Genomic DNA, 108,792 nt, shown 5'->3' on the forward strand with positions numbered 1-108,792 from the left:
GTTTGGTATTCTTACTACAGCAGCCCAGTCATTTGGTTGTCCCCTGCTTTGCTTGGCCTCGGATAGAGATGACCCAGGACATTAAGGGTGCCATCTCCCCTGGGGGCAGGACCCAGAGGTGAGGGATGCTGCTCCGTCAGCACAGACACAGGTCATCCAAGATCTGATGAACTTTTGCACAGCTGAGGCAGCAGATGGCTGCTGCGTTTTGGGGATGCTCTATCTATTTTATCCAGGATTTTCAGTTAAGTTCATTGAGGGCGGACCCAGATGCCTAGACCACTCTAGGAACCTCTCCGACTTCCTAAGTGCTGGGTGATTTTGGACAAGCCAATCTCTGGGCCTTAGTTTCAGACAGGCTCCTCTCCACCCCAAGTTATAGCATTTCTGCCACCCTGTCGCATCTTGGCCTGCGACACCCTGTGCTGTGTACCCCAGTGGGGCTCCTGCCCGATGGCCCGTGGCCACACTCCTCCTGGGTTTCAGCTCTGCTCCTGTGGCTGCCCACGGCTCCCTTTCCTGCCAGAGCCTTCCTGTGCCCCTCCTGGGCCTCTCAAGGTTGGTCATGCACAAGCTGGCCTCCGAGGACATCTCTGCCATCTGATAGCGACCGTAGGAGGAGAGCCATTGAAGCAGAGCAGTAAGTTTCTGCCCGGCTCTGCTGACTCCTGCGAGCACCCTGGGAAATGAGCCTGGAGTAGAAACCAAAAGACCTAAACTCTAGTCCTGGCTCTGCAACCACCCATGGCGAAAACAGATGATTCGCTTACAGGCGAAGTTGCCTCCAGCTGCAACGTCACAAACACAGGTCAATGTCGTATCTCTATAGAGACGTGCAGCATCTGCGCTATTTAACCCTCCGCGACAACAATCTAAAGGTGCTTTTCTGTCCATTATACCAAGTGATCGTCACAACAGCCCTCGGAGGTAGGCAGGATGTGTATATACCTCTTTTCCACTAATGGGAAAACGGATCTTCCAAAGGCTTAACTGAGTTGCCCGAAATAATGCTAGTTTGGAAAGAACTTGTGCTTTGGAATTAAGCCTGAAAATCACATCCCAGTTCTGCCAATTACTTCACTTTGCTGAACTTTGATTTCCCCAGCTGAGAATGAGGACATTAAGGTCATGCCCACTTCTCAGTGTGTCCCCTCCTTCGGGTCACCCCAGGTTGGGGCACTAGCAATGGGAGCCAGCAGTATGGTGAACCAAAGGCTGGGGGTGGGAGCTGGAGACTAGCCTGCTGAGGTCCCACGAGTCCCCACCCCAAGCCGACTGGAGCGTCTTGGCCCCAGGTCTCTCCAAAGTGAGGTGAGACCCAGACGCAGCAAAGAGTGAGAGCAGGAGGAGCCTTCAGGGTCCAGGCTCCGAGTGCCAACCCCTTGGCGCTCTTAGACTCATTCACTCGCACACGCTCAAATGCAAGTGTGTGTTTTGTAATGTTGCGTCAGGTATTGCAATGTGTTTGTCTTGGTTTTTGTTGATAACTGGATCACAGATGAAAGAGCACTGACCTCCGAGTCAGAAAACCCAAAATTCTAGTCCTTCTTTTTCCGCTGATTTACTCGGTCAAGACGCTCAAACCTGTTGGGCCTTAGTCATCTTGTTTGCATAATGAGGTCCTTCCAGCTGGAAAAACTACGATATTATAAAAGGAGCAAATACACTGGAACTTGATAAACTCGAGGGTCTGCTCCATCCCCTGGCGTCGCCTGCCTTGCTCACTCTGAGTCTGGCATGTGTGGACGCTCAATAAACAGCTGTTGAATGAACGAATGAGCAGCTTAGGCTTTACCATTTACCGCTGAGACACTACCCTCAACAACACAGTGCAATTTGGTGGAAAGGGCGTAGGCTACAGAATCAGACAAATTCCATCTCTGTTTATGAGCTGTGGGACCTTGGCCATGCTATTTAACCTCTCTGAGCCTTCGTGGTCCTCGCAGGATTAAAATAGATAAGAGGATAAAATAGTTAAGAGCATTAAAATAGATAACGGATTTAACACATCGCAAACGCTCAAGCAATGTTAATTATCAGTACTGGTAGCCAAAGAAGCAAACATTGGCAGTGGCACCGAAGCCTGGCACTAGTCACATGAGGACAATAACAATAGCAATAATAATAACTCCTTTACATTGGGTATATTGCTTCATAGACTGTCAGTTTTTATTGTATTTGTCTGATTTTATCTTCATAATCCTGTGAGGTTGGTATCATCTCCCTTTTACAGATGAGGAAACTGAGGCGCAGAGAAATAAAGTGACTTGGTCAATGAAGGTCACACAGCCAATAAGGGCCAGAGCTTGGACTAAAATAGGGCATTCTAATTCCAGAATTCCTTGGGGTCCCACTCGTTGTCCATTATGCCACCGTCCTTTCCTGACAGGGACTCAGAGGGACACTTACAAAAGTGCGCAATGATCTTATCTGATGTGAGAATCCAATATTAGACACTCCCCACCATGCACGGATTGCCTGAGTGTTCCGGAACGGGCATCCTCTGTTCTTTCCTACACTGCTCCCCTGGATAAAGTAAGCCTTTTTTTTATGTGCCTCCTTGCGTCAGTTCTCCTCTTCAGGTCTCAAGGAGGTGCCTCTTATTTTGGTGTTCAAGGATTTAGCGATCAAGTCTGATTGCCCCTTAGCCCTTCATTATTTCTTGTTCCTCTTGCAATCTGCAGACTAATGAGGAGCATCCTTTGCAGTAAGACATCCATCTCATTAGTCACTAGTTGGCTTCAAGATCAGAACTACTTGGGATGTGCCCGCCATGATTTTGGGCAAAAATAAGGTAGTTTCCCCTCCCGGCATCCTCTCTGATGACATCCTCTATTTTCTTAGCCTTTTGGGTTGGAGCTGCAGGCAAGGCAAATGTCCTCGGGGAACACCATTAATATGTACGTGTTTTCCTTCCTTGCCCCACCCCTGCTTAATTCACTAGGCAACGAGAATTAAGCAGGGGTAGAAGTCTCAAGAGGAGCTGGGCTTAGCAAAATGACACAGCAGCAGTGCACGCAATGGCTGAGCGTTGGGGACCCTCAAGGGAATAAAAGGGGCCGCTGGCAAACACTTGAGAGAGGAAGAATGTGGCAAACACAACTTTTTGGAAAGGGTGGGAGGCAAGAGAAGAGAAGTAAGAGACATTCTGAAATTCTGAGACTGAGTGACAGGAAGAAGAGTGGTGCCATTAATAGAAATGAAGAAGTTAAAAGGAAGGGCTGATTTTTGGAAGGGAGGATGACAGATTCAGTTTTGTACCAGACACTGTGGAGGTTAGACCTGGAGAGGCCCAAAGAACACATATGGTGAGAAGCGCCCCTTGACTTAGGGAGGTTCCACTGTGTTTGAGGTGCTAGCGGGACATTCGGCTTTGCATGGGGAGGAGGTGAGTGGATGTAGAGTCCAGATAGAGAGTCATTCCAAATGGGTCCCTGAAAGAGAAAATACTGAGTGAGCCAGAGGCAAGAACATTTAGAGGCGGAGGAGGAGGAAGAGAAACAAATGGAGGAGGCAGAAAAGGGGTGGGCCAACAGTAGAATTGGGATCATGTATTGTCAAAGAACCAAGGGAGCATGGCATTGCAAGAGGCGAGGGATGTTGGCTTCCCGGATGCCTCTTGGAGGCCTGAGAAGGGGCGACTGGACTTGCTCATGACCTTTCAGAGAGAGTTCTAGAAGGCTTGATGGGAGCAGGGTCTGGGGTTTGTGTTCTAGGAATCAGTCTACTATCTGCCCGTTGAGGGGCCAGACCTTGAGAGTCCGTGTCCTCATCCACAAAGATGCAGTAATGATACCTACCTTTGGCCTTGTTGCAAAGGATGAGCTCAGGAGCGGAAAGGCTAAGAACCACTAGCTGCCAAAAGCTTATTCTGTAGCCGGCATTGTGCCAAGGACTTGTTCCCCCCATAGGAGAGTCCTTTACATGCCCTAACCTGATAGGCTAATGGGAGGGGTTGTCATCACTACTATTAGAATTGGAGAAGATTGTAATGATCCAAGAAATGAACAGGAGACAGAAAGTAGACCCAGGGAGGGTTGACTATACTTTCAGAAAATTCAACCATAAATGGACCGTCAGAGATTGGGGCCACGGCTTGAGAAAAAGTTGACTTTGAAGATTTTTTTAAAAACTAGGGGCGACTTGGCCCCTAGTTATCACCCAAGGAAAGGAAGTGACAGAAAGTGCCAGAAAGAGCATTTTGCTTCGGCCAGCTGGTCCTCTGCCCAAGAGGTGCTCTTTTAGAATCTGATTCTTTCTCTTTGCTCCAGGGGCTGCTCCCTTTGGGCATCTTTCACTTTCCAGTTCCCTCTGATTAACCCGTCTCTTCGGTTCCATGACCCTGTCAGTTTACCAGCAGAGATCAGAGACTCCTTGTGAGGACGAGATGGAAATCCCCTCTCGATGCCCATTCTGTGGGGGTTGATGACGCGGGCTCCATCTCTCCAGGCTGTCTCCCAAGCCCCTCCCCACTCTGCCTAGCCTTTCACCCACTTGGCTGGCTGAGAGGACCTGGGCTCCAAGCCACCCAGGCTGGTCTCTTTTGTCTCTGATAAAGTGCAATGTTCACAGTGTGGTCCTGGCAAGATCCCCAGGAAGCTGCAGTCCTTGGTACTGCTGGGGGCGGTGGGGGGGGCGGGATTCTGTGGGGCAGGAGGAAGCCATGGGAACCCCATCCCTCTCTGAGCTCACTCCCTTTCCTAAGTGACTCCGGGGCCAGCTGGAATCGATGGGGTTTTCTCTAAGGGGACAGTCCTCATCAGTCCATCCATGCAGTGAGAACAATAAACAATACATCAGGAAGACGGCAGATGCGGGCAAGGCAGTGTCTGGTGTGGGCGCCAGCCTTCTGAGGTTCTTTCAGTTCAGCTCCCTCCTCCTCTCTCTGGAGGAGCGTTGTGGTAGCCTCTGAACTCATCTTGCTGCTTCCAGGGTGTCTCCCCTAGATCCCATCCCAGCCCCAACTTGCCCCCCGGAGTTCTCTTTTGACACCCTAAATCTGGTCGTAGCACATCTCTGCTTTATGAAATACCCCACCAGGATCCTCCAGGATAAAGTTCTCCATCCTTATCAAGCCATGAGAGGCTTTTCCGGCCTGAACCCTGCCTGCAGCAAGTTGGAGCCCTTCTTCACTGTTCTTTTATTCATCCATTCATTCATTCATGTCTTCAGCAAATGTCTTTCAGGGCCTACTCTGGGTCCTGCTCAGACCCCCCACGCCCTGGCTGTGCCTCACTTCTCGTCCACCCCAAATATACCTGCTGCCTTTTAGGGCCTTCATGCTCTGTTCTCCTCCTGCCAGGCTCCCCCATGAGAGAATCCCTGGGTCTCCCTCTCAGATATCACTCCTTCTAAAAGAGCTCTAAAAGAGTGCCACGACTTCTAAAAAATTTTTCGTCTATTAGTATTTCAGATTTAGTATTGTGTTAATCCCCCCTTTGAAAAAATAATCTGGGTTATCATTTCAGTAAACATTTAACAGGCATAGAAGTCAGTTTATTCTCCCAGGCTGCTTGCTTCATCCTCTCTTATCTTGTGAGCGAGGCTTTTTGGTCTGAAGGTCTGTTCCCGCGCTTCAAAGCCAGAGAGACCTTGTTCTCTTCCTGTCTGAGTCTGTGGCATAAATGAAGGATGCTGGGGATCGATATCAGAGTGATATGCCAGGGTTCTAGAGAAGGTGCACCACTGTGGGAATACCTCCCCCCAAGCCCCTGCCCCCAGTTGGCCGGCCATCTTCCTGCTACTCCTGAATCAGGTTGCTCCCCAGCAAAGTTTCTACAACGGTTCCTTTCCACTGACCTCATGAGCCAAGAGGCAGTGTGCTGTCTGGAAGGGGCCCAGCTGTGCCACTTGCTAACCACGGACATCTGGCCGGTTCATCTTTCTTAAACCTCAGTCTTGCCAGGTTTAAGTGAGATATAACGACGGATATGGATCCTGTTCGCCTCACAGGGTTGGGGTGAGATGCTAATGAGGAGAGTGTGCCAACGCACTCAGGGGCCTGGAAATCATCCCAGTGAAATGTGGGGGCCTCTTATTCCCAAGGCCGTCCTCCCCCCAAATCCTGTTCATCCTTATTTCCCGCTTATCCCCAATCAGCCTTGCGGATCCAGGGGTCTGGGTGAACCCTTTCGCTCTGGGCACTGATCCTAAGCAGCTGCACCCAGCTGGCGTCTGGGGGCCTGCCCCTCCACGTATCCTTTCGATATCTCCCATCTTTATTTCCTGGAGTCTGTACACCACCACTGCCCAATTTAATCGTATGTGGTCCTGTATTGCTTCCAAGTTCCGTCTCCCAGCTAGGCTGTGAGCTTCCTGAGTCCAGAGCAAGGATCGTGTCTCGTTCACCGTCGCGCGCCCCCCGTCCCCCCCCCCCACCGCTCCTCCCACCATGGCGCCCCCCTCCTCCCACCACCATGGTGCCTAGCACAAGGAAGCAGAGCAGAGGTTCTGCAGCTCTTTTCTAAGATCGTCTGATTACAGGGTCAAAGACCTGGACCAGCCCGAGGGCGGCTCGTTTCTCCAGGGAGGCTGCGGGAGAGCGCCAATGTGGAGAGCGCGGACTACGTGGAGATACTGAAGGGGCAGGGCGTCACCTAACCAACCCAGTCCCAGCGCGGAGCTCAGCAGCCCCGAGCTCGGCGCCACCCGCCCACCGCGTCGGTTGCACGCCGCGCGGCCGAGCCCTCTTTGTGCAGGCATCAGGTGCAAACCTCGCGAGCGCCGGGCGTGCGCGCCCCCGCTCGTCCGCCTTGCTCCGCTGGGATCCCCCGTCCTCGGAGCTGTAGCCGGGGGAGGGAGGAGGTCCGACACGTAGCTGGCAAAGCTGCACGGCTCAACGGCGCGCGGGCGGGGGGAGCTGGGGACCGCTCCTCCAGCCCGCTGGCCTTCGAAAGATCCTCCTGGGCCAATGGCAGGCGGGGCGACGCGTCCCGATTGGTGCAGACGCTCTGCTGATCATTGTGGAAACCCCGGGCGGTGGGGAAAGCGGGAGGATGCGGAGCCCCGGGCGGGGGGCGGGGGGAGCTGGAGGGGCGGGCGGAGGAGCTGTCGAGGCCCTGAGCAACCCGGGAGTTTTTAGCCGAGGCAAAAGTCCATAGGGGGCTGGCAGGCAGAGGGAGGGGCGGAGGAAGGGGACCGCTTGGGGGCACTGGGAAGCCAAGGATATTCTGGAGGGAAGGCAGGGATACTCCCAAGCTCTGGCGAGGGGGCTGGGGGAGGGGGCGGGGGCGGGGGGAGGAGTAGGAGAAGACAAAAGCCGAAAGCTAGGAGGGCTCGGGCCGCACACACCGGCAGCCGGCGCAGGGAGGCTGCGGCGCACGGGGCATCCCGGTCGGCAGGCAGCATGGGGAAGGGGGGGAACCAGGGCGAGGGCGCCACGGAGCGCGAGACGCCGATGCCCACCTTCAGCTGGGAAGAGATTCAGAAGCACAACCTGCGCACCGACAAGTGGCTCGTCATTGACCGAAAGGTCTACAACATCACTAAATGGTCCAGTCGGCACCCGGGGGGCCACCGGGTCATCGGGCACTACGCGGGGGAAGATGCCACGGTAAGGGTCTGCGGGCTCTCCACCACCTTTCTCTGCTGCAGGCGGGAGTCGGGAGCTTTGCGTCCCAGGGCGCCAAACAGACCTCCGGCGCTGAATAGAGCTTGGGGCGCCCGGGAGGGAAGGAAAGTGTGTCTGCTGCGCTCATCCTCCGCCCCGAATCCCCGTCCCCTGGGACAGCTGGCCCAATTTGCTGTGGGGGTCGGATTTTGGAGCCCGGGAGGCAGCGCCGCGGTGGAGATCCGAACCGTAGAGAACCGTGCAGGATCTACCACGCACGCACTGGCACCCACCGGTCCGCTCCATCCCGCGAGTTCTCCTGGAGCCTGGGATTTCCCGAAGGGGACACTCGGGCCCTAGGGCTTTCGCGCCCCCAGGGTGGAAGATGGCCGCCCCTGGGCGCCGCGGAAAGGAGCGGGAGAGAGCCAGGTGTGGGACTCGGCGCGCGTCCCTCACTCTCCAGCCAGACTAGGGGGCGGGGAAGGAAACCTTGTTCCCGATCAGGGCTCGCTCCTGCCTGGATTCTTGACTAAGAAGGTTCGCAATGGCTGCCTGGGAGGGACCGCTTGCTAGCTCCTGTTCCCACGCTTTCAAAGACTAGCAGGACCCAGCCCAGGGGTCGGCGTTCTTGGGGACCGAGGTGGGGAACTGGACGCAGAAAGGGCTGGAGTTTGCAAAGCCCAGGTCGAGAGGGATCTTGAGGCGCTTGGATTTAGCAGCACTATGCTGCCTTGGCAACAGGTCCAGCTGTACCCGAGGTTACTCTGGGGCGGTCAACTCAATGGTCCTCTGTTTTTAAATCCTGCCAGGAATGCCATTGCCTGTTCTTGCACTCCTAAAGGTCGGGCAGCCTCCCCAGAGCCAGGCCTGCCCATCCTACCCACACCGAACTGTGACTCTGCGATTACACAGCAGCCCCACGGCGTCCCCCACCCCCCAGTCTCAAATCTTTGCATTTCTCTCAGATGCAGACTGGGCTGGCCCGGTGGCTTAGTGGTTAAGTTCCCGAGCTCCACTTTGGCAGCCATGGGTTAGTGGGTTCGCATCCCTGGAGCGGACCTACATACACACAGCTCATCGGGCATCCCACATACAAAATAGAGGAAGATTGGCACAGCTGTGAGCTCAGGGCCAATCTTCCTCACCGAAAAAACCCCACAAAAAATGATGCAGCAGGAGCCCCATGGACTCAAATGGGTGAGAGGGAAAAGAGCAAGTCAAGGAGAGAAGAAAGGGGCCTCTCTTGGTGGCAGTGAGCTGGGGAGATAGAGAACCTTGGGAAGGGGAATAGGGGCACATTCTACGTGGAGTCTGGCATGCTGACCTGTTGGGCTCTTGCTGTCTAAACTGTATGGGTTCTTGTTCTCCGGTGGAGCTCTTGACCTGCTTACCTCTTCCTCTCATTGGGACAGGCCCAGCCAGGGGGGCCAGCCCAGGCAATCATAATCTATGCTATTGGTTGGCTCGCTGCTTTGGCGAGCAGGGTCCAGGCATGTTCAAGACTGAGAACAGTCAGTGATAGGCTCCCTCCTGTTTTACCTGCTGGGGAACACTGCTTAAACCCTTGGGGGGCTCTGATGCTAATAATAATAAGGTGAATATAAGGTTTGCAAACGCCATCAGTGCATTATCTGACTTGGACCCTTCCACAGCTGGGTAAGGAGAATTCGCAAGTAAAGACCTTTTGACTCCTGGTTGGGGGGTCTTTCCACTATTCCATGTTGCTGGACTTGTGCTAGCCTGGTCACCATAGGTCAATTCTAGAAGCTTCCTGCCCTGGCCAGGCCTTCACCAAAAAGTTTTTTGGAAGGAAAAGTCATATACGATGGATTGGCCTGATTATTCCCTACTGTTAGATAAACATATTTTCTTATGTGGAAAATTATATATATTTTCTTATGTGGCAAGGCACTTCGTAAACTATAAGCCCTAGATAAACGCAGTGGAGAATTATAGACGCGTGAGAATAAGAGTGAGGATTATGTAACAGCTAGGATGTAAAGTAAACAAAGAGGAATTTGGAGGAAAAAAGTTTAAATCGATGCCAGCTTTGTTTTGTGTGGGTCGACATAAAGACAATTCCTGTCCCCGAGGCTTACTGCGATCCAAGATAAGGCTTTTAGGACCTGAAATGCCCTAAGTGGCGATACGGTTGAGTAAGGGTGGTGTGAACAACTGGATTCTCTCTCCCTCTCTTTTTTTCCTACCTGGGACCAGGTTGGAAAAAGGCCATGGAAGTATGGAGCGTCTGGGAAGGGGGTGTGAAGCAAGAGGCAGGAACAGGCTAGGAATCAAGCGACCCTTTTCTTTACGCTGTTCGGCAGGTGGCTTTGCCCCCCGGGACATGCACTGCTTCCTCAGAGCTTGGGGACCGACAGCGTCTGTCTGGGCCCTTAAAGTTTGGGGAGGGACCCATGGCAGATAGAGGTCACATCCCGCGGGGCACTTTGATGCCTTGTAATGAGCTGATCACCATGCAGTCCTGTCGTCGCAAGAGGCTGGCAGCCATTCTTGGGACAATTATGGGCCTCTGTAGGGGATTTTCCTGTTGCTAAAGAAGACTAGACCTCAGAAGTCAGGACCGCCTCTTCCCCAGAGCTGTGACCTTGTCATTTGGTCCTTCCGCAGAAGTTAGAACTTGGCACTGCCTGTCAGAATAAAAGTCGCTGAATTCTGGCAGCTCACCAAGCATGTTCGGACGTGTTACCTGCTCGAGCCCTCGGATCAACCCTGAAGGTGTCTCTCATTGCTCTTGGGTTTAAAAACCTTGCTCAAGTGCTCTGCCCTTAACCCAGGATTTTCCAGCCCTGAGACTTCCCAGCCCAGCTTCCCTTCCTCCCTCCCTTCCTTCCTGTCCCACCTCTGATCGCTTTCCCTCGCGTCCTCTGACACTTCTCCAGTCTTCGCCTTGCTGTGGGCCAAAGGAACCCTCACCTGTGTCCCAAGGATGTCTCTGCTCTTTTCACGGCAGAGTCCCACCACTGCAGAGCTTGCCCCATTTGGGACTTTTACAATGATTCATCCACGTTTATTCAGTGTCTCCGTGGTTCCGAGCTGGGCCCTGGCACAAAGATGGATAATTCACAGACAGTGACCACATCCACTGGGTCTGCTTCCTAACTTCCTCTCAAGCTGAGACTTGAATCCGGACCCATCAGCCCCTCCCCACCTGTGCCCACACTCCTGCTGTGTCTGGACAACTCTTCCTGCCCTGTCTGCATGGGTGGCCTCTTCGAAAGCAGGGATGTTAGGATTTCTTCCGTCTCCTGTGCTGTTCTTGTGAAAAGGCAACAGATCAAAGAGGGATGGAGTCTCCGTCCATCTTTAGGAGGGAGGCTCTCGTTATTTTGAGGCCGAGGACTTGGGTCTGTGTCCCAGCTTTATGAATTCTTCGGCAAGCCACTTACCCTGAACTTGCCTTTCCAGGTCTATGAAATGGGACGGTTATTATCAGGGGCCAATGGGCTGTGTGCGGGATCATTCTTTAAACGTCAGAACGCTTGACAGGTGTGTGGGAGCATTCCCAGGGTCCCTTCGCCTCATGTGCACGTGTGTGTGTTCCCAGCACACACAGCAGGGAGTTCAGTAAATAGGGAAAGGAGGTCAGGAAGGGGAACCTTGCTGACTCAGTTTTTGCCAAAGAGAAAGATATTTGCTGCACAGAAATCCCTCTTTGGTTGTGCCTGGAGGGCAGCTCCACCCACTCGGCTTAGAGCTTGTGGGAGCCATCCAGTTCCTGCTGGCTGCAGCCTCACAGAAGAAAGATCCTCTGCTCCGCCCCAGCATCCCTAGCAAGCATCTTATTTCTTGCTGTAATCCCTTAGGCCCAGGTTGTCTCCTCAGGGGCCTGCTTCCTGTGTGGTCCTGCTCTTCACACCCCTTGGGTGGCGCATGTCCTGCAGGTGCCTGTGTCCCTTAGCCTCGTGTGCATGTGTGTGCTTGTTCCCAGCACCCATCAGAAGGGACGTCCTCGCCCATGACCCTTTGGCCACAGAGCACTGTGCCACCAGTTTCCATTGCTCCTTTTTTTGGCAGGGGACATGGCACAGGGTCTTCCAGCCCTGCCCGCATCTTTCTGCTGTGGAAAGGAAGTCAGCGTCCCCATATCCCCCCGGGAACTCAGCTTCTCCCTCACTTACCGCTTGTTTCACGGAGTCCCCACTCCCAGGGCTGCCGCCTGCGTCATGGTGGGCCTTGAGCTTGCTCCTGCAAGCTCACTCCTCGAGTCCTGGGCCAAGTGCCCGGATGTGCAAAGCTGAGTTAGAGACTTGCCTTGCTCTGCAGAGAAGGTGGACACAACCAGAGAAACAAATCAGGGCACCAGATCTCAGTGTTGGGGGAGGGGCTGTGATGCCACCGGAGTGGGGCCGGGGCAGGGGAGATGTCTTCATGCAGAGGTTGGCTGGCGTAGGACCTGGAGGTGGCCGAAGCAGGGACTGGCGAAAGCAGGGACATGTGACGCACACACGTCTTCCATTTGGCAATCTGCGTGTTCTGGCTCCCTCGTGCAGCCTCACCTCCCAACCCCCAACACACACCCCTGCTCTCCTGGGGGGTGGGTTCAGCTCTCCTTTCAGCCTGTTTGCCCCTCCCTTCTCTTCACCTGTGCCCTGGCCTTCTTCCTGGGAAGTCTTTGGCTTCTCTCCCTGTCAGACGAGGATGGAACCTGGTTCCAATTCTCGTTCCAAAATCAACGTTTGGATTGGCTCAGTCTTCCCCCCGTGGCCTACCTTGCACCAGCCAGATCCTTCGGTAACCCAGCAGCAACCGGAAATCTTCCACAAGCATGTGAGGCATACCTGGGACACTTCGAGGGGGAGACACAAAAAGTGATCAACTCTCAGAGAGGGTGAAGCTGATTTTGATGGAGGCCTTGGTACAAACAGTGGAAATCTACAGAGTTAGGCACACCTGGCGCGTGACCGTGGGCAAGTGGCTTCACCTCCCTCAGCCTCTTCTCGTCTCCGAAATCGGGCCTGCCACCCGGAGTTGGGTGAAGATTAGTGGCTTGGGTACGCGAAGCCCGTAGCTCAGGGGCTGACTATGTAATCTCAGCATATGGCAGCTCTACCAACTGTCGGCCACCAGCGTGTGGGGGCTGGAGAAGGTGAAGAGTTCTCATGTTCTAGAAGCATAAACCGGATTGTGCAAAATGGCGGAAGAAGAGAAGAGTCTGAACATGATTGCAGGGTGGAAAAGTCTGAGATTAGAGGCTGCACCACTGTGGGGGCCTCTGTCCCCACATTCACTCGTGAGCCCTCCCATCAGGCACTGTTGAAGGCACTGGGGTCATTGCAGCAAACAGGACAGGCGTGGTGGCCCTTATATTCCAGCGGAGGAGACAGACAAGAGAGAAGTGAGTCTGTAATACAGCTTGTGACCTTGACAACTGCTGTGAGGAAGATAAAACAGGGCAATGTCCCAGAGGAAGCGTAGGGCTGAAGGGTGGCTATTCCGGATGGGGTGGTGGGAAAAGCCTCTTTAAGGTGTGTCCCAGGTGGAGCTGGCCACAGGGCGCTGTGGGAGCATGGCTCCAGGCAGAAGAGCCGAGCCAAGGCCCTGGGGTGGGAATGAGTTTAGTGCGTTCAAGGGGTTCCCACCAGGGTTGCTCCGAAGGTTGCCGGATCTCCCATGGACAACCAGACAATCCAACAGCTTTCTAAATTGGCAGGGGGCGCGGAGCGTGTGGGGTAGCATCCTTGAGTCCGCTGAAGCTAGATTTGATCCTGGCTGTCTTCATCTGTAAAGTAGGGCTTTGAGGCTTCGGGGAGGGAACATAAACAATGCTCCTGGCTCCTGACCTGGCATGTAGCCCGTCCCTTGGCCTGGCTTCAGGGAAGTGAGGCCGCCCGAGAGCGCTCTAGAAATGGCCGAGGAGTGGCCTCGGTCAGGACAGAAGTCTGTCTGTCTGCTCCACCAGGTTCCGTAGCCTGGGCTCGGAGGCATGACCTGGACCTGGTGGGGGGCAGTGGGAGCTGACTGCAGGAAGAATGCGCTTGCAGACCATGGAATTTCACCTCACGCTGAGAAGTAGAGTAATCACTGGGTAACTGACTTAGCAGGGCCTGCCGGTTCATTTCTCAAAAGCCGTGGTCTGACGTCAAGAGGACCCAGGAAAGGGGGTTTCTAGGCCCTGACTTTGGAAACTCCTTCTGAGCCATTCCCAGATTTCTCAAACATCGGAGCTGGGAGAGTCCTCACTTTGCAAAGGAGACTGAGGCTGGGTGGGGGCCGCTGGCTCAGAGTGGGCAGACCTGGTCAGCACTGGACCCCCAGGCCTCCAAGGCCCCTGGAATAGCTACACGTCTCTTCTCTGACAATGTGCTTGATCTGATCCTCGGCGACCATCTCCTTCTGTACAGCTGAGGAGGGGACACAGACCTTTCTTTTAAACCTCTGGTCCCAGTTTTCCTCCGCCCCAAGTGTTGCCTTATGAGTCCATTCTAGAGACAAATAGAACAAAGGCCAGGCAAAAGGACGTCGTGCCAGAGATGCAATAAGAAAACGGGAGAAAACTGGCAATTACCGTTTCAAGATACTTTGGTGAGTGGGGAGGGGTGGGAGGGAAAACATTTTTATGAGTTGTCAGCATTTTCCCCATTCCTCTCCCATCTTTTTTTTTAATTTTGAATTTTCCAAACATACAGAAATGTTGGAAGAATAAATGAACACCTGTGTATCCTCAACCGAAATTCAGTAATCTCAACATTCGGCCACATTTCCATTCTCTCTCTTTATGCTTGTGCAATTTCCTTTTGCCGAATCATGAAAATGTGTCGCGTGCCTGGGCTGCCACCATCCCAAAATTCTCCACCATCTTCTTCTAAGAATAGGGACACTAACATAATCACAATACCTTTGTCATATTTAGGAAAATTCATAATAATTGCTTAATAGGATCAGATATCCAGTCCCTATTTAAATTTTTTCTCTCAACCCCAAAAATGTCTTATATAACTGCTAGATGTTTTTTTTTTCTTCCCTCCAAATGAGAGCCTTTCAAATCAAGTATTGCAGTTTTTATATATTTTGTTACATCTTTTTCAGTCTCTTTTACTCTGGACCCCCTCCCCCCCCATACATGCACCCACACTTTTTTCCCCCACTACATTGATTTTCTGATCATTTCTCTTGGTGTCATCTGACTTGTTGCTCTAACCTAGCAATGTCTCAAAGCTTGGTTCCATGTAGGGAAAATGCTGTTTACTCCTGGGACATCCTCTGGGACATCCCATCGGGGGACCTGGTACCAGCTCATCTCTAATGGAGTTGCTGTATTTGTTATGAGATAATTTATCTAACATGCAAAATATGTATAGAAAAAAACTGGAAGGAAATATGCTAAAATATTAGTAATGGTGGTCACTCTGGATAATATTATTTTCCTCTTTATTCTTCCATACATTTTCTAAATTTGCCCAAACTAGGCACACTATTACTTGATGATCCAAAAAAAAGATTAAAATACATAACATTAATTTTTTTATTCCAAAAGCAATATAACAATGTTAGGGAAAGTTTGGAAAGTAATGAAAATAAAGCAAGGCGTAATGCCACCACCTTAACACATCATAGTCTAGAGCCTTCCAGAAAAATTTTTTCATAATTTTCATAATTAATTTAATACTGTTTGAAATTGTGGAAAAGCTCTTTTCAGAAATACTTTTTACTGAATTCTGCTTTTGGTTTTGGTTTCACGTTATCTCCTAAGCACATTTCCCACGCCGTGGTCGTCTCCAGCCTTGTTATTTTCGTTGATAGCGATGGGCACGGGGCGATGGGTCGTGCAGTTCGCTGAGTACATACCGGGCCACCCAGTGGAGGAACCGCGGAGACTCAAGGCCTCCCCGGGCCCCACCCAGCCCCGTGCCCGCGCGATGCATCTCCCCGGAGGGGTGCATTTTTCGGACTCCCCCACAGGGAGCCCACATGTCTTACTCACACACTCTTGGCAAGCTCCGCAGCCCCTCCTCAGGGCGGAGGCTCGGCACCGCTGTCGGAGTTGGGCACTGAGGCATCTGCTACGGATGAGGCTCGCGAGAGCATCTCGCGCCGGCTCGTTCGTGGGAGGTCCCGTTCTGTTTCCGAGTGAGACACAGGGAGCTTGCGCTGGTGATCCCTGCCCTCCCTGGGCGGAGATGCAGGCTGAGGTGGGGGGTCCCCACTTACCACCTGCCTCTCGGCTCCCCAGGATGCCTTCCGCGCCTTCCACCGCGACCTTGATTTCGTGAGGAAGTTCATGAAGCCCCTGCTGATCGGCGAGCTGGCCCCGGAGGAGCCCAGCCAGGACCACGGCAAGAACGTGAGTCAGACGGACAAGGAAGGAATGGAGGGTTTGTGGGGAGAGGGGGTCCCTGCCCAGAGACGGAGAGTGCAGCGGGCCAGGGGGCAAGGGAGCCCTTTTGCCAGTCCAGCGGGAGCCACTGCCCATCAGCTGGAGTCAGGGAGGCTCCGCTGGCCCCACAGAGACCCCCTCCTCTTGCTGCCAGCCTGGGCTGGTCCCTTCCTTGGAGTAAGGCAGTCCCAGCCTCCAGCTCCGGGCCCTCCGAGGAGCCAGGCCCCGCACAGCGTCTTTCCCTCTTGTCCAGTCCCCTCACGTTGTATCTGGCCTTCCCCTCGCTGGAGCTGACGTGGGATTCCATTCTGCCTCCTTCACAGTTAGCTCCATCTTCCACCCGCTTCCACGCTCCCCACCCCCTTCCAGCCAGGCAGCGTCTCTCCCCTCTGGTGCATCCTGCAGGTTCCCCACTTCCCGACCATCTTCTCTAGCTCCACCCCGTTGCACCCCTCCCACTGCTGCTGAAGTGGTTGAGAGCTGCTCTTCCGATTCTTCACCACTGGTCACCCAGGCTCCCAAATCCAGCTTCCTCCACCCACACGCCACCCTACCCGCCTTTCAAGGCACCCTGGGTATGGCCCATGGACACCTTCAGCTCCCTGCCTTCCACTTTCTTCCCCGCCTGCCAGCTTCCTCCCTTCTCCCAGCCATGCCCTCATTTCCCCAGAGCCAGCCTTGACTCTGCCTCAGTCTCCCTGGGTCCACACGCCCAGTGCCCGCCCCATCCTCTCTGCCTCCCTGAGCTCTCGGGGCAGGGACCCCACCTCAACACCCTCAAGACCCACTAGAGTGCTCAGAACAGGTGGTGCAAAGTCGGGTAGTGGAAAATGTATGCCTTTTTTTCTTAATTGCGGTAAAATATACATAACTTAAAATTTACCATTTTAGCCATTTTTAAGTGTCCAGTTCAGTGGCATTAAGTCCATTCACACTGTCATGCAACCATCACCACAGTGCATCTCCAGAACTTTTCCATTATCCCCAACTGAGCCTGTGTCCCCGTTAATCGTTAACTCCCGTTCCCGGCTCCCCCCCAGCCCCTGGTAAACAGTATTTTGCTTTCTGTCTCTATGAGTTTGCCTATTCTGTTACTTCAGATAAGTGGACGCATACAGTATTTGTCTTTTCGAGTCTGGCTTAATTTCCCCTTCAGAGGTTATTCATGCTATAGCACGTGTCAGAATTTCCTTCCTTTTTAAGGCTGAATAACGGCCCACTGTGATTCAGAAACCACATTTTGTTTAACCATCCATCCATCAATGGATATTTGGGTTGTTCCTGCCTTTTCCCTGTTGTGAATAATGCTGCTGTGAACAGGGGTGTGCAAAGTGCAAGCTTTTGAGTCAGCTCCTTTCTCTGCCACTTAACCGGCTCTGGACAAATGCACCATCCCCAGGGCCGTGCTGGGCCCACAGCAGGCATGTGGGGACAGCCGTGGTTGTAGTGCATGGTGGCTGGGCTCCCTCGGGCCGTAGGCGTGTGGATTGGTCCCCTCTTGCCACAGCTTTTCTGGGCTGTGCATCGGGTATTAAGAAGGCATCGGTCCCTCCAGAGTGGCTGGGTGGCTGACTCCTTCCTTGTGTCCTCGCTCGACAGTCCCAGATCACCGAGGACTTCCAGGCCCTGAGGAAGACAGCCGAGGACATGAACCTGTTCGAGAGTAACCACCTGTTCTTCCTCATCCTCCTGGCCCACATCATTGTCATGGAGAGCATCGCATGGTTCACCATCTTTTACTTCGGCAATGGCTGGGTTCCAACCGTCATCACGGCCTTTGTCCTTGCTACCTCTCAGGTGAGGCGGGACACCCTCCCCTGTCCCTTGCAGGCCCTGCCCCCCGACTCCCCCAGCCAGCAGAGGCCGGGTGCATGAGTTCTGACGCTGTGGGAGCATCTGTGGCGCTCTCTCCCCAGGCCCAAGCTGGATGGCTACAGCACGACTACGGCCACCTCTCTGTGTTTAAGAAGTCCACGTGGAACCACGTCGTCCACAAGTTTATCATTGGCCACTTAAAGGTAAACATCAGCGGCTCTGGGCATCTGTCCCATTAGTTGGCGGTTGGCGCAGCGCCATCGCACTCGACACTAGGTCCCCTCTCAGGTCAGTGTCCTGGCTGGGCTGCTGGACTTTTGAATTCGCCACCTCTCCGACCTTCTGAGCCCTGTCTCTGTGTCTCATTAGACCACAAAATCAGCATCCTAATGATCAAACAGGCACATGCCTCTTTTATCTGTTGACTCAGGTGACTCCTGAGTCACCTTATCTCAGTGCTCCTATCTAAGAACATATCTGATAAATTCCTTTTAGTTTAGGCCAGTAAAAAAGAAGTCTGTCTTGATGAATCGGTATGCTTCCCTCCACTGGGTATGTGAGCCATTTAAGATAATCGTGTTCCTTTTTTTTTCCCCCTGGGTGCCAGGAAACAGAAAGCAAGAGTTGGAACAGCAAGTGTCCTGAATCTACGTTTTTGTTCTGTGTGTCTTTCCCTCCCATTACGTCTCATTTAAGCTTTTATCTTTATTTTAATCATTCTGTTATACAGACACACACACACATGCGCGCCAGCACGCACATGCGTGAGTCATTTATCGTGAGCCGTCTCGAGTATGTTTTGGAAGGATATGGGATATGAAAAGGAGATATTGTCATCATGTAATTCTTTAGGTCAGGGACATCAAAGCATGTAATGATGGGGCCGGCCCCGTGGCCGAGTGGTTAAGTTCATGCGCTCCACTTTGGGGTGACTCAGGGTTTCACGGGTTTGGATCCTGGGTGTGGACCTAGCACCGCCCATCAGGTCACGCTGAGGCGGCGTCCCACATAGCAGAACTAGAAGGACCTACAACTAGAATAGACAACTAGGTACTGGGGGGCTTTGGGGAGAAGAAGAAAAAAAAAATGTGTAATGATGAACTGAGCTGAAGGATAAAAGTTGTTTAAAACTTAGAAAGTGAGATATTTCTGCTCTCACCGCCCTGCAGGTGAGGAGGCCGACTTGCAGAAGCGTTAGCAGCTTGGCAAGTTTGTAAAAAAGGCAAGCCGGACCTTCCCGTGACCTTGGGCTGATCTGACGGGAGTTATCTGCTTAGTTTTGGAGATAAGTCCTTGCCAGCTCTCTCTGAAACAGCTCATCCTCCACCCCAGCCCTTTCCCAACAGCATCCAGCTGCTTCCTACGAAAGGCTGCGTCCTGATGACTTCCATCCCTCGCTGCCCTGGCTTGGGAAGAGCCGCGTGTCTGGGTTAGGCTTGTCCCCCTGTGACCCAGACCTCATCGAGCCCTTGGCGGGCCAGCTCCGGATCTGGTTGGGGGCGAACTACCATGCAACTAGTTACTAGTTCCACAACCAGCCGTTTGCCTGGCCCTAAGCCCAGAGTGGTCTGCAAACCTGGTTTCTTTCCAGAATTTCAGGGGTGAAGGGAGAGGGCCCGCATAGTAGAGCACTTTGTTACGTTTTATGCTCTTTTCTGTTGGATAAAACCCTCCTCAGTATTGGAAAGTAACATTTCCCTCCCCACGCATGTTATTCCAGTGCATTTAACAAAGATGGGCTGTGTCCTGTTTCCAGATTCTGGGCTGGGGCCGGGAGACCCTTTCCAGCCTGATGTGCCTCGGTGCTTGAAGGGCCCTGGAGCACAGCTCCTGTGTCAAATGGAAGACAAGGCCAGGACAGAGGACTGGCCTCGGTGGAGAACATGGGCTTACGAAATTGGCATGCTGAGATGACGGAGAGACAGGGTACCAGGGCTTGGAGACTAGAAGAGATCAAGTACACGAGTTCCACTTCTGGCTCTCCAGCCCCCTGCTAGCTGTGTCCTCCGTGCTGTGTCCAGGCCAGTGGGTGGCCGTGCAGCTCACCTGGGGTGCCACAGAGCAAGCGGGATCACAGCTTGTCTGGAATCGCTCTGGCTTTCGGTGGTCATACAGCTGCACGCGAGTCTTGGGGGTCCATCTGTTCCTCTGGTCCCTTTCTGGGAGGAAAAGGAGCTGCCTGCAAGGGGATCCTCAGGTACCCTGCCAACTCAGATGTTCTAGCTGGTGAGGACAGCGAGTGGGGTGCTGGGACCTGCTTCTTACTGTCAGCCTGCACTGCTGTAGGATTCCATGGGTGAGCTCCCCACAGCCTGACTTCCCCTTTTCCTTCAGCTCGTGTCACTTGCAGTGGACATTTCTTCCAGAGGGTGATCTTGTACAATGACAATTGTGAGCGCTGGCACCTCTGCTTAAAACCCCTTAAGTATTCAGCATCGCCCTTAGGATCAAATAGAAACTTGCCGCATCTGGAGATAGAAATCTAGAACTCAGTGGCCTTTTTGCACCCTCATCTCCGGCCACCACCGGGGCTGGGAGGAGGGCGAGGCAAGTGAGGCATTTGGCTCGGGCGCAGAATTTAAGGGGACACCAAGAAAACTCAATAATCGAGATAAGTAATATTTTAATGTGATACAGTTGTCCCTTGGTATCTGCAGGGGATTGCTTCCAGGACCCCCGTCAGATGCCAACATCCCAGATGTTCAAGTCCCTTATATAAAATGGCATAATATTTGCATATAACCTATGCCTATCCTCCGTATACTTTAAGTTATCTCTAGATTATTTATAATACTACGATGTAAATGCTGTGTGAATAGTTGTTATGCTGTATCGTTTAGGGAATAATAACAAGAACAAGTCAGTACGTGTTCAGTACAGATGTAAGCATCATGGGTCTGGATCCGAGGTTGACTGAGTCTGGATGCAGAACCACGGTTATGGAGGGCCGACTGTATTTAAAAAAAAAAAAATTAATGCAAAAGAAAATCCACAATGAGCAAAATATCAGCACTTTAAAGATCAAGACGGCGCTGAACCATACTGGAACCTGAGGCAAAAGGAAAACTTTGTGCCCCTGTATACGTGTTTGCGTGTATTTTTTTTAGTGGTTTATTTTTCTTTTCCCCCAGAACATTAAAGTAGTTGAAAAATATTTAAAAACCGGAAAGTCGGTGTATTAATAGTCCTAACATTAAGTTGAAATGCACTATTTATACTGAAACAGAATTTATTATTTTACTTCCGTTTGAGTTCATTGAAAATTATTTAAGATCGTCGCTTGGTTGAGAGACATCATCAGACTTGGCAATTCTCTCGCTTGAAAACGAAATGAGCCGAAAAGTAGATGTTGAAAATATCGTGGGTGAGTTTTCATCACTAAAGCCAGGGTGCACATTTTTCCTTCTCCCTTGGGCTCTGAAGTGGCTCCGCCCAGCCCTGCTGGCCGCCGTCCTGGGTCTCCCGCCCAAGCAAGGGGCCTTCCTTGGGCTTCTGGAACAGTCCACGTTCCCACTCCCCCATCCCCCAAAGACTTCACTGAAGCTCTTCCCTCTGTCAGAAAAGCATGCTCGCTGTGCCGGGCGCCCTCCTGCCCAGCCTGCAGACTGAGTGCAGTCCTGAGCCGCCTCCCGCAACTTCTCCAGCCCCCTTGGCCCCATCTCAGTGTCGTGTGATGCTCGACTCTCCCTCGCTAGACAAGGGCTCCCCCTCCTTCCCCACTTCATCCCCAGGGCAGGCAACATCGGCTGCATTCTGTGAACACAAGGGCTGGGCCATTGTGCTGGGGTGGGCAGGGTCGAGTGGTGCCCAGGAAGGAGGAGTCAGTAAAGGATAAATAGGGCTTTGCCTAGCGAAGAAAAATGGAATTGAATCACAGCTGAGGAATAGTACCCCCCAAAAATGTCTGTCATTCCATCCAATCCCTGGTGCCGGGGCGGCCCCATCTCACTGGCTCTCATCCCTGTGGTGTTCACAGCCCACCTTTCTCTCCATTTATTCCTTCAACAAACATGTCTTGGTTAATGCATTCTAAACATCGTACTTACTCATAACCTGCCTTGCCTCTTCATATTTTTGTGCCAGACTTTTCTATTTCGTTCTTCACAGGAATTTGGTTGCTTGGGTTAATAAGGTGAATGTGTCATCTGACTCCCACATCCCGTAAGCTCTCCCTGGGTGACATGTTTTTGCTCTGATGGCATTTGAGACCCGCCTGCTCACAGGGTCCTGAGGTCATCGCAGAGGCCACAGCTGCACAGAGCTATTTCTGCCCGTGGCTGTTAGTGTCCTGAGACCGTGTCTGAGCCAAAAGCATCTTCCAAGTAAAATGTTTGTTTTAGCAAATCGGTCTTTTTGTAGATGGCCCCACCCTTGGTCAAAGCATTGATTGACCCAGCAGCAGTTCACCAGCAAAATCCTCATGCGGAGGAGTTGGGAAAGTTTCTTTCTTTCTATGCGTCATTGGGCAACTTTGTGGAGGGAGGTGCCCTCGAAATATGTCGAGAGCTTGAGCTGGCGAGACAGAAATTCGTGGCCTTGAAATAAATACTTACGTAACACTCCTTGTCTCCTAGAATTGTAATTTTATTTTATTTTTTTTAGCGTTAATTTTTTTTTTTTTTGAGGAAGATTAGCCCTGAGCTAACATCTGTTGCCAGTCCTCTTTTTGCTGAGGAAGACTGGCCCTGAGCTAACATCCGTGCCCATTTTCCTCTGCTTTGTATGTGGGATGCCTGCCACAGCATGGTTTGACAAGCAGTGTGTAGGTCTGCACCCGGGATCCGAATCCTCGAATCCCAGGCCCCCGAAGCGGAACATGCGAACTTAACCACTGCGCCACCGGCCTGGAATCGTAATTTTATGTTTACGTGTTAGGAGCAGGAAGCTCTTACCTGTTCACATGGGTGGTTGTTTATTAAGCTCTCCCTAGAGCTTTCTGGGCGTGGTGTGACTCAGTTTTCAATGTGTCTGGCTGTTGGGCTGTCTCTTGCCGGCTGCTCCGTGGGCCCTCTGAGATCAGGGACCACTGGTGGTTTTTTTTTTTCTTAAAAAAGCTTTATTGAGATATAATTCACATACCATGCAAGTCACCCATTTAAAGTGTACCAACCAATGGCTTGTAATATATTCACAGATTTATGCACCATCAACACAATCAATTTTGGAACGTCTTCATCATCCCCAAAAAGAAATTCCACACCTCAGCCATCACCTCCCAACCCCTGTATCCCCCCACCATCCGCCCCCAACCCTAGTTCTGGGCAGCCACTCATCTTTCTGTCTCTATGGATTTCCCCATTCTGGGCATGCCATGTAAATGGAATCATACAATAGGTGGTCCTTTGTGACTGGCTTCTTTCACCTACCGTGATGTTTTCAAAGTTCATCCATGCTGTAGTGTGTGTCAAGAGGTTCTTTTTAATGGCATGGCCGATCAGTATTCCATTGTATGGATCTACCCTGTTTTATTTATCCATTCATCACTTGATGGACGTTTGGGTTATTTCCCCTTTTTGGCTATTTTGAATTACACTGCTGGGGACATCTGGGTACAAGTATTTGCATGATCGTGTTTTCATTTCTCTTGGGTACACACCTAGGAGTGGAATGCTGGGTCACATGGTAGCGACCACTTCTTACTGCCCCTGAAACCCCAACTCCTTACACAACACGGGCACACGGGAGACATGTAGAGGGTGAGGGGTGTGGTGGCTCACACCTGGTGATAGTGGAGTGCAGAGACCAAGCCCACACCTGCCGGAGCACTTGCCCTGTGGTCCAACACCAGCCTGTCTCGTGCGCCATCGTTGCGTCCACCATCACCATCTTACGATTGGGGAACAGGCCTGGAGGGATGGAGTGACTTGGCTCCCCTCGGAAGTCCTGGCCCCAGGGGCTGTCTGGCACTCTGGACTCAGTACTGGCAGGGCTGCATTCGGACTTTGGGGCCTGAGACCCTGTGTGTAACGGAGAAGTTGGCTCTGAGTGTTGGAGGCGTTGGGAGCTGGTCCTGAGCGGGTCTGTCGCCGACGAGCTCAGGTCCTCTGGCCACCTGCACTACTCACCCCCATTCCTCCCTGCACAGGGTGCCTCGGCCAACTGGTGGAACCACCGCCACTTCCAGCATCACGCGAAGCCCAACATCTTCCACAAGGATCCCGATGTGAACATGCTGCATGTGTTCGTCTTGGGTGAATGGCAGCCCGTTGAGGTATGATGAAGGGGATGCTGTTGACATGGGAAGTGTCTGGCCTGAGCGGGGAACAGGGAAGGAATCCTGTAGGGTGGCTATTCAGCCAGACGCACCAGCGTCTCATGTTTACACGGAAACCTTTCCAGGACACCCTGAATTATTCAAGCTGGAATTTGTGTGGAATGGCCTCACGTGTAAATAATGGATGCAGCTCCTCATCAGAGTGTGAGATGCCCCCCTCCCGCCCTCCCTCCCACTGGCCAGGAAAGAGATTTTCCTGGCTTGTTTCTCCCAGGGCAGAGGTTTGGCAAGAAGGCACGATTCCGGGACTCAAGCTTGGTCCCCAAAGGCCAGCCCAGGAAACCTTATTTGGAGAGTCACGGTCTTGGATGCTGGGAGGGACCTCGGCATGGTCTGGTCCAACCTGCTTCACCAATAGATGGCAAAGCTCAGTGGGAGGAGGGGATGTGTTCAGGGTCACAGACTTTAGTGGCCAGTCTAAGATGAGGCCCCAAATGTGACAGCGAGGTCATTTTTTTCCACCATACCACACTGCCTTGTTTTAATATTAGTACATTTTTTTTTATTATAAATAGAGACTGTGCCTGTTATAAGCATTTAAATATCACAGAAGTATACAAAATTAAAACATGAGTCTCCGATTATCTCCACCCTGCTTTGCCCAAATGTCGTGCTTCTGAGGGTGACTACTGTTGACAACATGCTCTATATCCTTCCAAATATTTTCTGTGTATGTGTAAACATGCATATATCTGTTTTTGTTTTTTGTGTGTGTGAGGAAGATTGGCCCTGAGCTAACATCTGTTACCCATCTTCCTCTTTTTTTTCCCTTGAGGAAGATTGTTGCTGAGTTAACATCTATGTAAATCCTCCTTCATTTTGTATGTGGGATGCCGCCACAGCATGGCTTGATAAGCAGTGTGTAGGTCGGTGCCCAGGATCCAAATCTGCAAAACCTGGGCCACTGAAGCAGAGCATGTGAACTTAACCACTATGCCACCGGGCTGGCCCCGATGTATCTGTTTTTTAAAGATTTTACTTTTTAATTTTTTTCCTTTTTTCTCCCCAAAGCCCCCCAGTACATAGTTGTATATTCTTTGTGTGGGTCCTTCTAGTTGTGGCATGTGGGATGCTGCCTCAGCGTGGTTTGATGAGCAGTGCCATGTCCGCGCCCAGGATTCGAACCAATGAAACACTGGGCCGCCTGCAGCAGAGTGCGCGAACTTAACCACTTAGCCACGGGGCTAGCTCCTCCCATGTATCTGTTTTTTAAAAAGAAAAACTTAGGGGCTGGCCTGGTGACGCAGTGGTTAAGTTCGCATGCTCTGCTTCGGTGGCCCAGGGTTTGCCAGTTCAGATCCTGGGTGTGGACCTATGCAGGCGTCCCACATATAAAGTAGAGGAAGATGGGCACGGATGTGAGCTCAGGGCCAGTCTTCCTCAGCAAAAAGAGGAGGATTGGCAGCGGATGTTAGCTCAGGGCTAGTCTTCCTCAAAAAAGAAAAACAAAAATGTATTCTATTAGAACCTATTCTGTTGTGCACCTTGCCACCTCCCCAAACGTGGACCTCTTTTCTTGTGTCCAAGTACGTTGCCTCATCCTGGGGCTGTCCAGTGCTCTGCTGTGTTTCTACACCATATTGTAACTCGCACTGTTATATAATGCGGGACAATTTGGTGTTTTCCAATTCTTAATTTTCTTTCAGTAAAAACACCCCCAATGCTTTAAAGAACTTAAACCATGTCCTCATTTAACATGTTTCTTTAAAAAGTGGAGCCTCTATGTGACAGTCTCTATGTTAGGATTCCATTTATCGGAAAAAAAATCTTCATATGATTTACTTTTTGGAAATACCTGGATGGTGTGAACCAAAGGTGAGCAGATTCTTGTTGCAGGCCCGGCCCTGTCGCGCGCTCTGCTTTGGCGGCCTGGCATTTCGCAGGTTCGCATCCTGGGGGCAGACCCAGCACCGCTCGTCAGGCCACGCTGAGGCGGCGTCCCACATAGCAGAGCCAGGAGGACCTACAACTGGAATATACCACTGTGTACTGGAGGGCTTTGGGGAGAAGGAAAGAAGGAAAAGAAAAAATAAAAGAAGATTGGCAACAGATGTTAGCTCAGGGCCAATCTTTGAAAAAAGAAAAGAAGCAGCTCCTTGTTCCTTCACGCAAATCTTAAGCATCACGATGTAGGGCGCAGTGAGCACTTGCCGAGTGAGGCACATTTCCGGTTGGTAAGCAGCAAGGTCTTGAACTAGTCCTGTTCCCAGCAGCGTTGGCCCCCAAAGCTTGGAACGAGGAGAGGAATCTGTTCCTCCAGTTCTGCTGTGTAGCCCGTCTCTCCCGTTTCATTTCCACCCGAGAGAATATCTGAGCAGAAACATGGGTTTTCTGTGACCCTGGCCCTCCAGAGGAAATTAGGCAAAATCCAGTACTTTGAGAGTGGGGAGCCTCCCGAGGCAGGCGGGGAGTTTATTCTCTGCCCAAGAACGTGCTTATGTTTTTCTTCCAGGAGACAGTTTGCTAGCTTTGATTTGAGGTGTCCGGAGAGCAGAACTGCCTAACGTGGGGCAATCTGCTCAGTGAAGACAAAGGCTTCCCTTCCTCCTCGAGGCTTTGTGTCGAGCTCTTGGCTGTCCTGACAGATGTTCCCTGTGTCCCTGACAGCAAAATCTAGTTTCACCAGCTACGCTGGCACATGAAGATGTCTTTCCTCTCTGTATGGTGGCCGCTGGATCCTCTTCCAACGTCTCCTCTCTCTAGACACTTTTTGAATTGCCAGCTTTTGGGTGAGGGGCTGGGGGGGTGCGGTTTAGGGCATCTGGTTATCCAGTTACCAGTGGCATTTGAAAGACCACAGCCAGGGCCACAGGGCTCCATGGAAATCTTCCTCTCTCTCGCACACACATGGAGGAAAGAAAAGGCCAGTTGTTTCTGGGTTACTGATTGAGCTGTGCCCTGCTGTCCACAGGACTGTGCTGACCTGGAAGGGACCTTGGTGACAATGGGTTTGATGGCACTTGCACCATGCCAGGACCACCCACTGGCCTTGGGCAGCCAGGCCATGGGGTCTTGAGCCAGTCTTGGCCTCCAGAGCAAGGAGGCGGGGCTGTTATCCCTGGACATAGACGAACCAACCGGCCCAACCAGGCGGCTCCAGAGGGCTGCCCAGCTGGCAGACATGTAAGCTCGCGGTCTCACAGCGAAGCCCTTTTCTCAGTTGGTTTCCGGCCTCTTGGTCTTATTTATGCCTTCTGGGAGGGTTTCATTTGTTTTATGTAGCAAGACGTATTCATTTTTCCTCCTGGGGAGTCCTGTCATTTCTTTTATACTCAGAAAGTTCTCCATCCATATTATTTTCAGGGTTTTATGGTTTCCCTTTTGTTTGTTTTAACTCTTGCCAAATGGGACTTGAGTAAGATGGTGTACCCCCTTCACATTTCTCTGGAGTGAGACGGTTTTCCCCCATCGCATCAGATCACCCATCCGTGTGGCAGAGCGAGCGCCGGGTCTGGGCTGTCTGTACTCTCACGGGGGGCTGTCTGGGTGACTCAGGCGTCACACTGATGCATCCTTGCCACCTAATAAGTCACTGTGAGCTTGTAGCGGCCTTTCCTCTTCTAGAAAGAATTTATGTCATTGTGGTCAGCCTTTCCATCCAGGAATCAGACGTCTGTCTCCATTTACTCGTCTCCTTTTCTGTCTCTTGGAAAGGCTTTATACTTTCCTTTATATGTCTTCTGGATGTTTCTTTTTCAGTTTTTTCCTAGCTATTTTCTATTTTTGTCGTTAGGATTGGGTTTCTCTGGTATTCAGGAAGCTTTTGCTGTTCGGCTAGTTATCTCGTGTCCAACTAGTGTCCAGTATGTCTCTTCATGATTCTAATTGTTTCTCAGTTGATTCTTTTGAGTTTCCTGGGCGGACAGTCATATCCTTGAAAATAACGAAAATTTAGACTCGCTTTCTCGTAGCGTCACGCTCTTATTTCTGGTTTGGTTTTTATGGCATTACTGGAACTTCCAGGACAGAATTAGATCGTGGTGATGTCAGTGCCAGTCTCTTGTTTTGCTCATTTCTTTTTTTTTTTTTCTTCCCATATCATGGAGGGAACGGGAGGCCATTATCCCTGTAACCCTGCCCGTGGCTCACAGAAGTCTTTCCGCCTTCCTGCCTGAGACCCCGCTTTTCTGCGCATCTGGGACACTCTCCCTGTCCCACTGCCTGTCCTCGGCTGAGCCTGCAGGCTGCCTGCTTCAGGCAGGCCCTTCGTGAACAGGCCAAAGGGCTAGTCCTCCCTTGGAAGCCCTGTGCCCTCCTCTCGGGGCCGGTGGACTGGGCTTTACTGTTCCACGCGTGCCTGGTGTGGCCATGTTGCTCATTTCTCTCTCTCTCTGACTCTGTTCGTTCCCAGAGGCAAGGACTGGGCTTTGTGACAGCTCCCCTCCCCCACCCCTGAAAAGACAAGGAAAGCCCTTGTCATTCCTCAGACATTTTGTTCCCAAGCTGCAAAGTCTCCTGCACATGCTCCTGGCAGCCTCTCAGCCGGTAATCCAAGCCTGGCCTTGTGGTCCGTGGAGAGACTGAGCCCAGGAGGGTCAGCCTGACCAGGGCCAAGGACTGTGGGCCTCTGGGACGCCAGACCACCAGGGCTGGCAGTGCTTCCCTTCCCTCTGCCCTTGGCCTGCGTTCCCTATCACCCTCGGCTTGGGAACACGTCAGAGTGAGCCCTGTGTGTACCACCATCTCCTTTTTGGGGTCTGGACACCACAAGTCACCCATACCCTTGCTTGAGTGAAAGTACCTCCTGTCTTCCTTACGTCTTCCCTGTGACAGCCCCACCGCCCAATTTTCTCCCTGTGTGCATGCGATGAGGACTCTCCTGGAGGAGAGGAGGTGTGCGGGGTCCTCCAGGCCCTGCAGCCCCCAGTGGGAAGGAAGGCAGGCTCTTCCTGAGTCCGTGGGCCTGCCACCGCGTACAGGGCATCACTTCATCCTTGCTTAACCGTGAGGCAGGAGCTGTGATCAAACCCATTTTATAGATGGAACGCCTGAGGCCGAGAGATGAAAGAACTTGCTCGAGATGACAGTCAGAAAAGGCAGTGCCACCTTCCAAACTCAGGCCAAGCCAGGGCTTCCGGGTCCTGTGGATCCCTGCCCAGTGCCATCACCTGGTGGGCGCTTGGGGAAATGTGTTGGTAGGATCACTCCAGCTTTCTGAAGAATGAAGAGGCCAGGAGCTCCCCTGCCCAGCTTGGTACATTCTAAAATACCTCTCCCATCCGTTCCCCGAGCCCGTGACTTGTGCAGCCAGGTGTTGGCAAAGAAAGAGCCAGAAAGTCAGCCATACTCGGGGCTTGGCATCCAAGAGCCAGAGGGAAGCTAGCGCTGTGGGTCAGTCGTACGCTGACAGACGACCTTTCACTTGCCCCAACGTGCAGTCACATCTTGGTGTGTCACCACACACAGGCACACGTGTGACTTGACTAACTTTTTTGAGGAAGATTAGCCCTGAGCTAACTGCTGCCAATCCTCCTCTTTTTGCTGGGGAAGACTGGCCATGAGCTAACATCCGTGCCCATCTTCCTCTACTTTATACAAGGGACACCTACTGGGACACCTACCACAGCATGGCTTTTGCCAAGTGGTGCCATGTCCGCACCTGGGATCCGAACCAGTGAACCTCGGGCCGCCGAGAAGCGGAACATGTGAACTTAACCGCTGTGCCACAGGGCTGGCCCTTGACTAACCTTTTGTTCACAGCCCCAAAGTGCTTTTACAGCCACTTCACATCCCTCAACAACCCCTTGAAGCACCCATCATACCTCCGCTTTGCAAATAAGGAACTCAAAGCTCGTGGGCGGGGAGCAATTTGCTCAAATAAATTGTTTCCAGATCCTAAGCCCCTGCCTCCCTAAGCCTGGGAGCCCTCAGGGGTGATGGAGAGGCCTCCGCTGCCTGGGGGAGGGGTTCTTCGGCTCCCACAGGGCAGTCTGGGGCTCTGAAGGGGCGCACGTGGGAGCCTGCTGTGCTCGCTGGCTGGGGGCGGCTAATGGAGCATCAGCCCCCGTAGTCTCTGTCATCCCCCCAAAGGTCACCATAAATCAATGAAAACGGTGTGCTTGCTGTGTAGATGCAGCTTCAGATGAACTCCCCAGGGGACCCCCCAGCAGTTCGGCCACCCCTACGTCCTTCTCTGGGGACCCTCTGGTCTCTGCTGACCTGCCTGGGCTGCTCGCTTCCCGAGTAGAGCCTGACCAGCCCGAGAGGTCCTCTGGGCCTGGGGCGGTCCCCTGGGATGACCTGTGGGGCAGAGATGTGGTTGGGGGGGGCTCCTGTCCGGGGCCAAGGAAGCTGGCAGGAAAGGCTGGGCCTGTGGGCTTGTGTCCTGGCTTCTGGGACGAGGTCAGAGCAGGATCCCGAGGCTTGTTCTGTGGCCACACACTCCCAGGGACCCCGGGAAGCTGTACTTCCCATGGACTGGCCACTCAAGGGGCACCCCCCCGCCCCTCCCTCCACTGGGAAATCGTCCAAGACTGCCTCTGAGGCTTCTCTGGCTGGGACCTCTCCAAGACCAGCCTCAATCCTGGCCTTAATGACAGCCTTCGTGCAAGTGGACGTACTTTCTGGGGATGAGCGAGCCCCTGCCAAGGCATAGGAGGCCACACGGAACAAAGGAGTCGATTCTGGTGGTGTTCTGGACAGCCGTGCTGTAACCGTGGCTGCTGACGTCAGGATGCCGGTCCTGGGGACCGGCTGGGCTCTGCTCCCACCCAGGGCCCTTCCTCATGGAGTCCATGGGCCCTCCCTGTGATTTTGACAATCACTTTCCTCTTCGTGTTCTCACCAGGAGAACGGGGGCACAGATCTAGACGACAACCGGCGTTTCTCCATCTGTAACTTGCTTTGATCTTCCAACCGCAATAAGTGGGGATGGACACCGTCGGAGGAGGATGGCTCCGGCCTTCCGATCCGGGGAGGGGCGGATGAGAGGCACTGTCTCGTGGCTCAGCACCTGGCACTTATGTCCCTGTTCTCATTGGCTCCTCTTAACAACCAATGGTTTGGATGCTAAATGAAGCTAAAGGGGGGGCTAGGTGACCTGTGCAGGGGCTCAGCACTGATGAGAGGCAGTGTCCAGACCTGGGCTCCCTGCATAGCCCCCCAGCATCGCAAGCAAGGGGAAATGGATGCCACTCTGCAAGCAGCATCTTTTGTTCTCAGCCCTGCAGGAGCAGAGTAGGCTGGTCCCCAGGGGGCTGGACCCTGGAATGAAAGGGCTGCAGGGATCCTGTGGGACAGTCGCTCCTCATCAGCTCAGGCTCAGAGGGGCCTGAGCAGCTTTGTGTGTTGAGGATGCCCAGGCTCCTGCCTGGCCCTTCTCACTCAGAGTTTCTGGGTACCAGGCTGCCCGGGGATGCAGGCTCCGATGGAGAGGGAAGCGGTGCCCTGGGTGGAATTAGGTAAGCCGATGTTGCCCGAGGAATCCATGCGGTGACCTCCTCTCACCTGCTGGTGTCCTCAAGTGGAAAGCATCCACCTGGGAGGAGTGATTAGCTTTTGAAAATTGCAGGAGGCTTCATGGAGGTCAATGCTCCCAGCCTGCTGACTGTTAACAATTCCTCAGGCCCTTACCTGGGTTCTCCTGGCTGCTTCAGGCTCCGGAGAGCTCTCCAGGGTGACCCTGGAGCTCTTCTCACTCCCAAAGCGGTGGAGGCTGGCCAAGGAGCTCCCTCTGGGTGCCCGTGCCCTCGTGTGAGTTGTTCAGTTGTGCATTCACTCAACAAACATTTATTTATTGCCTATCACGTAGGCTCTGAGCCAGCTTTCTTGGGTTCAGAGCCCAGCCTGGCCCACTTTGCATGTGGCCTTGGGCAATGACTTGACCCTGAGCCTCAGCTTCAGAAGTGCCTGCTGGCTGGTGGGCTCTCGGGGGAGAGCCTGAGTTGAGGCCTGCATGGGACGCAGCTCGGGATTGGCACACTCAGCTGGGGCTGCACAGATGTTGGCTGCTGTTAGCTGGAGTGGCCGGGAGCCCAGAGGGCCAGAGGGGCCCAGCCTTGGCGGGCCCAGGGTGCAGATTGACAGGAGAGGGGCGGAGGCCCCCTAGCAGGAGGAAGGGGCGGGGCTGCAGAGCACGTGGCTGTGGGCACGGAGGCCTGGGGTCCGAGGGGGGCTGAGTGCTCATGGGCTCTGCTCTCTCCTCAGTACGGCAAGAAGAAGCTGAAGTACCTTCCTTACAACCACCAGCATGAATACTTCTTCCTGAGTGAGTGCTGGGCCCCCACAACCACATCCTGGGCCCCTTCTCACCCCGGAGCGGCCCTATCCCCCCTGCCCCCGACACCCTTTCAGACCTGGAAAGTGACACTAAATCTGTTAGAGAAGGAGGGGCCACTGCCGCCAACCCATGCGAGCCCACGATCCAGATGGGGCACAGGCCCCAGGTGTCCCACACGCTGGCCCAGGGTCCCACACTCTGAGAGCCCTGGGCGGGGTACAGGGGGAGTGTGCTGTCTGCCCCCAGCCCCCTCCTCGGGTACCAGGGCCCCCGGCCGCCTCTGCTCATGGGCTGCAGAGCCGGGCCCCACATTCAGCGTTCTGCTCCCAGTGCCTCCCAATCTTCCAGCCCAGGCCGGGCGGGACAGGGGGTCCCTAAGCACCTCTGCTCTCTCCCTGCAGTTGGCCCACCGCTGCTCATCCCTCTGTATTTCCAGTACCAGATCATCATGACCATGATTGTTCGCAAAGACTGGGTGGTGAGTCAAAGGGGCCCGGAGTCGGGGAGGAGGGTGACTGCGATGAGCGGATGCTGGGGGCCTGCATTGTGCCCCCGTGTGCCTCTGTGGGATCTGTGTGGCCCCAGGCCTCTCCCAGGGTGGCCACCTTGTCACTCTCAGGAAGGGGCATGCTCTCAGGCTGCCAGGAGCCAGTGAGGCCATAGCACCCCACTCCTCGAGAGCCCCCCCACTCACAGCGGGGTCCACTGGGAGAGCCACTGCCTTTGCAGAGCACCCTCAGAAAGTTCCTGAAGGCAACATGATGGGAACCAAATTCAGCCTACCCCCCGACCAAGGCTCCACCCCAGCCATTGCCCTCCCGTGTCCACATGTGGCCCTAAGCCCCTGTGACCCAGGTCATACATACTGCATGCTGGTTGGTAAATGGAGAGTAGCCGGGCAGTAGCTGAGATGACAGGTGTGTTAGTTTGCTCAGGCTGCGTAACAAAGTACCACAAACTGAGTGTCAGTTCTGTGAAACACCAGAATTGTATTGTCTCACAGTTCTGGAGGCTAGAAGTCCAAGACTGAGGTGTCGGTGGGGTTGCTCCTTCTGAAGGCTGTAAGGAAGGGTCTGGTCCAGGCCTTTCTCCTTGGCTTGTGGAGGCCGCTGTCTCTTCTGTGTATCAGCTCCCCTCCGTGAGTGTCTGTATCTGTCTCTAAATTTCTCCTTTTTATAAGTTCACCAGCCCTAATGGATTAGGGCCCACCCTAATGACTTTATCTTAACTAATTACATGTGCAATGACCCTATCTCTAAATAAGGTCACATTGTGAGGTCCTGGGGATGAGGACGTCAACCTATGCATTTTAGGAGACACAGTCCAGCCCATGACACCAGGCTTGGTGGAATCTCCAGATTCTGCCTCCAGAGAGGGCGAAAGGACCCTGGAGAGGGGCCGTCTGGCACGGTCCACGGCTTTACATAGACGTGCAGGCATGATTCTGCTTGAGAGGATGATGTGCCCGTGATGGAATGACTTGGAGGGAGCAGTCACCATCGGCAGAGCCTGCTTTGGGCAGAGTGGGGTCACAGGCTCGGGGGCCCTGCCCTCGGGACCGAGTGGACAGTCACTTAGAGGGGATCACTGCTCTTCTTTTTTAAACCCAGTTTCATAAATAGAGATATCGAGACTGAAAGTTTGGGACTTGCCAAGGTGACACTGAGGGACAGGTCAGGCACGAGACTCGAGGCCGCCTGACGCAACGTCCTATGCTCTCCCACACCCCGGCCACCAGTCTCTCCAGTAACAATACGTCGTATTTGTATAGCATGTTAACGGCTTCAAATACTTGGTCTTACATTCTCTTGTTGAAAGTGTGGGCAAAGGGGCCGTGTCTGTTGATTCTGCTATGAGGGCGGGGACTGGGGCTCCGGAGCGGGCCAGGGGGCTGGGGAGCTGGTGTGACTCTGGAAGCCGGCCAGCCCCATGCTGGTAGAATCTGTACTCCTCATTTCTGGGACATGCCACCTCCCTCGAAGTGAGCCTCTCATTGGGACTTACTGTGTTCCAGGAACAGTTCAGCACTGCCACCCACATCACGTCACATCACCTTGTCTGATGGACGAGGCGGGGACAGGCTGGAGGGATGGGGTTTCTGGATCAGTTAAGTGGTGGCACTTGCAACCAGATCCCCTGGCCCTGTGGTGACCGCTGTTTCCACCGGGGCTCACCTGGGCCCTGGGAGGAGTGACAGCTGAAAAGGAAGGAGAGCCGTGCCGGGCTGGGCCGGCAATGCTGTTGGGTGTCTTTTAATCAGCTTTTATGGCAGATGACTCCTGACATGAAAGTTTAATCATTTTTCTTTACTGTGCTCGTTCCCTAAGGGACAAAGCATTAAATAGGGGCAGCAGGAAAGGAAATCGGACTGTCTACCTGACCGGGATCAGGCGGCAGAGCCTGGGAAATTAGATAGGGCCCTCAGGCCTGGTGGTGGGGAGCCCGGTGGGCCCTGCCCTCCCCCCTGCCAGGGAGTAGGGTTCAGCCTGGGTGGGAGGGCAGGGCCTTCTGCCTGCTCCCTGGCTTGGCACCAGGGATTCAAGGTGGATAAGAGCCAGTGCCATGCTCGGGGGCCCATGACCTCGTGGGGCAGAGGCATGCCCTGCCATGTGGTTTTCAGATGCATGGTAAGAGGGACCTCAGGGGAAAAGTGCAGCTGTGGCCTGGGGCAGTGGTCCTCAACAGGGGCAATTCTGTTGGGCCATTTGGCAACAGCTGGAGACTTTTTTTTTTTGGTGAGGAAGATTGGCCTCAAGCTAACCTCTGTTGCCAATCTTCCTCTTTTTTTTTTTCCCTCCCCAAAGTCCCAGTACATAGTGTATATTCTAGTTGTAGATCATTCTAGTTCTATGAGGGACGCTGCCACAGCATGGCTTGATGAGCAGTGCTTAGATCCATGCCTGGGATCTGAATCGGTGAACCCTGCCTGGGCCACGGGAGCAGAGCACATGAATTTAACCACTTGGCCACGGGGCCAGCCCCCAGCTGGAGATGTTTTTGATTGTTGCACCTCGGGGGCTGGGGATGCAGTGCTACTGGTGTCCAGTGGGCATCTAGCCAAGGAGGATCCTACCACGCACAGGACAGCCTCCACAACAAAGAATAATCCAGCCCGCAATGCCAATCGTGTGGCAGTTGAGAAACCCTGGCCTGGAGGAGAGGGGTTGATGGCTTCCACGAGCTCCGCGGAGGGAGGTTTTTACTCACCTGGCAGCGGTGCCGGTGGCCACATCCTGGGGATGCTTCCCAGGCCTCACCTTCCAGGAGGTCCGCTCTGTCTGACACCACTAACCTCTCCCTCCTGAAATTCTGCCTCTCGGCTTCCCAGGGCCACCTCCGCCGGCTCTCCTCCACCTCCCTGACTGTTTCGCTGCGTCTCCTTCACTCCCTACCCCTGAAACAGGTTTGTGGTTATGGATCACTTTAAGGCACAAAAATAAATAAATAAGCTGACACCCCCTTTAATAGGTATGTGCTCACTACTGCCCTACATGCACACAAGAGAGACAGGAAAAGGAATGTGATGAAAACTAGGAGCAGAATTTGTAAGGTTTGCTTCTTCCGCCCCCTTCAAGACCACCTCATGGGTCCCAAGGTCTCGCCCTTGGTCCACGGCTGGCCCTTTGGACTCTCCTCTTCCTGGCTGCTCCCCTCCTCCTTCCTGCTCAGCTGATAGCGCCAACGCCGGGGACAAAGCTAGATTCCCCGCCGCCAAGCAGTCCCCAGATGCAACTGCCTGTGCTTCCTAAATGGTTCTGGAATGTTGCCTCCTCGTCGGTGCTGGGGGTCCTGGTTTGGGCCTCCATCCTTTCGTGTCCGAGCTACTGAAATAACCTCATCTCCATCCCCGGTTGGCAGAGATCTATTTTAAGATCCAAATGTGACCGTGTTCCTCATCCTTGCAAGCTCTTCGCGGTTCCCCGTGGCCTGAGAGAGAGAGGTCAGTCTCCCCAGGCGGAGGTGACCTGGCTTCGGCCTCCCGCCCCCACCTCGAGCTCTTGGACGTAGGATCTGTACATCAATACAACCCCTGCTCGCTCACCTCCCCCAGCACACATGCTGCAGTCGCGGCTGTCTGGGCTTTTCTCCATGGCCTTGCCTCATCTGCACAGGTCCTTTGGCTGACCTCTGGTGTAGCCCAGCCCAGCCCAGACACCACCTCCTGATGGAGGCCTTTCCTAAACCCCAGGGTCGTTGCCATCGCCCCTGTCCCTATCCAGCCCCTTCCGTATGATACTGAAGGAATCTCTTTATAAGCCTGTCTTTTGAAGGCCCTCCATTTGCTGCCATCATCTAACTCAGTCCCTAATATAGAGAAGGCATCCACTGCCTGTCTGTAGAGCTTGACTGAACAGAGCTGGATTGAAGGAGGCGTTTGCGGAGCCGATAAGGGCAGAAGGACCCTCCGGGGGGGGTCCAGCCTGGACACAGACACTGCAGCGAGACAGCACGGCCTGGCCGGGTGCATGCGGGTCTGGAGACTGGCTGCAGAAGAGGCCGGGTCGGTGGGCAGGCGTGCGAAGGGCCCGTGCAGCCAACCCTGGGCGCTGAATTTTATCCTTTATCCGCTCGGTGGAGAAGGAGGCCAGTGATGGCCTTGAGGATGGCAGGGGCGTGATCCCATTGACATGTCAGGAAGGTCTCTATGGTGGCAGGTGGTGCGCTGACTGGATGGGAGTCATTTAGAGCTCAGACTCACAGGCTACAATTATTGTAACACGCGTTCAACCCGTGTAGAGCCTGGTGGGGGGTTCTCTCCCTGTCCTGCAGATGGGGGAGGGTAGGGGTGGGAGGGCTTAGTGGGGAGAGATGGGGGGCTGCTTGGTGCTAAGAAGGTCACTCGGGTTGCCCTGGGGGCCTGAGGGAAAGCAGGAGGCCGATGGGAGGCTACTGCTGTGGTCCAGCGGAGGCACGTGGACTCTGGTGGCAGAGTCCTGCCAGGCTGCTGTGGAGGGTGGAGCTGCGGAGGCAGCCTGGGGAGGCAGTTGCCCAGGAAGTGAGAGAAGACATGCCAGCTCAGGGCCCTGTCTGTCATCACCCCCGGGAGGGGCAGTAAGGGAAAGCGGAGTAGAGAGGGGACCGGAGGAGAATCGGGCATGGGAAGAGGGCCAGCAGTGTCAGAGGTCACTGGGAGGGCCCTGACGGATGGTGTCCCTGGCCTTTGCTCGCCTGTGATGTTGTGCTGGAGTGAGAGTCGAGGGAGGACATCCCAGGTGCTGATGAGTGGGGATAAGGCTGAAGGGCAGTTCGTGAGCTGCCAGGTCTCAGGTCTGTGTGCAGGTGGCGTACGCACCTTCAGAATCCCCAGGACCACGAAAGGCCCGGCTGCCCTCGGCTCACCTTTCCTGGTCTCCGTCCCTGTTTCTTTGCCTGAGAGCAGCACACACAGCTAAAACACTCAGCCTGGAAACAAAGGCAGCCGCACACGCCCTGCGGGAGCAGGTGTCGCGTGCTGAGTGGGCCTGGCGCCCAACTTCCTAGAGGCCGGTTGGGGTTTTCTTGGACCTGGCGGGGAACGTGAGGCGCTGTGTACACACCTGTGGTCAGGGCGCAGTGCCAAGGAGGGTGGGGCCATCTCGAGTCTAATCTTGTTTCTCTCTGCAGGACCTGGCCTGGGCCATCAGCTACTATGCCCGATTCTTCATCACTTACATCCCTTTCTATGGCGTCCTGGGAGCCATCATTTTCCTCAACTTCATCAGGTGCCCCAGCTTTGCTGGTTAATCCCTGGGCTGAGCACCAGCCTTGATGGGGGCTTGGACGTGACGGCCCCGTGAGAAAAGGCTCAGAGGTGCCCACTTCCCGCCTTGGGCCTCACGTCCTGCCACCTCAGCAGGCGCTGCAGTTGCGCCATGCCCCTGCCCCGGGTCCCTCGGGGTTGGGAGAGAGGGTCTGTCCCCACCGTGGCTGGGCCTCACGGAGAACAAGCCTGCCTGAGCGCTGAGCTGTGCTCTCCTGCAGGTTCCTGGAGAGTCACTGGTTTGTGTGGGTCACACAAATGAATCACATTGTCATGGAGATTGACCGCGAGCCCTACCGAGACTGGTTCAGCAGCCAGGTGAGGGCAGCAGAGCTGGGCACTGGGGCCCTGTGGAGCCTGGACCCACGGGCCACGTCCTCGGCCCCCAGAAACGTGGCTGCCCGGTGGACCCAGCCCTGGGCTGCTCGTGTGCTCCTGCTGGTTGGCATGGGGACGAGCAAGGAACGGTGGCGGGAATCTTTGGGAGGGACGGGTGGGGAGTCTAGGTGGGCTGAGGACCCCGGGCAGGACAGGATGACACAGAGGGGTGGTCCTGAGACCCCGAGTAGGGCTGGGCCTCCTGGGAAGGAGACAAGGCCTGTCCTTCTTTTACTCCCGGCCACTCATGCCCCTCCCCTCCACAGCTGGCAGCCACCTGCAACGTGGAGCAGTCCTTCTTCAACGACTGGTTCAGCGGGCACCTCAACTTCCAGATCGAGCACCAGTGAGTGGGGGCGCGGGCGGGCTGGGGACAGGCGGGCCACATACTGTGGGAAGGAAGCGGTCACCAGCCCCATCTGGGCCGAGGCCACCACGTGGGGGCCACCTCTCTCTCTCCACGCCCCAGCCCTGTGCGACACGGCCACAGTGACAACCACACCTCACGTGTAGCCCGAGCTTTGTGGCTCTGTGAGCCTGGCGGGGCGGGGGGACTGAGCCTTTCACTGACAGGGAAACTGAGGCCCAGCCAGGTCAGAGAGCTTGCCTGGAACAGAGATAGCTGAGGGACTGCCCCCCAGAGCCCCACTCCCCTGGCACCCCTCATCTTCTCCTCACCCCTGTCACTGTTCCTTTTCCCCTCGCCCCATCTCTCCCCTCCCCTTGCCCTCTTCTCCCCCCTACCCCCACCCCATCTCTCCCCTCCCCCATCTCTCCCCTCCCCTTGCCCCCTTCTCCCCCCTCCCCTCACCCCATCTCTCCCCTCCCCCATCTCTCCCCTCCCCTTGCCCCCTTCTCGCCCCCATCTCTCCTTTTCCCCTCGATCCCATCTATCCCCTCCCCTCGCCCCCATCTTCCCCCTCCCCGCATCCCCTCCCCCACTCTCCTTTTCTCACCACGCCCCACCCTATTTCATTTCCTTGTTAGATAAACATGAGATTGTGTCTCTGGCCATCTAGTTTCTTTCCAGCTGCCCGGAGCACAATCAAACACCCCTGTCCAGGAACCATCCCCCACCCAGACATGTCCGCCCCCGCCCCCCCCACATGCCAGCCACCTCAGTGGGCACACAGACAGAGCTGCGGACAGGGGCTCCCTGAGCCCCAGCCAGCCTCATGTGGGCGAGAGAGGAGGTGGGGGCGTCTTCACACTCTCACAGCACACGCTCTCTGCAGCCTCTTTCCCACCATGCCCCGGCACAACTTCCACAAGGTCGCCCCCCTGGTGAAGTCTCTGTGCGCCAAGTATGGCATCGAGTACCAGGAGAAGCCGCTGCTGAGGGCCCTGCAGGACATCATCAGGTCAGAGGGGGCAGTCCGCTGGTGCCGGGGTTGCCGGGGTCCCTGGGGCACGGGGGAGGGACTGGGAAGCATGTAGCTGGGACCGCGCATGCTAGAGACAGGGCAGCGGCGGTGCCAAGAGGGATCGAGCCCTGCTGACACAGGTGTCCCCACCAGGCCACCTCCCTTACTAGGAATTGCCTGGCTTCTGAGCTAGCAGCCCTGCAGGCCCCACACTGTGGCAGCCCCCAGCATGGCCTCCCTTGCCCACCCTCCTGGTTCCTGACTATCCCCGCTCCTCTCTTTCTCAGGTCCCTGAAGAAGTCTGGGGAGCTGTGGTTGGACGCCTACCTCCACAAATGAAGCTGCAGCCCTCGGGGTGCCCAGGGGGATGGGGGAGCAGGCGGGCGTGATGGCCAAGGGAGGGGTGGGGTTTGTTCTGAGGGGTATCCGGGAGGCTGGGGGTGTGCGTCAGCTCACAGACCTCAATTTTGGTCTTTCTCCTGTTTTCTCTCCTTTTCCCCTTCACTTCTCCCTCCAACCCCCTTCCTCATGGGGCCCACCATCTGTCGGCCTGGCTTCTCCCCGCCCTTCCCAGCCCCTTCTCCCAGGAGTAGATAGAGAGGTGACCCCACCCCTCCTCCGCCCTCTGCCCCTAACATCTGCCAGACCAGAGGTCCACAGAAGCGGCCTATGGCTCCCCAGGCAGCCCAGCCTCCAGGCTTTGCTGCCCGCCTCTCTCCCTTAGTTACTCAGAGGTCGGTGAGGCTGGGTCCTGTCCTATTCGGGCAAGATGGCTCCCCGAGCCTGCAGGCCTAGCTCCACCCTTCAATGGCCACCCACGGGCCACCCCTTGGTTGGAAAGTGTCCTTCTCACTGCCAGGTCGGTACTTGGGGCCTCCCCGCAGGCGCCACTTTCTCGTCAGATGTCCACGGCCCCAGCCCCGATTGCAGGGTCCCTTCGCCTGCAGTGCAGCAGCTCAGATCTTGGGGCGCAGGGAATGTCCTCCTCGCCCCGCTGGAGCCCCCTGACCCAGGGTTTGTGCAGCTCCATCTGACCACCTTCCGCTGTCTTCCTGACGCCAGAGCCAGTGGCCTTGGGTCCCAGGGAGCAGTCCTGCAGGTGGGTTCAGCAGAGGCAGTGCCCAGGTCAGGGGGTCAGCCGATTGGCAGGCTCAGCCCTGGCCCGCCACCTCGTTCAGCTGTTGGTCCTGCCTGGGAGACCTAAGATTCTGGAGCGATCGGACCCTTCTCCAAAGTGCTCCGTTCCCTGCCAGGCAGTGCCAGCCAGTCCCTGGCCGCTGGGCCTGAGCAGTCTTGGGCCCTCGGGCTCATCACAGCCCCTCCCCATGGCGGGGCTGCCAGTGGACGTCCTTTCTCACTGTCTTCCGCTCTCTTGTGTCTTTTACTGTTTTTTAATCTTTTGCTACACGATACAATGTGACGGGGGTGGCAGCTGGGCTGGCCCTTGTGACAATCTGCCTTTTACCACCTGCCCCTCGCAGCCTCCCCCAGGTCCTGCAGTGGGCTGAGCTGGGCTCACTCACTGGGGCCACGGTGGCCCTGACTGTCGGGAGGGCCAGGGGGGCCGAGAGGTAGGGAGTCCCAGAGGAGGTGACCCTGAAGAGCCGGGGGATCGGGTGGAGGGTGGGGGGACCTAATGAGGGCCAAGTGGGAACCGGGACAAGGAGGAGTTTGGGGCTGCAGGCCAGGTGGCTGAGGGGATTGGAAAGTGAGAGGGGAGGGAGGGGAGCAGGCCACCCTGGGAGCGGGGCAGAGTTGCGCATTCGGAAATCTAACCCACTAATCAATATTTAACTTCAGGGGAGGGCGGGGCAGGAATAAACTCAGAGTGGGGGCCTTTTGGTGGAGGGCTTCTGGCCCTCCCCAGCTCTGGCCAGCCAGGAGGGACCAGCATCTAGCGGACAGAACTTTGGGTTGCCATGGCAACCTGGGCCCTCCAGCTGAGAACATGACAGCAGGAGCTGCTGTCTCTCCCCAGAGGCAGGATGGATCCATAGGGAACTGATCTTAATTTTTATTGTGTTGCTCCCCCATCTCTCCATTTTTTGGAAATAAAAGAAGTAATTTTATTCTCACTTCCTCCATCAGCCATTGTCGTTGTGCTTCTGCATGCTTATGCCGGGTGGGTGTCGGGACGGAGGAAGGGGCCTCGCAGCAGGAGCCAGGGTCTGGTGACGATTTGGCACGGGGAGCCCTTTTCCTCTCTCTTCTCCCTCCCCTGGGGTCATCCACCCCGATCCCACTGCTACCTCTGTTCGTGAGAGAACTTTCTCTCCCTTTCTTGGAAGTGTGCTCCAGGCCAGGAATTTGGGGCTAATGACCCAGATAAATTGGCCCCCCTCCCTCCTAAGGAGCAGCTCACGCAAACCCAACTCCAAAGACCACCAGAGCCATGTGAGACTTTCCAGAGGGTCTCTGGAGGGCAGCAAGGGGGGCTGGCACAGGCCGCCTTCCTTACATCCTCATTTCCCCTGTCTCTCACCATCTTCATCCCGGGACCAGCTGTCCACCCACCCACAGCCTCAGCTTCTGCTGGACTCCCCTCTGCCTGTTTCCCAGCCAGTGCACAGAGCCCTGAGGGCAAAGGGAATCTCAGAAGGGGCTGAGGAAAGCCCTGGAGACCGACGCTTCCATCTTGTGGCCCCTGTGCCTGTGCAGTGGCTCATTTGGTCCCTACAACCTGGGGGGGGAGGCCCGTGCCATCCCAGCCCAGCGTCACCAGTTCATAGGCAGTGGCACAGAGACTGAGTCCTCATTCTGTCTGACCCCCAACCTGGGAAGAGTCCAAAGGAATGGGCCAGGCCCTTGTGCGGTTTGCCTCCCGCTGGCCCCCACGCAGCTCTGATCACCCGCCTGTGGCCTGGCTCAGCTGGCAGGTCCAGCTAGGTGTGCCAGGGAAGGGCCAAGAGGTTGAGGGTGCCCAGCACTTCAGCGGCTCCCCACCTGGCCTTGCATCGCCTCCCAGCAGGGGTGGGGAGGGCTCCGGAGTAGACCCTCGGCCCCCTCTGGTTTTGCCTGTGACCTCACTGTAGCTGGCAGGGACAGCCAGCTGAGTCAGGTAGGGTGTGTGTGATCCCCTGTGGGCGCAGAGACTCTGGAGAAGGTCCTAGAAGGGCAGAAGAAGCCCTGATGAGCCAGGAGGCCGGGACCCACCCCTGGCTCCCTGAATGGCCTTGGGTGAGCCCTTTGCCCTCTCAGCCCTCTGGGCCGCTCACTGTCTCCCCATTTGTACAGTGAAGAGACTGAGCTGCAGGGCTCCAAGGATGCTGTCATCGCTCAACCCCTGTGAGAACCTTGGCCTTGCCCTCTTGGACCCATTAGAGCCCTCTGAGGCTAGAAGACCTTGGGGGAACATACTTTCCATCCCTCTTACCTCTGCCTGTGTTCCGCCTCCTACCTGGGCTGGGCCTGGCACCCGACTCCTAGGATGGTGTGGTACAGGCCCCCACCCCTGCCAGCTGGAAGTCCAGGGCCCATCACCAGGGACAACCAGGGTCCCGGGGAGGAGAAGAATGATGGGAAGGACTGATGGACCACGTGGATGCTGCAGCCCTGAGGGCACCAGGTGAATCTCGGCCCAGGTCCATGGGCACCTGGATCTTCTCTGTGACTTCTCCCCCCACTCCTGCCTTATCCTGAACTATTCCCCTTGGGGCGAGCAGCTGGGGACACCCACACCTGCTCCCTAACTGCCCCCCCGCCCCCAAACTGTACTGAGGCTTTTGCCCAACACGCAGAATAATGTGTTTCTGATCCCCACTCCCTGCCAAAGTTGTGACACCCTAAAGAGCAATGTCCTGAGCGATCCCAAGACCCGAAGCTTCCATTCACAGGTGAGGAGGCCGAGACCAGAGGGGACAGGACTGGCCTGAGATCACTGGGTGACAGTGGCTGGATCGGGGCATGCACGCGAGATCCCTGCTCCTCACCCAGCCCTCTGCCTGCCCATCTCCACCCCCTGCAAGGGAAGGGCTGTTACCCAGACCAGGGCGTTCCCCCGTCCATCATGCCAAATGTCAGACTGCTCTCAGGAGACCCAACAGCTGGCCCGAGCGGGCAGAGACGGTGAAGGGGTTAGTCCCTGTGGAGGAGATAGGAGCTCACTTACCAGCGGTCACTACCGCGATAAAACGGTATCAGCATGGTGGGTAGTGTGGACGTGTGCAGGGCGCCCGGCCCAGAGGAGGGGTTGGCAGAACAGCCTGGGCCATATGTGGACCCGGAGCCCCAGAGGCGGTCAGTGGCCTGGCAAGTTCCCTGGGCATCAAGCGGGACACAAGACTCTTGGCCCACTGGGAGGAGGGAGGAGGCGTTTGGTGAGAAAGGGCAGGTGGAGGTGGCAGCCACCTAGGCTGGGTTTGGACTGCCCTTGGGGGTGACCTCCACGCCGCATGTGACAGCACCTTGAGCTAGACTCCTCAGCTGTTTCAGCTGCACCATCCCCAGAGAGGTGTGCCTCTCTGGACAGGATGCAGCCTCTCAAAGACCCCTGGTCTGACGCCTGAGACGGCCTACAGCCATCTGTGAAGAAACTGAGGCCTGGAGGCAGAAGGTGGGCTCCAGGTCCAGAACGCCTGTGTTTTTACGGTTCCAGCCAGACTGGCTCGTGCATCAGCAGAACAGCGGCCACCTCGCATGCCAGGATTGACAGCTCATGTCTCTGCTGTCCTCTGCTATCCTGAGTACGTTACTTTGAGTTTTGAAGGCATCGAGGTCTTTCTTCCAAATCATCCGGGTCAAGAGCAAGTATCCAGGAGAATGAGTGACATGTACCCGGAGCTTGGAAAGGGCCATGGAGCCCGAGGCAGCCATGTGCTCCAGGACACGTGGCGGGGAGGCTGTGTGGGAAAACCCAGTAAAAGATCTGAGACTTGTCCTGTCACAAGGGAGTCTGTCTGTCACATTACAGCAGGGGCTGGTTCCTGGGAATCTTTTTGCACCATCTGCCTCGGGCCAGCCCACAAAACACTTAGTAAATGCTGGTTGATAGAAGGAATGAATAAACCAGTCATGGCTTCTCAGAAATTCTGTTTTCCTCTGAACCCAAGACCGTGCAGACGGTAAAGCAGGACACAGGGTTTCTTAGAGGTTCCCCCAAGGCCCCTCCCTCCTTTTTTCAAGCCCAGTCCGTGCTTCCTAAGTCTTTGTTCTGTGACTGCATAAGAAACCTCCAGAGAAGGGGGAACTCAGCTCAGGGGCGCGTTGGTGACCTGTCCCCAGAGGCATTACCATGAGGGACAGAGTGCGACAGGGGCAAAGATGACCCGCCAAGGAAGGACTCCAGAAGGAAAGGTCGGGGGGAGGGAGAGGCTGCTTGAAGCCAAGGGGCGTCCCCAAGGGTCGAAGCAAGTTACGAGGCAACCAGTTTGCAGACGGGAGGGCGCACTCCCCACGGCCACCGCCAGGGGCAGCACGGAGCACGGCCAGCCCCACAATAGTGCGGGTACTCCGGGCGCCCCTGGGTGGCGCTGCAGGCTCAGCGCTCCTGCTGGGTCGGGACGCGCTGCCCCGGAGTCCAGGGTGCTAACATCTCCCGATAAGGGCATCAGAGCCAAATGCGCTGACCGTCCGCCCAGGCAGGGGTTAGAGGGAATGCCATCCCAGAGTCCACATGGCACCAGGAGTCAGCAGGGTTTCCACAGCGGCAACAGGAAGCGGGACTCCCCGCAGAGGGAACAGCTGTGCAGGGACCCTGGATGTGGGACTTGCTCTGGGCATAAGGAGTTTGATTTCAAGGCAGAAAGTACTTCTCAAGGAGGAAACGGGCTGAGAGACAGCCAAGGGTTTGTGCCAGGTGAGAGCAGGTGGTGGCCCCAGGGAGTTGGACTGTGCATAAATTGTTTTTTTCATTTGATTGGCTATTTTATTTTATTTTAATTGAGATTTCACTGGCTTTTAACACTGTGTACATTTCAAGTGTACATTATACTTCAGTTTCTGTATAGACTGCATCGTTTCCACCACCAATAGTTTAGTTTTTATCCGTCACCATGCATATGCGCCCCTTTACCCATTTTGTCCTCCCCCCACCCCCTTCTCCTCTAGTAACCACTAATCTGTTCACCTTATCTGTGTGTGTGTTTATCTTCCATTTCGGAGCCCTGTTGCTGGGCCCTATGCAAAGAGCCTTCCACATAGCATCCCTTCCATCTTCCATCACCCTAGGAGGTCACACTACCAGAGAGACTGAATAACTTCCCCAAGGTCACACAGCCTTGAGTCCTGGCAGAGGCAGGACCAGCCCCCCGGGCCTGCCTGACTCCAGAGAAGAGGGGATCGAAGCCCTGTGGAGTGGATCGGGGTGGGGCTGGGGCTCCGGGGAAGGAGGGAACCAGAATTGCAGCAGGCTCTGTGGCCCGTCCACCGCCTGAAGGGAACCCAGTCCAGGACAACAGGAGCCCTGACAAAGGGTGGGGGGCAATCCTGCAGCCGGTGGGGAGACTCCAGCTTCCTCTCCAGAAAGGGCCTCAGAGAAACCCTAGCTCTGTATTTCAAGTTTTTTTTTAAGCTGCTGACACTTCTTCAGCTGAAACCTCCAGCTGAGCCTGGAGCTGCTGAAGTACATGGTCGCTGGGAGTGGAGGGGGCCAGCCGCCCAGCTCTCCCTTCTTCCCACCTTCCAGAAGCCCCAAGAGGCAACTCCAACCTCTCCCCAGAACTGTCTGAAAACCACAAGCCCACGCTACCCACACCCAATTCCAGATGAGAAGCCCGAGGTCGGGTGAAGGACAGCGACCTGCCCAAGGACACCAGCCAGCCGCAGCGAGCCCCCGGACGCCGCTCGACTCCAGGGACAGAAAGGGGCACATCTCAGGGGTCCAGCTTATTCCCTGAAGCAACCGCAGGCAAGCACCTGGCCCCAGGTGGGCACCGGGGAGATGCGGTGTCACCTCCTGTGGGACACTGAGCACAGTCAGGCTGCAGCCCTACCAGTGAGATGCCAAGTACAGTACTGAGATGGACAGGTGGTCCACTGCCCGTGGGCCTCTGAGGCCCCTCATCACCCAGGCTGCAGGAGGAGGCCAGTGCATGGCTGGGACATACGGGCTGCCCTCTCCTGTGCTCTGGGGGTGGCTACAGACATGGCCTTCTGCCCTGGGCCCTCACCTGCTGGACCAGCCCCTGTCCCACGGTGCAGAGGAGTAAAGTGATGTGAGCCCAGTGTGACCTGCCCAGGGTTGTGTGAGTGGGTGAAGAACAGGAAGTGGCCAGGCCCTCAGGCAGATCCGAGCCCGGGCCAGCTGCCAGCTCCCCAACCCAGAGCAGAGGGGACCCCAAAAGCCACCATCTTACCCTACTCCCCAACACCCTGAGGGCCCACGGGCCTGAACTCCTCTCCGGGAGTCTGGGGCAGACTCCGGCTCCAAAATTCATGCAAATTCAGTACTCTACTTCATAATATATCTGGGTTTGTTTCATATAAAAATAACCGTTTTCCCTAAATTTTGCTCTAGGAAAACCTGCCATGCTCACCATGTGGCTTTATGTACTATTCCCCCGCCCCCTGGTCCTGTTGGGCCGAGAGCCACGGCCTTAGGGCTGCCAAGCAGACAGGCCAGGGGGCAGAGGGGAAGACAGCAGAAACGAGGACGGGACGGTGGCAGGGCCCCCCCAGGCAGGAGGGTGGGGGTGATGTTGAGCCTGCCTGGGCCGGCGTGGTGGCTGTGGGGCCCTTGGTGCTGCCTTCACTGGTGGAGGTAGGCTTCCAACCAGAAGTTGCCTGACTTCTTCAGGGTCCTGGGAGGTGGGGGTGAGGGTGAGTGTTGGGGACTCAATTTCAAGATCCCCCAAGATGATGAGGGTAGGTGGAGACATCCTCATTCCCCTGCGGGTCCCCTTCCCCGGGGCCAGGCAGCTGGGTGGGGCGGGAGGGGTGGACTGGGAGAGGAGGCCACACTCATTAACGGGAGTGGAATCTAGACCTCGGGGGAAGGTGGGGGGCGGGCACAGCTAAGGCTCAGTCCAGGCAGGAGCCAGGGTGGGCCTGTCCCTCCTTCACTCAGCTCTCTCTCTCCCTCTGTTGCCTCCTGCGGGGCCCTGCGACCCAGAGATTTGTAAGGCATGGACCCGGCCCACCAGGAGCCTGATGTCAGGCAGAGGAGCCAGAAATAGCAATAACTTGCTAGGAAAGCCTGTGCCAGGCATTCTAATGGGCTGTGATGAGTGACAAGGGCTCAGAGGATCGGGCAGGGAAGGGTCATGCAGGAGTTCCAATGCCAGTACAGAAGGAAGGGCATTCAAGTAAAGGGAACAGCTTGTATCAAGGCACAGAGGTGGATGAGCTCTGGCTGGGAATCTGACCTCTGTTGCCCACTGCCAAGGTGACCGCCAGGGCCAAGCCCCCTCACCCCTCCACTGTGACAGCTGCGGGCCCCTCTGCTCTGCTCCTTCTGCTTCCAATCTTGCCCCACCAGTGAATTCCCACAGTCAGAGCATTTTTCTAGACTCTAAGTCCTGTGTGTCCCTCCTCTGCTCAGCGGCTCTCCCACATACGAGCACACTCCTGCCTCAGGGCCTTTGCACTGCCATTCCTCTCTGCCCAAACATTTTTCCCCCAGATGTCTCCATAGGCAGCCCTCTCCCCTCCTCCTGGTCTCTGCTCACGTCATCTTCTCAATGCCACCCATTCAGCCACCCTATTAAAAATTACAACCCCAGTCTGGGGCTCCCCAGCTCCTCTCCTGCCCCCACCCTTAGGCACTGTGGTTTTATTTTGTTTTCTTCCAAAGCCCTTCTCCCGTCTCACATTTTATGTAAATTACTTGTTATTTTAACCAGGACATCAGCCCAGTTTTGCCCACTGGTGTATTCACAACACCTAGGCCAGGCCCTGGGCCCAGGAATTGCTCCCTAAACGCTGGCTGCCTGAGTGAATGTGGGGAAGGGAAGGAGAGTACAGTCTGAGGACAGAGAGCTGATAGGAAAGGCCTCGAATGCCAGCTCTTAGAGGGGACCCGTGTGGGCTCAGAGAGCTGCGCTGAGGAGGGGGCTGATGGGCACAGGGTGGGCAGGGCCCCGAGGGCGCTGCCATGAGTGGGGGGCTTACCTAATGATGTCTACTAGGGCGGTGGGAACGGACTTCACCTCGTACCTGAGGCCATGCTTGGCGCATAGCGCCTTGACCAGTGGGGCCACCTTGTGGTAGTTGTATCTCGGCATCGTGGGGAAGAGGCTGAGGGGAGAGCATGGGCTGGCACGTGGGGTGGGCGGGCGCCAGTGGGAGTCCCGCCCACCCATCACTGCCCAGGTCCCGCTCACCACCTCTCCCAGGCCCCCAGGGCATCCAGGGCTCACGTCTTGGCCTCCCTGGGCGAAGGACTGGACAGAGAAGCTCCTGGCCAGCCCCTGGGCTCAGGCCTCAGTACCCCCCACCCCCCTCGGGCCCCCAGGCCCGCACTCACTGGTGCTCGATCTGGAAGTTGAGGTGCCCGGTGAACCAGTCGAGGAAGAGCGAGGACTCCACGTTGCAGGTGGCTAGCAGCTGCGAGGAGCAGGCGGGGCAGAGGTGAGGGAGGCTGGCACTGAGCCCTGACCCCGTGGCATCCCCTGAGCCTGGCAGCACCATTGGGGTCCCCATCCTCCCAGAGGGGACCCGCCCCCCACCCCAGCATGTACCCTACCCAACCCCACACCTGCAAGGTGATCCAGTCTCGGTGCTTGTCACGGCCAATCTCCCTGGGGATGTGGTTTACCTGCGTGACCCACATGAACCACTGGCTCTCCAGGACCCTGTGGAGGAGGCTCAGGCACTGCCCCATGGCCAGCTCACCGCTCAGGCCAGACCTGGGCCTCAGCTTTCTCATCTGGACAATGGGATTGCAGTAACCCCTCCCCTGCTGGTGGGTGGAACGGTGTCCACTGCCAGCCTGAGCCCAGGGCAGCCCTGCTCATGAGGGTGGGCATCCATGGGCCACTTGCCAGCCAGGCTGCTTCCCCCAGACCCGCCTCCCCTGGCATCCCGCCACTCCCGTACTGGGCTCCTCGACAACCCAGGGAGGGGAGGCGGTACTGCTGTCCCCATTCTGCAGATGAGGAAACGGAGGCCCCACGGATGGACGGCTGTGGTCAGGGCCCCCTGCTGCCTAGGTGTGACCTCCTCACTCCCTGCCATTCTCAATCTGGCCTCACCTGACAACCACATAGAGGATCACAGCCCCAGAAACGCCATAGAAGGGGATGTAGGACAAAAAGAAGCGGAAGTAGAAGCTGGTGGCCCAGAGCAAGTCCTGCAGAGGAGGGTGGAGGAAGGCGGAGGTCTCGAGGCAGCTGGAGGGGGAGCCGGGGTCATCCACCCCTTCTGCTCCATGTGCCTCGGGGTCCTGGACAGGTCACTGCCCCTCCCTGGGCCTCGGTTTTCTCAAGGTAATGGGACAGGGTCCTTGCCTGCCTGCTTCACAGGGCTGAGCTTGGAGGTGAAGGGGCTGTGGATGTGGGTGGGATGGGGGAACCCCTGCCTGGGAGACACGTGCCCAGCAGACTCGGCAGGGTGGATCTTCCCCCAGGGAGGGCACCCCACTGTGAGAGACCCACACCGTGCCCTGCACACACACTTGCTCTCCCCCTGTGCACGCATGCACACACACACACACGTACCACGCTTTTGCATGCACACATACGCACCTGTTTGCATTCGTGGATGGGGCTGCCCTGTCCCACGCCACCTCCCGCCACCACCGCCGTATGCCCAGGGGACTTGAGCAGGGCCCCCACTCACCGCCCAGTGCCGGTATGTCAGTATGTACACCAGACTTTCCACCTTAAAGTTCACCAGGGTGATGAAAATGGGGCTGACTGCAAGGAGGGGCATGAGAGGGCTCAGGAGCAGGGCTAGGGTGCCGAGCAGGTGGGGCAGGGGGCACGAGGGGAGCCGGGCTCTGTTCCTCTGTGGACGCCAATGGGACTTGGTGCCGGTCTTATCCAGCTGGGATGACCCTGCATTATCCACATGCTTTCCTGGGCGCTGGGCCTCCCCAGGCCGACCCTCGCTTCTGGTGTCCCTTCTGCAGGTGGGGGCTGGCCCTACTCATCCCCACCCTTAAATCTTCACCCTCTTTGCTCCAACAATGGCCCAAACCCTCTTGGGTTTTGAACTGCCCTGCTGGGAGGGCAGAAGGGAATTCTGACGGGGGTCTAGGAAGCTCCGGGTAGAGCTGGGACAGCCCCTGGCCAGAAGGACCCCAGGCAGAGGGAGCAGCTGGGCAAAGGCCCGGTGGTGGGAGAGAGACGAGGGTGCAGGCTGCGGTGCCCAGAGCAGAGGCTGTGAGAGCTTGGGGGTGCCCTGCGCGGGGAGGATTAACAAGGCTGCCCCTTCCACAGGAGGGGGCTGGAAGCTGTCCAGTGACAGCGGGTGTGGTGTGGCCAGTGCAGGCTCAGGTGTGGCCCCCCAGCCACACCCCCACCCCAGGAGGCCAACTGGACACTCACCCAGGAAGAAGTACAGGTGCTGGTAGTTATAGGGGAGGAATTTGTGCTTCTTCTTGCCGTACTGTGGAGACAGGGGGCGGCTGGGGAGAGAAGCTTCCTGGGCCCTCCTCCCCGAAGGCAGGGTCAGGGGGCCAAGGGGCAAAGGCAAGGGGGCCCATCATCCCTAGCAGGCTGGGAGGTGGGGAGGGGGTCCCCCGGGGCAGGGGCTCAGCCTGAAGCTAGAGAGGGGGGCTTGGTCAGGGGCTGGGGTTGGGCCACGGTGGGGGTCTTAGTGGCTGCCTGTCCCCCCTCAGCTGCCAGCCCAACCTGAGTGTGTCCATGTCCACCCCACACACCTCGGTGGACAACTCCCCTAGGACGAAGATGGGAGCCAGGGTCACATCTGGGTCTTTGTGGAGGACGTTGGTCTTGGCGTGGTGCTGGTCATGGCGGAAGTTCCACCACTGGGTAGAGAAGCCCTGTAGGGAACGAGGGGGGCTCTCAGGGGTGGGACCAGGCTGTGTCCACAACTCCATGCCTGCACACGTGGGCGGGCCCAGTGCAGCACCCCAACTCAGCCCCTGGCTGCCCACCACCCACCGCGACCCTCACCTTCAGATGCCCCATCACAAACTGCTGGGTCAAGTGGTCCCACCGGGACTTCCTGAAGACCGAGGTGTGGCCCAGGTCATGCTGCAGACACCAGCACTGCATCTGGCGAGACAGGCAAGAGTCAGGAGCCTTGGCACCTTGGCTCCGGCCATGGGGGAGGCTGATGGCCACCTGGGGTCCCAGCCCTGCAGCCCCAGTGAGCCCTTCCAGCTTGCGGGGCACACCTACAGCTAATTTCCCTTTTTAGACCCTTGTGGGCCAGCTTCTTCTTTTTACAGACAAGGACAACCGAGTTTTGGGAGGTCTAGGGGCTTGCAAGTCTGCCATGGAGGTTTGGGGTAATAGTCTACTGGCTCCCTGCACAGTGCTCGCTCAGGGTTTCTTAAATAAAGAGGCTCCTCGGCTCATTTAAAATGCAGCTTAACCCCCCCCCCACCACCCCCCCCCCCCACACCCCCGCCACCCAGATCCATGCCTGATGGGGCTTCTGGCTGCTCATCCATTCATTTGTTCCTTCAGCAAACATGTCCAGAGTGTTTGCGTGTGCCGGGCCCCGTGTCTGACGGACAGTTTAGGTGGCTGTGCTGGGGTTACCTGGGAGGATGCCAGGAAGAAGGTGGTGAGGATGCTGGACAGCCAGCCAGGGCTCAAGAGGCAGACAGTGAGCCAGGAGAGCAGCTCCATGGCCAGGATGAAGCCTATCATGAAACCGAAGTAGGCTGGCTTGGTCTCAAACAGCTTCATGTCCTTGGCCGCCTGGCGCAGGGCTCGGAAGTCCTCGATGAGCTCGGTCTGCCATGGTGGAGGGCGGGGTCAGCCGTGGAGGTGAGGCCCCAGTGGTCCCCAGAAGCCCCCCACAGCTCTCTGTGCCTCGGCCGCTCCTCCCAGTGCCAGACACAAGGAGTGTGACCAAGAGAAATGGAGGGCCGAGAGTCCCCAGCTTGGGGTGTGAGCTGGGGGGCTCGCTGTGGTGAAGGCTCCCCCCCACAAAAGGCGTGGGGTACGTCAGAAGCAGAGAAACCTGGAGCAGCAAAACTCCTAGAGCTCAGCTCATCAAAATCCTCATTGTAGAAGGGGATGCCACGCCCAGAACAGGGAAGGGGTTTGCCTGGGGACCCACAGCAAGTGGCTGGCCCAGCCGGATCTGGGACCCCGGGCTCCCACAGGCATCCCTATAGCTACAACTACCTGTCCAGGAAGGGATGGTAAACCCAGCCTGGGCCCCGTGTCCCCTTGGGCTAAGGCAGATGGAGCTGCTACTGGCAATGCCCCCATTCCCTCCAGCACCCCCCCCTCCCCACTGGGGGCTTAGCCTCCACTGGGGCCCTGCTCACATTCTTGGGTCCATCACTGCTGGGCTCCTCTGGGGCCAGCTCTCCAATCAGCAGGGGCTGCAGGAACTTGCGTACAAAATTGAGGTCCTGGTGGAAGGCGTGGAAGACATCCTGAAGGAGAGCAGACAGTCAGGTGGACAGACAGACAGCCGGAGTAACACCCAGAGGCAGCAGGCAGAGACAAGGTGGAAGGACCGTTGATGGAAGGGCAGAGCAGACAGACAGACAGACGGATGGAGAATCAGCTGGTTGTTCCATGGGCACAGACATAGGACGGCCCGGGTCAGCCTTGCCCATGAGCTGGGTTTGCATCCCAGGTCTCTCTTCCGTGAAGTCTGTGCCTTCCCAGGATATAGCTATCACCCAGCCCCGCCTTGGTCCCTGGAAACCTTGGAGTGGCTCCTGTCCTGCCCCTCAGCCCAGCCATGAGCTCTGTGGAGCAGCTGTTTCAGGGGCCGGAGCTGGAGGGGCCTTGGGAGCCAGGCTGCTGGGGATGGAATGTGAGCCGCCACTTAGGAGCTGAGCCTCAGAGCCACAGACAAGATCGCACCCCCTCTCCATTCTGTATTTTCTCCTCAGTAAACCAGGAGCCACAAATGCCCATCTCCTGGGGCTGCTGAGAGGACGGAGTCAGTGCAGGTGGAGCACTTAGAAGGGGCCTGGCATCCATCAAGAACTCCACAGCTGAGCTCTGCTCTGAGCCCCCACCGGCCTGATGCGTCCCCCTCCTGAGTCTGCTCAGATTGAGTGCCTGTGGGGGGGTGCGCGGTAGAGAGTGGAACGCACCCTGCCAGTCAAGTCCTGGCCAGCCTGAGAAGGAGGAACAGGAGGGGCAGGCAGCCTTCCACCCCAGAGCCACAGTGGGAATGGGGGCAGCAGAATGTTCCACCCCAGCAAGGGAGTGGAGCAGGGCTGCTGGGGGCTCGGGTGGTCTGAGTCTGCTCCTTAAGCAAGTTGCTGAGGAGACAGCGGTGGGTGGTGAGATGGGGGGTGGGGAGAGGTGCTTCAGAGGACCCCCCAGGAGTCCTTCCCTCCCTCCTTCACCCTGGGGGGGAAGATGAAGCAGGGTCTCACGCCCAGCCCCGGACACTCCCCCCATCCTCTCGCTGGCACTCCTCACGGGAGGCCAATGGGGAAGCATTCTCTGTAGTGTTCCCCTTTTATAGATGAGGAAACTGAGGCACACGGCTCTGAACATGGCACATCTAACTCCTGTCTGCACAGCGGAGCCCAGCGCACAGACAGACGCCCCCAGGAGGCTGCCCCTGTCCCCCAGCACCCCTGGTGTCCCTGCTGACGAGCTGGCACACACGTTAGGGCCTCGTCCACCCAGCACCCTTGGCCTCACAGGTGTCAGAGACCCAGCGGTGGCCCCGAGGCAGCCAGGCCCTCTGGCACTTGGTCCTCTCTCTACCACTGAGCTCTGGCTCTTCCCGACTGTTTCATCAGAAACCCATGGCAGCTTGGGACCCTCGGGAAGAAAGAACGAAGGCTGCCAACAAACTCGGACCGCCAGCATCCCCACCTCTGCACACCGTGTTCCTGCCCAGTGCCAGACAGCCCAGGGAGGGAGCCAGGCACTGCAGCTCCCCTGGGAAGGGGCTTGCAGGAAACGCCTACAGAGCCCAGAGAGGTCACACTAAACAGGGAGTGGCCGCTAGGCAGTGGGGCTTTCAAAGCAGCTGGAGCAGTGGGCGGAGGCAGCATGGGCTCCGGAGCCATGTGTCTGGCTCAAGGCCAGCCTGCCTCCGTGCCCCACCCTCACTCGTGCCCCATCCTCACTCGAGAGCCTAGGATCTGTTCCCCGCCCCAGCCCCCACCTGGACACAAACCCCACCCCCAAGCCCAAGGACTCAGGCCCGGCCCTTCGAGGGCTCCCAGAAGCTCCTTCACACCACCCCTATGCAGCTTCAGTCTCCTCATCCCGTGAAATGAGCTAAGAGGAGTGCCGGCTGGTGTCTGAAGACCACACTAAATCCTAATGGCGCCTGCTGGTGCACCTGCACCCGGCAGCATCTCTTGACCTCTGCCCTGGCCACGCCTACCCTTCAGGGCCCAGGTGAAGGGCCACCTCTTCCGAATGGCCTCCCCTGGCGGACGCAGGCACCCATCATCCCCTCCCTTAGTCCCCGCCCTTCTCCTGGGAGGCTCTGCCTTCCCCTCCCCATTAGGGATCCTTTTAAATGTATATCAGATTCCTCTGGCTTTCCCGCCCCGCCCTCCAAGGCCCCCTTAGGATAAAATCCGGGGCCGGCCCGGTGGCGCAGCGGTTAAGTGCGCACGTTCCGCTTCTCAGCGGCCCAGGTTCGCCGGTTCGGATCCCGGGTGCAGATATGCCACCGCTTGGCACACCATGCTGTGGTGGGCGTCCCACATATAAAGTAGAGGAAGATGGGCACGGATGTTAGCTCAGGGCCAGGCTTCCTCAGCAAAAAAGAGGAGGACTGGCAGTAGTTAGCTCAGGGCTAATCTTCCTCGGGAGAAAAAAAAAAAAAAAGAATAAAATCAAAGTCCTGCTTCCAAGGACCCAGAAGCCCAGCAGGAGCCTCCTGCGACCTCTGGACCTCACTGCCTGTCCCCTCCCCACTGCTCTGCTCCAGCCACACCGAGAGCCTTGCTGTTCCTTGCACGCACGGAATACCAGAGTCCGGCCCCACTGAGGCTTTGTTCTAGCTGGTCCCTCTGCCAAGGAACTCCTTGCAATGTTTTGTTCACAGCTCTATCTGCAGCAGTTAGAAGAGAGTTTGGTGCATAGAAGATGCTCATTGAATATCGCCTGCGGGGTTTAATGACTCACTAACTGAAGAATGAACCAATGAATGGAATCAACCGCCAAGTCTCGGTGTAGCATGTGGTTAAGAGCATGGGCTGTGGATTCAGATCCCAGACCTACCACTTAATGTCCAGTCTCCCTGCCTCTCTGAGCCTCAGCTTTCTGATCTGTAAAGTGGGAATAACCATGATAGGACCTGCCTCCTAGGAGTAGCTTGAGGATTAAAAGAGAATCTATGAATCAAGTGCCGAATTCAGAGCCCGGCATGGAGTGCGAGCTTGGCACCAGCTCCTGGTAGACTGCTGCCCACCCCAGGCTAGTTCCACTTGTCTCAGGCCGCCTGTGACTCTTAGACAAACCTGGCCCAGGGCCCAGAGCTCTCTCCCCAGAGTACTCGACTTTGTATCCCGGGATGGCCACAGGCTGACTTCATGGCACAGGAACTCTGGGAATTTCCTGGCAGGAAGGTTTCTGTTGCCTGGACGTGAGAACAGCTGATGGGCGGTCAGGGCTGGTGAGGGGTGCCTGTGGGAACACAGCCCTGGCAAGAGGGCTGGCCCTGCCCCACCTGTGCTCCAGGGCCTGGGATGGGGTACCTGCGCTCTGGGCCTGACCACATGGGCCAGTGGGCTGGTCTCATCCCTGGTCTGCCCTGTAGACAAAGACTGAGGTCCCCCAGCCCCAGCCACCTCATCTTCCCTTTGGCCTGAACGGACCGGGTATTTCTGGCAATACCAGTCCAGAGTTTGGGGCCTTGAGGAAGCTGAGAGATGGCATATAGCGACTCCTTCCTGTTACAGACATCGATAGAACCAGACGACGTCACCCAGCAAACGGGTGGCTAGGCCATGGCTGTTCCACCACACTCTACAGTTTGTGGGGCACATTCACACTTATCAGCCAACAACATATACTGACCAGGAACCACTACATGGCAGCTCTGGGGCCACGGAGCTGAGAAGGCATGGTCCTGCCGTCCGCTGGCTCACTGTCTGGCCCAGCTGCCCCTACTTTACAGATGAGGAAACTGAGGCTGAGAGGAGTGACATGCCTGGTTCAAGGTCACTCAGAGCCTCCAGTGGCAGAGCCAGGACCCAGCCCCAGGGGACAAACAGATTGTTTTTTTGGAAATGGGAAACGGACCTTACTGGTGATGAATCAATGAGAAAACTGTCAGATGGAGGTCTCAGGGTCAAGAGCTAACTGTAATGATGGGGTCCCATAGGGGATGGCCCCCGGCACAGGCCCAGGCACCAGGCAGGAAAAAGCGATTAATAAACGCTCTCTGTCATCCTTCCTTTCATCTGCCTCCATCCCGACCTGCAGGTCAAAGGTTGAAAAAGCCCAAAGCAGATACCCATGAGATCCTGGAAGGGTGGCCAGGGCTCAGCCAGGCTAAGGGGGGAGGGGCCGTGGCACCTCACCGCCCCATACCCTGGCAGAATGACATACATGTACAACCACACACACAAATGCACGCAGTGTTCACACACAGACAGGTCACATACTCATTGGCCCACGGTCAGCTTCTACTCCGTGGCCACCACCCGGCCCCTCAGCACTGACAGACAAGGCTTATGTCAGTTTCTAGAATTTCAGGAGGCTTCTGATGCTAACCCCTCAGCTTCCTGGGGTGGAAGCAGGGAAGAGAGACTTTTCTCCCTAAAAGAGTCCTGTGCAGATTAGCTAACCCAGGGGAGAGAGCAGAAGGCAGAGAGCAGGTGGCCCTGGCAACAGGGACACTGCCCTCCTGGGACAGGACACCATCTCTTCTGCTGCCTTAAGTTCTGCCAGATAGGGATGCATCCCCTGCAATCTTGAAGACATTCCTGGTACCCAGGGGGGCCAACCTAGAATTCTGGATGGTCAAGGACAGAGCATCATGGAGATGCTATACCAGCAATTCCTATTCTCCTGATGGGGGACTGTGGGACAGAGGCTGGTGATGAGTGTCATCCCCACAGGCTGCTTGGCCACTGGTCTCCAGCCAGATGGTCCTACTGGACCAGGCCACATCCATCCTTGGCCAAGACTTGCCTAGACGTGAGCTGGGAAGGGGAAGTCGGGGTCCCCAGGGCCCAACCTGTTGCTGGGGGTGACTGTGCTTCCTGAGGAGGCCCACCCAGCCTTGGCTAGCAAAGTTCTCCGGTGTGCAGCTGCCAGGCCAGGAGAGGTGAGTCACTGCTCCGCGGGGCCACTTACAGCAGCTCCTGGGAAAGCCACAGACCTCTGGGCCCTGCCCAAGCTTTGCTGCCCAGCTCCCAGCCTCTGATGGCACATCTCCGCATCCCTCAGGCACCTCACCCTACCTCTGGCACCCCGGCATGAGGGACCTGGTCTGGGGACTCAACTGAGAGGAAGAAACTCAGAGCAGCAGGGAGGGGACACACCCGCCTCCGAGAGACCCTCCCTCCCGCACAGACCTGCTCCAGCCCAGCCCGGGTCCAGGGCCTGGGGTGCGGTGCCCCATGCAGGGACGTGGCTTCCTTACCCCACATCAGGCCCTGGCTAGTCCATCCCAACTCTGAGTCCCTGGCCTGGAGATCAATGGTCAGCAAGAGTAGAAAGGATGCGAAGACCCCGCAGGTGGAGCAGGGCAGTGTGCCCACGACCAGGCCCCAGCGAGCACCAGGCTCTGCTCCGCCCGCCGTGGGCTTCCTTACGGTGGCATCCTCGGCGCCGTGGTGGCCGATGAGGCAGCTGCCCCCCGGGTGCCGCTGCGCCCAGCGGCTGATGTCGTAGACGCGACGCTCGATGACCAGCCACTTGTCGCCGGGCAGGTTGTGCGAACGGATCTGCTCCCAGCGGAGGGTGGGCAGCGGCGCCCCCAGCTGCGCGGGCCCCTCATGCGGCCCTGGCCCCCCATCAGCCTCCCCGACGCCACCCATGGCTGCGTGCAGCAGTTTTCGGGAACCCGAGACCTCTCGGAGGGCCGAGCGAGAAGCCGAGGGGCGCGAAGTCGCCTTCCCGGGAGCTGTCGCCGCCGCCACCGAGCCTCCGCAGCCCCGCCCCGCAGCTGCGGCCGCCGTAAGACCGTGCACCTGCCCGACTCCCGGCGCAGGGAACTTTTCCTTTGCTTATAACCGCGCGGACAGCACCGCCTTGCCCCGGCCCCCGCCGCGCGGCCCCGCGGCCGCTCCAATCCCCGCGCAGTGCCTCGGCCCCAATTGGCTGCGCCGCGCTCCGGAGGCGGTGTCGAGCGACCCGCCCTTTCGGCGGCAAGATCCATTCTTGGGCTCCGGGCTCGCGTGGGAGCCGTATGCGGGATGGTTACACAGCTGGTGACCGCCGTGCCCTCGGGAGCACAGGTCTGCGGCTCGGGCCAGGAACAAGAGTCTGCGAAGAATGGGCTTCCAGGCGCGCTCCTGGCGCGTAAAATTCCGAGCGCACAGAGCTGGCAGGCTACCTTGGGATGGTTGTAAACAGCTTGCAAACAGTGGGCCCCCAGCGTCTGTGCAGCAGGGCCGCCACTGGGGCTGAGGGACTGACCGAGTCCCACCCGACTCCTGGAGGGCCACGCAGGCCAGCTGGGCAGGGTTGAGGATGCTGAGGGGTGGCCACTGGGGCGGAAGGGCAGCAGGGGCGCCCCAGTCAGTAGCAGGGCGCTGTCATTCACCAGGTGCTCAGCTGGGTGGCTTATGTGTTGCAGCCCCCTCTCACATATTTTCCTTAAATAAATTCAAGCCCTTTTGAGAGTGTAGCTTGCCCCCCAAATTACTTTGTATTTTTTTGGCCATAAAGATACCTGTCCTTAGAAGTTGTCAGAATCACCGAGGGCTTCGGAAGGCAGGCTGCTGGGCCCACCCCTAGAGTGGGATTCCGCAGCCCTGGCGTGGGGGCCGAGACTTGCATTTCCACCGAGTTGCCAGAGGATGCTGATGCGGGGATGCTGATGTGCGGGTTCCGGGAAGACACTTTGGGCACCCTAAGTATATTTCTCTGAGTTAACATTTTATCTTGCTTTTAACAATTTGTAGGAAATCACTGTAGCTGCTATCTGTGGGACAGGCGGGCCAGGGCCTGAAGAAGGGCTGAGGGGGCCTCTGGGTTCTCATTGGTACTAGGAGCACCTGCGTTCCATTGCCAGGACAACAGATAAGGCCCTGCCATTACCTCTCCCTGGGCTGCCTGAGCCCTCTCGGCGGAGGTGTCCTCACCACTCCCCTCGCCAAGGGTGTGTGTCTGGGCGGAGAGGGCTCCAGGTGTCTGACTGGTAGCTAAGGCCGGAGGTGACTGCAGATATCCCTGCCCCCATCATGTTCACACCTTGGCACAAGGATGGAGGCAGCAGCCTCTTGGAGGAAATGAACCTCCTGCACCCCAATCCAGGCCCCCCACGGGAATTGGCCCTCACTCTGTCTTCAGGAGCCCTCAGTGGTCAGATGCTCACTCCTGGCCCCTTCCCTGGCCCCTGGCCTCATCTCAGCTCATGTATGAGGCAGTGGGCGCTTGGGGTGGGTTAGAACACCCGCTTGCCCCAGCTGCTCCTAGAGAGATGAGGAAGATGAAGGCCTGCACAGAGTCCCCCAGGAGGTAAAGCAAGGACGGGGCTGGGGGCCATGCCACCCCTCCAGCCACTTCATCCCAGCAAGGAGAGAGGGGGTCAAGCCCTCCTGTCACCTGGAGCTGTGTTCTTGTAAAGCCTGAACTGTACCTCCTCCCCCGCCTCCCAAACAGCTTCTAACGTGATTTCTCTGCAGGTCTTGGGGTCTTATATAGGTCACTTTACCCCTCCGCGGTTCAACTCAGTGGATCTTACAACTTTCCTGGAGTCAGGAGGCCTGGGGGGATTTGGGATTACATTGTTCCAAACCCCTGTCAGGGAGGCTTCCCACACCACTTGAAGAGGGACAGACACCACTTTGTATTCCTGAGCTGCCATCGGGCCACAGGTTTAGGCAGAGGGAGAGAGGAACTGGCCAGAAAGGCAAGGGAGGGTCTGGACAGCTGGAGCATTTTTTTGGGAAGGGCGGTGCTCCAGGTTTGAGGGGACCTCTTCAAACCACTTGAATACAGCCCCTGTCCCACCGTCTGCTGGGCTTCTGCCTGCCACAAGCTGCCACACAGACCTTCTGTTGGACACACTGAAGTCTCCACCCTCCTAGGGAGCAGCCAGCCACTGTCCTGGAGCCAAGGGGTGCTTGTGCAGGCCAGCAGGCCCCGGGCAAGCCGCACAGGTGCAGCAGTGACCCAGCCAGGCAAATTTACGAAAGAGCTCTTTCCTTGCAGAAAGAGCAGTCATAAAGTGCAAGTATTTGTTCTAGGCAGCAAACACAAACAGGACTCAAGTCAGAGCTGTATGAGCTGGCTTTGAGTGAAAGGTGAAACCTTGGTTACCAGGCCCTGGACACTGTGCTTCTGTGAAAGATGGGATCTGGGGACGTGGGGGCCACAGAATGATTCAAGAGCTGTGGCCCTAGCAGCCATGACTCTCCCTGAAGACATCACTGCGACGGCACCTTGGAGCTCCCTAGAACGCCCCTTAGTAAAAAGAGGATGCGTACAGATGGCCAACAAGCACATGAAAAGATGCTCAACATCCTTAACCATCAGAGAAATGCAAATAAAAACTACAATGAGGGGCCAGCCAGGTGGCGCAGTGGTTAAGTTCGCAGGTTCTGCTTCTCAGCGGCCCAGGGTTTGCCGGTTCGGATCCCGGGTGTGGACATGGCACTGCTTGGCAAAAGCCATGCTGTGGTAGCCGTCCTATGTATAAAGTAGAGGAAGATGGGCATGGATGTTAGCTCAGGGCCAGTCTTCCTCAGCAAAAAAAAAAAAAAAAAAAAGAAAAGAAAAGAAAAGAGGAGGATTAGCAGTAGTTAGCTCAGGGCTAATCTTCCTCGGGAAAAAAAAAAAAAACCTACAATGAGATATACCCTCACAGCCATTAGGATGGCTATTAGCAAAAACACCAACATAACAAGTGTTGGCAAGGCTGTGGAGAAATTGGAACGCTTGTGCCCTGTTGGTGGGACCGTAAAATGGGGCAACTGCTGTGGCGGACAGTATGCAGGAGCCTCAAAAAGTTAAAAACGGAAATATCATATGATCCAGCAGCTCACTTCTGGGTATATAGCCAAAGGGATTGAAAGAGCTATCTGCACCCCCATGTTCACAGCAGCATTACTCACAATAGCCAAAAGGTAGGAGCAACCCAAATGTCCATCAACGGATGAATGGATTAAGAAAATGTGGTCCATCCCTACAATGGCATATTATTCAGCCTTAAAAAGGAAGGAAATGCTGTCATATGCTACAACATGGATGAACCTCGAGGACATTATGCTAAGTGAAATAAGCCAGTCACAGAAGGACCAACATTGTATGATTCCACCTATATCAAGTATCCAAAGCCATCAGATTCCCATAAAAAGGATGTTAGAATGGCAGTTGCCAGGCGTGGGGGAAGGGAGTTGTGCATGGCTACAGAGTTTCAGATTAGCAAGATGGTTCGTTTCACAACAATGTGAATACACTTGACGCTCCTGAACGGTGCATCTAAGAAAGGTTAAGGTGGTAAGTTTTATGTATTTTTTTACCATGATTTTTAAAAAATGAAAAAAAAGAGCAGGCAGACATTGCAAAGGTCGTTTCAACCAATCTTCCCAACTCACGGATGAGAAAACTGAGGCCCAGAGAGAAGCGACTTGCCCAAATACACAGCCCAGGCAGAATCCAGTCGGACCAGGTTTGGCAGATTGCAAATGTGGCCCAGCAGAGCGCTGGGAAAGGCCAACGTGGGGCTGGGTTTGGGCTCAGTGGCCGTGGTCGGTGCTAGCTTTAAAGAGGTGGCCACATGTGCCAGAGGCACTTCGAGAGGTCCAAGTGGGTTCTCTAGAAAATTCACTTGAGGAACAACAACTGTGTGGCTGATGTCAGCTAACCCCTCCCCCCGCAACTCCAAGAGCCGAACCCCTCAGCAGCTCCTCTTCCCGCCAGAGAGCCCTCCTGCCCCCAAGCATGCAGAGCAGGGGGCTGGGCAGCTATAATGAAGTAAGTGTGGGAAACAGACCCAGATGCTCATCCAGCTTAGCAACTGCCTGACCCCGTCTCTGCCGCTCTGGAAGACAAAGAAGAGCCCTATTCAGTGCCAGATGCGTGGTAGGTGTCTAGTAGGAGTCTGCATGTTGGCTAATCCTGTGGGTTCTGGAGCTGGGCCCATTCCTTCCTATCCTGAGGCCACCATTTCCTCTGTGTGACCTCTCCGTAGTAACTCAGGTGATTCATCTGCAAAATGGGGAAAACATTACCTCCTAGGGTTGCTGCAAGGATTGAGTAAATGAGGTCATGGAAAGGGCGTGGAATCAGGCTGAGGTATAGTAAGTACTCTGATACTGTTGGGAGATAGCGGGGCAAGAGTGTGTGTGTGTCCCTCTGCCCCTTGCACACACCCCCGGGTTTCTCAGATGTTTGCTCACGATAGCCACACCTGGGCCGGACAATGGCAAGTATTACCATCGCAGGGGCAGGCAGCGCGAGTCTGGTTGTGGAACCCTCTGGGAGGGCTCTGCAGTGTTGCCTGATGTCTCCTTGCCCTGGCCCAAGGGCACAGAAGCTGGGGGCAGGGAGGGACAGCTCCAGGGCCCAGACCTTTATTCTCCTTTGTTCCCCAGCTGACCTGGGACTGACCGAGAGGAGGACAGAAAGAGACTGGGATGTAACAGGGGATCTTGGGGTCACCGTGTGCAATATGGCAGCACACGCCCCTCCCTGACACCCTCCATCCTCCTCTTGGCTTGACTTCCTCCAGCTGACACCTGTGCATTGTTTCTATAGCCAGTCTCCCTCCTGAGATTCTCAGCACAAGTGCAGGTTCCCTCAGCACCAGGGACAGTGTCTAAGCATGTAGGAGGGGCCTGCACTTGTTGAGTGAATGAATGGATGTCTGTGACAGGAAGCCTAACCAGTGAACATTGGAGGGGCCTGGGGAGAGAGGCGGGTCGGGGGATGGGATTCAAATCACAGATGGAGTGGGCCATGGGGGATCTGGGAGGCAGGAGACCAAGATGGAAGGGCTGCTGGCTGTAGAGGGTAACAGGGTGAGGGCACTGACACAGAGTCCTAGCCAACCCACAGCTGGCTTGACCTACCAGCTGAGTGGCCCTGAGGCTTCAGGCTAATAGGGAAATCCCCTCGAAGTATCACCAGCCCAGTAGACACTGAGCCAGAAGCTGCTATGCCCCTCCCGCCCCCCGGAAGGACACCCACTGGTCAGGCCTTCATCGCTACAGTGAGGAGGGAATTATGCACCACAAGACACCTCCCCAGATTTACCCTGGGTCCTCAGGGACCCACCTGCTTCCTCCGTGACTACCGTCCCTCGCTAAGAACCCATCTAAGACCAGGGCTGGGAAAAAACAGCTACACAGACCCTGGCTGTGCTGCTGGTAGACATCACCTGCCACCGTCTTGCACATACCAGGCAGCCCCGACACTTTGACTCTGAGCTCCAGGCTTCTGTTAGACTGAGGCAGGGACACTGGAGGGGCCCGAGGCCCCCCCTGCAAGGCAGTGGCAGAGCCAGCCTCAGCATTGGGAGAGAAAGCCAGGCTCAGCCCTCAACAACCCAGCCCCGTGGAACACTGGGGAGTACTCGGGGGGTGCTCCCTACAGCAACCCCTTCAGGATCTGGGTTTAATCCCAAGCACAAGGGTGGGCAAAGAATGGATTTGGTTTCATTCCTTCAGATGCCCAAGCTTTGGCCAAGCCCCAGAGCACAGGAGTGAAGGCGCGTGGCTGCCCAGCCTCTCCCAACAAAGCCTTCCTTTATTACATAGAGATCGCATTACATTCCATTCAAAGGAGGAAATCAGGACGTGGTGAGGGATGTGTCCAGGTTGGACCCCGGTCCTGGGGGGGCTGTGAGGGGTGAGGAGGGGCCCAGGTCCTGCCCGCCCCACCCCGGTCCTGCACTCAGGGCTCGGTGACCTTAGCGACCTCAGCCCCATCGTCTGAATGGCCTGAAAACAGGCATGGGCATCCTGAGGCCCTGTCTGTGTCTGGCTTTGTGAGAAAAGTGTCCCAATCCTTCCAGCGGTGAGGGCAGTGGGGGGCAGGGCCTCCTGAAGCACAGGGCTCAGACGGGGGGAGAGGAGGTCAAGAGGGAGGGCAGCAGGAGGGGCGCTGTTCTCAAGCAGATCCAGCGGGGAGTGGAAGACAGCCCTGGAGGCCCGGCCAGCCCCCACTAGCCCGCTTGCCCTGTGGGCACCTGGGACCCAAGGCCCACTGGGGCAGTCCCATGGGAAGGACACCTGGCAACAGGATGAAGGACGGCCACAAGGGGGTGCTGGGGGCCGAGGGCTTAGGAACTAAGGTGGTGGATACCCTGCAGATCCAGTCACCCAGGACGGTCCCTTTCTGAGGACAAGGCAGCAACAAGGCACCTGCAGGCAACAGCTCCAGGCACTGGGGCAGGGTGCTGGCTGTCCCAGTTTCCCCTCCCAAGGGCCGAGCCCCTGAGGATGCTCCAAGCTCCTTGGTCTTTGGTGTTTTCTTAAAAGTTTCCTGGTGGCTGTAGTACCACTGGGGCAAAGGAGGGTCACCTCATGAGATCCTGTCTGTCCTGGGATGGACATTTGGTGCTGGCTCAGTGCTGCCTCCATGGCCTGGCCATTTGTCCCTCTGTTCAGCTTCTGGCTCAGTTCTGGCTCCAGGACCCTGTCTTGCTGTCTGTCTGTCTGTCCGTCCGCCCTGGGCAGGTGGTGGATCCGGCTCAGAGCCCCCTCCAGATCGGGGCCATGGCCTAGGCCTCCTGGGGGAAGAAGCCGAGCTTGGCCAATGACATCTCCTTCCGCAGCCTCATGATCTCCCAGAACATCGGCTCCGCTGCAGACAGAGAGAGGGTGGACAGCTCAGGCTCACCTGGGGCAGATGGCCTGGCCCCCTTTCCTGGCTTTGGGCTCCCAGTCCCCCAGGATGGATGACCTGTCAGTAGCTGGCTCTCTCTGAGGCTTTTCTCTGAGGCCTTGCAAACTGTCGAGTGCTGAACACCTTTGAAAGATGTGCACTGCACTGGAGGAGGTGACAGCTGCCCCCAGAGCGAGACACAGACAGCCATGTGCACACTGCCACTTGTCTGACAGGCTACAAATGCTTTCCAACCCCATCTCGCTGGGGTCTCACAGCGACCCTGAGCAGTGGGCGGGGCCACAGCATCAGCCCAAGTACCTGGTCGGGGGAGGCAGCCCCTCAGGGCCCACCCCCTGGCCTTCCAGGGGGAAATGACCCCCAAGCCGGGGAGAAGAGGCTCAGACTCCAAACTGGTTTGGAAGAACACTCATTGGGGAACAAAGGGAGCCAGAAGCTAGGTTGCATAATGGGGGTAAAAGGGCCAGTGTGCAGTGGGCGGGTGTAGTGGGAGGCAGTGAGCCTGTCAAGCGACTGTGAGGCCACACCGGGAGGAGAGGAGATTCACAGAGCAGACCCCATCGTGCAGGGCCTCGAATGCCAGGCCAGTAACAGCAACGCTGCCCCTACAGGCCCCCGGGCGGGGGGTGGGGGGGGCAGGTGGCTGGAGAAGTTTCTGGGTGGGAGAAAGCGGCAGACCCAGGGACGCAGCAGGCGGCAGCCTAGATTCCCTGGGGAGGCGAGCCCCGGAGTCTCTTTCTGCGGCTCATCTCTCCAGCGAACGCAGCCCCAGGAGGCTCACAGCCCCTTGCTACCCTGCCACCTCCCCGCTGGCAGAATCCGCTCCCGGATGGGGGCAGCAAAGCGCGCGGTGGGCCCGGCAGCCGCTGGCCCGCCCCCGCCCGGGCGCCACCCAACCCCCCCCCCCCCCCCCCCCCCCCCGCGCGCCACCCACCCCCCCCCCGCCGGCCACCAGGGGGCGCTCACCGTCCTGCCGCACCAGGCCCTGCTGGATGTAGCGGATGTAGGTGAAGAAGTTGCACACCGCCGTGATCTGCGGGCACGAGGGGGAGCGTGCGATCAGAGACCGGAGCGGGAAGCCCCGCGTCCCATCCGGGCCAGATAACGCTCCCTGAGTCCAAAGGGGCTGGGCTCTAAAGTGATAATTAACGACAGCCGTAGGCGACTCCTAATAAAAAAAGTGTCGGCTGACATTGAATGGAGTACCATTTCCAGCGAGGCAGGCATGCTCAGCATTCTCATTTTACGCGTGGCGAAAACGGAGGCTCCAAGAAGGAAGCCCCCTGACAACTGGGGAGGTCACGGAACTAGTAAGTGGCCTAGCTGGAAGATGAAACCAGGCAGTTGGCCCTGGAATCCACATTCACCCCAGGGGCCTGCTGCTCTGGACGCTGGAGGCACGATGGCCAGGCCTTAGCCGGTTGCTGTCTGTAATGCCAGGAAAGGCGAGGGGATCAGAACCTGCCCACCTGGCTGCCCTAGGTCCCCGTGGCTGAAGGCCACAACCTGGCCTGAGGTCTGCACAATGCCAGGCCCTGTGCTGGGCCCTGGGGTCCCCAAGCTGGCTCACAACTGGGTCCTGCTATGAAGACTCTCATACTATGAAGAGGGGGCTGCTCATGCCCGCCCAGGTCCCTTCCCCACGCTGGGGTCCCATCTCCCTGTGGCTGGCAGCTGTGCCCACGACAGCCCCCAGTGAATGTCCAGTGCTCTCGGAGGAGGGGTGGGGTGGGTGTCCAGTGTGTGGGGGCCCCCAGGCTGGGGAGTGGAGGAAGCTGCAGGGAGGGGGTGATGCTCCTGCTGGGCCTTCAGACTTCCATACAGGAGCCCTTGCCAGGAGGACAAAGTGGGTGCAGGCGGGGGGTGGTGAGAGAGAATGGCCAGGTCAGAGACTAACCGGGTGTGGCTGGAGGGCTACCTGGGAGGCCTGAGGAGGGGCTGTGGCTGGCGGGACAGAGGCTGGGGCAGGAGAAGCTCGAGCGTCAGGTCGTGGTGTTGCCCAGTGACCAGTGGGCCCCATGGGGGGCTGGTGAGCAGGGAGTGGCAGGGAACAGTGGGGCTCCCTCCCCAGGGCTGAGCTTTGGGGACAGAACTCTCTTCCCTCTATGGACGCCACCTCCCTTGGCCTCTTCAGGGTGGGGACCACATCCTAAAATTTAACATGCTTCTCATCTCATCTCCCATCCTGGCTCCGCCCCACACAGCGGACACGCAGGCCTGGAAGAATCAAGGTCCTAGATGTAATTTTGCTACACACGGAAATGTCTGGCATGGAGCTTTCTGTTGAGCCCTAGTTGGGATCGGAAAGAGCAGAGGGGACCTGTGGCCACTGAACAAGGCTCTGGAGTGAAAAGAGACTGGATTCAGAGTGGGGAGACCCCAGCTGAGCGGCCCAGGCACACCCTTTCCTTTCTAAGGCTCAGACTCCCTTTGGAGCCCAGCTCGATGCTGGGGGCAGCACAGGACGACACTCTCGGATGCCCTGCGGAAGCTGTCAGGGCCAGACCAGCTGCCCTCGCCGTTCAGCCTGCTGCCCAACGACGGGACCGCCGTCCACTTCAGTTCCCATGAGGAGCCTCCAGTAGGCCAAGGGGAGGAGGAAGGGCCCGTCCACACCAAGCCTTAGGGTTTTCCAAACACGTCCTCTTTTGTTCCTTAAAATCCTCTTCTCAGTCTATGAGGCGACAGAGGAACGGGGCCCACCCCACCCTTAACCCCCAGCTCAGTGAGATCCCCTGATGCAGCCGGGGTCACCCAGCAGGTGAGGGCAGAAGCTGGGATTCTTTTGAGGGTGTCACGCATTCATTGTGTGACAGACGTGCCTCAGAACCTTCTCAAAAGCCTGGGGCCAGAGCCTGAGCTGGGAGTCAGGACCCTGGAACTTTTTTTTTTTTTGAGGAAGATTAGCCCTGAGCTAACTACTGCCAGTCCTCCTCTTTTTGCTGAGGAAGACTGGCCCTGAGCTAACATCCACGCCCATCTTCCTCCACTTTATATGTGGGACGCCTACCACAGCATGGCTTGCCAAGTGGTGCCATGTCTGCACCCGGAATCTGAACGAACCAGTGAACCCCGGGCCGCCGAGAAGTGGAATGTGCGAACTTAACCGCTGCGCCACCCAACGAGCCCCAGGACTCTGGAACTTTAACCTGAACTCTGGTGTGGCTTCCTTGATTAGGACAGAGGTGATGGGTGTCACTCTCATGATTATGGTTTGGCAAGCAAGAAAACAGTTACCTCAGTCCTGCAACCACAAGCAACTGAATTCTGCTGACAGCCACGTGAGCTCAGAAGAGGACCCCATCTCTAAAAAAGACGCAGCTGGCTGACACCTTGTCTGCAGCCCAGGAGACCCCGAGCAGAGGACCCAGCTAAGCTGCGCCCGGGCTCCTGGCCCAGGGAGACTGTGAGCAAGTAAATGGGTGTTGTTTCAAGTCACTAGGTTAGTGGTCATTTGTTAAGCAGCAAGAGCAAACTAATACACCTGGCTTGGCTGTGTGGCCCGAGTCAGTCTCTGCATCTCTCCGAGCCCGAGCCCTGCTCAGTAGACCGAGGTTGTGCTCTGAGGCCTGGGGCCCAGAGTCCCAGCCCAGGGAGCCCCTAAGGAGCCAAGTGACCTCCCACTGGATGACTCACCCTGGCCCGGGAGGACGGCGAGATGTAGTAGTGGCCCTCAGAGTCCCCGAGCCGGATTCGGTGGCGACAGGCGCGGGCCAGCCCACTCAGGGCACAGGTGCTAGGAGAAAGCAGAGGGGGCCATGGGGGCCGGCTGGGGCCCGCCCACCCAGCTCATGCAGGGAAGATGCAACAGCCAGGAGGATGCACAGAGGGAGGGGAGGCCAACAGACACGGGGGCGGGGCCTGGCATCCTCTCCCCCACCGCCCCAGCTTCCCAAGGAGCCTGGGGCCAGGCCACCGAGCAGGCAGCCCCAGAAGTCCCTGGGACAGACCCTGAAACCAAGCTGGAGCCCACCCCTAGACCCTTCACCAGGTGTGCCAAAGCTCTACCTGCTGCAGCCCCTAAAAATGCCCCCCAACTTTACTGGGGGGCCTCAGACCCAGTCATCCCTCCCCTCAACTCAGCGAGAGTCCACTCTCTCCTCCACTGGGTCACCAAGTCCCCAGGCTAGGTCATGCCAGCAGGGCCTGGATCCCCTCAGCTCCCTCCCACCAGCCCTCCGCCTTGTCTCCTCCTTCTTCTTATAGCCAGGGGCTCCTCCAAAATCCCACATCTACCCCACCAGCTTTCCCCACTGCTCTCCTATGGCCAGGAAAGAGGTATGGAGAATCCTGAGTCAAGGCGGGTTCAATAGGTTCCTTGGCTGCAGGACCTATCAGAGCCTTTGCTGCCTCCAGGTTCACTGGGACTCTCATCGGACCTTTTTTCAGCAAACATCTATTGATGATTTGTGAAATGCTGGCCTAGCAGGTTAAAGCTCAAACTTCATTTGAGGCACTCTCTTCTGACCCCAAAAACCCTCTGTGGCCTCAGCCCCCTCCCCCTACCCACCCCACTGCTCTGCCCACCAATCCAGTGGCATTTCCATTCATACCCCTGCTTCTCATTCCTTCACTCATTCTGTTCCTTCTGCCTGGAAGGCCCTTCCCTACTTGGCTAACTGCTATTCATCCTTCAAAAACTGGCTCAAATGCCTTCCTCGTGACAAAGCTTCTGCCACGGGGCCTCCCTTGCTGGCCAGACCCAGGGCCGCAGAGGGGAAGTGCTCCCCACTCTCTGCCTCTTGCTCCATGCTGACTGTTTTCTTCCACTGCTAGCCCTGCACAATGCCAGCTGAGAAGCAGGAAGGATAAGATGCCAGAGCTGGTGGCTTATTTATTAGCAGAAGGCAGAGCCAGCCACTAACATCACTTACGTGTCAATCGGGGCCCGGAACCCACTGTGGGAGAGACGGGGAGAGGGGAGGGATATGGGTCAGACCAGCCAGGAGGAGGGAGGCCTCAGCTCCCGGACTCCCTGGAGAGCCTGGGAATTTCCGCCAAAGATGCCTCCCTGCCCTTCATGGGGGCAGCCAGTGTCCTTCTCTTGCCACAGCCACTGCCCACCCTCGAGGACCACCCCAGGACCCTGAGGCTCGGTCTTCCCTGGCTACCCCCTCGGCAGAGCCCAAGGCCAGGTGGGGCTTTCCCAAGTGGGCAGGCAGGGGTGAAGGGCGCCAAGCTTACTTGGTGCTGCCACACTCGACTGCGGCCACCTTCATGGCGGGCAGTGTCTGCGAAGCCACGGGCTCGATGGTGAGCGTGTTGTCCTCCACGGCGGCCCGGACCAGCACCGAGAGCTGCGGCAGACCAGGGCAGCAGTGGGGGCGTGGTGAGGGGCTGGCCTCCGGGGGAGGGGCTGGGCCCCTGGCTGGCCACCCTCTGCCTTCCCTCACCTCCTGCATGGTGAAGTCCAGACAGGGACCCACGTCCTCCCGGTACACCCTTTCCAGGAAGGGGCAGGTCTTGTCGAGGGTGGGCGATTCCCTCCAGGCCTGGAACTCTGCAAACAGGACTGTGTCCACCTGCGGGGGAGGGTGAGCCGGGTAGGACAGTCAGGAGGCGCACTGGGGGCCAGCACAGCGGAGACGGGCGGAATGGGCGGAGCCGAAGGAGGTGGGGAGCCAGGGAGGGTGCAGGGCAGGCCCCAGCATGCCAGCAGGTCTGTCCCCAGTGGCCGTGCAGGGGAGCTGAGTCGCTCTGCACCAAAGAACTCAGAACTCATTTCTAGGGGTGTTTTCAGTTTGCTGGCACTATAAGATTACAGTCTTGGGTCCAGGGTCTTGTCCTGAAGACCCTCACCACCTTCTTGAGGAGGAAAAGAGTGACCTCGCAGGTACCCACAGGTAGCCCCAAGTACATGCAGCACACGCAGGAGGGAACACACACAGGCTGCCCCCTCCAGAGAGGCCCCTCGAAGGCCGTCCTGGGGCGCATGCAGAGTGAGTGAGGCTGGGACGGGGCCAAGGGGGTGGCCCCTCTCTGGGGCCGTTACCTGCCGGGAAAAGGAGAGACAGGTAGCGGAGGTGGGGGCCACGGGCAGCTCCCCGGGCAGGAGCTGCCAGGCTGGCTCGTAGGTGAGGTGAACTGCCTTGCTGGGGACCACACAGAGGAGCAGGGAGAGGAGGGGGGGCAGCCCGGGCTGGGCAGGAGGGCCGGGGCGGGGGCAGACAGACAGACAGACAGGTGCAGAGAGACAGACAGGAGGAAGGAGATGTTAGTGTCCAGTCGGAAGCTCAGAGCTCAGAAGGCGGTCAAGAGGCTGGGCCTGCGGCTCCTCCCCAGAAGTTCTGGAGACATCAGGCAGGATGGGGCTGGGGGCTGCCTTGGCGTCCGAGACCCCAGGAAGCTGAATCCCACTACAGCCATCGTGGGCGTTCGCTGGAGGCATCCCTAAGCTGAGCTCCTGACATCCGTGACTCAGTTCCTCCCATTGCCCCAGGAGGGAGTGAGGACACAGAAGCGCTGACAGGGGAGCTCACTTGCCCAAGGACCTGCAGCCAAGGACATCATGGCCCATTGTCCAGCCCAGACCAAGTACCCCTGTACCCAGCTGATGGGAGAGGGAGGCAGCCCCCCCAAAGGCCCTGTTCATCTTGGTACCACAACCAAAGGGCACTGAGGACTCTCAGTCCAGGGTGTCACAAGGTGGTCCTGGCCTCAGGCCTGTGGGTGCACAGGGCCCAGGTGGTCTCTCCCCAGAGGCCCAGTAGTGTGGCCTCTTCAGGTGGCAGACCGCCCAAGGGCAGGCCATCAGGCCCAAGGCCAGCCTCAGGTGCAGAGGATAGCCCTTACTGCTTGGAGGGGCGTGGAGGGGGTTATCAGGCCTCCCAGATTGTACACAACAGAGGCTGAAGGCCAAACCAACCTCATGTCACAGGAAACCTACCCACTGCTCACAGCCAGAGGACACAGAGGCCCAGAGAGGGTAGGACAGGCTCCAGGTCACAGAGCCAGGGACTAGGCCAGATCCCCACAGGGACCCACTGCCCGGCTGACAGTGGGCACCGTCTCCTGCTCCTGTGTCCACCGCCCGCTGGCTGCCCCTCACCTCTTTGCCCTCTTTGTCTGGAGGGAGGGTGTGTCCCGCAGTGGGGCACACGGTGGGGCAGAGGGTGCTGCTGGTGCTCTTGTGACGCAAGTGGCCCTTGCGGGGCCCGGCCTTGGTGGGGCTCAGGAGCTGTGGGTGGAGCTCCCGGTTGGGAGAGGCTGGTGTGGACGTGATGACTAGTGTCTTCAAGGCTGTCACCTCTGCCTGCAGCATGTCGATCTGGTGGGATGAGATGGGCGTCAACCTTAGCCCGGGGTTGATACCACCCTAGCCTGGGACAGTGTGCCCCCCAGCAGCCACTAGCACCTAACCCCACCTGTTACCCTTGGAAGAGCCTCTGTGGGGACTGAGATGCCCATTTTACAGAGAAGGAAACTGAGGCTCAGAGCGGTGACATGGCCCGCCTGAGGTCACGCTGTAAGCCAGGACTCTGTTAGATGCTTGTGTCTGGGAGCTGGCTGGGCCTCCCAATGAGGGGCCCCCAGGAGCTGGGCAAATGAGCCCCAAGAGGGGAACCCATTTGCCCAGGCTGCCATGGCCTGACTGAGGTCTCTGCTTTGTAAGGGGGACATGGGAGGAGGGAAAAGAAGTGACAATTACCACAGGATCCTCCCAGCCCCTGAAAGGCCCAGAAAGGTCTCTGTGGTGCCATGGACACACTGCCGGAGCCCCAGGGAGCCGGGCTCACACCCCAGTGGGCCGCGTTTCAGCTGTGTCATCTCGGACACCTCTGCGCCACCTTCTAGGCCTCAGTTCACCCATCCCTGCTGGCCCCACCAGGCCCTGCGAGGGTCCGACTGGGTAGTGAAGGCCGGTCCTCGAGGGTCTGGGCGGCGGGACCCTCACCTTGCCCCGTGCCTCCTTCAGCTGCTTTTCTGATGCCGCCTGCTTCATGTTGGCTTCTCGCACCATCTTGTGGGCCTCCTGGGAAGACAGCAGAGTCCGCATGCGGGGCGAGGAGCTGATGGATGGCCAGCAGACCCACTCCCCAGCCTGCCCCACATGCCCTGGTACCTCGAACAGGCTGGCTGTCAGCTCCTCCAGCTCCTGTTCCAGCTGCTCCCGCACCTTGGACAGCCGCTCGCATTCCTCGTCCTTCAGCTTCAGCTCCTGGGGGGCACAAGGTGGATGGCTGTCAACCCCACGGGGGCCCCCAGGCCTGGCCAGTCCTGGTGGGACCAGACCCATGGACCAGGCTCCATTCCTCAGGCCCTCTTCCGGGGGCCTCTGGACCCCGAGCTTGCTTCCTCTGCTGCCCCATGCTGTATGATGCGTTTTCTATTTAGCTCACAGCACGAGGCTGAAACCCCGACTATCAGTCCACAGGGGTTGGAACAGATTTTCAGAGATGTCAAGACTTCTAAAGTCATTTACAAGTCACAGGAACCAGTCTTTGTACTTGCCGCATGCCCAGCACGGGCCTGACATGCAGTTGGCCTTGAGAGGTGCATGCTATCTCCGGGCCATGGGCGAGAAGCCACAGCTCTCCCAGGTGGGCCCCTGGTCCCCGAAGCCCCCTCCCCGCCCTCAGATCCCCACCTTCTGGGCTTTGTGCAGCTCCTCCTTCAGGAACTCCGAGCCCTTCTCGCGGATCTCCATGGAAGAGCTGCGCAGGCGCAACACGTCCAGCTGGGCGGCTGCGGGGTCCTCCTCCCCCGGGGCCTCCTCCCCTACAGAGGCCTCGGCCAGGCCTCCTGGGGGCTCCCTGAGGCTTTTGCAGGGGCCCACACTCTTCCAGGAGACCGGGGCAGCTTCCAGGGGCGGCGGGTGGCCCTCATCCAGGTGAGGCTGGCTGCGAGGCAAACAGCAGATATGGGGGGTGGTCCTGGACCTGAGCCCAGGGACCGACGCCAGGGAATGCACCTGCCACTCTGGGCCTCAGTCTCCTCATCTGTAAAATAGGGACACTAGCAGTAAGGCTATCACTGGGTTGTCACAAGGGCAGGATGACCAAGCATGAGGTCTCTTGGAGGCAAGGACAGGACTCATTCATCTTTGTCCGCCACCCCTTCCAGCCCAGGGCCTAGGCCTGTGCTTGGCACACAGTAGGTGGTCAGCACACAGTGGGAGTCAGTGTCTGTCCAACAGATGTCTGTAAATGCATCAGTGTTGAGAATCTAAGTTTCTACTTCTATAAGGTGGGGACAATCCCAGTGGCTGCCCCCTCAAGGGTCACTGAATGGATCAGAGTTGCGCATAAAACCTTGGCACACAGGAGGCCCTTAAGTGGAAACTGCTTTGGTCGCTATTGTTAATGCAAATTTACACCCTTTAGAGCAGACCAGAGAGGAAGAACCCAGGCAGGGCTGAGGCAGGAAGATTCCGCAAAGAGCTCAGGCAAGGCAGTGCCACTTCCTGCCCCCTGGACCTTGTGGGGAGCAGTCCAGCTCTCTGCTGATCTGCCTTGTGACCTCAGGCAAACACTCCCTCTCTGGGCCTCAGGACCCTTCTCTCCCTGAAGTTGAAGACCCTAGAGGCAGTTGGGGGGGGGCACCAGCCTCTGCCCTCACCCCCCGCCCCCATCTACACCCACCCCTTCGCAGCAGACCCTGAGGAGGGAGGGAGGGAGAAGGCTCGGCCAGCGGTGGTTTGTGCCAAGACAGCACCTCTGGACTCGCTCACTCAGCAAAAGCCGGTGGCTCCTGAGCCAGCAGCTTCTGAGCTGCAGTGGCTGGCCTGAGGGTGGGGGGCTGGGCTGGGCCACTGATAACAGTGGGGAAGTGGAGGGGAGGGGGCTCAGAGGGACCCACATGGGAGGGAGGAAAGACAAGGCCCAGGAGGGTCGTGGGATTCAGGATTCCCGCAGGAAAAGGGCGAGGCAAGGCTGGGAACCAGCCCCTTCTCCCTGTCCTCTGGACCCTGGGATGCTCTCCAAGTAGTCCCTGAGCCTCAGTTTCCCCCAGGCAACACAAAGGGACTGGACACCCAGGGACCCTAGCAATGAGCCCATTCCGAAACCTTCACACGGCCCCGTCCAGCCACTCAGCCCAGCCCGCCCTCTGCTTTGGAACTGGCCCAGAAAGTGGCCTTGAGACTCCTCAGGCTGGGTCCCGCCTGGCAGGGATATGGGGCTTTGAGGAATAAAGTGGCAACACACATCCTTCACTCTATCAACTGTGTTCATGCCACACGGGGATCTTTCCCAACACCCTTGTTTGGGGACCGGGGGCGGGTCTTGTTGGCAAGGGGAGTCCCTGACTTGAGGGACTGTGGCCGTCCTCTGGCAGCCCTGAGCTGGGGTCTGCACCCAGGGAACTTGCACAGTGCCAGACACTGTACAGGCTGCTCTGCCCGTGTTATTTATTTTTTTTTTTTGAGGAAGATTAGCCTTGAGCTAACATCTGCTGCCAATCCTCCTCTTTTTCCTGAGGAAGATTGGCCCTGAGCTAACATCCGCATCTGTGGGATGCCTGCCACAGCACGGCTTGATAAGCAGTGTACCGGTTTGCACCTGGGATCTGAACTGGTGAACCCCGGGCCCCCAAGTGGAATGTGCGAACTTAACTGCTGCGCCATCAGGCCGGCCCCTGCCTGTGTTCTCATTTAAAACTCTGAACAGCACTCATGGTGTTGTCCCCATTCGACAAATGGGGGACAGAGTCTTAGAGGGTTGACGGAACTTGCCCAGGGTCTCACAGCTGGTGGGAGGCAGTGGTGGGATGGGCGGTCTTCAGCCCAAGCCCAAAACTCCCCAGTGGGTGAAGGTGTGAGTGGTGGCGCTGGTGCATCTGCCTGGGGATCCAGGGCTGTGAGGCCTGGGGTGCTGCAGGAAGCTCCTCCTTGGCTGTAACAAGGAAATCTGATCCAATACTGGCCCAAACTGGCTGCCCAGCCTCTGCTCAGGCCCAGAAACCGCCTCCCAGGAGGGAGAGCCAGGCCCGGGGAGCTGCGGCTGACAGCGGGGGCCAGAGTCGGGCAAGCCCGGGGTCCACGCCAGGCTCTGGCCTGGGGTCCACGCGAGCCCCTGGGACTGTTGGGGAGATTCTCTGAACCTGCTTCCCCACCCGTGCGATGGGGGTAATGACCTGCAGGAGGTGCGCTGAGACTCAAATGAAGAGGTCACCACAGACAGCACCGAGCAAAGAGCGTGCAGTCTGCGGCCACACCTGGCAGACACCCCTGCCGCGCCTGCCCAGGCTCTGGGTCCCACAGCTGAAACCACAGGCCCCAGGGAGATGTCCCCGCTGGCAGTTTGGAGACCTGGGGCCCAGCCCCACTTCCTCGGGCGAGAGAGGATGGCCATGGTCACTCAGTCTTGGCGGGGGCAGCAGACCCCACCTTGGGGGCTGCTCACTTCAATAGAATGAGCAAGAACTGGAGGCCAAGGGTGGGAGGGGACCCACAGGGACAGCATAGGGCACAGGGCAGGGGCCCAGGGTTCACACACTCAGCCCGGGTGCGTTTCCCTCTGCCAGGACCACCCCGCCATCGCCCACGCCCTCTGCGTAGGAGAAAAAGGCCGTCAGCCCCTCCAGCAAGGGCCGAGCTTCATCCACCGGTGTGGTCTGGGCCTCTGGCCACAGGGAAAGACTCTCACTCTCCAGCTGGTCCAAGGGCACGGGCTGGGGGTGTGGCTGGACAGTCCCCCATCATTTTCCCAACAGGCTCTCACTTCAGCCCACTACTGGGTTGTGGGGATGGGTCTGTATTTTGCAACCAGAGAAAAGAGTGGCTCTTGGAGGCCTGGGACAGAGTCTTGGTGATGTCCCCCCCTCCTCCCGGTTGGAAAAGCCCACTGGGAAAATCCTAAGGGCAGAAAGCATGGGAAAAGCAGGACCCCCACCTCCCGTAGTCCCTAACTGCCCAACACCTAGGCCAGGGGTGTAGGAGCAGGAGAAAAGAAGGGCCTGCCCTGTAATGGGGGGACCTCCAGCCTGCAGACACTCGCCTCACACTTCCCGGCTGTGAGGCCAGCTCCGGCGAGTCAGAAATTTCAGAGGAAGGCAGGATCCCAGACCCCGGGGTCCAGTCCAAGCCATAATCCCCTATTATCCGCACACTTCAGAACCCCCAGGCCAGAGGCCCGAGAACCTGGGGATGAACGCCTGGGGCGATGGGGGACTCACTCCTTGGATGAACACAGCTTACCACTTAAGTGCTTCTGTGCTAGGCACTCCCCCCGTCCCAAGTCCAGGTCCATGGCCTCTGCTCAAACCTTCCCAGTCCCTATTCCCTGCAGAAACAGAGTCCAGCATCCAGGATACGCTGCAGGGGCCACTGGGAAGGGGTCTGCTCAGGGGCAGGAGATGGGAGGAGTCAAGGTCAGGGGGAGACGGGGCAGCCAGCACCCCCCATCCTGAAGCCGGCTCCTCCGCCTAGAGCTCGGCAGGCGGTTCACACAGGAAAGGCCCCGCTGGGTCACTTCCCCAGGAAACACACAAGGGTGGGGGGAACGAGGCAATCCCCACCCCCCTAGGCCAGCCCTCGGAGGCTAGCAGGGCTTTTGTCCCCATCCACAAAAAAGGGCAAAATGAGAATGAGCACTGTTGGATCCTATGAAACCCAGTCACCCAGCAACCCCCACTGAGCCAGTGTCTAGAGGTCACTTCTGGGGCCAGAAGGGCCCAACGAGGGTCCTGTGTGCTCCTTCCCAGCCCTGGCCTGACCAGCCTGCCAGGAGGTCTTTCTGCCCCTCCGTCTCTCCCCCTAGGTCACCTCTTTAGTTAAAGACCCCCATGCTAATGGGCATAACGGGTTCATGAAAAAGCAGAGCCAGAGCCAGCGAGGGAAGCTCTGAAGGGGGAAGGGGAGGGCCAGGAGGGCACCCTGGGACCCCTCACCCTCTCCCTGGGCCAATAGGCTCAGCTCCAAGGAGGCTGCAGCTGGTCTGGTCTGCAGGAATCCCAACCCAAGGTCCAGTTCTGAGACAGCACCAAGCACAGGGTCCGATTCAGGACCATGCTCCCCCATGCATGGGCAGTCCATCAGCCCTGAGGGCACTGAGGCTGACAGCCAAGTGACTTATGTCCAGCAGCCAAGGGGGTCCCAGGAAAGGTTTCACATCTTGGCTCCCTGACCGGTCTGCAAGCCCAGCCAGGCTCAGCCTACAGAAAGGGGCCACGTCTTCAGCTCCAAACACACAAGTATGCCGGATGCCTGAGCTCCCACCCCCAGCCATGTCAGCCCACCACTCCACGTGTCCACAGATGTCATCCTGCGTGAACCCCTGGATGCCACTGCAGGGAGATGTTCTCCCCAGCCCCGTTTGAACGATGAGGCACCTGAGGTTCAGAGAGGGATGGCGACCTGGCTGGAACACACAGTGACAGGGTGGGAAGTGAACCCAGAGGCCAGGCACCAGAGCGCCCAGTGACCCGTCACCCAGAAAAGTCCTGACGGGAGGAAAGAGGATGAATGGTGGTTTCGGAGAAGTGAGGCAGGATGCAGACGGGGTTTGAGGAAGTTTGCGACAGCACCCGCTCCAGTGGCAGTGGTGGCGGAGGGGTTCCACCCAAGACTGCTGTCCAAGCGAGGCAGGCCTGGGGATGGGAGGGGACATGCAGAGGGGACACACAGAGCTAAGTGACCTGACTAGAGGATCGCTGGAGGATCAGGGGCTGAATAGGGGGACAGAAATAAAAATTACAGTAAATTAACTAAAATAATTAAAAACCAAGGAAAAGGTGAGTGAAGACAATTGTACCGGGCATGGACATGAGGAACTGGGAGGGGGTCTTTCAGGAAGGGGAAGGGGGGCGGCTGAGGCGTTTGGGAAGTGGCACGTCCTGTAGGCGGCTGAGGGGAGGCACCGGGCCAGAGGGAACAGCCACAGCGTGAGCCTGGATGAGGGGATGAACGACAGGACGGAGAGCCAGAGAGCCAGCCGGGACATCTGAGGAGGAGCCATCCCAGGCGTTGCAGGGAGGGCTCCAGAAGAGGAGGTGTCATATATGTCATCCACGGGAACAGAAGAATGCCAGGGAGGCGGGCGGCGCGGGACCCCGGGGGTGGGAGAGGGAGGGCCTGGACCACTCCAGGAAGGGGGAGGCAGGTGTGCGTGGGGGGGGGGGGGCGGAGCGGTGCCTTGTGGGAGGACTTGGAGCAAGAGCAGGCGAAGGTCAGGAACAGCCTCGGGACGGTAAGCAGGGATGTCAGAACACCTGAAGCAGGTGGGTCAGCCAAGCCTCTCCCCACCACAGCCCCAGGCCTGCCAGCCCGGCCCAGCCCAGCCCTGAGGACGGAATCCAGCCTGCGTCTCCACTGGGAGCGTGAGGGAGCTCACTCTGTGCTCCTGTGGGGCAGGACACACAGCAGGTGCCTCCTAGCCCCCTCTTTAGTCCTAGCAGAATCTTGACCCCACGACCTCAAACACCCAACACATAGATAGTGAGCACCTATCACGTGCCAGGGACCCCGCCAGCCCTGATCCATCGGATCCGCAGGGTCACACAGATTCTGGCGTCTGGCACCACTGAGCCCCCTTCTCATCACATTCTAATTCATTTTGATCCCCCTCCCGGACCTGTTTTGGGCACAAGCATTTCTTGGGCACAAATCCTGTGCAGACACGGGGGCGGTCTAGGACAAACAAGACTCTACGGAGAGGCTGAGCCCTGCGCACAGGTGTGCTGATTAAGGAACAGCAGGAAAGACATCCCCACCTGCTGAGGGGGAAGGGTAGGTAGGTAGATCAAGGAGGGCTTACAGGAGGAGGGGACAGTGAGGGTTGCCCAACTCCTTCCCAAGGAGGAGGCCCACCTGCCTAGAGCCCCCAGGCCATACTTCAGACGACATCTCAGAGCCTGTAGTCCTCTGTGACTTAGGCCTTGCAGATCCAAGCCCCGTAGGGGAGCCGAAGCCCAGAGCAGTTAAGTGACTTGCTCAAGATCACACAGCCCACCTGCAGCCCTGGAGCTCCCCAGCATCCTGCCTGTCACAAAGACAGTCTCCCATCCCTGGGAGGTTGGAGTGGCCTCACCTCAGTCCATCAGAGCCTGGCCCTCCCTAGAGATAAGCAGGATTAGCACCATCTGTCAGAGGGGTAAACTGAGGCTGAGGGGCTGCACGCACATCATGTGGCCACCCAGCGGCAGGAGACTAGTCCAGAACCCAAACTCTGGCCTCTACCAACCAAGTCTCAAGCGCCCAGCTCTGTGTTAGCTGCAGAAGTACCCAAGATGTCGTCCTTGCCCCATCACCTCGGAGCTGGCTTGACACCCAAGACTACGGACATGGGAAACTGCGAGGGATGGGGAGGGGAGCAGCCGGTTTGGAGGAAGCTGCCTCTGGGTTGAGAGTTCAGGGCCCACACTCAAGGAGTCCCAAGGAAGAGGGTCCACCCAAGCTCCTGCAGGGTTCTGCCCCTGCCATCCACCCCGGGGGAGCAGCCCTGGGTCGAGAGCCAAGGGGCGAACTGGCACCAGGACCTGGCCATGAACAGCGCCGTCGCCCAAGAGAGAGATCTCAGTTCATCTTAGAGCTGAGGTCACCAGGCCCCAGAGACATCAGTGCTTTGGCCAGGGTCAGCGAGTCCTAATCCCAGATTCCTCCTAGTCTAGGAAGAAGGGTCCCGAGTATCCACCCGCCCAGAGTTATCATGAGCTACTGGGGCCACAAGCACAAGCAGCTCAGTCAGTGACCTGGGCAAGTGTGACCCCCAGCAAGGTCCCTCCCCGCTGCTGCTGGGATCTGGGTGAGCTCCTCGGACACCAGGCCCCCAGTGGGTGCGGGCAGCTTGGCCCCTGGTCCTTCAATCCCTGCTGCCGATGTTCAAGTGAGGGGTCCCTACAGAGGCAGTGCTCAAGGGAACCCCAAAACTCTGCCTCTGACTGCCCTGGCGCCCAACTCCTCATTCTGCCCTCAGGCTGTCCATCCTCAGTTAGGAGGCTCTGCCCCTGGCTAGGCCCTGGGGGATCCAAAGGTACATAAAAGAAGTGAGCCAGACTGAGCATCACATGGGGGTCAGCCTGGTTCATCCAGAAGGGTTCTGGGAATATGGCAGGGAGGCTGGACTGGGGATCTTCTCCAGGACCTTGAGTCTTGTTGACTCTGTCCTTAAAGAGAGCATCCACCTACTGGTGGATGTCTGTCTGGCCCTGGCCTGGATGTCTCCAGGGAAGGGGCCTGGATCACTCGCCACCCCATAATCTGCTCATTTTACCTAGAGGCCCAGAGAAGTGAGGCCGTACTCTCAAGATCACCCAGCAACTTGGTGGCTGTGTTTTGCCTGGGTGCATCCATCACAAGGGGGCACAAGCTTCCTCCAGACCAGGCTGCTACTCAAACACAGCTACCCCCACCCACCCACCCCCCCCCACCCCCGCCGCCCCCAGCAGGCCTGCCCTAACCCCTCCAGGGACCACCAACCCACCTCAACCGCTTTCTCCCTAAACTCAGCCGCCTTCCCCAGGGGCTCCATTCCAAAGCATATACACGTTGCTTCAGCTCTCTCTCTAAGTCTCGGGTCTCTCCACACCTCACCCCTCCCAGGAGTCCATTCTCTCAGCAGCCCCTGCTGGGGACGAGTTTCCCCATTCCTCCCCTAGCATCTCAGCTCAAGCCTTGCTAGGTGCCCTGGCGTCAAGCGGATTCAGCCCGTATCAGAAAACTCTGCAGCCCTTCCCTCCCTCCCCAGCTGGGGCTGGGAGGGGGCCTTGTCCTGGGACCACCCATCTGGCCCAGTTCTGCACAGGAATGCAACCCATCCCCACTCTGGCCGCATCTCCCCAGGTCTTTCCAGGCCATGGCGACGAGGAAGTGTCTGCTCAGCTCCATGAGAAGAACACGACCTTTCTACACAGACAGGGCACACCAGGTCAGCCAGGGATTGGGACCTCCCCTGAAAGCCAATAAACAGATGTGGGTCCTGGGGCCAGAGTCCTGCCTGCACGGGGGTCCCATCCCACACTCCGAGCCCGGTGGGCTCCAGGAGCCCCAGAGAGGTCCATCAGTTTGCTAGCTTCCTTGGCAGAGACTCAGCCCCTCTTTCTCAATTGCACTGCTTTCCAAGGTTCGCCCAGCCTGGGGGGCCCTCCTCTAGGTAAGGACCCCAGACTTACTCTGGCTTGTCCCCCACCGCCGCCCCCCGCCCCATCTCACTTGCACTCCAGATGAGCTAGGGGGAGTTGGCGCTGTCCCTTCGGGACGCTCTGCCGCCCACCCCTGGAGACACCCCCTGACCCCTCCCCGCGGAGTGTCCTTCCATCTCCGGTGGCGAGGGGGCTCGCCTGTCCTTGTGCTAGCGCGCGCTCCGCAGCCGCGGGCCGGGCTGGGGACGGAGAGCGCCTCCCGGGGCGGGCCGCGCGCCCTGCAGGGACCCGCCAGCCTCCAGCCCCGGGGGTAGCGGCGGCCCGGGCCGGCGCCGAGCCGCGAGCGCGCGCACCTACCCGCTCCACATCCCGGCGCCGGGGGCGCCCGGGCGTCGCTCCGCCGCGCCGCCGCCGCGATGTCCCCGCGTGGCCCCCGTGCCCGCCGCCGACTCCGCCCCGGGCCAGCCGGCCTGCCTGCAGCCTGTCTGTCCTGCCCGCAGCCCGTCTGTGCGGCTCCCGCTGGCGCCCCGGCCCGCAGCCCCGCGGCGACCCTGCCCTGAGCGGGTCACGTGCCCGAGGGGGTGGCCCGAGGACACGTGCCCGGCCCCGCCCCCCCGGCGGCCGGCGCTGCGAGCTCGCGCGCGCTCCCGGGGACTCGGGCCGCTCGGGCCGGGACGGTGCGACGGCCGGAGCGGGGAGGAGCCGCCTCCGCAGCATCCCGAGGCCGGCGTCACCCGCCGCCCCACCAGCGCAGCGCCCGCCCCGGGCCGCCCCGCTCAGGAATCTGCAGCTGCTCCCGGGCTTTCGGCTCCCTGATTCTTAACGGGTTGTCCCTTAAGGCCCGAAGACACCCTCCCACCCCCTCTCCCAGCTCCCCGGCCATCACTCCTTCTCTGGGCGGCCTACTCTGTGCCTTTCCCTGCACAGCATCCTGCCTGCTGGGAAGGGGGACAGACCCCAAAACAAGTGTTCTTTGTCCTACTCTCTGAGTGCTTATCTCGAGGGAGGACCCACCTTTGGGCCACGTCTCCAGCCCCAGCCTCTCCCCACAGGGGCCTCCCTCTTGCTCTGACCCCCTCCCCCCACCCCCATCCCTCCCTTGCCCACCGTCTGCTCTCTGGGGAAATGCACCCCCCTACACACACCTGTCTGTCCCACAGCCTCTACAAAACCTTTCCCTGAATCCCAGACCAGTGGCCATCCGGTCCCTCAGTCCCTCTGTCCCCTATCCTGAGCCCTGACTATCGGCCTCAACTTCAGCCTGGATCTGGATCCAGTGAGAACATAACCCCTCTTCTCTCCTGCCAGGGACCACGGCTCCCACCCTGCGTGTCTCAAGGAAGCCCGGGAGGCTGGGAGGAGGTACCTCCCTTCCAGATGCTACCAGAACTCCTGGCACTACTCTTCCAAGCCCACACAGCAGGGTCCCCACGCTTGAGTTTGTCAGGTCTTCATTTGGGGACACGTATTTCATTCTTTCATTCATTCCTTCAACCACCCCTCCTGAGTACACACTATGGGCCATTCAAGGGCTGGGGACTCAAAGGGAAACTGCACAGACCCAGGCTCTGTCCTCCTGGGGCTCCAGCATGGTGGGGAGATGGGGATGGGGGACATATTCCTAAGGACCTCCACTTCCATGACTACTGCTTGCCCTGGGCTCACCTTGCTAAGTCAATGGTGTCTTTGTTAAAAATAGAAAATAGTACTCCTTTCCTAGGTGGGCACAGCCTACGCCAAGGCACAGGACTTGGTGAGTGGAGGGCAGGCTGGATTTTATCCCTTGCTCACTTGCTTTCTTGGCTGGCACCTTGTGCAGTGAACAACTTGGGCAGCCCTCCATGACATCCCTTCTGACTTTCCAGAATCATTCCACGCAGATCTCCCATGCCCTTCACTCTGCAGGGCAGTTGTCTCCTCGACCGTGGTTTCCCAAGGGCACGGACCAGCTCCTTCTTGCCGCTGTTTCTCCACCCACCCCAGCCCAGCCCAGGGTCTGGCCCAAAGCAGATGTCATTGTGTGTTTGTTGACGTGAATCGTTCACCAAACAAATGTTGAGCAACTGCTGTCTTCTTGGCCCTTGCCTTATTCACTATTTAGGAGACGGGGGAGATGACGCCGAAGGTGCTCAGGACAGGGCCCTTACCCTCCAAGACTTCACAAGCCTGGGCCGGAGATAAGGACTGGCCCACGTCGTGGTAACCCAGACTGGTGGGAGATAAGGGGTGGAGGGGGTGGCAGCCCAGGGCTGTGGCCCCAGAAGAAGAGTCCTCGGTATGGGAGGGCTGGTGGCTGTGGAGGCCTGTGAGCGAGGCCTCGAAGGACAAATGCGGGCTCCCACTCTGGGAGCACTGACACCCCAGTAACTCACCAAAACTATCCTGTCTCTGTGCATCCGGTTCCCTTGGACTCCCAGACCTCACCAGCTCCTCCCCCAGCCTGGAGAGCGCTGTTCCTCAGCTGAAAAGGATGGGCTCAGAGAAGTTAAGGAAGCTGCCTGATGTCACACAGCGAGGGGTGGTGGGGCTGAGATCCCTTACACCAGTTTTATGAAAAGAGAGCCCAGAAACCAGAGGGCTCCCTGGAAGCTGCAGCCACATACAGTCAGACAATAAGGGGCACCTATTAGGTGCCTGGCTGGCAGGCGAGGAGGGAGAGATCAAACGTGTGTACTCTGCCCCCAAGCCACTGCCGTCCCCAAAGCTACCTGGTACTCCCCTTGCCAGCCCCATCCCCGCCTGGCAGCCTTGCCCACAGACCCTTGGCAGGAGGTAGATGAGGAACAGGAGTCTGCCAGTTGGCATCACCCAGACCCTCATTCTGGACTTAGGTCTGTTCTGAGCTCACTGTGTGACCCAGGATGAGTGTCTTGCCCTCTCTGAGCCTGACTGACTCTACATCCGTACAACCACCAAGTTGGACAATCAGGGCCACCCCTGTGGCACTGACCTTGTAGGAGGTTCCAGAAATTCCTCAGCATTCCATGTCAGGCCCCTGTCAGGAGTCTGGCTTCTCACCCACTCCCCCAACGCCCCTGCAGGGTGGCAAGATTGCCCCCTCCCCTCCACGTCCCGGGGCACCAGCTCACCTCTCTGTGTCCCAGGGCTCCTCTCTCAAGTTCCCCTCAAGTGCAAGGCCCAGACCTGTTGGGGCATCGCAGACAGTCCCCGAGCTCATCGCCAGGAACACAGGGCATGTCGCTCGGGCAGGGCACCAGCTGGGCTTCTCAGGGGCGTCCATGCCTGGAGGGCCAGACCGAGGGTCCCTCTGGAGGAACCTTCTCCCCACCCGGCCGAGCCTCACACTAACCTTTGCTATCTCTGTGGAGCAGCGGCTGGCCGGGGAGGGAGGCGCCTCCCAGAAAGGCCTCTATCTCCTTAAACCCCATAATTATTAACTCCTGTGGCTCATCGGGCAGCAGCAGACGCTGGGGCCCTCCTTCCTGGGCTCCGGGCCACGGAAGGTGAGACTCCTCGAGGGGAGGTGGGTTCCTTCCACTCGGCCCGCAGACGGGGCCGCCTGTCCCCTCCCCGCCCAGCTTGGCGAGTCAGAAAGAGCCTGTGCGGCCCTGGCCTTCCACTAGCTGGCTGTGGGGCCTGGATAAGGACCCTCATCTCTCCCCCAGTCCCTGGCCTCAAAATCCCTTCAAAACTTTTTTTTTTTGTGAGGAAGATTGGCCCTGAGTTAATATTTGTGCCAATCTTGCCCTATTTTGTATGTAGGGTGCAGCCACAGCATGGCTTGATGAGTGGTATGTAGGTCCATGCCTGGGATCTGAACCTGTGAACCCCAGGCCACCGAAGCGGAGTGTGTGAACTTAACCACTACACCACTGGGCTGGCCCACCACCCTTAAAACTTTTTAACCACCAACAAAAAGGGACCACTTAGTGTGGCAGTTAGAAAAACAGGCCTGGAGTCAGACAGGCTAGATTCAACCCCACTTCCAGACCATAAACCTTTGGCCATGTTAGCCCCTTTGTGCCTCAGTTTCCCCAAGTATAGAATGGACTCTCACCCTCTAAGGCACACCAGGCCAGCTGCTATTGCTCAGACATGCCCTATATCCTCCTTTTCACACACCATCCCTTCTCTCTGCAGCCTCCACCCCATCCCAACCCAGCCAATAAATTTCTCTTTACTCATATGCCTCCTCCAGGAAGCCTTCCTCTGTGAATTGCTTTCTTCCTCTGCAGGCATTGGGCTGCAGCCTTCAGACACATAGTCTGCCTTGTGTCATGATGAGTGCCCTGTGGCACCGTTGGACTCTGCTACAAGGACTGAGGGACAGAGGCTGGCCCACGCTTATCACTGAATCCTTGATGCCCCCTCCCTGGCACATGGTAGCCTCAATCCATCCATGGGATGGTTTGAATGTTCCACTCTGACTCATTTGCCCTGACTTCTTTTTTTTTTTTTTTTTTTTGAGGAAGATTAGCCCTGAGCTAACTACTGCCAATCCTCCTTTTTTTTTGCTGAGGAAGACTGGCCCTGAGCTAACATCCATGCCCACCTTCCTCTACTTTATACGTGGGACATCTACCACAGCATGGCTTTTACCAAGCAGAGCCATGTCCGCACCCAGGATCCAAACCGGCGAACCCTGGGCTGCTGAGAAGCAGAACGTGCGAACTTAACTGCTGTGCCACCAGGCCGGCCCCACATTTGCCCTGACTTCTAATCCTAGTTCTGCCATTCCCTGGCTGTGTGACCTTAGGCAAGTCACTTAACCTCTCTGGGACTCGGTTCCCCCATCTATAAAATGGGAACAATTCTCCCCTGTGAAGTTATGAACACCAAGGAGGAAACATTCGTGAAGTGTCTGCCGCAGTGGAGGATGAAAGACAGTTTCCTGTTCCCTTCTCCCTTGCCTTCCCTCTTCTTTCCTGTCGGCCTCTGAGTTCCCGCTAGGGAGAAGCTGCCAGTTCCTGACTAGCAGTCACGCCCCGGATAACAATATCTCCCGCTCGGGCTTGGGCTGCAGGCTCTCTCAGCCTAATGCAAACCAGATGCTGGCCTCCCCTTCCTGGCAGCGAATTTTCCATGGCCTGCTCCCAACCCCTTCCTGTTTTTGCTCCTCACTGGTCCCCCTGCTAAGTTCTCCTGTGCCGCCACCTTCCTCTGCAGGGCAACCTCTGGGCCCACCTGGAAACAATTAATGGAAAACAGGATGTGTGAAAGGAGGGTCTCTCCATCACCCCCACGTGGCGGGAGGGCAAGGTGCTCAGCCTGGCTGGTGACAAAGTGTGTGGAAATGGTCCCTCCCTGCCAAGCCTCCGCCAGGCCCCTGGCGGGGGGGGGGGGGGGGGGGGGGGGGGGGCGTGGGGGGAGTCAGAGTCACTCTGAGGGCTGTATAGAAAGATTGGCTACTTTCTGGACATTTAGGCACAGGTGGGACTGCAGGGGAGCTGCGAGGACCTTGTGCTTGGCGGTCACTTAGAAAAATCAGAGCCAGAAGAGGTCCAGCACCGTCCTGTTGTGGATGAGGAAACCGAGGCCGGGACACTCATCCAGGGTCACTGGTGAGTCAGAGCCAAGGGGCAGCTGGGTCTGGGACTGCTTGCCAGTAAGACCTGCTGCCCCAAGTCACCCCCCCAGGGCTTGCTATCTCAGAGTCATCCTGCCCGCCCTTCCCCCATCACCACCACACTGAGCCCGGTCACAGGGGAGGCTCACAAGGTGGCCAGGGCGCTGCCCAGCCGCCTCCTGATTGGCAGGCGTGCGTACCTGGCCCAGCAGACCTGGATCTTCCCCACCAGGGCTGGGGACTCCCAGAGGGAGGCTCAGGGCAAGCCCTCTGGGGGGGGTGTGTGTTGGGGAGCTCTTCCCTTATCCTCTCAGCCAAGCGAATCTCCTTGGGGCAGCCAGGGCTGGTGGGGGTGGAGAGGCTGTGAGGACTCCACCATTTCCATGGAAACAACAGCCCCAGGGCTCCCAGAAAGCGGCTGGGCTGCCCCTCCCTCCGGCAGCTGTGCGCAGTGTTTGGACAACTGGATGAGATGTTTTGCAGCCAGAGTCCTCCCTAGATGCCGAAGCTCAGATTTCCAGAGGGAGGGAGGACAGGATGCTGGAGAGGAGTGGAAGAGGCTCCAGAGGTCAGACGTGGGCCTGGAGGCCCCCCACCCAGCCCTGACCAAGACCACTGTCCACCCAGCCCCAGCGCGGTGGGAGCCAGAGTCAGGCCCAGGCCACAGGGAAGGACTGGGTGGAGGGCGGAGGCTGCAGAATGGTGTCAGAGATTTGGTGGGGCGAACTGGTGAAGTCAGGCCCTGGGGACAGTCTGGGCTTGGGGAAGGGCCAGCATGTTGAGCGCGCTGAGATTCTAAGATAGAGATCAGCTCATCTACCCCCACTCCCATTTTACAGATAGGACAATTGGGGTCCAGAGGGGGCAGGCGCTCGCCCCAGGTGGGTGTAGAGCTGGACAGGTGTTTGCAGCATGCCAGGCGTAGAGCTGGGCTGGAACCCAGGCTCCTGAGCCTAAGCTTGCTCCTCTCACTGTCCAAGCTGCCCCCACCCTCCCTCCCAGCCCCCGAGACACACACGTACCCCAGCCAGTGAATCGAATCATCGTCCTTGCTCTTCCCCCAAAGACACAAGCAAAATAACCTACTCAAGCGTAGTACTCTGGGGTCACAAAGAAAATACACAGACACTGAGTTCCCCACTAGCCTCCAAGGCAGTCGCATTAACCCCCTTGTGGACAAGGGGTGGAGGGCCACGGAGCCAGGAGTCCTGAGCCATCGCCTACTCTGGGGCTGGGGCTCCCCCGGATTCCCCACCGCCGTGGCCCAGGCCTCCCGGAGCCCCTGAGTGAGAGTGAGAAGACACACACGTTCCAACCCAACCATTCGCAAGGTAGTTTGAGCCTCAGCTGATTCATGTTAAAATGGGCAGGATTAACCTTGCTGTACTTGACTCATCATACTGTGGGTGCTGATGGCGAGGGGCGGAGGGTGCCAGTGGACCACTTTTGGGCCTTAAATATTTCCCAGCAATGAAACCATTGGAAGCTCACGTGAAGGAAGGAAGGAGGGAATTCCCTTGGGCCCAGGTGGGTATGGGAGTCCCACCACGGTGCCTGGGGGGATTTCTCCAAGTAGAACCTGTTTGCCTGCTACTCCCAGCTCCTGAGCAGGAAAGTGCAGCCAACCTAATGGAATTCAAGAGCCAGCCACACCTCCAAGGACAGATATGACTGGAGGGACAGCTTGTGACTCCCTTCCAAAATGGCAGAATCGGGGTGGGGCGGAGAATTTGCTAGCATCTTTACATTCGACATCAGACTTAGCTCGCCCTCCAAATCACCCGATGGCTTCCTTCACTGCCTTCTGCTCCCATTTTAAAGATGAAAGAACTGACACTCGGAAACGTTCAAGGATTTGGCGACAGCGAGCAAGTGAGGGAAGTGGGATTTTAATACAGGTTTATAGGACTCCAAAACCTTGGTCTTATCCCTCCACCATTCGTCCTCTCAGGAGAAGGGTAAGGTGAGGGTTTTTGGAGAAAGGAGGCTTGAAGGATAAGCAGGATTTAAATACACAGAAATGGAGGACAGGCGTTCTTTGCAAAGGGACCATCAGGAACAGAGGCTGGGGGGTGGGGCACACCGAGAGAAGCACACCCTTCACTCTGGCTGGAACGGTAAAAGGACTAGATGGGCAGGCTCGGGAGGAATCTTGAGAGCCTTGGAGGGCAAGTTAAAGAGTTTGGACTTTATTCTCGAGACTCCAAGGAGACAGTTAAACATTTTTGAGCAGAGAGTGACACGATCAGAGCCCTGCTCAGGGAAGATTCGACGGGCAGCAGTGTAGCATAGAAAATAAAAGTGAATACTTATCAAATATCTAGAGAGTGAAAGACTTTCTAAACTTAGAAGCATTTGAAGGGACCTCAAAAGAAAAATATCAATAGATCTGTTTACATTAAAATTTAAAACTTCTCTGTGTTCCTCCCTTCACCAAAAAATAACCCAAATTAAAAGGCAAATAGCCTGGGGAAAATATTCCCAGCAAATGGCAAAGTGTTAACATCTTTAGTATGTAAAGAATTCACAAAAATCAATAAGAACATGTTCATTCATTCAACAAATCTTTTTTTTTTTTTTTTTTTTTGCTGAGGAAGATTCGCTCTGACCTAACATCTGTGCCCATCTTCCTCTATTTTGTACATGGGTCACTGCCACAGCATGGCCACCGGTGAGTGGCGTAGGTCTGCGCCCGGGAACCGAACCTGGGCCACCCAAGCGAGGTGCGGCAAACTTAACCACTAGGCCATGGGGCCGGCCCCACATTCAAAAAATCTTTAATGAGCACCTGTGCCAGGTGTTGAGGAGATACTAGCGGACAAGACAAAGTTTCTGCCCGAATGAAGTATACAGTTTGGGGTAGGGAGGATTCAGACATCTAATTACAATCCCATGTGACAGGTACAAGAATGGGAAGTGTATCGATGAACTCCCAACCTAGACTTGGAGTCTGGGAAATGTTCCCAAGGGAAGAATTTGGGAGTGGGAAAGGGACGAAGGAAAGAGATGAGTCTGGCAAGGGAGTCAGGGCCAGATCACGTGGGGCCGTGTATGCTAGGTAAGGAGTTCAAACTTTATGCTTAAGGACAAAAGGGAGTCATCGAAGGTTTTAAGCAGGAGCGTGATGTGATCAGATCTGCAGGTCAAAGAGATGTCTCCTGTGGATGTGTGTGGAAGGGATTGGAGAATTTCCACGTCTGGTGGAACTTGGAGCAGCGAGGAACATTCCTGCCACTAAACTGTGCACTTAAAAATGGTTAAAATGATTTTAAAAGCACACAAACCTGACACACCTAAGCATAAGTATATGGAAAGGTTGAGACTGAAAAAGTTATACCAAGAAAATATATCAAGAAAATACAGAACAAAAGAATGGTGATATACCAGGGGCCAGCCCGGTGGTACAGAAGTTAAATTTGCACATTCTGCCTCGGTGGCCCGGGGTTCACCAGTTCGGATCCCAGGTGTGGACATGGCACTGCTTGTCAAGCCATGCTGTGGCAGGCGTCCCACATATACAGTAGAGGAAGATGGGCATGGATGTTAGCTCAGGGCCAGTCTTCCTCAGCAAAAAGAAGAGGATTGGTGGCAGATGTTAGCTCAGGGCTAATCTTCCTCAAAAAAAAAAAGAAAGAAGAAAAGAAAAAGGATGGTGATATACCTCTATTAATAAGTGACCTTTAAGACAAAAAGCATTATCGAGGGTATAGATGGCCACTATGCAGTTATAAAATGATGGCAATGTTAAGTAAAAGAAAAATCAAACTCACCAGAAAGATATAACAATTCTAAATTAATATGTGCCTAATAACATAGCCTAAAACTATTTAAAGCAAAAATCATTAGCGTTTCAGGGGGAAATTAGACAAATCTGTCACATTGTATGAGATATCAACAAATCTCTCTCAACTCTGAGTAGATCAGGAAGCAAAATATCGGGAACTGGCAGCAACGGAGACCCCTGGCGTTAGTAGTAAAGGCTAAAATATGGAGCTTTAGATCAAAGCTGACCAAGAAATAATTAGATCCCCACATTGCCTCCCCTACTTCATGCCATTGAACAGCTTTCTCTTTCTTTCTTTTTTCTTTTTTTGAGGAAGATTGGCCCTGAGCTAACATCTGCTGCCAATCCTCCTCTTTTTGCTGAGGAAGACTGGCTCTGAGCTAACATCTGTGCCCGTCTTCCTCCACTTTATACGTGGGACGCCTACCACAGCATGGCCACTGGGCCGGCCCAACTTTCTCTTTCTGAATCTAGCATAAGACTGGAAATTTATTCTCTGGAGGTGGTAAAACAGAGAGTCTTTGGGCCAGTAGTGGACTGGGGATTGAGCGATTGCATACAACTCTCTTCCCTTGCTTGGCAGCAAGAATAGTGGCAGCCAGATCTTTACCCTCCAGACAGCAGGTTGGAAGAGCCTTCCCCAGGGACCTGGTGAGTCCAAGAAAAGAGAGCTAAAGACCCTAAGATTACTGTTACCCACGAAATGCCAGTCAGAACATCATACTGTGAAGCTCAAGGTTGACACGCTTAGAGCTTCCCATCAAATTTTGAGCTCCCATTCTTTGTTTTTTTTTTTGGCAAGGAAGATTGGCCCTAAGCTAACATCTGTTGCCAATCTTCCACATTTTGCTTGAGGAAGATTGTCGCTGAGCTAACATCTGTGCCAGTCCTCCTCTATTTTGTATGTGGGACACTGCCACAGCATGGCTCGATGAGTGGTGTGTAGCTCTGCACCTGGGATCCAAACCAGTGAACCCTGGGCTGCCAAAGCAGTGTGTGCAAACCTAACCACTACACTGCTGGGCCGGCCCCTTGAGCTCCCATTCTTGATAATGAGCAGACAACCAAGGATGACTAGGCAACTAAGGAGAACCTCTGACACGAAAGAAATCAAATCTAGCAAACAGAAAAAAAGCAACTTAGAAGAAACAAAAACTCTATAGGGAGAAGGAAAAAAACCCATATCATTAATATCCCTCAGAAAGAGAAAAAGAAGGTATTGCATTCATGAAAGAAGAACATGATTTCATAAAAGTAAACATTCATAGAACCAAAAGAACTCTTGGAAATTAATATTTTTTTTAAAAAAATGATGGCAGAAATGAAAAACTCTGAAGAAGGGTTAGAAGACAAAGTGGAGGGAATATCCCACAAAATAAACAAAAATAAAGAAATAAAAAACAGAGAAAGCATTAGAAAGTTTAAGGACAAACTTAGGATGCTCAATAACTGAATAACAAGAATTCCAGAGAAACAGAAGAAAACAGAGAAACTTAAGCATCAGATAAAGAATTCAAGCTCATTTTGCAAAACTGAAGGATATGATTTTTAAAATAGAAAAGGCCCAGCTTGTGTCTAGTTGAGTCACTGAAAATACTGAGATACATCGGTGTATGTTTCCAGGAAACTGAAGACAAAGAGAAGATCTTACAAGTTTCCAAAAACACAAAAATAGTCACAACAAAGAATCTGGAATCAGAATGAATTTGGATGCCAGAAACAAGAAGACAATGGAGAAATGCCTTTAATATTCAGAAGGACAGTAATTTCCAACCTAGAATTCCATGCCAACTAAACTATCATCCGAGTATATATGTGAGGTCTCAAAAATTTAACTCTCACATACTCTTTTTTCAGGAACTGCTAAAGGATGCGCTCCAAGAAAATGAGGGGGAAAACCAAGAAAGAAAACCTATAGGTCAAGAGACTGAAAAGCTAACATAGGACAAAAGAGAAGGGAATCTTTAGGATGATAGAGAGAGTAGATTCTGGGATCCTGTGTAGGCAAAGATGGCACTCACTCCAAATTGGAAGAGAGAAGATCAAGAGGTTGGCACACTGAGGACCGTCATCACCATCCTTCTCCCATTGTACCGTCACTTTGAACTCATGAACCGTTACAGCGTATGTTCCACCAAAACAGAAGAGTAAACCATAAAAAAGAAAGACAGGGGATACAGGAAATGAAGGACTCCAACCCAGGAGACTAGGAAAGATTATTCTAAGGACAACAGCAAAGTCCCAGGACAATGGCTGTATAGCAGCGTGGAGAGGAACCGGCTTGGGTAGACGAGAATGATGGCCACCAGGAATAATGTCTCCAAGAAAAATCATTGAAACGGATAGATTAACTAATGTGACTGAACATATTAGAAGGTGTGAGAAGAATTAGCAATAGGTACAAAGAAACTTGAACAATCGGAAAAGAAAATCACGACAGTTACTAACTTCAGGGAAAACCAAAACTAACATAATCAGAGTTTCTGAAGTGCTCAGCTATGAATAATATTTGAGTAGGCATAAAAATGTAAGTGTCAAATATTCACTTAACCACTATTGTTTTAACCCACAGTGGTATCAAAGAATTAAATTCTCATCTCCCAAATAAGAAGTCAGTAGATTGCCGGGGGGCCAGCTCCATGGCCGAGTGGTTAAGTTCGCGCGCTCCGCTTCGGCAGCCCAGGGTTTCACCGGTTCGAATCCTGGGCACGGACATGGCACTGCTCATCAAACCATGCTGAGGCGGCGTCCCATGCATGTGCCACAACCAGAAGGACCCACAACTAAAGATACACAACTATGTACCCGGGGGCTTTGGGGAGAAAAAGGAAAAATAAAATCTTTAAAAAAAAAGAAAAAGTCAGTAGATTAAATGGTTAATAAAAAGCTGTCAGTGTACACATGTTATTTAGAGAAATTAAGATGTGTAAATGCAAGATGGAGACTAGAGGAAAGGGAAGGGAGAACAGAAAACTGATGTATTTTATTGTAAGCCTTTTTGTGACTATTTGACTTTTAAAATTATATACACATGCTACTACCACTACTTTTAAAAAGAAAAAGAGAAAACCATTTGAGCTCATTCTGTGAGGCCAGAAACCCAACAAGGATAGTATGAGAAAGGAAAATTATAAGCCAACCTCACTAATGAACATAGATGCAAAAATTCTAAATAAAATATTAGCAAATTGAATCCAGCAATGAGCACAAAATATAAACTCAATCTGGTTATTGTATATTATACCAGGAATTCAAGCTTTGTTTAACAGTGGGAAATCTTTAAATGGCATTCACCACTTTAATAGATTAAAGGAAGAAAGCATTGTGATTATCTAAATAGACACAGAAAAAGAATTTGATAAAATTCAATCCCCATTTATTTAAAAAAAATTAGAAACCTGGGAATAAAAGGAAACTTCATTGAACTGATAAAGAATATCCACCAAAACCCCACAGCAAACATCATTCTTAATGGTGAAATGCTAGAAACATTCTTTTACAATTAGGAATGCGACAGGCATGGCTGCTATCATTGCTTCCATTCAACATTATACTGGTGATTGTAGCCAGTGCAACAAGACCAGAAAAAGAAATTTAAGACATAAAGATTGGGGGCTGGCCCGGTGGTGCAGTGGTTAAGTGCACACGCGCCACTTCAGCGGCCCAGGGTTTTGCCAGTTCGGATCCTGGGCGCAGACATGGCACCATGCTGAGGCGGCATCCCACATAGCACAACTAGAAGGATCCACGACAAGAATATACAACTATGTACTGGGGGGATTTGGGGAGAAAAAGCAGAAAAAACAAAATCATCTGCAGTTCTGTACACTGACAACAGTTGGAAAAATAGAACTTTAAAAATATAATATTTGGGCTGGCCAGGTGGCGTAGTGGTTAAGTTCAGTGTGCTCCACTTCAGCGGCCTGGGGTTCATGGGTTTGGATCCCAAGGGTGGACATACACCACTTATTAAAGACATCTGTGGTGGTGATCCACACACAAAATAAAGGAAGATTGGCACAGATATTAGCTCAGGGCCAATCTTCCTCAGCAAAAACAAACAAACAAACATTATTTACTATAGCAATAAGTGATAAGCACTTACAATAAATCTAATAAAATATGTGCAAGACATTATAGAGAAAATTTTAACTCAATACAAATTATAAAATTAATCATTACAGTATGAATTATCATATATAATCTAAATTATTTTAATTAAAAAATATGAAAACTAGATGCAAATTATAAAACTGGATATTTCAAAAGATGTCAATTTCCTCCAATTTGATCTCTGGATTCAATGCAATTGCAATCAAAATTCCCACAGGGATTTTCTTAATTTTAGAATTTATATAGAAGAGGAATGGTCAAGACTATCTAAGACATCGCTGGAGGAGAAGAATGAGGCGGAGTTGCTTACTCTCTAACTATCAGGACTTAATAAAACTCTAGTAATAAAGACAGTATGATATTAGCTCAGGAATAGACAAATAGGCTGATTAAGTCAAATAAAGAAACCAGCGAAAGACCCACACATATCTGGAGCTTTGACAAGTAGATATGGCTTTGCTGGTCAGTGGGGGAAAGGAAGAGACCATTAAATACATAATGAGGGAATAATTGCTCATCCCTATATGGATAAAATAATTGGAAGCCTATCTCACATTTTGCAGAAAAATTAATTCCAGATAAATTAACAATTTAAATGTGGAAGGCAAAGTCTTAGAAGAAATTATAGGAGAATATCTTTTTTATTTCAGAGAAGGGAAGGATTTTTTAAAAAATAAGACACAAAAAGTCCTAACCATAAAAGAAAAGATGGATAAATTCAACTACATTAAAATTGAGAACTTCTTTTCACCATCAGACACCGTAAAGTAAGCAGAAAGATAAGTCATAACCAACAGAGTTCTAGTATCTAGAGTAGAAAAGGAACTGCTATCAGTCAATAAAAGAGATATAAAATAATTCACTAGAAAAATGGGCAAAAGACACGAACATGCATTTCATAGAAGAGGCATTACAGATTGCCAATAAGAGTTTGGAAAGATACTCAAGCCTAACTACATTGGTAATTAGGGAAATTCAAATAAAGCCACAAACAGATACCACCTTACACTCACTAGGATTGGCAAAAATTTAAAAATCTGACAATACCAAGTGATGTCCCAAATGTGGATCAACAGGAACTATAGTGTGGGTGGAGTGTAAATTGGTACCACCATTTTGGTAAACAATTTAGCATGACCTTGTAGAATGGAGTATTTGCATGTTCCATGATCAGGCAATTCCACTCCCAGGGACATATGCTGGAGAAACTCTAGCACATTTGCACATAGCAAACACGAACAAGATTGTTCATAATAGCAATCCAAACGCCAATGAACGGAGACCGGATAAATGCATTATGTGATTGCTTTAGTTTCCTACGCAACTGTAACAAATTACCATAAACAAAGAGGCTTCAAACAACAGAAATTTATTCTCTCATCATTCTGGAGGCCAGAAATCCAAAATCGGTGTCAGTGGACTAAAATCAAAATGTCGGCAGGTCCGTGCTCCCCCTGGAGGCTCTAGAGGAGCCCTGTTCCTTGCCTCTTCCGGCTTCCGGTGGCTACCAGCACGCCTTGGCTTGTGACCCACCACATTGCCTTCTCCTCTTCTGTCCGTGTCACATCTCCCTCTGCCTCTCCAAATGCAAGGTGACTGCATTTAGAGTCCACTCTGAAAATCCAGGATAATCTCCACACCTCGAGATCCTTAACTTAATCATGTCTGCAAAGACCCTGTTTCTGTATAAGTTTACATTTACAGGTTTCACAGATTAGGATATGATGTCTTGGTGGGACAAGGGGGTGGGGCCTTTTCAGCCTTCCAGAGTCTTCCCTCTGAGCCCAGAAGATTCTCCTCCTTCACACACACACAATACATTCATCCCACCCCAACATCTCCAAAAGTCTTAACCCTTATACGATCAATTCAAGTCCAAAATCTCATCTAAATATAATGAGCTCAAATCCCCAAATCTCATCATGTAAACCAAGTATAGGTGTGATCCATTCTGGAGAAAAATTCCTCTCCGTCTCTGGAACTGTGAAACTAGGAATAAGTCATCTGTCCCCAAAATACAATGGTGGGACAGGCATAGTATGATAGTTCTAGACATTCCAAAAGGGAGAAAATTGAAGGCAGAAAGTGGTCACTGGCCCTAAGCAATTTCAAAATCCAACAGAGCAAATGCCATTGTTTTCAAGGCCTAAAAATAATCCTCTGTCATCCACAGTTCTAGCCTCTGCATGCTGCAGCTCTGACTTTTAGGGCAAGGCTCTGCCCTCTGGGCCTAAGCCTCCTCCCTTTGAGTCATTCTTCCTTTTTCTTAAAGATAAACATAAATTTGTCGGAAGCTGAGTAGTTTGTGTTTTTTTTTGAGGAATATTAGCCCTGAGCTAACATTTGCCAATCCTCTTTTTGCTGAGGAAGACTGGCCCTGAGCTAACATCCGTGCCCATCTTCCTCTACTTTATATGTGGGACGCCTACCCAGCATGGCGTGCTAAGTGGTGCCATGTCTGCACCCGGGATCCGAACCTGTGAACCCCAGGCCCCCAAGAAGTGGAACGTGGGCACTTAACCGCTGCAGCACCAGGCCGGCCCTGGAAGCTGAGTAGTTTTATAAGCCTATTTCCTTCCTGTAGAACTTTGGGAGACCAATAGCCTTCCTTCATTTCATTCTGTGTCTATTCCTTTCAGTCAAAGCTAGTAGTATTTCTTCCCATATAACATTCTTGAAAACCTAGTGGGTCTCTTGTGTATGTCACAAGGATTCACATCACGAAACTAGAGAGTCCTCCACACATCGTGCTGGGATAATTCCATCTTTATTCCTGGCTTCTGCTGCGATGGTTGAGTAGATCCATGAGTCACACTCTTAAGATCCTCAACACAGCAAAAGGCCATCCAACCACATCCATGGGCTCCTCTCCAGAGTACAATTTTCTAAGAGTGAATCACCATTTTAGCATCTTTTGCAATCTGAAAAGGTTGCAAATTTCTCAAATCATCAAGTGCTGGTTCCTTTTTGCATAACAGTTCTTTTCTCAGTATATCTTTCTCCGCTCACGTTTGACTATCATCAGCAAGAAGAAACCAGGCCACATCTTCAACACTTTGCATGGAAATGGGCTCAGCTGAAATAGAAGTTCATCACTTACAAAGTCTGCTTTCCACTCCCTGTAGGACACAACTTAGCTAGACTTTCTGCCACTGTATAACAGAGCTCTTCTCTCCTAGAATTTCCGGCAACATTTTCCTCATTTTGTTCTGAGCCCTGATTGGCAGAGTCTGAAACATCTGTATTTCTACCAACAATCTGTTCAAGGCAATCTAGGCTATCTTTTTTTTTTTTTTTTGAGGAAGATTAACCCTGAGCTAACTGCCACCAATCCCCCTCTTTTTGCTGAGGAAGACTGGCCCTGAGCTGACATCATGCCCATCTTCCTCTACTTTATATGTGGGACGCCTGCCACAGCATGGCTTGCCAAGCAGTGCCATGCCTGCACCTGGGATCCGAACTGGTGAACCCCGGGCTGCTGAGAAGTGGAATGTGCGCACTTAACTGCTGTGCCCCCGGGCTGGCCCCTAGGCTATCTTTTCTGTCATGCTTCTCAAAATTCTTCCAGCCTCTACCCATTATCTAGTTCCAAAGCCATCTCCAGATTTTTGGCATTTGTTGCAGCAGTGCCCCACTCTTGGTTCCAAAATCGATGTTAGTTTTCTGTGGTGACTGTAACAAATTACCACAAACGAGGCGGCTTCAAGCAACAGAAATTTCTCATCATTCTGGAGGACAAAAGTCCACAGTTAGCATCAATGGGCCAAAATCAAGATGTTGGTAGGTCCATGCTCCCTCTGCAGGCTCTACGGGGAAATGCATGTCTTGCTTCTTCCAGCTTCTGGAGGCTGCTGGCGTCCCTGGGCTTCCTTCCAGTCTCAGCCTCCATTGTCACATCGTCTGTGCCTCTTCTGCTCATATCAAATCTCTCTCTCCTCCTCGTCTTATAAGGAACACATGTGATTGCACTTAGGGCCCACCCTGACAATCCAGGATCATCTCCACATCTCAAGATCCTTAATCACATCAGCAGAGACCCTGTTACCATATAAGGTCACATTTCCAGTTTCAGGCATTAGGATGTCATCTTTTTGGGGGAGGGCACTTTTCATCCTATCACAGTTTCATTCTTATGATAGAATATTATACTTCAGTAAAAATGAATAAACATTTCTATGTCTTTTATTTCTCTCCCTTCTAGAATGTAAACTCCATAAGGGCAGGGCCTTGTGTTACTCGCCGCTGTATACTCAGTGCCTGGAAGAAGGACCATCAAGTAAATGGTACTCAATAAATATTTGCTGAATGAACCAATAAAATGGATATTTATGAAGAGTAATACAGGCAAATAGAAAATTTTATGGCATAACATTAAGTAAAAAAAATGGAATGCAAAATTTTATTTACCGAATAATTATTTTTAAAAAATATTCTACGCTAAAAACAAAACACTGGGGGGGCTGGCCCGGTGGTGCAGTGGTTAAGTTTGCACGTTCTGCTTCGGTGGCCAGGGGTTTGCCGGTTCGGATCCTGGGTGTGGACATACGCACTGCTTGGCAAGCCTTGCTGTGGCAGGCGTCTCACATATAAAGTAGAGGAACATGGGCACAGATGTTGGCTCAGGGCCAGGCTTCCTCAGAAAATAAAAATAACTTAAAAAATTTTTAAAATTAAAAAATTAAATTAAAAAAGACTGGGATGTCAGGGAAAAATGGGGTAGGCAATTCCAAGAGTTCATTCCTTCACCAAAGCAGCTGATGGGGGCCAGCCCTGTGGCTGAGTGGTTAAGTTTGCATGCTCTGCTTTGGTGGCCCAGGGTTTCACTAGTTTGGATCCTGGGCACAGACATTGAACCACTCATCGGGCCATGCTGGGGCAGCATCCCACATAGCACAACCAGAAGGACCCACAACTAGAATATACAACTATGTATTGGCGAGCTTTGGGGAGAAGAAGAAGAAGAAAAAGATTGGCAACAGATGGTAGCTCAGGTGCCAATCTTAAAAAGGAAAAACCAGCTGATGAACTGGCAAAACTGTCAGAATTAGCTGTATCAGAACTCTGGAAAATAATCAAAGTTTATAGCAACCAGCTGAACACTTACTCAAGCTATAAACAGCTGACTCTCAGTAAGAAAACTTCATGATATTTTAACTTATGCTGGTGCATTCCTGCTGCCCGGCTCTGTGGCAGCCTTGAAGACAACAGCCTGCATCCCCGGCATAGGTCATACTATTGGAGGAAGCAGGGCAGAGCTTCTACTGAAAGAACTGTAGTTGTTTGTTTTGACCTGTCTGGTGGCTCCCTGAAGGTCTGGCTCAAAGGGCTTGCCTTTATTTGGCCTAATGAAGAACTCTCCCAGGGTTGAGGTGGCTACCTGGGGGACATTTGTTGAAAACATATAAAGGCAACTGTATTAGTTGCGGCCATCCGGGGTGTGGGATAACATTTGGGGAAAACAATAAACAAACCAAAAAGTTTAGGAGGAAAGGGTGGAGAATGAGATGCTTTAGGAAATAAAGGCTTTGAAAAGCTCCTACATATTTCTCTGAATAGAAGTCCACACACATGCCCAGGGCTGGGTGCATGCTCAGGGAAAACCGGAGAAGACCCTAAGCTCTCACCTCTGGCTGGTCTTCATGCTCTGTGCAAGCAGGAAATGAAGGCTAAGGAAGAACTGTAAACTGCCTGGTTGAGTGTTGAAGATAATGTCCCGATACACACACAGAGCTCATCTGCCGAAACCAGGAGATTTTTGTTGTTGTTATCCCAGGCATTTGAGGAAACCTCTGTGAAATCACTAGCTGACCACACACAACACAACATAACTAGTGACCACACACAATGAAAAATACAGACTTTACAAAATTACTTAAGAAAAGTCACTAAACTAGCAAAAAACAATTACTAATACAAGCAGCAACAACAAACCCTAGGGTGGTAGAAATCTGATTTCTAGAGTTGCTGCATTAAAATATTCAAAATGCTCAGTTTAGAACAAAAATTATGATGTATGCAAAGAAACAAGAAAGCATGGCCTATACATGGGGAAAAAACTTGAGGAAGCACAGATATTGGATTTAGTAGACAAAAACTTTAAATCAAGTATTTAAAATATATTCAAAAACCTAAAGGAAACCATGTGCAAAGAACTAAAAGAAATCATGAGAACCATATCTCACCAAGTAGAGAATATCAATAAAGAGACAGAAATCATAAAAAGGAAACAAACAGAAATTCTGGAGTTGATGAGTACTAACTGAAATGAAAAATTCACTATAGATGTTCGACAGCAGATTTGAGCAGGCAGAAGAAAGAATCGTCATACTTGAAGATAAGCAATTGAGATTACCCAGTTGAAGGAGCAGAAAGAAAAAAAGAATAAAGAAAAATGAACAGAAAAATAAAGAAAAAATAAGAGACCTGTGAGACACCATCAAGTGGATCAACATATACATGAATGGAAGTCCCAGAGGGAGAGAAATGGGTAGAAAAAATATTTGAAGAAGTAAAGATCTAAAACTTCCACATTTGATGGGAGACATAATCCACATTCAAGAAGCTTAATTAATCCCAAGTAGGATAAACTGAAAGAGATCTACATCAAGACACAATCAAACTGTGAAAGGCCAAAACAAAACGAGAATCTTTACAGCTTCAAGAGAAAAGTGATTCATCTTGTACAAGGGAACCTCAATAAGATTAATAGTTGATTTGTCATCAGAAACTACGGAGGCCAGAAAGTAGGGGGATGATATATCCAAAGTTCCAAAAGGAAAAAAAAGGTCAACCAAGGTCAATCAGGAATTTTATATCTGGTAAAACTATCCTTCAGGAATTAAGGAGAAATCAAGACATTCTCAGATTAACAAAAACAAAGTTTGTCACTGGTAGAACTTCCCAAAAAGAAATGCTAAAATGAGTCCTTCAGGTTGATATGAAAGGATGCTAGACAGTAACTCAAATCCTCATGAAGAAATAAAGAACACTGGTAAAGGTAAGTATACAGGTACAAATAAAAGTCAGTATTGATGTATTTTTAGTTTATAACTCCTCTTTTTTTCTAAATGATTTAAAAGACAACTACAATTTATAAATCTATGTTGATGGGAACACAATGTAGAAAGATGTAATTTGTGACAAAAAACAACATAAAGAACAGGGGATGAGGCTATAGAGAACAAAGTTTTTGTATACTATTGAAATTAAGTTGGTATTAATTTGATCTAGATTGTGATAAATTAAGATGTTAATTGTAATCCCCAGGACAACCACTAAGAAAATAACTAAAATACATCTAGTAAAAAAAAAAAAAAACAAGAAGGAAATCAAAATGGTACAGTAGAAAACAACACAAAAGAATGTATTAATGGAAGAATTGAGGAACAGCAACAACAACAAAAGATATAAGACATAGAAAACAAATAGCAAAATAGCGGAAGTAAATCCTTACTGGTAATTACATTAAATGTAAATGGATTAAATTCTACAACTAAGAGACAGAGATTAACATACATGATCCAACGATATGCCGTCTACAAGAGTCTTTCTTTAGGTCAAAAGACTCAGATAGGTTGTAAGTGAAAGGATGGAAAAGATATTCCATGAAAACCAACAAAAAGAGAGCTGAAGTGGCTGTAATAATACAAAAAATAGACTTTAAGGCAAAAATAATTATAAGAGACAAAGAGAGACATCACATAGTAATAAAAGGCTCAATCCATCAAGAAGATGTAACAATTATAAATATATGTTCACTTAACAATAGAGCCCCAAAATATCTGAAGCAAAAGCTGACAGACCTGAAGGGATAAACAGACACTTCAACAATAATAAAGACTTCAAAACTCCACTTTCAATAATGGATAGAATTACTACACAAAAGATAAACAAGAAGACTCGAGCAACATTATAAACCAATTAGACCTAACTCCACCCAACAACAGCAGAATATACATTCTTCTCAAGTGCACAGGGAGCATTCCTCAGGATAGACCATATGTTATACCACAAAACAAGTCTTAATACTTTAAAAAATATTGAATTCATATGATGTATCTTCTCTGATCACAATGGAATGAAACTAGAAATTAATAAAAGAAGGAAAACTGAAAAATTTACATATTTGTGAAAACTGAACAACACACTCTTAAATGCCCAACAGATCCAAGAAGAAATCGCAAGAGAAATTAGATGAGGTGAATGAAAATGAAACTCAGCACACCAAAATTTATGGGATGCAGTAAAAGCAGTGCTCAGAGGAAAATTTATAGCAGATTTACACCATTCATCAGCCATGCTGTGCCAGTAACGCATATACAAACTAGAGGAAGACGGGCATGGATGTTGGCTCAGGGACAATCTTCCTCAAGCAAAAAGAGGAAGACTGGCAACAGATGTTAGCTTAGGGTGAATTTTCCTCAGCAAAAAAAAAAAGAAATAAAGAAAAATCTCAAATCAATAACTTAAAGTTCCACTTTTTTTTTATGATGAGCCAAAGACAATTTATTGAATCGTGTAACTGAGTGTCTGGAAGTAGGACTTGCTTCTGACATGGATTGGTTCAGGACTCGAGCACTGTCCTCAAGATCCAGGGTCTCTCTTGTCTTCTTTCTGGCTTGACCATATTCTCAGACCAGCACTCCCTGTTCATAGCAAGATAGTTACAGCATCTCCAACCTCATACCTCTCACTCAAGTCCAGCCTTATACTTCCAACTTAAGGAACTAGAAAAAGAAGAACAAATTAAACCCAAACCAAGAAGAAAGAAGGAAATAATAACAATGAGAGTGGAAATAAAGGTAATATAGAATAGAAAAATAGCAAAGAGAATAAATGAAAATAAAAGTTGTTTCTTTGAAAAGATCAGAAAAATTGATAAACCTTTAGTTAGACTGATCAAGAAAAAAAGAAGACTCAAATTAGTAAAATTAGGATGAAAGTAATGCCATTACTATCAACTTTATAGATATAAAAAGGATTATGAGAATTCTATAAATGATTGAATATCAACCAATCTGACAACCTAGATGAAAAAGACAAATTCCTAGAAAATACAAGCTAAAAGTAACTGAAGGAGAAATAGAAAACCTGAATAGACACATAAATGAAAGATTGAATCAGTAACCAAAAAATTTCCAATAAATAATAGGCTAGGGCCAGGTTGCTTAACTGGCAAATTCTCTCAAATATTTAGAGAAGAATTAATGCCAATTCTACTCAAACTCTTCCATGATTCCAGCATTGCCTTGATACCAAAGCCAGCAACGACATAAAGAAAGAAATCTACAGACAAATATCCCTTATAAATGTAGATGCGAAAATCCTCAACGAACTACTAGAAAGTTGAACAGCAACATATGAAAAGGATCATACATCATGGCCAAGTGGGATTTATCCCAGGAATGCAAGGGAGGTTCAACATATGAAAATTAATCAACGTAATATACTGTGTTAAGGAGTGAAGGAAAACAACCACATGATCATCTCAGTTGATAGAGAAAAAACTGTTTATGAAACCCAACACCCTCACGGATGAACCTTGAGGATATTATGTTAAGTGAAATAAGCCAGTCACAAAAGAAGACAAATACTGTACGATTCCACTTATACGAGATACTTAGGGTAGTCAAAATCATAGAGGTGGAAAGTAGAATGGTGGTTGTCAGGGCCTGGGAGGAGGGGGGAATGGGGAGTTAGTGTTTAATGGGTATAGAGTTTCAGTTTTACAAGACGAAAAGAGCTGTGGAGATGGGTGGTGATGATCATTGTACAACATTATTTAATACCGCTGAACTGTTTACGTAGAAATGGTTATGATGGGGGCTGGCTCCATGGCCGAGTGGTTAAGTTCGTGCACTCCGCTGCGGTGGCCCAGGGTTCGGACCCTGGACGTGGACATGGCACCGCTTGTCAGGCCACGTTGAGGCGGCGTCCCACAACAACCTACAACTAGAAGGACCTGCAACTAAGACATACAACCGTGTACAGGGTGGGGTTTGGGGAGATAGAGCAGAAAAAAAAAAAAAGAGAGAGATTGGCAACAGTTGGCGGCTCAGGTGCCAATCCTTAAAAAAAAAAAAGGAAGATTGGCAACAGCTGTTAGCCCACGTGCCAATCTTAAAAAAAAAAAGAGAGATTGGCAACAGTTGTTAGCTCAGGTGCAATCCTTAAAAAAAAAAAGGGAAGATTGGCAACAATTGTTAGCCCACGTGCCAATCTTTAAAAAAAAAAAGAAATGGTTATGATGGTAAATTTTATGTCATGTGTATTTTAACACAATAAAAAAGTTGTTTAAAAAACCCAACATCCTTTCATGATAAAAAAAATTCATAAAACTAGGACTAGAAGGGAACTTATCAGCTTAATAAAAGACATCTGTGAAAACTGACAGTTAAAATCCTATTTAATGGTGAAAGACTGAGAGCTTTCCTTATAAGATCAGGAACAAGAGAGAGATGTCTGCCCTGGCCACTCCTATTCAACGTTTTCCTGGAAGTTTTAGCCAGGGGAATAAAAAGAAATAAAAGACATCCAAATTGGAAAGGAAGAAGGAAAGCTATCTGTATTCACAGATGGCATGATCTTATACATAGAAAACCCTAAAGAATCTACAGAGAAACTATTACAGCTAATAAACAAAGTTAGCAAAGTTGTGGAATAAAAGATTAACATGCAAAAATCAGCGGTGTTTCTATAACTAGCAATCAACAATATGAAAATTAAAAAATACAAAATTTCTATTTATGATAATATCAAAAAGAAAAAATATTTAGGAATAAATTTAACAAAGGAATGCAAGACTTGGACACTGAAAACTACAAAAGATTGTTGAAAGAAATTAAAGAAGACCTAAACAAATGGAAAGACGTTCCATGTTCATGGATTGGAAGACTTAGGATCATAAAGACAGCAAAGTGATCTACAGAGTCAGTGCGATTTCCATCAAAATTCCAACTGCCTTTTTTTTTTTGCAGAAATGGGCAAGTTGAGCCAAAATTCATACGGAATTTCTAGGGATCCTGAATAGCCAAAACCTTCTTAAAAGGGAAGAACAAAGTTGAACTCAGACGTCTCAATTTCATTACTTCTATAAAGCTACACAATGAAAACAGTGTGGTCCTGATGGAAGGACAGACCTAAGATGAATGGAATAGAATTGAGAGTCCACAAATAAACCCATACATCTATTGTCAACTGGCTTTCAACAAGAACGCCAGTGCCACTCAATGAGGAAAGAATCTTTTCAACAAATGGTGCTTGGACAACCGGATATCTGCATACAAGAGAATGAAGTTGGCACTTTACCTCACAGCACATACAAAAATTAACTCAAAATAGGCAAAGACCTAAATGTAAGAGCTAAAGCTCTGGAAATCTTCAAAGAAAACGTTCGGGTAGATCTTCAAGACCTTGCATTTGGAAATGGTTTCTTAGCTATGACACCAAAACACAAACAACAAAAGAAAAAATCAATAAACTGGACCTCATCACAAATAAAACCTTTTGTACATCAAATGACATTCTCAAGAGGATGAAAAGACAACCTACAGAATGGGAGATAATATTGAAAATCATATCATATATCTTACAAGGATCTAGTTTCCAGAATATATAAAGAACTCTTACAGCTCAACAATAAGAATATAAACAATCCAATTGAAAAATGGGCAAAGGACTTGGATAGACATTTCTCCAGTGAAGATACACAAATGGCCAATAGGCACATGAGACGATGTTCGACATCATCTGTCACTAGGCAAATGCAAATCAAAACCACAATGAGATATCACTGCACACCCAGTAGAATGGCTTATGAAAAATTAAAAAAGGAAAATAACAAGTGTTGGTGAGGATGTGGAGAAATTGGAACCCTCATACGGTAGTTGTAGGAGTGTAAAATGGTACAGCCATTCTGGAAAACAGATTGGCAGTTCCTCAAAAAATTAACTATAGGGGCCAGCCCGGTGGCGTAGTGATTAAGTTCAGAGCGCTCTGCTTCAGTGGCTCGGATTAGCAGGTTCGGATCCCCGGTGCAGACATACACCTCTCGTCAGCCATGCTATGGTGGCCACCCACATATAAAGTGCAGGAAGATTGGCACAGATGTTAGCTCAGGACTAATCTTCCTCAAGCAAAAAAAGAGGAAGATTGGTAAGAGATGTTAGCTCAGGGCTGATCTTCCACAGGAAAAAAGAAATTAACTATAGAATTACTATATGATCCAACAATTCCGCTCCTAGGTATATTCCTAAAAGAAGTGAGGACAGAAGTTGAAACAAAAACTTGTACATAAATGTGCATAATAGCTTCCAAAATGGAAACCACCCAAATGTCCATTGACTGATGAATGAATAAACAAATTGTCATACATCCAATACAATCGCATATTATTCAGCCCTCCAAAAAGTGAAGTACTGATCCATGCTACAACATGGATGGACCTTGAAAACATTACACCAAATGAAAGAAGCCAGACACAAAAGGATAAGCTATGCAAAGAACAGGCAAATCTATTGAGATAGAAAGCAGATTAACGGTCGTCAGAGATTGGGGAGAGAGGCGAATGGGGAGTGGACAGCGTGAGGACTGAGTTTCCTTCTGGGGTGATGAAAATGTTCTGGACCCAGACAGTGGTGATGATGGTTGAATGAACTAAAAGCTGCTGAGTGGTACATTTAAAACAGTTAAA

The 108,792-nt window shown here is 54.3% G+C and overlaps 3 protein-coding genes across 17 annotated transcripts; 1 reads left to right on the forward strand and 2 right to left on the reverse strand.

Annotated features, from left to right (window-relative positions):
- The first annotated feature begins 7,036 nt into the window (after positions 1-7,036).
- FADS2 (fatty acid desaturase 2) lies at positions 7,037-41,760 on the forward strand. The gene is made up of 12 exons (XM_014866880.3): positions 7,037-7,552; positions 15,741-15,851; positions 17,484-17,681; positions 17,801-17,902; positions 23,785-23,910; positions 32,119-32,179; positions 32,593-32,669; positions 37,796-37,893; positions 38,153-38,249; positions 38,576-38,655; positions 39,545-39,670; positions 39,961-41,760. The coding sequence occupies exons 1-12, from the start codon at positions 7,346-7,348 to the stop codon at positions 40,010-40,012; spliced, it is 1,335 nt and encodes a 444-aa protein (XP_014722366.3). The 5' UTR covers positions 7,037-7,345; the 3' UTR covers positions 40,013-41,760.
- LOC106847590 (fatty acid desaturase 3) lies at positions 41,677-58,841 on the reverse strand. Of its 5 annotated transcripts, XR_011495123.1 has the most exons (13): positions 58,458-58,841; positions 53,022-53,132; positions 52,282-52,479; positions 51,688-51,789; positions 51,432-51,554; positions 51,097-51,157; positions 50,387-50,463; positions 49,801-49,898; positions 49,305-49,401; positions 49,074-49,153; positions 48,719-48,844; positions 43,653-43,754; positions 41,677-42,779 (listed from the first exon to the last, which is right to left on the reverse strand). XR_011495123.1 is itself a non-coding variant. In XM_070487973.1 (12 exons), the coding sequence occupies exons 1-12, from the start codon at positions 58,680-58,682 to the stop codon at positions 43,748-43,750; spliced, it is 1,305 nt and encodes a 434-aa protein (XP_070344074.1). In that variant the 5' UTR covers positions 58,683-58,841; the 3' UTR covers positions 43,636-43,747. The 5 variants fall into 5 exon arrangements, 4 of the variants coding, with proteins under 4 accessions (XP_070344074.1, XP_044605810.2, XP_070344075.1 ...); XM_070487973.1 differs by lacking the exon at positions 41,677-42,779 and having other exon boundaries at positions 43,636-43,754; XM_044749875.2 differs by lacking the exons at positions 41,677-42,779; positions 43,653-43,754 and adding an exon at positions 47,223-47,409.
- A 5,698-nt stretch (positions 58,842-64,539) lies between these two features.
- RAB3IL1 (RAB3A interacting protein like 1) lies at positions 64,540-86,019 on the reverse strand. Of its 11 annotated transcripts, none has more exons than XM_044749868.2 (11): positions 85,767-85,995; positions 74,249-74,501; positions 73,724-73,819; positions 73,556-73,633; positions 72,710-72,928; positions 71,055-71,183; positions 70,846-70,958; positions 70,536-70,559; positions 69,298-69,397; positions 66,628-66,694; positions 64,540-65,619 (listed from the first exon to the last, which is right to left on the reverse strand). In XM_044749868.2, the coding sequence occupies exons 1-11, from the start codon at positions 85,916-85,918 to the stop codon at positions 65,537-65,539; spliced, it is 1,314 nt and encodes a 437-aa protein (XP_044605803.1). In that variant the 5' UTR covers positions 85,919-85,995; the 3' UTR covers positions 64,540-65,536. The 11 variants fall into 11 exon arrangements, with proteins under 11 accessions (XP_044605803.1, XP_044605801.1, XP_070344078.1 ...); XM_044749866.2 differs by having other exon boundaries at positions 69,298-69,430; positions 85,767-85,979; XM_070487977.1 differs by having other exon boundaries at positions 66,628-66,829; positions 69,298-69,430; positions 85,767-85,969.
- Between the last annotated feature and the right edge of the window lie 22,773 nt (positions 86,020-108,792).

This window comes from Equus asinus, chromosome 17 (genome assembly GCF_041296235.1).
Source record: "Equus asinus isolate D_3611 breed Donkey chromosome 17, EquAss-T2T_v2, whole genome shotgun sequence".
Classification (NCBI taxonomy): Eukaryota; Metazoa; Chordata; class Mammalia; order Perissodactyla; family Equidae; genus Equus; species Equus asinus.

Bases quoted from the DNA above. Each gene is read 5' to 3' on its own strand.
- LOC106847590 (XM_044749875.2), bottom strand. From the start codon at position 58,682: ATGGGTGGCGTCGGGGAGGCTGATGGGGGGCCAGGGCCGCATGAGGGG. The intron at 51,158-51,431 runs GTGTGTGGGGTG...CTGTCTCCACAG, and splicing joins TAGGGGAGTTGTCCACCGAG to TACGGCAAGAAGAAGCACAA. The intron at 49,154-49,304 runs GTGTGGGGTTGG...TGCTCCTCGCAG, and splicing joins GAGACTGGATCACCTTGCAG to CTGCTAGCCACCTGCAACGT.
- RAB3IL1 (XM_070487977.1), bottom strand. From the start codon at position 85,918: ATGGACGCCCCTGAGAAGCCCAGCTGGTGCCCTGCCCGAGCGACATGC. The intron at 70,560-70,845 runs GTAAGCTTGGCG...TCTCTCCCACAG, and splicing joins GTCGAGTGTGGCAGCACCAA to TGGGTTCCGGGCCCCGATTG. The intron at 69,431-70,535 runs GTAAGTGATGTT...GGCGGGCCCCAG, and splicing joins TTCCGGGCCCCGATTGACAC to CCGGCCCCCATGGCCCCCTC.
- FADS2 (XM_014866880.3), top strand. From the start codon at position 7,346: ATGGGGAAGGGGGGGAACCAGGGCGAGGGCGCCACGGAGCGCGAGACG. The intron at 15,852-17,483 runs GTGAGTCAGACG...CTCGCTCGACAG, and splicing joins GCCAGGACCACGGCAAGAAC to TCCCAGATCACCGAGGACTT. The intron at 37,894-38,152 runs GTGCCCCAGCTT...GCTCTCCTGCAG, and splicing joins ATTTTCCTCAACTTCATCAG to GTTCCTGGAGAGTCACTGGT.